At 52.6% G+C, this 114188-nt stretch overlaps 4 protein-coding genes across 5 annotated transcripts; 2 read left to right on the forward strand and 2 right to left on the reverse strand.

Annotated features, from left to right (window-relative positions):
- Nucleotides 1–8603: 8603 nt before the first annotated feature.
- CLEC11A (C-type lectin domain containing 11A) lies at nucleotides 8604–10980 on the reverse strand. Its single transcript, XM_044256787.1, has 4 exons — nucleotides 10625–10980; nucleotides 10210–10396; nucleotides 9721–9912; nucleotides 8604–9292 (listed from the first exon to the last, which is right to left on the reverse strand). The coding sequence occupies exons 1-4, from the start codon at nucleotides 10769–10771 to the stop codon at nucleotides 8847–8849; spliced, it is 972 nt and encodes a 323-aa protein (XP_044112722.1). The 5' UTR covers nucleotides 10772–10980; the 3' UTR covers nucleotides 8604–8846.
- Nucleotides 10981–17344: 6364 nt separating this feature from the next.
- On the forward strand, nucleotides 17345–60591 carry SHANK1 (SH3 and multiple ankyrin repeat domains 1). 2 transcript variants are annotated; one of them, XM_044256788.1, is made up of 23 exons: nucleotides 17345–17716; nucleotides 17928–18131; nucleotides 18627–18698; nucleotides 19779–19887; nucleotides 19982–20133; nucleotides 21955–22122; nucleotides 22550–22666; nucleotides 26800–26877; nucleotides 27103–27169; nucleotides 27437–27767; nucleotides 28680–28873; nucleotides 32273–32386; nucleotides 32548–32623; nucleotides 33076–33105; nucleotides 40641–40723; nucleotides 40934–41058; nucleotides 41621–41756; nucleotides 42035–42115; nucleotides 42886–42954; nucleotides 43392–43510; nucleotides 50932–51028; nucleotides 52696–55840; nucleotides 57721–60591. In XM_044256788.1, the coding sequence occupies exons 1-23, from the start codon at nucleotides 17462–17464 to the stop codon at nucleotides 58430–58432; spliced, it is 6534 nt and encodes a 2177-aa protein (XP_044112723.1). In that variant the 5' UTR covers nucleotides 17345–17461; the 3' UTR covers nucleotides 58433–60591. The 2 variants fall into 2 exon arrangements, with proteins under 2 accessions (XP_044112723.1, XP_044112724.1); XM_044256789.1 differs by lacking the exon at nucleotides 33076–33105.
- Nucleotides 60592–61260: 669 nt separating this feature from the next.
- C7H19orf81 (chromosome 7 C19orf81 homolog) lies at nucleotides 61261–70397 on the reverse strand. Its single transcript, XM_044260506.1, has 6 exons — nucleotides 70384–70397; nucleotides 69709–69776; nucleotides 63820–63886; nucleotides 63604–63724; nucleotides 62238–62377; nucleotides 61261–61456 (listed from the first exon to the last, which is right to left on the reverse strand). Exons 1-6 carry the CDS (start codon nucleotides 70395–70397, stop codon nucleotides 61261–61263), a joined length of 606 nt encoding a protein of 201 aa, XP_044116441.1.
- A 6882-nt stretch (nucleotides 70398–77279) lies between these two features.
- On the forward strand, nucleotides 77280–91315 carry SYT3 (synaptotagmin 3). Its single transcript, XM_044256791.1, has 10 exons — nucleotides 77280–77541; nucleotides 79060–79225; nucleotides 82177–82702; nucleotides 85181–85568; nucleotides 85734–85952; nucleotides 87795–87915; nucleotides 88060–88231; nucleotides 88347–88479; nucleotides 90527–90595; nucleotides 90797–91315. Exons 2-9 carry the CDS (start codon nucleotides 79075–79077, stop codon nucleotides 90590–90592), a joined length of 1776 nt encoding a protein of 591 aa, XP_044112726.1. The 5' UTR covers nucleotides 77280–77541; nucleotides 79060–79074; the 3' UTR covers nucleotides 90593–90595; nucleotides 90797–91315.
- The last annotated feature ends 22873 nt before the right edge of the window (nucleotides 91316–114188 follow it).

Raw genomic sequence — 114188 nt, forward strand, 5'->3', positions numbered from 1 at the left:
GGAATAATGTGTATAACATAAAAATTAAGCATTTCTTGAATATTTGATATCAGTCACCTAGAAGACCATCTGTGCCCCTGGAGATTTTTTGAGAGAGAGAGAGAGAGAGAGAATGGAAATCTTTGACTCTAACTTTGTATATTTTAGTAGTTACTGGTTTACTCAAGTTTTTGATTTTTGCATAATTTGGGGCATTTTATATTTTTCTAATGATTTAACCATTTTATCTACATTTTTAAATGCTGGCCCATAGTTGGTTATAGTACTATCTAATTACATTTTTATTTTTTATTTTTTTAAAGATTTTATTTATTTATTTGACAGACAGAGATCACAAATAGGCAGGGAGGCAGGCAGAGAGAGAGGGGGAAGCAGGTTCCCTACTGAGCAGAGAGCCCGATGCAGGGCTCGATCCCAGGACCCTGAGATCATGACCTGAGCCAAAGGCAGAGTTGAGACACCCAGGCGCCCCTCTAATTACAATTTTTAAAGTTTATTAATTGATTTTTAAGTAAACTCTACACCTACCAAGGGGCTCGAACTCATGACCCCAATACCAAGAGTTGCATGTTCCATGACTGAGCCAGCCAGGTGCCCCTAATTACTTTTTATATCTCAGTCCTAGCTATAATTATCCACTTTTATAGTTTTTATTTTATTTGGAGCCCCCCTCTCTTTTTCTTATTCAGTTTTGCCAAAAGTCAATCGATGTCAGTAACTTTTTCTAAAATCAACATCTTGTTTTGTTAGACTTTTCTCCCTTCTTTCATTCCATTGATTTCTGCGCCTCCTTTTTTTGGTCACTTGTTTTGCTCTTGTTCCTGTGGATTTGCTTTATTGCTGATTTTCCTACTGTTTGCTTTAGGTTGTTTGTTCATTATAGAAAAAACTATTTATTGGATCAAGTTTTTATCAAATGCTTTTTTCCATCTGTGGTGATAGTCATCTGGTTTTCCTCTGTTAGCCCATGAATGTGGAGAATCAATTGATTAAAGCAGATAGTAGTATTTTATTTAGGACTTTTTTGATTCACGAGAGAAATAGACTGGGTTTTCCTTGTTTATGCTGTGCTTGACCATTTTTTCAGATTCTATTTTTTTTAAGTAATCTCTACATTCAGCATGGGACTCGAACCCAAAACCCTGAGATCAAGAGTTGCCCACTCCGTGGACTGAGCCAGCTGGGTGCCCCGTCCTTGACTCTGTGTATGTGTGTGTGTGTATTAATACTGTAATAACCTCATAAAATGAGTTGGGGAGAGTTACTTCTTTTCCTAATTGCTGGGTGGGTTTATACAAAGTCGTAATGACTTGTTCCATGAAACATAAGATGAAGCAATGTTTACTGAGACAGGATGGTCTTGATGCCGGCTTAAACAGGTGAATCGATGTGTGGAACAGAGAGCCCCATAAAAGACCCACAAGTAGGGCGCCTGGGTGGCTCAGTGGGTTAAGCCGCTGCCTTCGGCTCAGGTCATGATCTCAGGGTCCTGGGATCGAGTCCCGCATCGGGCTCTCTGCTCAGCAGGGAGCCTGCTTCCCTCTCTCTCTCTCTGCCTGCCTCTCTGCCTACTTGTGATTTCTCTCTGTCAAATAAATAAATAAAATCTTAAAAAAAAAATTAAAAAAAAAAAAAAAAGACCCACAAGTAGGGGCGCCTGGGTGGCTCAGTGGTTAAATCCTCTGCCTTCGGCTCAGGTCATGATCTCAGGGTCCTGGGATCGAGCCCCACATGGGGCTCTCTGCTCAGCGGGGAACCTGCTTCCTCCTCTCTCTCTCTGCCTGCCTCTCTGCCTACTTGTGATCTCTGCCTGTCAAATAAATAAATAAAATATTTAAAAAAAAAAAAAAAGACCCACAAGTACTAAAATATAATGAGGCAGGAACCACAGAGAATCGGAAAAGGATAACTATTTAACAAAGGCTGTTGAAATCATTGTTTATCCTTAGGGGGAAAGTGAAATTGGATTCCTACATCACACCTCACAAAAATCAACTTCAGATGGACTGAAGACTTTCGTGTGGAAGGGAAAACTTTAAGAATGCAAGAGAAAGGGCGCCTGGGTGGCTCAGTGGGTTAAAGTCTCTGCCTTCAGCTCAAGTCATGATCCCAGGGTCCTGGGATGGAGCCCCGCATCAGGCTCTATGCTCAGCAGGGAGCCTGCTTCCCTTCCTCTCTCTCTGCCTGTCTCTCTGCTTACTTGTGATCTCTGTCTGTCAAATAAATAATAAATAAAATCTTTAAAAAAAAAAAAGAATGCAAGAGAATATGGTTCGCCCCTCGGAGCAGGGAAGGCTTTCTTAAGGGACTGCATGATACTATAATGATGGACACATGCCATTATACGTTTGTCCACACTCACTAGAGGCACACCACTGAGAGTGACTCCTTCAGGTAAACCTCGAGGGGTACTGATGTGTAGGTTCAACCATTGTGGCAAATGTACCCATTCTAGTGGGGGATGTTGATGGGAGGAGGTTATGCATGTGTGGGGGTGGGGTATGTGGGAAATCTCCCTACCTTCCTCTCAACCTTTTAAAAAAATATTTTATTTATTTATTTATTTGAGAGAGAGCAAGAGAGATCACAGAGGGAGGAGAGTAGACTTCCCACCCGGGCAGGGCTCGATCCCAGGACGCTGAGATCATGACCTGAGCCCAAGGCAGAAGCTTAACCGCTTGAGCCAGCCAGGTGCACACCCCCACCCTGCCCTCACCTTCCTCTCAATTTTGTTGTCAACCTAAAACTGCTCTGAAAGAAAGAAGGAAAGTAAGACTCTTAGTTAGGGGCGCCTGGGTGGCTCAGTGGGTTAAAGCCTCTGCTTTCGGCTCAGGTCATGATCTCAGGGTCCTGGGATCAAACCCCTGCAGTCCTGGGATGGAGCCCAGCATCGAGCCCGAGCCCTGCATCGCATCTGGGTTCTCTGCTCAGGAGGGAGCCTGCTTCCCTTCCTCTCTGTCTGCCTCTCTGCCTACTTGTGATCTCTGTCTGTCAAATAAATAAATAAAATCTTAAAAAAAAAAAAAAGACTCTTATTTAAAAACAAAAACAAAAACCTTAGGGCGCCTGGCTGGTTCAGTCATGGAACATTCAACTCCTGATCTAGGGGACTGTAAGTATGAACCCCATGCTGAGCCTAGAGATTACTTAAAGAATAAAATCTTAAAGAAAAAAAAAAAGCTAGCTGCATCTATAGCTGCATATAGTAAAATATGCTAATGGGCTAGATTTTTGCCCCTCACCACAGATTCCTATGTTGAAGCCCAGCACCTTAGAATGTGACTGTATTTTGAAATAAGGTCATTAGAAAGAGAGAGCACAAGCAAGGGGAGTGGGAGAGGGAGAAGCAGGCTTCCGGCTGAGTAGGAAGCCTGATGCCGGGCTCCATCCCAGGACCCTGGGATCATGACCTGAGCTGAAGGCAGACACTTAACCCACTGAGCCAGATCCCCCAAATTAAGGGCTTTAAAACGAAGCCCTTAGAGTCGGCCCTAATCCAAGCTGATTGGTATCCTTTATAAGAGGACATCTGGACACAGAGAGAGACACCAGAATGCCTAAGCACAGACAGAAGACCGAGTGAGGACACAAAGAAAAGGCAGCCACCTGCCTGCTGACACCTGCATCTTCAACTTCCAGCTTCCAGGATGGTGAGAAATACCATTTCTGTTGTTTGAGCTACCCTGTCTTTGGTACTTCGTTACAGCAGCTCTAGAACACTAATGCAGATATTGTTGCTACAAAGCTCAAAAACAGGCAAAAAGAAATCATATGCTGTTTGGGGACGCGTATATACGTGCCAAAGTAATCATGGAAATTGAGTGAAGTTTAGACGTGATTCAGTATCGTGGTTACAGGTGGGCATGAAGGAAAGAGGAGTAAATAATAATGTCCTAGTATTAAATAGAATGATAAATTAATGGGCGGTCTCCCTGTACCTCAGTCCTTACACACAGATTATTTTGCATGTACCCACCATTGCCCAAAAGATTGTTTTGAAGGCAGAGCTGGTGTTCTACTTCCCGCCACCTCTGTCCTCCAAATCCACCCCAGCTCTGGCTTCCTGCCCGGAAGGCTGCCAGGAGCTGTCACGGCTCAGGGTTAGAACCCGAAGTCCAGTTGCGTTTGGAGTAGGTGGAAATAGACTGAGAAGGGAAGGTTACTTGCCTCCTGCAAGAATTTCCAAAACCAGGCTCATGCTGCCATCTGGCCTGGCTCACACAACCACCTGTGCTTTGGAAAAAAAGCGACTTGCTGCTGGAATGACAGAGGCTGGCATTTTAAGAGGCGGTGGTAGCTTGGGGCTGGAGCAGAGAAGAGGTTGTTCAAATGAATGAATAAAGAAAACGGGGCTGGCACGGAAAAGCCTATAGAAGCCAGGAGGGGGCCATGTTCAAAGTGAACCACTGAGGACAGAAACAGGACCTAAAACAAAAGCAATCATTCCATGCTCTTCATGCTTCCCTCAACTGACCATAAGGAGGAGGGACATACTTCACCTCGTATATTGTGGCGGAGAATGAGTACCCTGAGTCGGATCACCATGAGGAAACGTTAGGCAAACTCAAGGGAGGAACTCCTATTTAAAAAAAAAAAAAAAAAAGGTTGGGTTGTTCTTCCAAAATGTCGATATCATAAATATGGAAATGTTCCAGATTCAAGGAGATGTGACAACAAAATGCAGTCCCTGAGCCCAGACTAGATCCTGAACTGGAAGGGGAAAGTGCTGTGAGAGAGCATTTGGGTCAACTGATGAAACTGATAGCTCAACACATTAGATAAAAAGAATCAGTAAATGTTACGTTTATTGAGGTTGAGGACCGTGGATAAATAAGAGAGTATCTCTGTTTTTAGGAAATACACACAGAAGTATTCAGGGGTAAAGGGCGACAGTGTATGTAACTAAAACGTGCTTCAGAAAATAGATGCACATACTGAGAAACTAAAACCAGCTCGGACTGTAAACCTCTGCCTACCATTTATCTACACACACAGATAAGGTTCGGGGCAGAGTTAATGGGCAACATTTTTCCCAGGGATACGCGGCACCTGTGAAGGGGCCTACCACCTGCTTTGTGAGCAAGGACTGCTCTCTTACTCACTGAGGAAGTTTGTTCTCTAAAATCACAGGCTTTTCAAAACTTTGTTGTTTGAAAGTCTATCTGTAGGAATGGAACTTAGCCCACTTTTCCCGGAAGATCTACGTCACTTTGACACAGACAAGAAGCCTCAATTTCCAGCCCCGATGAAGAGCTTTATATAGAGTTTCTGGGCATAGCATGCCACGTTTATCTTAACTTTGTAGTTTCCAAGGAAACAGGATCCTGAGTCCACTTTGCAGTCCATAACTGTTGACTCATTTATACACATCCCTGCTTTGCTCTGAAGCTACCAAACCACAGTTTCACTCAAATTTCACCAAATTCTTCTCTTCCCCCGAATGCCGTAAGTTGATCACAGCTTCTCTTTTGGGATGTGGTCTCCTTCCCTGCAACTGGTCAGTAAACCTGATTTTAATTTGTTCCTGCTAATTGGTTTAGGACGGATGGGTGGGTGTTGGATGGATGGATGGATGGATGGATGAATAAGTAATGATAAATCCAAAGCAATGGGGTAAGCTGTTAACAATAGATAAATCTGGGTAGAAACTATTTGTGTTTGGGCAGGTTATCTGTAAGCTTGAGATTATTTCCAAACAAAAAGTGTGTGTGCTTTTTTTTTTTTTTTTTTTTTTTTTTAGAGAAACTAAGTTTAGTTTGGACCAGTATTTAGCCATTTTTTTCGAGGCCAAGGAAGAATTTTTGTGTCGTATTTTATGTTGTAATTTAGTACATATTCAAGATACATTTTGAGAAATTTTCTTCCCATTTCCTACGCATTTTCATGTTTTCTATGCACTTCTGTTTTAAAAGACGCTTATTACCAATTTACAATTATCCGTGGAAATTCACCTGTATTTTTAAAAATTCTTGGAAAGGTCTGAGCACTGGTTACAATCTAAGCCTAAATGAATGTCAAGGCTTTGACTTTGGGTTTTTCTCCCCGTTGACGCGTAACGGGACTACATTTCCCAAAACACCTTTGGGGCGAGGCCCGGCGGGGTTGGCGGGGGAGGGGTGTGAGCTGTGATTGGAGACGGTCAAGTTCCTACCTGTCACTTGGGAGGAGGGGGCGGGATTTTTCGAGAGGACTTCCAGGAGGTTCCCGATGGCTGCTGGGAAACGTGGTTCTGGGAAGAATGGAAAGGCCTGCAGCTCGGACTCCTGGGACTTGTAGTCTTGGCAAACTGGTGACAACCGGGTTTTTCCTCCGCTGGGTCATCTCAGGGATTGGGCCCTTCCTCCACCACCGCCCTGGAATCTCTTCATGCATCGATCCCAGGCAGCTGCTGAGACCTTCTCTGGTCCGCGTCTCCGGCTCTCTAACGCAGGTGCTCCGCAGAGAGTCAGGGGGAGGGCATTGGCAAACGCTGGTCTTTAGCAGGCCTAGGAGGGCTTCTAGGAGGTGAGGGGGGCAGGGTCCCTATGAACAGAACTGAGTCAGGAATCAGTCCAAAATGCATCGTACAGGGGAGCTGATCTGATGCTTAAACAATCCTTGCAAAACGCCCTTCACCACCATCCCACGCTCCCACCTCTGTGTGGATGTAATTCTGTATCCAGGCTTAGTATGACAATGACCAAACAGTGACACCTAGAGTAAAGGACGGTGTGATAAGGAAAGCCCCCAAGTATGTGGGAGCCCAGGGAAGGCTCCGGACTCAGCCTGGGGAAGGGCAGGGAGATAGAAAAGCAGAGATCGAACTCATCTCAAGGTCCCAAACATGGCACCATATAGGCGTCTTCCTTTCCATAAGAAGCTCCCCTATGCCTGGGGATGGTGGGGGAACAGAGTTGGTCATACCCAGCCCTGTCCAGCGAGGCTCCCTGGTCTAGCTGATCGGGGCTTACTTAGCTCAGAAGAGAACTCAGCATTTATGAACATCACAGGGGCACCATACCCTATTGGGGGAAGGGGAAGCAGGTTGTTCAGGGTGACACATTGGACAGTTCTTGAAAGAAGCTGTACGTATGCAAAGGCAGCATCTGGATAGAGCATGCAGAGGGGGAGGTTAAAATTGCCACTTGAGAGTCAGATCTGGTGTTGTAAGGACCCCTCTGTGTCCAGCACTCTTATAAGAGGTAGACACTCTTACCCCCATTGTACAGATGGGGGCACTGAGGCACAGGGGTTATATCTAACTTTATGTGCCTCGTAGGTAAGTGGCCAAGATAGGATTAGAACCCGGGACGTCTGGCTCCAGAGTCCAGGGAGGTAACCACTGACCTACTTCGTATTCACCCACCCACTTTCCAGAATGTCAGGTGTGTAATGGTGGGCCCCTTCCAGGCGACCTAATGTGCCCTCTGGTCGCCTAGAAGACAACCTGCTGCCTTCCCCGACCCCAGGAAACAAGTTCAGAGGAAGAATAATTTTGAGCAAGGTCTTCAGTCCCCCAATTGAAGCTTTCCTGACTAGAGCCCCTGCCCCCTCACCCCCTCACCATTCCCCATTCTGTTACTTCTATAGGGGCTGTGGGGCTGAGAAATGACAGGGGTGGAGATGACAGGGATGGCTCATTCCTCCCACTGGTGGATCCAGTGGTGACATTTAGGCTGGTGGTACCATGTGAAGGTGAGGCAGGGATATGAGGACAGACAAGGTCACAATACATTTCCTGAGCTCCATGATGATGTCAGGGTCAGGCCCATGTTGCCACTATGGGGGGGGGGAGTGAGAGGGGGCTGGGTAATTCCAAAAGAAGAGCTCCTCCTCCAAAGAGTGCTGTCCTCAGTGCTGAGGCCCAGGCAGGCCCACTGCTGAGTATTCTGACTCAGGGAAGGAAGGTATGAAAAAGGTAAAGAAAGGTAGCATGTGACTCACGTTAAACCATTTTCAAAATGCTCACTTTCCTGGGCTCCCCAGAACTTTCCAAGAGCTAATACAAGGGGGGATGATTATTACCATGTTCAGGTGAGGAAACTGAGACTCACAGAGGAGGGACTGGCTTATGGCCTCACGGCAGGGAGTAGAGAAGGAAACACTGGGAGGGAGCCTAAGTTCCCTCTGTATAGGTTAAGCTTGCTTCTCAACACATGCCCTGGGGGTAGGGGACGGGAGTGAGGCAGGGCCTGACATTACATGATGCAGAGGAACCATCTGGTGGAAAGAGTTTGAGATACACCAACTAAAGAAAATTAAAGGGGCTATTTCCTGCAGGACTTGTCAGAACCTTTAGCTCCTTTGTATTTCCCAGATCTCTTTGACCAGGACCAAGACAAAGGCCTGGACAATGACTGACAGACCCTGTGTCCCAAAGGCCGTGAGTGGGACACAACAGGAGTAGACGCGTCAGCAGCACATGCACACGTGCACTCCGGGCATCTATGTGCAGGAGCAGATGATGTGTGTACATTTGTACATGTGTTATCCATCACTCTGATTCTGGGGTTCAAACGATACCTGTAAATGCGGAACAGGACAGGCATCCAAAGGCCAGGGTCTTGCCCTTCCAGGCTTGCCCGGCGACGGAATAAAAGACCAAAAGTGCCTCCACCGCCCGCTCAAGTCAGATTCCACAAGGCTTTATTGGCGTGTGACTTAGCCTGGTGCCCGCCGCTCCCAAGAAAGACACAGGCGAGGAAGGGCTCTCGGCTCCACAGAGATCCCCTGGGATCGCCCAGCCAGAGGGAACACGCTTCCATCCGTGGGTAGGGAGAAAAGGAAGGAAGGGCGTACTCGCAGGATGAAACGCCCAGCCAAAGGGCGAGTGGTGGGATGGGCTGGAGACGCGAGGACAGGCCCGGCTAGAAGGGGTACTCGCAGACGTAGTAGAGGCGGCGTTCGCAGTCGTGGTCCCACCAGGAGCCGTCATCCGAGGCTTGCGCCACGCAGTTCTCGAGCGTGCCGCCGTTGGGCTGGTTGGGGCTGAGCGGGTGCGGCGCGGGGCTAGGACCGGCTCCGGGCTCCGGACGGGGCGCGCGGTGCCAAGCGAAGAAGGACACGCGCTGGCCGTTCTCGAAGAGATATAGTCCCTCGGAGCGCCGGTCGTGCACGCCCAGCCACACGGGCCAGTTGTAGGGAGCGAGGGCCCCGCGCAAGTAGCGAGTCAGCGCCTCCATCTGCTGACGGTCGGCGGGCTGTGCCAGGCTCCCGCCCCGTGCCAAGCACCGCGCCTGCGCCGCCGCCTGCGCCTCGAAGTCGCGCGACAGCAGGAAGCACTTGTGGCCAAGGCGCAGCCCCTTCAAGCAACCTGGGGGCGAAGAGGGGCGGGGTCAGGGGGCCCGGGGGCGGGGGGGAAGGCGGGGTCGGAGCCTCCGGGGTGGGGCTGGGAGGAGGCGGGGTCAGAGCCACCGAGAGTAAGGAGGCGGAGAGTTGGGCCCAATGGGGGTGGAGCCAGACGGCTGGAACCTGACAGTAGGGGGCGTGGCGCGGGCCGAGTCGGGTAAGCTCCACAGCGCGGTCGGAGCCGGCCTCCCCCTCCGCGGCTCTCCGCATTCACCCTCCCGGCTACTCTAAACTCTCCATAAGCCAACACCCTGCACATCTCTAGGAAACCGCTCGCCCATAACACCCTGGGTCCTCACGTCTCTTCAGATGTTTCTGGGCCCCCTCCTCCCACCGGTCCTCCACTTGACCCGGATCGTCCCACTTTCCCTGCTCCGCGCGGCGCGGACTCACCCTCTAAGCGGCCGTGCTCGCGCTCGGCGCGCCTCTGCGTCTCCTGCAGGGCTTCCACGGCGTCGCGGGTGTCGCTTGCCGCCTCCCGCAGCTGCCGCAGCCCCCGAGTCAACTCGACCACGCGGGTGTCCAACGCGTGCAGACGGACGTGCAGCTGGTGCAGGCCTGCGTCCAGGCCGGCCAGGCGGCCCACTGCGGGTAGACAAGGAGCACGTTGGACGGGACCGGGGAAGCGGAGCTGGCGGACCAAAGGGCCTGGGGGGCAGTTAGGGCTTCCGGGGGTAGAGTTGCGGTGGGCGGCATTCGGGATTTCTGGAAGGTAGGGGCTCCTGGGAGTGCAAGACCAGGCACCCGTAGCTTCCAGGGACGTGAGGGGTGGGGCGCTGGGCGGTGGGCCCTTGAAAGGTCCTCTGCCGTGAAAGGACTGTTCGTCTTTTGAGAAAAGGACCACAGAGGCCTGGGGGCAGGGCGGAGCTAATGATTACTCACGGATATAAGTGACGGTGTCCTCAGGGGTGGGAGAGGGGCTAGGGCTAGAGGAGGGCGTTGGCGTTGTTTCCTCCTCTTCCTCCCCCTGACCGTCCTCCTCGATCCCCCAGGTCTCTTTGTCTTCAGGGGTTCCCTCCGGGTTTTCGTCCCCCCTCCCAGCGGGCAGTCCCAGGGCCTCCTGCAAATGCTGAGGCGGGGGGGGGGGGTGGTTAGGGCCAGCCCTGCTGCGTTCAGACGCCCCACACGCTCCAACTACCCCTTTCCAGCAGTGAGCCTTGCCCCTGAGTCCCTTGTCGGAATCCATCATCCCCATCCTTTGAGCCTCCCCCATCACTCTCCCTTGCCTATTTCCCTAACCCCGTAATACCCTCCCTCCAACACCCACAGTTCCCCATCAAAGTCCCAAGCAACTCACCTTCAGCATCAGGGCTTCCCTTTCCCGCTCCTCCTCTTGGGCGCCTCCCCAGACCCCCTCCCACTCCCTGTCTGCTCCTCGAGCCCCGTGGCTAAAGCCCAGGAGCTGAGGGACCACCAGGGCCCCAAGCAGCCAGGCTGCCTGCATCAGGCTGAGCTCTGCAGCTCCCAAGGCGGCAGATGGATGTCTCTGGGCGCTGGGAAGTGCGTGCAAATCACTAGCCCCTGGTTTCTGCCTTTCCCAGCTTCTCTCCGGTTCCCTTCCTCCCAGCTCCTGTCTCTGTCCACAGGTCTGTTCCTCCGTTGGTCTCTGCTCCTCTGTGTGTGTGTCTCTCCCCGCCTCTCTTGGCTCCCTTGAGGCCCTGCCTCTGTGGCCGGAAACCTCCAACGTTCCAAAGCCTGGATCCCGCCTTGGGTCTCCCCACATACCCCCCTCTTCCCGCTTCCCAGAGCTCACTTCCGCCCTGCCCTTTCCTTCCACCATGGCCAAAAGCTCAGATGGCCCGAAGAGGAAGGAGCTGGTTCTCCAAGGGATCTTGGGGACATGACCTATGCCCAGGAACACCGTCAGGGGGTTCTTGGGGCTTGGCCCTGCTCCCTACTCCTCCTCCTGGCCACTCTTCAGGAGCAGGGAGACTGCAGGGTCTCCATAAGGTTTTTATTACCCTGTGACCACCATTGCCCACACACCCTGCTGGAGGAGGCTTTCCCAGGGTTCACAGGCTCTAGGGTGCCTCCTGCCCCCAGATCTCCCATCCTGGCCTCAAGCCCTTGCCCCAAGATGAAAATGAGTGTATGTGCCTGTCTGTGGGGACACATATGGAGAGTATGCATGTCACCGTGCAGGCAACTCTAGAAGGCGGGGTTCTGGGATTCATGGCTGTACTCTCCTGGAAGCCTCTGGCAGGCGCAGGCCCTGGGTGGGGCAATGCTGGGGACTCCAGCCCCCACCTACCAGCAGACAGTAGGGCAAAAGGGAGCGGGGAAGTGGGGGCTGGTGATCAAGGACGCTTCCTCCAGGAGGTGGAGTAGACAGACGGTGTCAAGATGTCAAGACGCAGGGCTCACTGTGTGGAGTTCTGAGCATTCAGCCGTGCCTGCCTCGGTGCCTCACCTCCCGCCTGGACCACTGCAGTCACCACCTCCTGGCTCTCTCCCTCCTTTCTCCCGAGCCCCTCCAATCCACACTGCTTGCTGCAGCCAGAGCAATGCTTCCAAACCGTAAATCAGCTCACGTCACTCCCCATTCCCCTGCTCCCCCAGCTTCCCATCATATGCAGGAGGGAAGCCAAACCCTGTCCTCAGCAGGGACCTGGATTGCCCAGTGGGAAGCTGGGAAGGATGGGTCCTTGGCACCTCAGCAAGCTCATCACCCACCCTTCCCCTTGCCCCCCAGGCTCCAGCCACACCGCCTCTCCACTGTTTCCTGAATGCCAAGCTCCTTCCTACCTCAAGCTTTTGCACTAGCCTTTTGCTCCTTCTAGATCCTCTTCCCACAGCTCCTTCTCATTATGAAGGTCTCAGCTCAGTGAGGCCTTCTCGATCATATCCAAGGAAGCTGCACTTCTACAACTTAACAGCCCATTTTATCTTGTTGGTCTAATCAAGACTGGATTGTCTTGTTTGTTCATTTCCTCATTTGTTATCCATCTCCTGCCAACCAAGGCAGGCATTCCTGTTCATTGCTGCATCCCCAGAGCGAGGACAAGGCCAACCTAGCACACAGTAGGTGCTCAATCAGTCTGCTCCTTGAGGAAAGAAATAGCCATTCCTGGTAGGGTAACAGCTCAGCCAAAGGCTGAAGGCTGGACCACTGTGTTTAGGTGGCATCCCAAGTTCCATGGGGCAGGGGCACAAGGATGCTGGGGAGGGGCTGGTGGTCACCAGGGTGGAGGTGGTGAGGGCAATAAGAGAGAAGCTGCAGACATAAGGGAAGCAGGAGGCCAGGCCAAGCCCACTCTCTGCCAGACCCGTGAGTCATGCAGGGCTTTCCCGGCTGAGGCCTGGCTGGTTGTGCCAGCCACCATGGAGCTCAGCAGCCTGGGACTGCAGGGCCCACTTTTCAAGGGATGAAACTGAGGCTCAGAGAAGGGACGATGCAGCCTGCTGGAGGTCACCAGCATGGCAACAACTAGCCAAGGCTTTTGGCTCTAAGCAAGGGCAGGGCATGGGCCCTCAGCTGCTGGGAGCCCCTGGAGGGGGCTTGGAAATCCACTCCTCCAACGTTCCCTTTTCCAAGAAAGCAGAAGGCAGTGTGGCATGAGGGCAGACTACTCACCCCCTGAGCCTTTCGGGTGCCTCTTAGGGGCCTGGGGACCCCTTGCTAGCAGCTAGAGGCCTCGAGAGAACGCACAGGCTAGGAAAGGCCTCGTAAACTATAGAGGAGCACACAGCCTCTCTCACTGCTGGTGCCAGTGTAGGCAGCTGTTCTCTCCCTGGGCCCAGATGCTTGCCACCTGGGCTGGTGTATGCATGCCAAGCGGGGCCTCCTGGGACAGGGCTGGCTCATCCCTGGTACCCTGGAGCCCACAGCTGGAGACTTGGCCAGAGGTGTCTCTGAACTGCCCTCTGCAGGTGCCTGTGCTCCAGCTGGCTGCTCTGGAGGCGCTGGTGGAGCTGGAAGAAGGATAGGAGCTTGGGCCTGGGGACACTCTTACCATTGCCCTATGGGACCTGCCCTGTCTCTCTGAGATGTTCCCAACACCAGAGACCTGAGCTGTGAGGGGACCTTGGGAGGGTCTGTGTACAATGAAGGAGGACATGCCTTGATGTTGTGCCTAGCCGTGAACGGCAGCGTGAACGGCAGCAGTGTAAAGACTGAGCCAGCTGCCCATCCCTGCTCCTTGGTGCCACCTCTTCAGAGCTAGGTGACCTTGGGCACCAAGTTACTTAGCTTCTCTGTGCCCCAGTTTCCCCCTCTGAAAAATGGGGATGGTGAAAGTCCCCACAGTCCATAGGACTGGTGTGAGAAGTTGACAGTCAGTCAGGAGCAGAACCTGGCACATGCGAAGTGCTCAGGAAATGTCAGCTAGGGAGGGGAGCTAAGGAACAGGGCTGTGCATCTTAATGGGCACGTGCACACCTGTGTGATGGATGGTGGCGGGGTGAGATGGGACCGCATGCACACTACCCCTCACAATTGCGAGTGTCCATTTCTGGATTGCACGTGAGCAGGAGATCAGAGCATCCTGCACGCCCCTGTGGGGGTGGGGGGGAGAATGCTGTGTGGTGCGTGTGCTCTGGCACGCGGGTGTGATATGTGCATGTTGTAGCTGGGTGTGTTTGTGGTGATGTACACTCAGGTATGTTAGGTCATGCATGCCCATCAGAGTGTATGTGGGGGGAACGTGCGACCCTGCAGGGCCAGCTAGTGACTCTAAGCACCTGTGCCTTGGGGGAAGGGGCGTGTGTGTGTGTGTGTGTGTGTGTGTGTGTGTGTGTGTGTTTGGGGCGACGGGATTCTATAGCTCTCACAATCCAGTTTGGAGGTTTAGAGTCTAGCGACAAATATTTATTGCGCCCTACTGTGTGTAGCCGGGTTGGGAAGCGCTGTGGGAGGGGGCGGTCCTGGGGTGTGTGTGTGTGTGTCTGTCTGTCTGTCTGTGGATCGGTACCCTTAGAGGGGCGGGGCCCCATGGTCCAGGTAGAGGGGCAAGCAAGGGTAGAGCCGGGGTGGGTTATCTGGTGGCGTTGGGGCGTGGTGGGGGAGGGGGCGGAGCCGGCGCGGGGGGGGGGGGATGGGCGAGGTTTGGGGGCGCGGGGAGGGGCGATGTCTGCTCCGCCGGCTCGGGAGGGAGGGGAGAGGGCGGAGGGAGGGGAGGGAGGCAGAGAGGGAGGGGAGGGAGGGAGAGAGGGAGGGAGGGAGAGAGAGACAGGGCGAGGGAGAGACAGTGAGAGCTAGAGAGCGAGAAGGGAGGCAGAGGAGGCGCGGAGCGGGCGGCGGCGGCGGCGGCGGCGGCCTGAGGAAGAGGAGGAAGAGCAGGCGGAGACGCCGCGCCCGGAGCCGGCAGGACCGAGCCGGGGGCGGGCTAGCCCGGAGGGGCGCGGCGGCCGCGGCAGAAGGGGGGGCGCTCTGCGGATGGCCAGATCCGGCCCGCGGGGGGGGTGAGGTCCCCGGCCCCCCCGCCCTCCCCCCCGGCCCCCGCCCGCCCCCTCCCCGGCCCGCTCGCCCTCCGGGGCGGTGGGGCATGGCCTGAGGGTCCCCCGTTTCCGGGGGGGTGGGGGGTGGGGGGAGGGGGGAGGGGCCGCGGGCGCCGCCGACCGGGACTCAGCAGCCCCGCCAGGCAGGTAAGGGGGCCGAAAACCCGGGGGTTTGGGGGAGCTGCGGGGCCGGGGCCGCGGGAGGGGGCGGGGGCGCCCCGGACGTCCTTGGCCGCTCGCCGGGCTCCGGGCCCGGGTGTGCGATGGGGAGTGGGGGTGAGGAGGGGAGCGTTGCCCCGGGCGACGCCAAATTGGGTTACGCCCCAGTCCCCCGTGCCCGGTCCCATATAGCAGACTTGAGGCGAGGATGAGCCCCCCAACCCCCGCCAGTAAGGCCCCCAGCCCGAGTCCGCTTCCCCGCGCTCCCAGGCCAAGGGCTCGTTTGCTGTACCCACCTCCTGGCCCTGCCTGGCCACTCCCCCGCCTCACCCACCCCGCTTTCCAGTGCCCACAGACCCCTTCTGCAGCCCCACAGCGCGAGGCCCCTCCCCCAGGTCACCCTGGTTTTCTGCCCTTCCATCGGGGGTCTGGGCCTTGGCCTCCTCCGCCCCCTTTGACACCCCTCTAGCTCTGGCTTCTCCTCCTAGGCTCCTCCAATCCCCTCCCACCCTCTTCACAAGCTCCCCTCATCCCCACCGTCTCCTCTCCCATCACCACCGGCCGGCGCGCCCCCTCGGCTCCCGCCTCCGAGTCCCGCTCCCGGGTGCCCCCGCCCCCTCTCCCCTGCCCGTGGCTCTCCCCCACCGGTTTTTCGGCCCCAGCCCCGGCTCTTCTCCCCGCCTTTCCCCGCCTCTCTCCGCCTCCATTCATTCTCCCGGCCCCGCTCTCGGCCACACCAGCTGCCCCCTATCCCCCCGCAGCCTCCCAGGGCACCCCCTCTCTCCCCTTCTCCACCCCCCCCCCCGCCGATTCCTCAGCCCGTCTCAGTACCAGCTGCGTGCCAGCTATTCTTAGCCGCGGAGCGTTTGATTCATGCCGCCCCGGCGGAGTGTGCCCGCTCCCTCCCTCGGGCCTGAGGGGGAGGGGCCGGAGCTGGTCTGGGGGGTTGGGGGCAGCCGCACGCGCGGGGGAGCCCGGGCCAGCTTTGCTTTCATCCCCCAGGCCACCCCATTAGTGCCCGCTTGAGGCTGGGGTCAGCCAGGGTCAGCCGAGGGGGAGTGGCAGCGGGCTCCGGGTCCGGAGGTGGGATGTGGAATCCGGCGGGTTGGAGGCTGGGGGGCCTCCGCAAGGGCAAGGTGAGGCAGCTCTGCTGGGTGCCTGGGGAGCGGGTGGGGGCTTCACAGCCTGGCCACTCATGGGGGAGGGGTTGGCCAGCTCGCGATTAAGCTGCTCGCTCACCCACAGCTCTTGGAACTGTCCTCTTCGCACACTCATTTTGTCTTCCCTCCCCCAACCCCCCAGCCCATCCCCACTCCCCCAAAGTCAGCAGTACCCTCCACTGCTTCCCATCTCCATGGCAACGGTGCAGGAGCTGGGCCTGGTGTGGGGGGGAGGGACCAGACCAGACATTCTGGTTTCCGGTGCTGGGGTGGGAGACTGGGAGAAGAAGAAGGAGGCGGACCCCATTTGGGACCTAGGCTTACAAGGCCACCTCAGGAGAGAATAGTGGAGATCTGGAGATGACCTCCCACCTCAGTCCCCAAGACCATCACCCCACTTCTTAGTCACCCTCCCAGCCCCCCAGACCCCCTCCGAGTGGATCCACCAGTTCCAGGCAATGCCAATCGCCCTGTCCTGTAGTGTCAGTGCCCAGATGCGCCCGCAGGTTATCCACAGCCACCCCACGCTGACCCAGGCCACTGTACTACCAGCACCAGTTGGCCCTCCCAGGCCCGTCTCCCCACCCACCCGCACCCGTCTCAGGATGCCCCAGACAGCCTGCAGAGGCCACGTCTTGTGGTTCCCTGAGGGATGCCCCATGTGTGATCCTCTGCCCCATGACACCCGCAACTGAGTGTCCCTGCTCCCCTGGGACACTGATTCCCAGCAGTCCTCTGCACACGTTGTCAGCCACACTTCAGTGAAGTCACCAGTTCCACCCGCTCCCGGGCACCACTCCTGGGCACCACGCGGCCTCCCACTTCTGCCGCCCCAGGCTCACAGCGCCTCTGTCTCCCCAATACTACATCCCAGCCTCCCACTACCAGCTATCCAGGAGGCTGACGGGAGGGACCCGGGTGAGGGGCCAGGCTGGGTGGGGCCAGGAGGCCAGGATGCCGGTGGGTCGTCCACCTGTCTGTCCTCAGCTAATTTTAGCTGCATTTTCCGTGGCCTGCCAAAGTGGGCCAGTAGCTCCCGCGGTGATTCTGCGGTTTCTGGGACACTGCCATGCTGGGTCAGCGGCAAAGTGGGGCGCAGGAGGGGTGGGGGGCTGCGAGCAGGGCCAAGGGCAGGGAAGGAGACGCGTTGGAAGCATGGCAGGGATGGGCGTGTGTGAGCAGAGATGGCAGGAGTATCTGGGGGTGTGTCCAGCCTCCTTCCTGGCTGCATGGGGCACATTGGGTAGCGGCCCTAGACTGCTTGTCCACGACTTGCCTGCGGCCTCGGAAGAGTCCCAGGCTTTCCATCTGACAGCCGCCCTTGGCCCCCTGGCAGCCGCCTGTGATGCTGCTGTCCCCTGTCGCCCCGTGGCCCCACGATGACCCACAGCCCCGCGTCAAGCGAGGACGAGGAACGCCACAGTGCCAGCGAGTGTCCCGAGGGGGGCTCAGAGTCCGACAGCTCCCCAGACGGGCCCAGCAGAGGCCCCCGGGGGACCCGGGGCCAGGGCAGCGGAGCACCTGGTAGTCTGGCCTCCACCCGAGGCCTCCAGGGCCGCTCCATGTCTGTCCCAGACGACGCCCACTTCAGCATGATGGTCTTCAGGATTGGCATCCCGGACCTGCACCAGACAGTGAGTGACCTACCAACTGCCCGCTAGCCAGGAGGGCCCAGGGACCCCAACCCACAGGAGGAGGCTTCTGGTGCGGGGCGTCCTCCCACTTGGGCCCCCTCTCCAGACCCCCACAGCATCCCCTCAACCCAGGGTCCCTGTCCTGTCCCCAGAATCACCCCACCCCCTCTCCAAACCAGCTCAGGCTCCTCCCTGTCACCTCCCCAACCAGAAATGTCTGCGCTTCAACCCTGATGCCACCATCTGGACAGCCAAGCAGCAGGTGCTCTGCGCCCTGAGTGAGAGCCTGCAGGATGTGCTTAACTACGGTCTGTTCCAGCCGGCCACCTCAGGCCGCGATGCCAACTTCCTGGAGGAGGAGCGGCTGCTCCGGGAGTACCCTCAGTCTTTTGAGAAGGGGGTGCCCTACCTGGAGGTGAGGCCCACAGTCTGCCCAGCTTGGTCACAGAGGAGAGAAGGCAGGCCCTGTTGTTTTCCCCATCACGCCCTTGCAAGGGAAAAGCCGGTGGGCTCTTCCAGATCTCCTCCTCAGCGGTAGAGTCAGAGAGGCCTGAGTTCAAAGGACAACCTATTCTGCCTCTGACCAACAGAGTGGCCTTGGGCAAGTCACTTCCCTGCCCCAAGCTTCTCCTCGCCTTTCAAAGTGGGAAAGGATTCACAATTACATAGGTGTTCTAGAACATTCTGTGCGGGGTCCAGACTCCCACTCCTCCAAGTCAGGGGTTGCAGTCCACATACTTCACAGCAGCCTCGCACTCCTCAGCCTGCCCAGCCGAGGTTCCAGGGTTGTTTCCACCTTGACCCTGAGATGACCAGCCTCCTCCCCCTAGCTCAAAAGGAGTCCAGCCTCCTCCCCAAGTCCCTGATTCCAAGTCTCTGTGTCTCTCCCCTCATACCCCCCTGGCCACAGTTCCGATATAAGACCCGGGTTTACAAGCAGACCAACCTGGATGAGAAGCAGCTGGCCAAATTGCACACAAAGGTGAGAGAACCCTGCTGGAGCTTACCCACCAACATCCCCCACAGAGACCGGGACCCCCCCACTTTCCCACTTCCTCTCCCACTTCTTCCCCACAGCCTTCCACACTCCCCAGCCCCTTCTGTTCCTCTGCCAGGCTCCCCCACTAGCTCGAGATGCTGTCTTGCATTTGGGACAGCCCCAAATGCCACCCCTTTTTCTCCATCATAGCCCTTCTTCATTCCCCTCTCTGCCTCTCATTGCTCTTCCCAGGTCCCCCTATTTCCCCCTTCCTCTTACTTTCTTCTTCCTTGGACTCTGCTATCTCATATCTGGGTCCCCCATATCCACGCAGAGCCCCTGCTTCCCCCCACTTGGCCTGAACTCCGACACACAGTGTCCCTCTGCCTCAGGGCTGTTTCTGACACATTCCACAGTTCCCCCACTCCTATAGCCTAAACTCTTCTGGGATGTCTCCCACCCCCGGCCATGTTGCCCTCCAGGCCTCTGACCATATATATGTCTCTTGTGTCTCCCTGGTCCCCTAAGACCTGGGAGGAAACCAGGGGGCTGCTTTAGCCAGAGGTGAAGAGAAGGCTTCCTGACACTTGGGAAAAAAGCCTTTGTCCCCTCCTCATGCCCCATCCTGACCCCTTCATGCATTCTTCTCTGTCCTCCCCCAAATATTCATCTCTCCAGACCTGCACCAGCCACTCTGGTAGCCACTGGCCACATATGGCTCCCAAGTACTTACAGTGCGGCAGGTCCAAACTGAGCCTCGCTGCCCGTGTGAAATGCCCACGGATTTTGAAGACTCGGTGCCCCAAAAGAGTAAACTCTCTCCTTGATACATTTCCTATGGATTACCTGTTGATGCGGTAGTATGTTGGCTAGATTAGGTTAAAAAGATAGGTCATTAAGATGAATTTCGGTACAATCAACAGTGCGCCTTCCTCTTTTTTTTTTTTAAAGGTGGCTCCTAGAGACTTTCCAATGCCCCATGCGGCTCACTGTGTATTTCCACTGGCCAGCTCTGCTTGGGACCCTAGCTTTTTTCCCTTGCTCCCTGACCGGCCTGTCTTCTCTCTCTTGTCCATGGCTCAGACGGGGTTGAAGAAGTTCCTGGAGTACGTGCAGCTCGGGACGTCTGACAAGGTGGCGCGGCTGCTGGACAAGGGGCTGGACCCCAATTATCATGACTCGGATTCAGGAGGTAGGGAGGGAACCAAGTGCTTTGGAAGAGGTTTGGCGGGGAGCCCAGAATGAGGCATAAGGGCTGCATGTGACTGGCCTTTCCTGCCCCTTAGAGACCCCCCTGACTCTGGCTGCCCAGACGGAAGGCTCCGTGGAAGTGATTCGAACCCTGTGCCTGGGAGGGGCCCACATCGACTTCCGAGCCCGGGATGGCATGACAGCGCTGCACAAAGCTGCATGTGCCCGTCATTGCCTCGCTCTCACGGTGAGGTGCCAGACCCCCGGGACCCTCCCCCAGACTGCAGTGGTCCCCTAACAGGTTGAACTGCAGTGAGTTGCCCCAGACCCGCCCTCCTCCTCCCTTTCATCTCCCTTGACCCCACAAGACCATCTGGTCTCCCCTTTGCCTCTCATCTTGCCTCCTGGATGTCCCCTCCCACGTCCCCGTGGGGATGCCACTTCTGCTCTTCCCTCAGACTCCTCTCCATTTCCCATTTGTTCTCTCTCAAGCCTCAGTTCTTTAGATTAGTTAAAAATAGTCTCTCTTCGTGTCCCAAATACAAAGCCCCTTTCCAAAGCCTGACACACACACAACCCCGGTGCTCACTCCTCCAAGGGACTCTGAGACCCTCTGCTGCTCCCCGGGTGCACCCACCCTGCGGGGCACTGTCACACGGAGCTTTCCGCCGGAAGAGCCCAGGGAGATCCTAATACCTGTACTCTTTTGCTACCCAGACATTCTGGCTCCCTCTGACCCAGCTCACCCCCAGCCTTGCCTCTGTCTCCCTGAAGTGTCGACCCTCCCTCCTCTGTTCCTTAAAGTACACCATGAGCTACCTGCTGGGCCCCCAGATGCAGACACTGCTCCATGTGCTCACACACATTCCCTGCAAACACAGCCCGTCTACATACCTTCCCCAGGCACTGCCCCCCATACCTCCGGATGCAGCCTCTCAGCTACCCTTCCGGCCTGGGGCTCATTCCCCTTCTCTCAGAAGCAGACACAGCCCTTCCCCGTGCTTTGTGACTAAAACGCACTTTCCCAGGTAGATGAACCCGCATCTCCACTTTAAAATCCTCTTCCTCTCCCCTCACCCCCATGGCACTTGATCCCTCTTTGTACACAGGTCAGGATAGACCGCCTCCAGAGATATGTAGCTGTTGATAAAACCCCGCCCCCAGAGATATGTCGCTGTTGATAAAACCCCAGCTCGCAGATGCTCCAGCGGAATGGACCCTCCCTTCCCTTTTCCAGCTGCTCTGAAGGCCCTAAATGCAGTCAGACGCCAGCCACAGAGATCTGCTTAGGCCCTCTGGATGCACCCCCAGTCTGCTCCCTTCCCCCCCAGACCGATCCTACTCTTACCACCACCCGGCCTCCAGACCGACTCTGTCCAGTCCTGTAGCCACTGGCCACATGGGGCTGTTTAGATGTAAATTAATTAAAGTGAACTAAGATGAACACTTCTGTTTCTCGGGCTCACTGGCAGATTTGAGCACCCGGGAGCCCACGTGTGGCTGCCGTGTTGGATGGGCGGGGCGGTTGTAGGCTGTTTCCTGCAAACGTCTTGGTGGACAGCGCGGCTGCAGGCTGTCCTCGCGCAGCTGCTGCCAACATTTCTCTAATGATGCTCAGCTCCGCCAGCCTCTGTGCCTGGAGCTGTTCCTGGAGCGGGATGCCCCCTGTCCCCCAGCCCCCGGGCTTCAGCGAGGCTGGCTTGACTACCCTTGGTCCAAGCTTGCTCTTTTCCCAGATTTCCTTCTGCATCCCATCTTTGGGATGCTGGTACCAACTACGCCTCCTGCCTGGCCAGGGGTCCTCCTGCGTCCAGACTATTTTCTCCTATGGTCCCCCAACTGTCTTCCTTCTAGGATGAGGCGCTGAGGCACCAGGCTCCTTCCATGTCTCATTCAAAGTCAGCCACAGGGCGGGGGAAGAGCCAGCCTCAAGGTTGTACAAGGGCATCGTGGCAGAACCCAAAACAGCCTTGGCCAGTGTGGGTCACCCAAGACTCCCTGCCCCATTGGTCCCTTTAGGTTGAGCCAGGACTAGTGGGACAGTCTTCTGTCTTGTCTCCCTCCTCAGGCACTCCTGGACCTTGGGGGCTCCCCCAACTACAAGGATCGCCGAGGCCTGACCCCTCTGTTCCATACGGCTATGGTGGGGGGCGACCCCCGCTGCTGTGAGCTGCTCCTTTACAACAGGGCCCAGCTGGGCATAGCTGATGAGAACGGCTGGCAGGAGATTCACCAGGTGCTCCAGACTTGGCCAGGAGGGGTTGGGGGGTTGGTATGTGTGGAGGGGGTGTGCCTGGGCCCTGATCAGAGCAAGGATCGGAGACCCTGGTGCAAAGAGCTGGGGATCCAGATGCTGGGGTCCTCACAGAGCATGGGGGCGGGACGAGCATGGTCTCCAAGGAGAAAAAGATGGGGAAGGCAAGGACAGGGGACGTTGGACATCTTGATCCCTGAGATGGCTGACGATGGTCTCTTGAGCCTCTTGCAGGGCCAGACCAGTCACCTGAGTCTTGGAATGACCCGGGAAGCTGATAGTCTGGGCCCCTGGGCAGGAATGGAGGCTGAGAAGAGAGGGAGAAGGCGGGTTTGCTGGCCTCGGGCTACAGATAGATGCCATGGTTGGGAGACTCTGATGTGGCCTTCTGGATTCCCTGTCCTCCCAGGCCTGCCAGCGGGGTCATTCTCAGCACCTGGAACACCTGCTCTTCTACGGGGCTGAGCCTGGAGCCCAGAACGCCTCGGGGAACACGGCATTGCACATCTGCGCCCTCTACAATAAGGTCTGCTCTGGCAGCGCCTGCCTGGGGCCCTCCTCCTGCCCCTAGCTTCCCAGCCTCCCTGCACCCCCTGTTCCATCACTGTTTCATTTGTTCGTTCATCTGTGCCTTCATTCATTCAACAGATATTTACTGAGCACCTTCCCGGTGCTGAGGACTAGGTAGTGAGCCAGACAGATAGCACCTCCAGCCAGGCAGGACTTCCCATTAGGGTATAGGGCAGTGGGAGGAAGGTCCCAGGGGATCTGGGTTCCCACGGGAGGCCGAGCCTGGGCTCGGCCTTGGGGCTGAGGTAGAAGTGGCCCCCCAGAAAATGCAGTACCAGTGCTAGGACGAGCAGGAGTCAGCTGAATCGGAAGGGGAGAAAGGGTGTCCCAGGCTGTGGGCACAGCCTGGGTAGCAAACCAGAAGGGAGAGAGCACATCAGGACCATCCCCAGACGGGAGAGTTGCTCCCCAGGTCTTCTTTCCTGTGTGTCTCCATTCGGCTGCTCGTGGAGGACCTGCTGTGTGCAGTGCCTTTTGGAGGGCGCTGCAGGGGACAGAAGAAAGGCCAAACCACATCCTGGAAGGGAGCAAGAGTGTATTGCAAGTTGTAGCAATTCAGGGTTGGGTGGACGACCCCCACCTCAGGAGCCATGGGAGGAGGTGAGCCTGAAAGAGCTAGCAGGGGCCTCACCAACCAGAACCAGAACCAGCCAGTTGTAACTTTCAGCCTGCTGACCCCAGCCCTAGGAGATCCTGTGCGAATCAGCCCCTCAGTCTCCTTCCCTGTTATCCAGGGCTTCCTGCCCTTGAAGGGGTGCCTCAGGGACTCCGCAGAGCAGGGCTTGGCATGCTAGTGCTGGTCTGCCAACCACTTCTCCCCCTCCTCCAGGAAGTCTTCCAAGACAGCCCCATCCCCTTCTGCCTCATCAGAACTTGCAGTGCTGGGAATGTGGCAGGTAGCCACGTGCTGCCTTGTGGCAGCAAGCAGTCTGCTCTGCCAAGGGAGAATTCTGTGTTTGTCAAACCCAACCAACGCGGTGCTGTCATGTCCCCTCCCCAGTGTTTCTGTCTCTCTTGTCCCCTGATTCCCCCGCTCCACGGCCTCAACGCATGGCCTGTGGACACACCACCCCACCACCACCACCCAGACAAGCCCTCTCTCAGGCTCTGTCCTTTCCCTGCCGTGGGGATGACGTCAGCTGATTGAAGGGGAGGAAAGACCATGTGTGTTGCGCGCTCATCCCCAGAAGGAAGCATTGTTCATCAGGACACGGAAACTGTATCATTCATTTCAACAGGGAAAATTTAGTATAAAGAACTAGAGTGTGGGAGCAATTACCCTTGGTTGGAGGAGCCTCCTTGAGCTTCTCCTCTCTCGGTGCAACGGGTCAGTAACACCTACGGAGCAAAGGCTCAAGTGGATGGACGTCTTCGCATGGTGCTTAGCTAGTACATACTGAGACAGAGTTTGTTTTGTGCTTCTCCCTACCTCGTTTCCCCTCTCAGACCTTAAGCTTCCCAAGGCCGGAGCTAGGTCTGACCGATTTCCTCACTCTCCCCCACTGGCTTCCTGACATGGCCTTCTCTCCCCTGCTGGTGAAGGTCAGTTTCATGTTTACCTAAGGCGTGAGCTCCTCAAGGATGGGGGCTGTTTGATCCTTCACTCAGCCCCGAGGCTGCAAGTCGTACTCGGCCTCAGTGCCTCTATGTTGAATAAATGAGCGGACGGATGAATTATGAATCAGCTACCTTGAATTTGCCCCAGGACCACACAGAGCCTCCCTCAGAATATTCAACAGGTGTTTTCTTTGCAATAGACTGAATGACTCAGTGAATGAATGACTTGAACAAATGAATTCTGAGTGACTCGGTTCCATGTCCTTCCTCCTCCTCGTCCTCCTCCTACATCCCCGTGCATGCTTCGTGGGCACCTACCAATGGGAGAGGAATCGGACTCAGCATGGTGCCTGTCTGGGGAGCTGGGGGGCATTCACACCTGGCAAAGAGGCAGCTTTGTAGACAAGGAATTGCAGTGCCGTGAGATCAGTGCTAGGACACCAGTAAATTGAGGTTCTCGAGGCATAGGGTGCATTGCTGGTTGGGCTGGAGGAGATGCTCTGGGCCTGGGCTGGGCGAGGCGATGGTGGAGGTGGGCAGACACGCAAAAACACACAAACAGCAGTTAACAGTCTAATTGGGGGTCAGCATGTACACACTTACTTGGATGCATACACACACTCTCATACCCTCACAAACACACCCAGAAAACTGAGCTAACTTTGCTGTTCAGGGATTGACTTAGGCAACCGGCGTTGTACACCCATAAGACATAGATGAACCCTGGGCTTCAGAGGCCACATTTGAGTTCTAGCTGCTCCACTCCCCAGCTGTGTGACTTTGGGCACAGATTTGCCCTCTCTGAGCCTGTCCTGTAGAATGGGACCATACAAGCATCCTTGGTGTGCTTGTTACACGAAGAGAGTGAGACCGAGGGGTGCTTTGTGAATGCTGGTTGAATTGCATCAGGGGGAGCTGGAGAGGGGAGTTGATCTGGGGCCAGGTTGGCTTTGGTCAGGCAAGACAAATGGTGGAAGACTCCAGTAACAGTTTATTGGACAGCTATGGTCTATGGTCTAGGCACTATTCCAAGTGCTGGGTGCCCCTATGTAAAACTCACGAGGTAGTGGGGGAGAGATGCTAATGAGACAAGTGAAAGAGAAATGTCATTTGAGGGAGATAGCGTCATGAAGAAAATGAGCTAATACTGGCTTAGAAGAATGCCTGGCATGTAGTGGGCATCGTATAAATAAAAATAAAACAGGGAACAGGATAAGGAGCTATTTTGACAAGGTAGCCAGAGAAACCCTCTCCAAAAAGGTGGTATTTGAGCAGAAACCTGAATGAAGTGAGAAAATGAGCCATGTGGAAATCTAGGGGCAGACAATTAATTCCAAGCAGAGGGAGCAGCAGGTGCAAAAGCCCTGGGGCAGGAGCATGCCTGTCAGAGGAAGAAAGAGGCCAGTGTGGCTGGAGTAGAGGGAGTGAACAAAGATGGCAGAAGGTGAGGTTGATGAGGCTGGAGGTAGGAAAGCAGGCAAACCAGGTGGAGTTGGAGTCTCTAGGGCCATGGTGAGGCCACTGGGATTTATCTAGAGGGAGTGACGTGGCTGACATTAGGAAGGCACAGATCTGGACATGGATGGCATTCCTAACCCCCACTGTTCAACCCTGGCCCCCTCTGCCCACCCCCTTCCTTCTGGGTCTAGCAGAATGCATGATAAGAGGGAAGACTCTGGAGCCCGACAGATCTTCGTTCAAATCCAACCGCTGATAGTCACCCGCTGCATGACGGGGGGCTACTTGTGATGCCTTAGCTTCCTCCTCTGTCAAATGGAGGTAGCAATTTCCATCTCGTGGAACTGTTGGGCAATACAGTGAGCTTCGCCTCTAAAGTGCTATGCCCCTGACATGCGACATAGGAAGCTCTCCATGAAGCTTGAGTTGGTGGCTCTGGACTTCAGCACTCCTGGCCCCAGGGGACATTTAGCCCTGTGTGCAGACATTCTCGTTTTTTTTTCACAGCTAGAGAAGGGAGTGCTAGTGGCATCTAGTGGTAGAGCCCAGGGATGCCGCTAAGTGTCCTACCATGCACAGGACAGCTGCCACGACAAAGGTGTATCTGGCCCCTAATGTCTGTAGTGCTGAGGTCGAGAATCCCTGATTCTGATGAGCGCCATCCAATAGACAGTAACAGGAGTCACGCGTGTAATTTTAAGTGTCCCAGGAGCTACATTTTTTTTAAAGTTGACAGGTGACGTTATTTGTAGCATATTTCAGTAACCCATGGTTTCCAAAAATATTATCCTGTCAACAGGCAAGAGATATAACAATTATTAGAGATGTGTAATTTTTTTTCATGCTAAGTTCTTAAAGTCTGGTGTATAGTTTACACATATAGCTCAGCTCAGTTCGGACCGGACATATTTAAAGGGCTCTTGAGCCATGTGTCGTAAGTGGCCACTGTCCTGGGCCAGGCAGGTTTAGATCAGGTTGTTCTGAAGTTCTCAGCCCAGTGCCTCTGTCTGCTCATGATCTTCATGGTTTCCTTTTGTTTCACTCTCTGCCACCAACCATCGCTTTCGTCCTCAGGAGACCTGTGCTCGGATTCTCCTCTATCGAGGAGCCAACAAGGATGTGAAGAATAACAACGGACAGACCCCCTTCCAGGTGTGGGGCTGTGAGGGCTGGCGGGGGTAGGGGGTGATGCACAAAGAAGGCGGGGGTGAGGAAGGTGGGACAGGTAGGGCTGCTGGCGGAGAGGCTGGTGGTTTGGGAGAGAAGGGGGTGCAGTTGCTGGGGTGAAGGTTTGGGGGTCAGGGGTCCTCATCGTACTTCCCGCCCTCTCCCTCTGCTGCCTGGGCCACCCCACCTCCCTGTGCCCCCTCCCTCCAGGTGGCAGTGATCGCTGGGAATTTTGAACTGGGGGAGTTGATCCGAAACCATCGAGAACAGGATGTGGGTGAGTGAGCAGGGGTGGGTGGGGCTGAGGGGAGATCCGATGGGTACCTGGGGGTGTATGGGGGGACTGGGGAGTCACTGGGCTGTGAGTGAGACTACTATCTGAATAGTAATGAGGGGTAATTAGGGTAATAAGGGGTGCAATTCCCACCCCCCACTCTTTCACGGCTGTCTTTCTCCTCTCATGCCTCTCCTCCCTCGCCTGCACACCCCCTCCGCCTGCCGGTCTCGCTTGCTCCTTCTGCCCCCTGCTGCTATGCCCTCTCAGTGCCCTTCCAGGAGTCCCCCAAGTATGCAGCCCGGCGACGGGGACCCCCAGGCGCAGGGCTGACGGTGCCCCCAGCGCTGCTTCGGGCCAACAGTGATACCAGCATGGCCCTGCCCGACTGGATGGTGTTTGCCGCCCCGGGGACCTCATCCTCTGGGGCCCCTGGCCCTACTTCAGGGCCCCAGGGCCAGTCACAGCCCTCGGCCCCTAGCACCAAGCTCAGCAGTGGGACCCTCCGAAGTGCCAGCAGCCCCCGGGGTGCACGGGCTCGCTCCCCATCCCGCGGGAGGCACCCTGAAGAGGCCAAGAGGCAGCCCCGTGGACGGCCCAGGTAGGGGAAAGCTCAGCCCTGGTCCCAACCAGATCCTATCCTCGGAGTCGCAACTGCCCCCACCCAGGCTGGCGCCCCATCCACCCCAGGCCCTGGTCCACCCCCTCAGGCCTCCAGATCTTGCTCCTGCTCCTGCCCCCTGAGGAGGGAAGGGCCTTGTAAGCCGCAGTCTTGCACCTGTCCTGGAATGTGCCAGTTTAGCTGAGCACCTGCTCAGTGCCAGGGGTCAGGGGTGGGGAGCCCAATGGAAATGTTGGTTCTAGCCCCTGAGGACAGACAGACAGACAGGGCAAGGTGAGAAAAAGCCAGATGGGGTGGGGATAGACAAGGGACTTGGGGAAGGGTATCTGAGCTTAGAGACGAGGCCAGAGGAGGGGTGGCGGAGCAGAGGAACCACTCAGGGTAGAGGGGGTGATGAGCAGGGGGCATTCTGCGGGGGTAAAGAGGTCAGGCTGGCAAGAGGAGGAGAAGGGGGACTGTGGCTGGCCGGTATGTCCTGAGGACACGGAAGAGCGAAAAATCATGGCGGGCTGGGCATGGCAGGCAGAGGAGTTGGACCTGCACCAGGAGGAAGCTGGGAGTCGCTGAAGGCTCGTGAGGGAGCTGAGAGATGACACAGTCAGAGCTCCACTTCAGGAAGCTGAATCAGGCACAGCATGCAGGGCCGTGGGAGGGGCAGAGCCGGAAGCCAGGAGGCAGAGGAGGAGGTGGGGGGGCAAAGGGGGCAGCAGTGGGCTGGCAGAGGGAGCCCCCAAATGCCTTCTTCCCCTAAGGATGCCAGAGCTGGGAAGCCCACTCAGACCCCCTCCCCACTCTGATGCTCCATCTCCCCCCACCCCACGGACCCCTGTTCTCCCAGAGGTGCCCCCTCCCTCCACTCTCCCCTGCCTCTCACACCCTCTGTGTATGCAGCTCCAGCGGGACGCCCAGGGAAGGGCCGGCAGGGGGCACGGGGGGCTCGGGGGGCCCTGGGGGCTCCCTGGGCAGCCGCGGGAGGCGTAGGAAGCTCTACTCAGCCGTACCTGGACGCTCCTTCATGGCCGTGAAGTCCTACCAGGCCCAAGCGGAGGGGGAGATCTCCCTGAGCAAGGGGGAGAAGATCAAAGGTAACCGGGCAGGGCAGGGCCGGGCTAGACTGGGGGCGAGGGTCGGGCAGGTGAGCTAACCACTTGAGGAAGCAGTCAAGGACAAACAGTTCTCCAGGACCTAGACTGTCCAGGGCATACTCTGGGCACCCCAGAGAGCCCCCTGGACAACCCCTGCCCTGAGCATGAATTGTAGCTGCTGCAATGCCGCCCGTTGGCAGGACGTGTTGAGGCAAAAGAGGGAAAATGAGCATTTGGGGACCCCAACACCATGCCAGGCCCTGTGGGAGTGGTCCCCCCCGCAGGATCCACCTTTCAGGAGGGTGTCGGGACCCCCTCTGACAGTTGAAGGAATGGTCTCCCAGGTCCAGTGACCTGCCCCTGTCCCCAGTCTGAAACCATGGTCTTTCCTGCCACCTGGTGTGGAGCGTGGGGCAAAGCCACCTTGACTTCACCTCCTGCCCCTGCCAGGTGTTCTCCTCTGAGGAACAGCATGGGGCCCGTTTCCTGGGGCTCTGAGACAGGTGCTGGAAGCCAGGGCCAAGCCCAGGGCTCCCTGAGTGACCCTGAGTGGCCGGCGGCTGCTGTTCCTGGAGTTTGCCTCTCTTTGGTTCTTCTGTGTGCTTCTGGAAAACAGTGCCAGTAGCCCTCACGTGCAGACTTCGCAGGGCTGGTGACGTGTGTTCTTGGATAGAATGAGGCTTGGAAACGGGAAGCAAGCAGACGTAGCAGTGAATGCGAGACGGGGGAGCAGTTCTTTGCCGACTCTCAGCTGCAGAGGAGCTGAGTAGTGTAGCGCTGGAGGGCCAAGCTTCCTGGGTTCAAATCCCGGCTCTACCGCTTCCTGGCTGGGCACCCTCAGACAAGAGACTTTTCTCTGGGCCTCAGTTTCTTCATCTGTATGACGGGACCCTGATGAGGATTTAAAAAGTTCCCTTAAGGCACCCAGGACAATGCTGAGCACACAGCAAATGCCAATGATCATGGTCCTCAGCGAGCCCCCACGACAGGAGCTCAGAGAGGAGAGAGAGAGAGACCCCGGCTGTCTGGGAAAGCTGGGGGTTCCTCCCACAGGAGACAGAGGTTGTGTGGGTCATGGAAGGGTGTGCAGGGATCAGAGCATAAGCTGGGTCATGTATCGGATCTGTTCGCGTTCTTTCTTCCCGTAACCTGAGTTCCTGAAAGCAAGGTCACATGTCATTGATCTCTGGGTGGCCAGGGGCCCGTGTCAGGACCCAGGACCCAGGAAGCCTCAGTGCACATCCGCTGAATGAATGAATGAATGAATGGCCAGACAGAGGAGCAAACTGGAGGCCAGGGGCAGTGCCGCTAGAGGCAGGGTGCCTGGGAAGCGGGTATGCGTGCACAGATGCATGCCACTTGGAGGGTGTGGTCTGTGCTTTGAGACTGAGTTTTGAAAGAAGAAGGGGAAGCTAAGGTCCGAGGGTGGGACCTCCCATGTGCAGTATCTTCCAAGTTTCTTTCTGAAATTCAAGCCCAGTACTTCTGTACACTGCCCGGTTTGGATGTCCTTCCCTTACAGTAGGACATGTCATTGCTTCAAAGCGTGCCTCCATCCACCATGCCCTTGAGGTTTACCCCATCCCAATGAGGCTGCAGGCTCCCTGTGCTCTCAGGCCAAACCCCAGTGCCTGTGCCTGGCTGCCAGCCCCTCCCCTGCCCACCCACCAACCTCATCCCATGGCACTCTCTCCTTCCCTCACAAGGCACCAAGAACCTCTTTCTCCCCATTCCTCACATGCCCCAAGCCTTTTCCACACCAGGCGCTTTGCACATGCTGTTCCTTCTCCCAGAACAATGTTTCCTCCCTCTCTGCCTCTTCAGCTCCTAGGATCCTTCCAGTCTCAGTCTATATGTCATGTTGTCCGGGACACCATCCTGGCACCTCTTTGCCATCCGATTTATAGACCCCCATCTGGCCTTTCTTTGGACACCTGGGCCTTCTCCCCTGAAGGGCTGACCTTAACTTTCAATCGTGCGGTCACCTACAGAGTTACGCCTCCCACGGTGCCTGCGTGGAAGCTCCGTGAGGTTTAAGAACCACATTGGTTGTGTCCAACAGCACTCTACCCAGTGTCTAGCCTGGTGCTTGACTCATGACCGACACTAAATACTCATTTGGTGAACGGACGATTGATTCTATGACCACCCAGCCGGTCCCTGGAGGGCTAGCCAAGAGCCCAGAGCCCTTTTTACTCCCTCACTTGCTCCTTTCCCTGACCTTGAGCATCTCCTCAATCTGGTCTCCCCAGATCCTCCCAAGGGTGGCAGTTGAAGCAGAGAAAGCCACCAAGGGGCCCCAATTCAAATCCTACTGTGGCTTGAGTCGTCTTTGGGACCAGGGACTTTTCTGTTTAGCTGTAGCTTCTTCGTCTATAAAATGGGAAACCAGTTGTCGCCTACCCCTGTAGATGTGAGGGAAGTATGCAAAGGGCTGGGCGCAGACAGGGCCAGGAGAAATGAAGAAATGGAAGACCATGCCTTTGTTACTGTTGCTTTGATCGTCAGTATTAGAAGCAGCAGCAACACAGCGCTTGAACAGAGAGGTCACAAAACACTGTGACTCCAAGCATTCACCCTGGAGATGCAGAGAGGTGTTCAAATCCAGACTCTGCGGATGATAAGCTGTATATTCTGAGCAAATGACCTCGGCCCTCTGAGCCTCAGTTTCCCTGTGGATAAAAGGGGTTTAACGAAAGTGTCCCTTCTTAGGGTTCTGGTTACTGGTGAGAACTGGATAGACATTAGCAGTTCCCGATGTCCGTCTTTGTCCTTGAGCGGTCGGCACACACACAGCACAGCCAGTCAGCAAATGTGTGCTATGTGTGGCTAAGAGATGGGGCCAGCAGGAAATGGCCTCCAGGGACAAGGGGTGGAGAGGAAGAAAGAGGTGATTCTAATCTCTTCTCCCATCTAGAGCCAGGGGAAACAAAAGGAGGCAGAGGGCAGGGGCTGGAAGCAAAGGACAGAAATCTGAGTGACCAGGAGGGAGTGGGACGGAATGGGGGCTGTGGCGGAACTGCAGAAGGGCTTAGGGAGTCTAAGAGGGCATCGGGAAATTATAGAACAGTTGAGCTGTGCCTGGTCGCATAACAAGGGAGGTGAGGGCCAGTCCTGGGTGGACTTAACCTGCGAAGACCATGTCACCAGACACAGCCCTTTCTCCCAGTGCCTCTGGATGTCCTCATTGGATTCGGAAAGCAAGAATGCAGGAGTGATAGGATTTGGTTCTCCAGCCAACCCCTCATCCCTTCCTTGGGCATTTATTAAGGATGCCCTTGGGCCAGGCCCTATGCTAGGTGCTGGGCAATTGTAGCAAGGCTGTGCATCAAGTATGTTGGAGTTGGGGAAGTGACACAGAAACACAGAAGTGTTTCTGTGTCCCTGCTCCCCACCCAGTGCTTAGCATCGGGGAAGGAGGCTTCTGGGAAGGCCAGGTCAAAGGTCGTGTTGGCTGGTTTCCCTCTGACTGCCTAGAAGAGGTGGCGAACCGCTCCCAGGAAGGAAAACAAGGTAATGAGGACTCTCCAGTTGTCCCTGATCATCCTGGGGTTCTCCTGACAGGGGTGGGACGCTGGGGGGGGAGTAGAGGGGACGACATGGGCCAGGACCCCGGGGAGTGGGCCCATGGTTTCCAGAGTGAGGGTCTAAGGTCATCCTTTGTCCTCCTGCAGAAAGCCGCAGTGACAAGGCAAAGAGACTCTTCCGGCATTATACCGTGGGCTCCTACGACAGCTTTGATGCCCCAAGGTAAATGTCCATACACCCTTGGGTGCCCCTTACCCCGAACCTCCCTTCATACTCCACCTTTAAATATGTCTACCACCTCCAAGCCTCCTTTCTGCTCCCTCTAAAGTTTGATCCAGAGGTGGGGGAAGGCAGAGTTAGCTTCAGACCACAAGCCCAGTCCCAAACCATCCTTGGCAGCCACTGAGACTGCCCAGTTTTGGGGAGTCTAAGGGGTGGACAGATAAGTATGGAGCTGTCTGGGGCTGGGGAGCTGGTGTGTGTGGCTGGCTGGAGGCCTTTCTCCTTCGTGTGCCCCATCTCTGTGCGGTCATGTGCAGCAGAAGTGTATGCATCCCATGCCTCGCACGGGTTTGGGGAGAGGGGCAGGCAGAGCTGGGCCAGGAGGGGTGGGGGTGGAGAGATGGGCACACTGACACCTTTCCCCTCCCTGGCTGCTGGCTGACTTGCTTCAGAAGCTTGATGGATGGGATTGGCCCAGGGAGGTGAGAGGGGAGGGGAAGGGAGGGCATGGGGTCAGGAATGGGAAGAAAGGGGTGCCTGGGGATATGTGGACTTGTGTGTGCACGACCAGAGCTGGTTTCCCTGTGTGTGAACATCTTACACTGGCAAGCGTCCTTGTACGGATTCTCTGAGTATGTCCTTGCCCCTGTGTCTCTGTAGGTGAGCATGACACGTGTCTGTATGCATGGGTGACGAGAGGCCCCTAGACCTGTAGCCCTGTGCCTGGAGATGCCCATGACAGCGAGAGGGTCTGTCCTACTCTGTGTAGATGGGTGCATTTTTGGCTGTCATTTATGGGCGTGCGATTGAGGCTAATGTTGCGGTTGGCACTGCACATTTGTGTTTCCCTGAATCTGTGTGTCTGAGAATGAGGGCAAGTGTTTCCAGGGATGTCAGTGTGTCTGCTTACCTTGTACAGACAGGTGGGTTTCTGCACACGTCTGTCTCTTTCTGTGCATGCCACTGTCCCTGCGTGTCAGCCCAGAAAATCGTGTGCATGCATTTGCATCTGTCCAATTGATCTGGAATTCAGGACCTGGGGCACTGGGGGAGGGGAGGGCAGAAGAGGGGAGGATTCCAGGGCATGGGCCTCCAGAAGGGCAAGACTGTGGGGGAGGGATGGTCATAACTGGTATCTGAAAGATGACACCCTCCCCCACTGTTCCCCCCATCCAGGGAAGGGTCTCCTTGTTTGTAGCATCCTTCCATTAAATGTGTCCAAACCTACGTGTCTGTGTTCTGGCCAGTGGGGATGGGTGAGGGGGTTGGGGAGAGAGAAATAACAAGATGGGGAGAGAGGGTGGGGCTGGGGTGCCACCCTGCCCCCGGAGTGTCTGAGGCGCTTGACCATTGTGCGTGTTCACCTGGCACGTCTCTGGCTCTGGGCACCGGGTGAGTATCAAGGTCCCCCCACCCCAAATATCCCTATGAGCCTCTGCTTCTTGTCTCTGACAGTGTCTCTCTGGGTCTCTCCTTGGCCTTAGTCTGGGAATCACTTGCCTCACCAGCTGGATTGGGGTGGTCCCTCTTGCCCTCAGCTTCTTCCTTCTCCTCCCCTAGCTCCATCAACTTTATTCCCTCCCCTTCTCCTTCCCTCCTTGTGCCCGCTGGCATGTGCTGCTCTGTGTGGTGCGTCTGAGCCTCTTCCCCTCCAGCCTCCCGCCCTGCTCTCCTTGAGGGGGTCTGGTCTGTGTTGTGTGCCCTGCATCCCTGCTGGAGCTGTGAGGTTCTGGCCTGTTGCCACCCCCTCTCCTTCCCCTGGGGGGTCTATGCTCTCTCCTCTCTGGAGTGAGCTGCAGTGTGTGTCTGCCCCTCCTCCCGGCTTCTTTGGGCCTGGGGGGAGGGGTGTCTCTCACTGTTCTGGAACCCAGTCTCAATGTTTCTAGCCTTCCCTTCCTGGCCCTTCCAGACTGTGTCGGGGTGCATTATGTGTCGATCTGCGATGGGGGGGGCTGTGCGTCCCCTCCTGAGGCCTCTCTCACCGTGGTATCCCTGCCTGGGAAGTGGGGCTCGGTTCGCGCGTCCCCGCACACGGTCGCGAGGCATCTTGTATGGTGTTGTGCGTCTCTCTCTCCGCTCTCCCTCGCTCTGCACCTGCGCGGGAGGGCTCAGGAGGGGGGAGGGGGTTAAGGGGGGGGCCCAGACCGGAAGTGCCTCCCCCTTCTCCTCCCCCCCGCGCCTCGCCCCTCCCCCTTCTCCCGCCAAGGGGGCCCCCGCGTTCCCCTCCCGGCCCCTCCCCCCCTGCCCGGCCCCCTCCGCCACACGGCGCAGGACGCCAAGGGGTTAAAGCCTCGCGCCCGCCGCCCGCCTCCGGAGCTGTCCGCGGTGCTGAAGCCGGCGCCGTCCGCGGTCCTCGCGCTCCCGCCGCGGCCCGACCCCGCGCCCCGCGCCCCCGCGCCCCTCAGCATGTGAGCCCCCGGCCCTGCCCTCCCTCCCGCGGGAGGGTGCGCGCCCCCTCCCCCTCCCCCCTCCCGGCGCGGGTCAGCATGAGGCGGGGCCTGGGGGCCCGGACACGGGGGTTCGGCCGAGCGGGGACGGGGACGCGGCGGCGGCGGCGGCGGCGGGGGCGGCCGGCACCGGGACCTGGGCCGGGGCCGGGGCCGCGGCGGCGATGGCTTTGTCTGCGGTCGGCGGTGGCGGGGGTCTCGGAGGCGGCCCCGGTGGGGGCTCCCTGCCGCAGCCGCCCCCCGCGCTCTCCTCCAGCTGGCCGGCCCTGGGGCCCCGGCGGCGCAGCGTTTGGTACATCTACAGGTAACGGAGCGCGCCGCCCCTTTTCTCCGCGGCAGGCTGGGAGGCCCCGGCCCGCTGTGACGACCCTCCCCTCGCCGCTAATCCCCCAGCCTTGGGACTCCTCCCCCCTCAAGCCGCCCCCCCCACACTCGCTCTCCCCTCACCTTCCCTCTGTGATAAACCCTTTAGGACCCCTCTTCTCAACCCTTCTCTCATCCCCGTCCGTGGGCCTCTCTCCCCGAGCCCACCTCAGCACATACACTCCTCAGCCCCCTTCCTAGGCCCTTTCAGACCCCCTTCATGTCTTCCTCCGAAACCTTGTCCCCAGTCAGACCCTCCAAACGGATCCCACTCCGGGGTTTGGAACCCACTACCCCTTTCTGCCGCCTCCTCCGCCCCCACTCTGTGGAGCCCTCCCTGTGGGGAACCACCGTGGCTCCCCCTCAGGCACCCTGTTCCACTGATCCCCATCTCCCCACACCCTTTTACAGAGTTGGCAAGTCCCCTCATTCATACCCCTCTCTCCCATTCACAGTCATCCCCCCATCACACACATCCCACCCCCGGCCTCCCCTCCCCTCCTCTTTTTCCGCTGCGTGTCACTGTGCGACTGTGCATGTGTCAGTGTGGCTGTGTCGATGTGCGTGTGTGTGACTGCCTGCAGCCATGCGCGCACGCGTGTGTGTGTGTGTGTGTGTGTGAGAGAGAGAGAGAGAGAGAGAGAGAGACTGACTGACTGACAGAGATGGAGAGATGGTGGGCTCCCAGCCCCCCTCCCCCAGCTGTGTCCATCTGTGTGTCCCTGTTTGGCGGTGTCTCTCTTCTGTGTGTGACTTGGAGCCACAGAGAGGCTGTCTGAGGATTTTGTGTGTGTGTGTGTGTGTGTGTGTGTGTGTGTGTGATAGAGTGGGTCTGTCCCAGGGACTGCGGCTGTGTTTCCCATTACCTATCCTCTCATGCCAGGCCTGTCCCCTCCCCCCACCCCCCCCTGCGTGTCTCTGTCCCCATGTGCCCCTCTCCGTGCCTCCAGGGGGTCCGTGCCGGTGTGGGGCATGTGTGCTAAGCTCGGGCTGCGCTTCTGCACGGGGAACTGCTTCTGCCTGTGTGTGCCACTTCTCAGCATGGGAGGGGGCTGGCTTCCCAGTGAGGGGGCCTCTGTGCAGGTCGTGGAGAGACCCATGGAGATGGGTACATGAGGAGGGGCTGAGTACTGGAGGGGGTACCTTTTACAGCAGCCAGCTCTGGGCTGTGGGATCTCGGGTGTGTGAGAGGCACCTCTGGGGTGGGGGTGGGGGGGAGTGGACGCTGCTGCAGTCTCCGCGTGTGGGATCTGGGGAACAAGAGCTGGCCGCTGAGCTCCGGAGGCCGCTCTGGGGTCGCCAAGGGATGGCCCAGGGGAGAGCATTGTGTGTGCTCCTGCAGGGCAGGTCGTCAGCAATGCCAGCCTGAATGGGGTATGGAGTGGGTAGTGAATGCTGGGGCAGGGGTGGGGTTAGAGGGTCTCAGGAGGAGGGAGGCCGATGAGAATGGAACAGGGGAAAGCGGAGGACACCGACTTGGGGGAAACGGGGGGGGGGGGCTGCTGGAGCATAGAGGGTGCGTGGGGTGTTTGGAGAAATGGGGTGAGGAGGGAATGCAGGAACCGTGAGGAGGATTTGGGGGTGGGGATTCAGGCAGCACAGGGAGAACACAGAGAGGATGCAGGGAATGTAAATGAAATGCAGCTGCAAGTACCAGGAGGCGGAAGGGTGTGTGAGGAAGTGAGTTGAGGATGCAGAAGTAGAAAGCAGCTTCCACGGAGGAGAATGCGGGGGACTGGGGAGTATGAAAGGAACCTAGGGTGCTGTAGGGCACACAGTGGGGTTGCATGCAGAGGCGGGAGAGGATGTAGGAGGGGTGAGGCGAAGGGAAGGGTGAGGGGGGCATGAGAGGGGTGAGAGGTCACAGAGGTCCATGGAGGACACTTTGGGGAAGGGGATGGACCGTATGCAGAGGCGAAATAGGAGGTAGAGGGATGGCCCAGTGGGGGTGTGAGGAGGGTTAGGGGAAGTGAAAGCTAATGAGGGTGGGTTGGGCCAACATGGGGCTTTCAAATGGCATGGAGGAATAGGGAGCAAGGTGCAGAGAGGTAAAGGGGCACACACAAGAGCAGAGGATAGGGAGCACAGAGTTTAGGGAAACTGTTGGGGCAACAGGGCAGGTGGGAAGCTGGAGGAAAATGTGGTGGGATGAGGGGGATAAGGGAAGCATCCCATGGCCAGGGATTGAGCAAGGAAGTCATAGGAGTGCGGAGAGAAAGGAGCCTGTATGGGATGGGGATGCTTGAGAGGGAGGAACAGAGGTAGTGTTGTGATGATCAAGGGTGTTTGGACGTTATTGGAGCATTGGAGCATATGGGTTGCCTGTGAGGAATTCAGTCTTTGGCTTTGACCCTTTTTTAGCTGCTGTGATCTCGAGCATGTTACTTCTCCGTGCCTTGGTTACCCCTCGCAGGGGTGTTGTGAGAATGTGTGAATAGATAAATGTTAAATGCGTGTAGTGGCATCTGGCATTCAGCAATGGGTCAGTAAATTTCACTCATTGTGCTGAGGGCGTAACCTGGGATAATTTCAGACACCGAGGGGTGGGTGCTTCTGGCCAATTCGGGGCAGATATATATGCACTTGAAGTATTTGGGTGCAGCGGAGAGAACAGTGTTATAACTGCAGCCACCCAAGTATTTCTTCTGTGTTTCCAAGATTACGTGCTGTGTGACCTTAGGCAAGTTGCCTAACCTTTCTGTGCTTCTGTTTCCTCACCTATAAAGTGGAAATAGTACTACAGCTATGTCAGAGGCTGGCTAGGAAAGACAACCAAGTTACTTCCAAGTGGAGGGTTTCAAATACCGCCTTGCACAAAGCAAGGGCTTCTTCCTGGCGTGCAATGGACATGGGAGTTCTATTGAATTATATGGGGGGATGGTCTATTTGGGGAAGGCTTGTGTCTGGAGTGTGAAGATAATGTGGGGTAAAAGAGAGATTCCAGGGGTAGGGGAAAGGTGTGGGAAACAGAGGGGTTTGTGGCATGAACAGAAGAAAAAGAAACAGTTGCAAATGAGGGATGAACAAAGTCCCAAGGCCACTCTGCCTGTTGGGAACCTAGAGGTCTGGAGGGGGTATGAGGGTAGCAAGGGCATAAGGATTCAGTATATGTGATGCCAAAGCGAGCACAAGGGCATAAGAGTTCAGTGGAAGTGGTCAGGCTGGGACAAAGGTGGGTGTCACAGAGTGCATGGTCAGGAGCAGGCAGCTCTGAACCAATTTCTGTTGACCTTGTCCTTGCCCTCTTCCTCCTCCTTTCCCCTCCCTTCCTTCACCCCTTTGAACTCCTTCCCTCCTCTCTTCCTATACCCCTCCCACCCAGCTACAAAGGTGGCCTCTCTCTGGCTTGAATATAAGATCTAGAAGACATGGTGGGTGTAGTGTCGCATGTTGACTGGACCATGGTGAACCTGGAGAGAGAGCGGTTGCTAGGTCTGCCCGCGTATACACATGTGCTGTTGAGCACACTCAGTTACGATAAGAGGGGGGAGGAGGGACGGGGGCAGGGCTGCCATACACGCGCATGTGCAGAACGCTGTCGCTGTGGTGCAAACATATGGATGTGACAGTGACAGTGGAAGTCGTGGGGGGTCACGGGAGTACACAGGGGTGCTTGCATGTCAGGGGAATGGTACCGAAATACAGTAGGAGCACAGTGGGTATTATTGGCGTGTGCTGGGATGTGTTCAGGGGGCGTGTTATGGGAATACACTGAGATCCAAGTGAGGGGGAGTTATTATTGGAGCATACTGGGATGTGTGGGGGCGTTACTGAAATCTACTGGAGTAATCGTGAAGGGCTGTTTTGCCGAATCTGTGGGGGTAGGTAATTGAAGTGGGTGGGGAGCACGCTTGACTATTATTGGAGTGTGTTGGGGCTGGTGGGTATTATTGGGATCTGCTAACGGGTCTGCATGTGCGCTGGACGGGTCTCAGACGTGACCACAGGAAGCTTGGGGTGCAGTAGGGTGTGCATTCTAGTGGATGGAGGGTATCCTTGGGGCTCCCAAGGGTAGTGGGATTGGAGTCAAGGTGGATGGGTATTCCTGTTGTATACTGGGCTTCCTGGAATGGAATGGATATATAATCTTGGGGTACACTGTGGTGATGTAAAAGATTTGAAGCTGTTACCTGAGCAACCCCGGGCAGGTGCTGAGATTCGTGGAAAAAATTTGAGTTTAATTGAACTTTCTTGGGTATGTGAACATCACCTAAATGTGCGACAGGCTTTGGTGGCCTGATGGTGGCAACTGTCTGCATATTCGTGGGTAGTTTGCATTTTTACTAGAACCTATCCACTGCAGGCAGGAGATACACTGGAGGTATACCAGGGAATAGAAAGGTCCCTGGGGCTCACTAGAACTTTCTGCAGCGATGGAAATGTTCTGTAACTGCACTGTCCTTCCTGATAACCACTAGCCACACATGGCTACGGGGCACTTTGAAATGTGGCTAGTGAGACTGAGAAACTGAACTTCTCAATTTAATTTTAATTAATTTGCGTATAAATAGTCACATGAATTGAGTGGCCACCATCTTGCACAGTGCTGAGTAAGTGAGGCTACAATCGGCTTGGGTACCTGGGGGGCCGTTACTGTAGTAATACGTGGTCAAGGAGTTGGGAGGGCTATCATCGAAGTACCCATGTCCTGTTGACTTGGTAACTTGACCCAAGACATTAAAGGAATCCTACCGAGTACATGCTTGTGCCGCGCACGGTGCTCAATACCGTGCATACTGAACTCCCACAGCGACCCCGTCTGGTGGGGCTTGTTATTGTCTCACATTATAGATGAAATTGAGGCCCAAGAAGTTAAAGCCTCGGGCTCAAGGTCACAGATAAGGAAGTGGCTAGCGGGGGCTCCAGCCAGGCTGTCCGGTAATCTGGCAATTTATCTTCCATCCCTTGCGCTGCGCCCGCACACAGTGGGCTGGGAAACTGCTTGCTGAATGGATGGGTGGATGGATGCACAGATGAATGAATGAGGGAAGATTGAGTGGGAGAGCAAGCACTCTGGGCTCTGAGGGGGAGGCCTGTAAGGGCTGCTGTGAGCAAACACACATGGAATGGGTGAGGAAGATCATAGGAGGTGGGATGAATGGCTCTGGAGCAGGGGGCTCAGGTCACCGGGTTGCTGGTGGAGCTCAGACTCCCGTGTCTCATAATCCCTTCTCCACCCCCCCCACCCCACCCCACCCCTTTGCCAGCGATTACATCATTAAGGAGAAGACAGTCTTGCTGCAGAAGAAGGACAGTGAGGGGTTTGGGTTCGTGCTCCGGGGGGCCAAGGGTGAGTGCCGGCCGGGGAGGAGACGGGAGAAGGGCTCTCTGACCCAGGGGGATGGACAGGGGAAGGGACCCCAGCCCACCCACCACCCCACCCCCAGGGTGCTGGTCCCTCAGCTACGGTGAGGCCTCTGTGACTTGGGTCTGAGCCCCATCCCCTGCTCGGCCTCTCCACCCCCTCCCCTCCGACCCCGCCGGCTCCTCCCATCTGCAGCGCAGACCCCCATCGAGGAGTTCACCCCCACTCCGGCCTTCCCGGCGCTGCAGTATCTGGAGTCTGTGGATGAGGGGGGTGTGGCATGGCGAGCTGGACTGCGGATGGGAGACTTCCTCATCGAGGTGAGTCCTGACCCCCAGCCCCAGGGGCCTTCCCGAGGGCTGGCCTCCAGTGCCCCTTCCACAGATACTGCTCTCTTCCTGGGACCCTGGTGACAGAAACCCTAGGCTCCTCCTAATCCACAACAAATCTGCCCAAATCCAGACACTCTTTCAGCACTAGACCTCCCAGCCCCCCAGCCCACCCCCTAGCCAGCCTCTACTTTCTTTAGTGATTCCTTCCAAAAGGCTTCTCTGAACCATCAGAAGAAAACAGAGCTGTTCCCCAGCACAAACACACACACACACACACACACACAAACACACACACACAATGGAGGGGCACGGAGGAGGTGGCGGGGGGGGGGGGCAAGGGGAGAATAGGGTGAGCCCAGCCCCTTCCCCGGCCCTGGGGCCAGGAAAGTTACCAAAGGAGAAGTAGGGCCTTGCAAAGAGAAGGGGTGATGGGGAGGCCAAGAGTGATACACACAGGGCAAGGCTGGAGGCCACTCTGTTGGCGACTCTGAAGCTGAAAGCATCCCTCCCCTCACCTACTCTGTGTGGTGTGGGGGTATCTGTGCCACAGGTGAACGGGCAGAATGTGGTGAAGGTTGGCCACCGGCAGGTGGTGAACATGATCCGACAAGGGGGCAACACGCTGATGGTCAAGGTGGTGATGGTCACCAGGCACCCGGACATGGATGAGGCTGTCCATAAGAAAGGTGCTTCTCCACTCATTTGTGTGGCCAGACCTGGGCACCCCACTGCCACCAGGCTCAGATACTCAGAGGTCCTAATGGCCTAATGGTCCCCACCACTGGCCTTTCCTTCCCCAAGACTGCTTGTTCATGACCCTTCTGGGGGAGAAACTGAGGAGGGGAGGAGTCAGCGTGCTGGTGGCAGTTATTCTCTGGTATCTGGGAGCACTGCAGTGTTGGTGGGGGGTTCATGGGCCTTCTTTCGGGATACTGATGCCTGACCACCACCATCATCTTTTCAGCACCCCAGCAGGCGAAGCGGCTCCCGCCTCCAGCCATTTCTCTGCGTTCAAAGTCTATGACCTCAGAGCTGGAGGAGATGGGTGAGCCTGTGGGGCTGCTGGGGCACAGGCGCTGGGGAGGGCGGGTAGGGGGGCAGAGGAGGGCTGAACCAGACCTTGAGTTTGTTAGTGTTGTTAGTGACCAGGGGTCCTGTCCTCATCCTGTCCCTAGTCCATGGGTCAGACTCTCTCTGGCCTGCGTGTGTGTCGCTGGGAAGGGGCGTCTGAGAGTCAACTTTCCTTTGTCCTCTTATATCTGTTTCTCTGTCGAGTCTCTCTCTGGGTCTGCACGTCCCTCTTACGGGTCCCTGTTTCCTTTCCCGTTTTCTCCATCTGCCCCAACTCACACCCCCCCCCAATTCTCTATCTCTTCCTCCACCAGCTTCCCCACCCCCCACTAACAGAAAGGAAGGCCAGCCCCTCCCCCAGACAGGGCCGAGTGGACCTGGGGGGTCCCGCTTCCCCTGACTGGGGGCAGATCAGGCCGCTGACCGCCCCTGCCCTGAGGGAGGAGGGTGTTCCAAAGAGGGGACCCCTCACCTCCCCCTGAAGTCCTAACTCTTGGCTCCTCTACTGCCTCTCCCCCGGGCTAGTCTCCCCCTGGAAGAAGAAGAGTGGTGAGTGGGCACAGGACTGGCGGGGGGGCCCCCCCCGTCCCCATCCCGCCGGCGGACTTGCCCCTCTCCCTGACCCGGGCCCTTCACTGCCCCATTCGCGCTTGCGCACGCCCGCTGGCCACGCCTACTGGCCGAGCCCGCTCGGCCCCGCCGCCAGGGGCGCCCCTGGACTTCATCCGCATCCTTTGCCCACAGAGTACGAGCAGCAGCCGGCGCCGGTGCCCAGCATGGAGAAAAAGCGGACCGTGTATCAGATGGCACTCAGTAAGATGGCCCAGCCCTGTTCCCCGGGCTCCCCAGGACCCCTGGCCCCACGCCCCCTGCCCCTGCGCTCAGCCCTCCCAGCCCTCTTCCTGCCTGCACACCCTTTTGCCACCTCAGACCTGATCATCTCATACCCCAGCCTTGCCCCAGCCATCAAGTGCAAGCTCCCACCTCTGTACTCAGCCTCTCCCCCGACACTTCTGCCTCCCCTCCACCTTCCCTCATGTGCCAATTTGCAGCTCTGACCCCTTCCCACCGCTGGGCCCTTCCTTCTGAGCTGGAGATTCTGTCTCCACAAGAGCCCTCGGTCCACGGGAATGGAGGCGGGGGTGCTCTTTCCTGGTTCATACAACATACCGCATGGGCTCCTGGAAGCTCTGTTTCTGGCCGAGGCCAAATCAAGCTTCATTTCACTGCCTCTTTCCACCTCCCCTTAGACAAACTGGATGAAATTTTGGCGGCAGCTCAGCAGACCATCAGTGCAAGCGAGAGTCCTGGACCTGGTGGCCTTGCGTCGCTGGGCAAACACCGGCCCAAAGGCTTCTTTGCCACTGAGGTAGGCAGCCTGGACGGGGTGGGGGGGTGGGTAGGGAATGGGAGCAGAGTGGAGAGGAGGCTTGAGGGATGCATACACCATTTTCTCCTTGCATAACCTTCCTGAACCCGCTGTGTTGGATGTTGGCTCTGGAGGGGCACCACCTTTCCTGGGCTCCCTCTTCTCTCCTCACTCTGGGAGCCTTCTTTCCTCTCTGCCCATCCGCTTCCTTATTCTCCTCCTAAGTCTTGTCCCTCATTTCCTCACTCCCTGCTCTCACCTCTTGTCCATCTCTGTCCCACCTCAAGAGTCTCAGGGAAGGCAGAATGATGTCACAGCTGGTGATCCCTGGCATTGGCCCAGCACGTGATAATAGGTGCTCAACAAGTGGGAGTTTTAAAAATATTATTTATTATCGCTGTCTCCACTCTGCCTGCTTTTCCCTATGACAGAGGCTGACCTGTAATGGGTGGTGATCCTATTTTGGACACTACATTTTACGTGGATTATCTCATTCATTTCTAGGATCATCCACACAGCTAGCCCATTTACAGAGGGGAAACCAAGGCTTAGAGAGGGAGGCAATATTTCAGTCCAGGCAAGTCAGGCAACTGGATCCATGGCCCTGGTTTTTCTGGTGGGCCTGATGGTCCTTCCCTAGCTGGTTGTCATTCGGCTGTGCCCCTTTGTGGGATACAGCCACCAAGCAACCTCCTCTCACCTTCCAGAGTCCCCTGCAGAGATCACACACCGCCTTTCTTCTCTGCTCAAGCCATGCCCTCTGATCCTGCCCTCAACCCCTTCTTCCCACAGGCCACACCCACCACCCAGTGGCCAATAGGCTGTTTAGTCTAAAATCGAATTCTTTCGCTTTTGAGGGACCTTGGGCCCCTTTGGCAGGCTGGCATGGTCCTCCAAATAATGCTTAGAATTGTAAAGTAAATTACTTAAGAAAACAAAAGAAGCCAATTACACTGATAATACAGTTATCAAAATATTTTTAAAAATCAAAATTCGTGGGGCACCTGGCTGGCTCAGTCGGTAGGGCAGGTGACTTGATCTCAGGGTCATGCGTTCGAGCCCTGAGTTAGGCCTAGGGTTCAGTTAAAAACATACACAAAGTAAACACATAATTTATGATATCGTAATATCAGTGCTTTTTTGTTAACACATAAGCCAGCAAGACCTCGTGATGGATCTTAACTCTTAAGTAGTCATGAGGCACATAAACACAATTTCAAGAGATCGGCACCTCTGTGAAGGGATATGGGACGATCTGGGATTTCCTTTTTTTTTTTAAAGATTTCATTTATTTATTTGACAGAGAGAGAGAGATCACAAGTAGGCAGAGAGGCAGGCGTGGTGGTGGGGGGAAGCAGGCTCCCCGCTGAGTAGAGAGCCAGATGTGGGGCTCGATCCCAAGACCCTGACATCACGACCCCAGCCAAAGGCAGAGGCCTAACCCACTGAGCCACTCAGGCGCCCCCGATCTGGGATTTCTATTGGGGATACAGGAACAGGACTTGCTAAGGCCAGGTTGGTTTGCTGCCTACATCCTTAGTCGAGGAAATACTGTTTTCATTGGAAGATAATGACAATAAAGATGTAATTTTTTTTCTAGTCCAAGTGCATGGCCCCCTTGAAGTCTACCCATAGACCTACTAAGGGTTAGACTGCCTACTTTAGAATGCCTCAAATGAAGGTGGCAGATTTTGTACTCAGACTCATAGATGTGCTTTCAGATGTAAAAGCGGAGGGTCCTTGGCCACCTTCTTGGGGCTTGGCAGAGTGCCCTGCACGCAGCAGCCCCTTCCATCTCACCTGTCTTGAGTTTCTCAAGGAATCCGAAATCTCTGAGGCTGTGGGGACCGTGTTCTGTGCCCACTTTCCCCGAAGGTCAGTGTAGACTCAGAAGTGCATGGGCAGTCAAGCCAGGCAGACCTGCTTCAAATTCTGACTCCCTCTGACTCCCTGAGTCACTTGAACCATACTGCCTGATTTCTCTGCATCCTCAGTTCCCTGCTCTGTACAATGGGGCTAAAGCCAGTCTTGCTGGTCCTGATGAGGATTGAATGAGGTCAACTCCTAGTACAGCAGGCTCGCAACACATGGCGAGCCCTCTTAGGCCATAAAACAGACTGGAGACCCCACAATGACTTGCCAGTGAGACTTGCATGTGCCCCAGAGACCCTACAACAGCATATCACATGCAGAGTCTCTGAGAGTAGATAGGGCAAACTCTTGTTTTCATTTATTCAACAAATAGCAACCAACATGCCAACCCCTTCCTGGGTGAACCATGGTTATAGGACAGATAAGATCCCAGCCCTCATGGAATTCACCATCTGAGCTCCAAAGACACCCCTAGAGGAGCCCAGACATGGGCCAATGATAACATCTGGTGCCCACGTGCCCCTCCCTCCTGGAAATGAGACTCCTAGGCAGTCACCTGAGTTCTTGAATGGCATCTCCCTTCCCTCTGGGCCATAGAGGCCAGTGGTCATTTGCCCTTTTTCTTTTCCCTTCCAGGGTCTAGCCCTGGGCCTTCCCAAAGCCCCACCTCTTGTGTTAGGGGCTCTCTTCACCCCCCATCTCTGTCGCCACCTTTCCATCAGACATCTTGACTTCTCACACTCTGAGTCAACACAGGGGCCCCTTCCTGCTGCTTCTGTATCTCTGTGGCTCTCTCTCTCCCTATGGTCTTGTTCTCTGTTTCTCATTTTCCCATCTGCTTCAGCTCTCTCGATTTGAGCCCTGTGCACTAGACCAGAGGGGGTAAGTGGGCAGTGTGGGGGCTCAGTATTGCCACCGAGGCCTCTTTGTAGGTCAAAGTGCTTCTTGGGCTGTCTCCTCCTAACATTCTGCTCTCCATCCCTCTGTCCTCCCCTCTGTGTGGCTTTGTCTCCCTCAGCTACTGTCTCTGTTACCTGGTCTCTGACCCCAAGGGGTACCCTACCTTCCCCCCACTCTTGCACTGTCCTCCCTTCTCCCCATCTCTGTCTGGCTGCCAGTCTCAACCTTTCTCTGGACACAACTTTTCCCTCTGATTATTTGGCCATACCCTCTTGATCGCATTGTCTCTTTCCCTCCTGTTTGTATGCCTAACCCTCCTGAAGCAGCCCTGCCCACCCACCACCCCTTCAAGGCCTCTCAGGACTGCCTCTCTTCCTGCTTTGTTGGGGCCCTCTTTCTTCCCATCGCTGTCTCATTTCCCCTCCTGTCTCCCCTGCTCTGAACCCCCATCTCTGTCTTTGTCTATCTCTGTCTCTCTGCCTGTTTCCCCCTCCGCTGTCTCCCCCATCACCCCTTTCAGGGGCTGTCTCCCTGGAGGGCATTTCTCAGCCTATCTTCAGCCTCCAGGCTGTGCACAGCACCAGGGCACATACTATGCCCTTGAGGCATCAGACCCACAACGGGTGCACGAGGTGGCACCGGAGGAGGGCGGACCTCTGGCTGACTTGCTGGGGAGGAGTCTGCCCGCAGCCGGTGACGTCACGCGCACCCGGGCACTCTGATTCGCTGCCCCCCTGCGCGGGAGAGGACGCTCCCCTTTCCTGGATGGAGGTCAGCCTGTCCCACCTTGAGTCAGTGTGCCCCTCAGGCAGGCAGTCCAACGCCTCCTCAGACGCTTTTATGGCTTCTCCATCAGCCTGACATCTCCTCTGCCACTCTGACCCCTTTTATGTCAAGTTAACCCATCATTTAATCCCTCCTCTTCCACTTAGAATGTCTTCTGGCAATGCGCCAATCTGACGCCTCTCCCTTCACTGTGCACTCTCTTCATTCAGAGACACCCCTTTCCTGCCCCTCAACCCCTCCCCTGTCATTTGGAACCCTCCCCCATTACTCTGCTCCTCCACCCATCCCCAATCCCATTCCTCTACCAGATGCTTCCCTCACCTTCCTTCCCACGTCCCTATTATCCCCTTGCTTGCCCTCCTCAGTCAGGACTCCTTCTGCACATATTTACTGAGCACCTTGATGCGCTGGACCTGCTGGGTTGGAAGAGTGAACTGAGTAAAGCCACTCCTGTTAGGGAATTTAAATTCCTGGACAAGGGTTGGATTTTGCAGAATTGGGTTCTTCCATATGTGAAAAACCTCCAAATAACAGTGACTTGAACCAGAAGAGTCTTGTTGCTCTGTCATGTTAAAGAATTCTGGAGTAGGTGGGTATGGCAGTTGCCATGGTCATGAAGACCCAGGACCCCTCTCACTTTCTGCTCCACCATCCTAGCCTTCTTTCCAACCATACGGTCACCTCCTAGTCCAAGATGGCTGGAGCTCTAGCTGTGCCACCAGCATTCCAGGTAGCAGGAACAAGGAAGAGTGTCAAGGTGGAAATGCAAAGGAGGGTGCATTGTTGCTTCTTGGGTTACCTCTGAGGAGACTTACCCAAAGTAACACACACATTCTTGCACTTATGCATCCCAGCCTACCTACACACGCAGCTGCACGGGATCCTGGGAAATGAAATTCCAATAGGTGCCAAACGAGATTGTTTTTTTCTTACCAAGGAAGAGTAGAATGGGAACTGTGTGGGATCCATGCCCAGGGAGACAGACAATGAACAAGAAGCAAATAATTATAATAAGTCTGCACTAGGTTAATTTGGAGGGAGTTACAGTGCAGAGTATCAGGCGGAAGCCTCTCCAGGGAGGAGATAATCTGAAACTAAAAGATTCCACCCATTATCACCTTTCTACCAGATGTCTGACCTCATCTCTCACCCCTCAGTGCCCCCACTCACCTGCCCGAGAGAGATCGGCCTCCTGAGTGTTCCTTAAGCACACCACACTCACTCCCCCCTCGGGACACAGACAATTGCTGTTCCCTCTGCCTGGCAACTCCCCACTACCACCCGCCCCCAACCCCGGGAATATGCATGGCTCCCTTCTTCTGGAAATTGCTCAGATTCAGTCTTCACAGAAAGGCCTTCCATGATGGCCCTGTTGAAATCTTCCTCTCCTCCCTCTCTTCCCTCCACCCGACCCGTTATGTTACTAATTTATTTTGTCTGCCCCCCATGTAGGCAGGGGGACTTTGTCTGTTTTATTGATGGCTGCATTTGCAGCATCTGGAACAGTCCCTGGGATGGCCCGGGTGCTCAGTAAATATCTGTGGAATGAGTGAATGAGACAAACGCAGAGATGGGCAGTCTCAATCCAGGGGGGTGAGTGCAGGGAGAGGTTAGGACAGGTGCGTCCTATGTGGTCTAGAGCAGCTCTGTCTTGTCCAGTACAGTTCCTGTGTTGCAGGAATGTGTGGCGACTCAACCCTTGAAATGTGACCAGCAAAAAAAGAGGAAGGGAATTTTTCATTTTACTTTATCTTAATTTGTTAAAATTTACATCTAAAAGGGTGGTGGTTGTTGTATTGGGCAGCGTAGGTCTAGAGGAAGGGAGAGTCCAGACCGGAGTGGGGGTAGGAAGACAAATCTTCCCAAGCAGAGCCGGGGGAAAGGATGTTCCAGGCAGAGGGAACAGTGGATGTGGAGGCCCTGAGGTGAGAAACAGCACAGGAAGTTGAGAGAGTGTGATGGGAGGTGAGGGAAGTAAGGTGGGGACTTCGTCTGAATTAGGGTTTCCTTTCTCTGTACTTCGGGCCCCAAAGACCGAGAAGAGTGACACATGAGGTCACCTGGCAGAAGCACTGGAGTCAGTTGGCTGATGCTGGTTCCTTCTCCTTTAGTTACTCCTTTATTCATCTGACACAAGCTTATAGAATATTGGGTCCTGGTTGGAGACTGGGGACCCAGCAGTGAAAGAGAGCAACAGCGTCGCTACCATCCAGCTGCTGTTAGGATTCCATGGGCCTTTGGCACTTTTGCCTTCCTAAGCCCCTCCCTCAAAAACAAGTTTAAAAATCTGTATTTTATGGCTGTGTTGGTGCAAAGATGAGTATTATCATCCAGACTGGATTCTATTCATGTTCCCCCCTCTGATTTTAAAGGAAATGAGAATATTTTGCCTGCAGGTGTCATGGACCGGAGATACCATACCTCTGGTGCCGTCCGGGAGCCGGATTCTGGGCAGGTAGTCAGGAAGGAAGCACATAAACAAGGTGTCTCAGATGGAGAGGAGTGTCCTAAGGAAACAGTGCAGGGAAGTGCAGTAGACAGTGACTGGGAGGGACATTTGTGTAGAGGACAGAAAGATGGAAAGGAATGTGTGACGAGGAGGAGAAGACGTTGCAGAAAGCAAATGCAGGACTTATGGGTGCTCTAAAACAGGGATGGACCTTGGGGCACTGGGGCAGGACTGGTGGACACGATGGAGTCAGGGTGAGCAGGTAGGAGATGTAGGCGGGGCTGGACTGTACTGGGCACCTGCGTTTCCCATAGGCAGAGCCTGAGATGGGGATTCCTGCTCTGATGGTATTGTAAGGGGAGAATTATAAGGGAGTGAGGGGGGCAGAGTGGGCTGTGAGAGCTCAGCAAACGTGGCCCCCAATGGAGTCCCTTTCTGCCTGATCCCTGGTAGAGTTTGAATTACACCACGGACTTAATTCTGCCTTGGATCTCCCTGTTAGTTGGTCCTTGGCTGCAGGCTGCTCCCAGAAGTAGGGGGACATGGGGTGTCAGGGTGGCTCAGTCGGTTAAGCATCTGCTTTTGGCTTAGGTCAGGATCCCAGGGTCCTGAGTTGGAGTCCCACATTGGGCTCCCTGCTCAGCCAGGAGCCTGCTTCTCTCTCTACCCCTCTTCCCGACTCATGCACACACACTCACTCTCTTTCTGAAATAAATAAATAAGATCTTTAAAAAAAGAAGAAGAAGAAGTAGGGGACGTAACTGCTTGGGCCCATCGTCTCCTTTGGAGGAGGTGGACTCTTTAAACTGGGGGGCAGCCAAGAGCCCAGGTAGGTGACACTCTCAGCAGCTGGGGATGGTCACAGTGTCCCAGCCAAGGGGATGTTGTGTGTACCAGCAGTGTCTACCACAGACCACAACTCCAGACCGGAGTTGGGAATTCTAATCCCCTCCTGACTGGTGATGCAGAATGCTCCTGTGGGATTTTAAGCGGGGCAATTGCATGACCTGGACTTCTTTCTGAAAGATCCCTCTGACTCTTACGTGGCAGAGTAAGAAAGGGGTAGGGGAACAGGGGAAGAGGCTAGGGCAGCCAGCAAGCCAGGCAATGCTGGGGACTTGGACCTGGGGGTTGACAGCAAGAATGGAGAAAAGACCCAGATTAGTGTTCGGTATGGGAAACAGAGCAAACAGGGCTGCTGAGAATCTGCTTTCTTTTCCTTTCGTTCTCCCCACTGCCCAAACTCAGACACCTTTCCCTCTTCCAGAATTCCCTTTTGCCTCCTCCATGCCTTTCACCCTTTCTGCAGAGACTTGGAGTAGGCTTGGAGGCTGGCTGTGTGGTGAAGCTATGAATCTTCATGCCCAGACTGATCTTTCTCTGCTGTCTTTTTTCTTTGACTGCCACCCTAAAGTCAAGCTTTGATCCGCACCACCGCTCGCAGCCGAGTTATGAACGTCCTTCTTACCTGCCTCCAGGACCTGGGCTTATGCTCCGGCAAAAATCTATTGGTATGTCACCTGGAAGGGTGGGTATATTGGATGCTAGCAGGGGAGGGGGAGGCTGGGAGGATGACAGTTTACAGGAGGAACGAAGGGACTTTGAAATGTTCTTTTCTACTTCCGTATATGACAACAGTTCCATCCAGCTGGGCAGAGAGCTCAGGCTTTTTTGTTGGACAAACCTGGATCTGAATTCTGGCTTTTGTCCCTCCTAGCTATGTGGCCTGCGGCAAGTAGATGCACCTCTCTGGGCCTTGGGTTCTGCATCTAGAAAATGAGCATGTTATTATTCCTGCCTGGATGCAGGAGTCGGAGCCCCCACTACCTACTTTCTTCTTTCTTTCTTCTCTCTTATACTTGACTTCCTTCATGCATGGATGCATTCTAAAAATGTTTACTGGGTATCCACCCTACGTCCTAAACTGCTGGAGATATGTCAGTGAACAAAACAGAGGAAAGGGTCCTGCCCTCATGGAGCTTGCCTTCCAGCAGGGGAAGACAGACAATAGATTATAATGATAAGAAACAAGACAGTTATATAGTATGTTGGCAGTGATAAGTTCTAGTGGGGTAGGAAGCAGAGTAGAATAAGGGAGATGAGTTCTGGGAGGCAGATATGAGCCAAAACGTGGAAATGAAGGGGGAGAGTGATGTGGATATATGGCGGTAAGGTATTACAGGGAGTGAGAACAGCCAACACAAAGGTCCTGAGATAGGACTGATCCACCGTTTGTTCAGAAGGGGGAGACTGTGGGGTGGGAGGAGATCAGGAGCACAGCTGGGGGCCTGCTAAGTTTCAGATGCCAGTGAGACATCCAATTAAGTGGATATGGCATTTGGATATAGGAGCCTGGAGCTCAGTGGAGAGGACTGAGCCCCAGGACAGATGTGGGCGTCTTCAGCAGAGACCTAGTGAATGAAGCAGCATGTCGCTTGAGATTGCCAAAGGAGAGAGAGGAGAGAAGAGGGTCAAAGACTGAGCCCTGACAGTAATAAGTAGGCAAAAGACTTCGTTCTTCCCATCCACTCCAAGTCCTTTTGTGACTGGGGTCTAGCTTTTCTCCCACTTCCAGCGTCCAAAGTCTACCAGTGAGTCTTGCATCTGTGAGGTCTACCTGTATCTCCTTTATCTCATCTCAACTACCTATAAAGCCACCCAGCATTGCTTACCCATAAATTGGATCTCTCTCATAAACGTTAGTCTCATCCTAACCAGCTCCGTCTGTGAAAGCACAGGCTTTATGTGCTAATTACATTTTATTTCCGCATATGCATGAAGAGAAATCTGTGACTATGCACCTAAACATGGCAAATCTGTCCCGGGCTCCAGCCACTTTTGCTTCCCCCAAGCCACCACTAGCATAGGCTGTGTCTTTGCGGGAATTAAAAAACGGCGCCCCCTCCTGGCTTGATGAGGAAGTGCAGCTGAATATCGCCCCGCCTCCCCTTGCTCCCCCTGCCGGTTGCTTTGTGCAACGCACAGCCTGTGACATCAAGCCAATTTACCACAGCTGGGGAACTCTGGACTAGTTCATGTGAGGTTCTTAGCATATACTCAGTGGCGTCATATTATTGTTGTTGTTGTTGTTGTTGTTGCATTAATATTGTAGTACTATGGTATAGGGGAGGAGGGAGACCCCCTCCCCCCCACTCCTGGATCCACTGTATCTTCTCAGGGGCTGCAGAAGATGATAGACCGTACCTAGCACCCCCAGCCATGAAGTTCAGCCGCAGCCTGTCTGTGCCTGGCTCGGAGGACATCCCCCCACCGCCCACCACGTCCCCACCCGAGCCCCCCTACAGCACACCTCCAGCCCCCTCCTCCTCCGGCCGCCTCACTCCATCCCCCAGGGGAGGGCCCTTCAACCCCAGTTCGGGTGGCCCCCTCCCGTCCTCTTCCCCCGCATCCTTTGATGGACCCTCCCCTCCCGACACGCGTGTAGGGAGCCGTGAGAAAAGCCTGTACCACAGCGGACCCCTGCCCCCCGCCCACCACCACCCGCCCCACCACCACCACCATCACGCCCCGCCCCCCCAGCCTCACCACCACCACGCCCACCCCCCTCATCCCCCGGAGATGGAGACGGGCGGCTCCCCCGACGACCCCCCACCCCGACTGGCTCTGGGGCCCCAGCCCAGCCTGCGCGGCTGGAGGGGCGGCGGGCCCAGCCCCACCCCGGGGGCCCCGTCCCCGTCGCACCACGGCAGCGGGGGCGGAGGCATCAGCTCCTCCCAGGCCCCGGCCCTGCGCTACTTCCAGCTGCCCCCCAGGGCGGCCAGCGCGGCCATGTACGTGCCAGCCCGCTCGGGCCGCGGGCGCAAGGGGCCCCTGGTCAAGCAGACCAAAGTCGAAGGTGAGCCTCAGAAGGGAGGCGGCCTCCCTGCCGCCGCCTCGCCCACGTCTCCGGCGTCCCCGCAGCCGCCGCCCGCCGCGGCCGCCCCCTCGGAGAAGAACTCCATCCCCATCCCCACCATCATCATCAAGGCCCCGTCCACCAGTAGCAGCGGCCGCAGCAGCCAGGGCAGCAGCACCGAGGCCGAGCCCCCAACCCAGCCCGAGGCTGCGGGCGGCGGCGGCGGCGGCGGCGGCGGCGGCGGCGGCGGCGGCAGCGGCAGCGCTGGAGGCTCCTCGGCGCCGAGCCCCGCCCCGGCCATGTCGCCGGTGCCGCCGTCCCCCTCGCCCGTGCCCACCCCCACCTCGCCCAGCGGCCCGGCCACCCTGGATTTCACCAGCCAGTTCGGGGCGGCCCTGGTGGGGGCGGCCCGGAGGGAAGGGGGCTGGCAGAACGAAGCCCGCCGGCGGTCCACGCTCTTCCTTTCCACCGACGCGGGGGACGAGGATGGCGGCGACAGCGGGCTGGGCCCAGGGGCGCCCCCGGGTCCCCGGCTGCGCCACTCGAAGTCCATTGATGAAGGCATGTTCTCCGCCGAGCCCTATCTGCGGCTGGAGTCTGCTGGCGCGGGGAGTGGCGGTGGCTACGGGGCTTACGCGGCCGGCAGCCGCGCCTACGGGGGCAGCGGGGGCAGCAGCGCCTTCACCAGCTTCCTGCCGCCCCGGCCCCTGGTCCACCCGCTGACCGGCAAGGCCCTGGACCCCGCCTCCCCTCTCGGACTGGCCCTGGCCGCCCGAGAGCGGGCGCTGAAGGAGTCCTCGGAGGGTGGTGGGCCCCCCCAGCCCCCTCCAAGGCCCCCATCGCCCCGCTATGAGGCCCCACCGCCCACCCCACACCACCACTCGCCCCACGCCCACCATGAGCCGGTGCTGCGTCTCTGGGGGGCCTCACCGCCGGACCCCGCCCGTCGGGAGCTGGGGTACCGTGCAGGGCTGGGCAGCCAGGAGAAGTCCCTTCCGGCCAGCCCTCCAGCTGCCCGACGCTCCTTGCTGCACCGCTTGCCCCCCACAGCTCCTGGGGTCGGGCCCCTCCTCCTGCAGCTGGGGCCAGAGCCCCCGCCCCCGCACCCGGGGGTGAGCAAGGCGTGGAGGTCGGGAGCCCCTGAGGAGCCGGAGCGGCTGCCCCTGCACGTGCGGTTCCTTGAGAACTGCCAGCCCAGAGCCAGTGGGGCGGGGGGAAGGGGACCCCCCTCGGAAGACGGGCCAGGGGTTCCACCGCCCAGCCCGCGCCGCTCCGTACCGCCCTCACCGACCTCCCCGCGGGGTACTGAAGAGAACGGGCTTCCCCTGCTGGTCTTGCCGCCCCCTGCTCCCTCGGTGGATGTGGAAGATGGCGAATTCCTCTTTGTGGAACCGTTGCCTCCGCCTCTGGAGTTCTCCAACAGCTTCGAGAAGCCAGAGTCGCCCCTCACACCCGGGCCCCCCCATCCGCTGCCGGACCCACCCACCCCAACCACCCCATTGCCCCCAGTGCCACCACCTGCTGTCGCCGCTGCACCTCCCACCCTGGACTCCACGGCATCCAGCCTGACTTCCTATGACAGTGAGGTGGCCACACTGACCCAGGGGGCCCCCGTGGCTCCTGGGGACCCTCCTCCACCAGGCCCACCGGCCCCGGCTGCCCCTGCTCCCCCAGCGCCACAGCCTGGCCCAGACCCACCACCCGGCACAGATTCAGGAATCGAGGAGGTAGACAGTCGGAGCAGCAGCGACCACCCGCTGGAGACCATCAGTAGCGCGTCCACACTGAGCAGCCTTTCTGCGGAAGGCGGTGGCCCTGCAGGAGGTGGTGGTGGAGGCGGTGGGGCCAGTGTGGCCAGTGGGCCAGAGCTTCTGGACACATACGTGGCCTACCTGGACGGCCAGGCCTTCGGGGGGAGTGGGACTCCTGGCCCACCGTATCCCCCACAGCTCATGACTCCTTCTAAGCTCCGGGGCCGGGCTCTGGGGACCAGTGGAGGCCTGAGGCCTGGCCCCAGTGGGGGACTCCGGGACCCTGTCACTCCCACCAGCCCCACTGTCTCTGTGACGGGAGCTGGAACAGATGGGCTGCTGGCCCTGAGTGGTTGCACGGGACCCTCGACGGCGGGTATGGCTGGGGGTCCAGTGGCGATAGAGCCAGAAGGCCCACCAGTGCCCTTGCCATCAGCCTCCTCTTTGCCTCGGAAGCTGCTACCCTGGGAGGAGGGCCCGGGCCCACCGCCACCACCCCTGCCCGGGCCCCTGGCCCAGCCTCAGGCCTCAGCCTTGGCCACAGTAAAAGCCAGCATCATCAGTGAACTCAGCTCCAAGCTTCAACAATTTGGGGGCTCCTCGGCAGCTGGTGGCGCTCTGCCCTGGGCCCGGGGAGGCAGCGGGGGAAGCGGGGACAGTCACCACGGGGGATCCAGCTACGTCCCTGAGAGGACCTCTTCCCTGCAGCGGCAGAGGTGAGCCGGGGTGGGTGGTTGGTGACGGAGGCCACAGGGGCCAATGCTGTGGGTACCAGAGTCTACCTACCCCATAGCTGCATCCTTGGAGGGTCCCAGGTGGTAGAAAGAAAACAAACGGGGTTGGCTTGCAGGAGTCCATCCTCAGAAGCATGCTTTCCCAAATGCTGTAGCTCAGTAGTTTTTGTGGTCTCTTCCCATCACCATGACAACCCACATCCCATGATGAACAAAAAAGTTATCAACAAAGGAGATTGGAGCACAACTTGCTGATGTCTGTTTCCTTGGTGGGTTGTCATTTCTGACAGTCCCTGAAATCAAGTCCCTTGAACCCGGTGTGGCTCAAGATTAAGAAGAGGCTCTAGGCCGTAGTGGTTTGGTGTGTGGGTCTGGAGCCCAGCCTCTTGGGCTTTGGTCTCAGCCCAGGACTTCTAACTGGGAGACCTCAGGCAAAGGAACCCACCTCTCTGTAGAAGGTAGACAGCACTGGACCCACCTAAAGGGTTTTCGAGAGGATTATATGTGGGCCTCTGTTGTAACAGGAGTTGGGGGAGGGGAGGGGCCTCTTACCAAGGCCCAGCAAGTGTAGAAGGAAAAATACAGGATAGTGAAGAACTTTCCTAAAGCAGCTAGCTTAGCCAGGATTGCCACAAAGTTCGAGCTCATTCAAGACCTAGTCTAGGGCAAGTAGAGTCACATTCCTGATTCAGGCATACGGAGAGAGTGAGGAGAGGTCTCTTAATCCCCTTGCCCTTGGCCTTCTGCAGAGCTCACTCTAACTCTGAGGGTCTGATGTCCTTATGGTGATGTCTGAATGTGGTTTTCTCAAGCTTTTGAGATCTTAGGGCAACTGGCTGATCATTTCTAAGTATTCTGGGTGGAGGAGAGGATGCTTAATATAGGCGAGATGCACCGCTATTGCTTTAGCACCTACTGTGCACTGGGTGCCCTGCCGAATGACAGGGACACCATAGGGGACAGGACAGGCAAGGCCCTGCTTTCACAGAGCTCACAGTCTAACGAGGCAGGGATGGGGATGGTCAGAAAATGCCTCACAATAAACCAGCAAGATGAGCAGAAACTGAAGGAAGGGAGGGAGCAGATCTCATGGCTACATGGAGGAAGTGAGCTAGGCCAAGGTAACAGCCTGTTCAAAGGTCCTGAGGCAGGACTGCTCTGAAGGAGCTAAAGGGATGAGGGGAACCTTTTTCTCCCCTTGTTTCTTCTCTCTTTCATCTCCCTCTCCTCATCTCTCTCCCTCTCTCTCTCTCTCTCTCTCTGTCCCCTATCCCCTTCCATCTCTCTCCCTTGAACGCTCACCCTCTTTTTGTTCCTCTCTCACCGTCTCCCTGTCTTCCACTCTGCTGTGACTGGCCATAACCCAATAGGCAGTATAGAGTAGTGGTTAAGAGCTCAGACTTTGGTGCCATATAACTGGGCTCTGCCACTTCCTGGCTGTGTGTCTTTAGGCAAGTTACTTAACCTCTCTGTGCTGCTGATAATAATAGTAACCTGCATCAGGGCTGTCATGGGGAATACACTGAGATGCGATATGTAAAGCACTTAGAACAATGCCTGGCACACGTGAGCATCAGTAAGTGGTGGCAATTATTATTATTATCACTTAATGTCTCTTTTTCTTTCATCTCTCTTGACTGTCACCCTCTCCCTGTCCTCTCGTTCTTCTCTCCCTTCATTTCTGTCCTGACATTTGTCTCACCCCCTCGGTCCTTCTATCTCTTCCCATCTCTCTCCTCCACTTCTCTACCCCCCGCTCCTGTGTCTCTTTTCTCCCTACGTCTCGACCTCTGCCTCTTTCTCACCCCGCCATTGCCCTCCAAACCCCCTTCCTCCACCCTTGCCCCTTTGTCACCTTCCAGACTCTCTGAAGACTCCCAGTCCTCGCTCCTCTCCAAACCCGTCAGCAGCCTGTTTCAGAACTGGCCCAAACCACCTCTGCCGCCACTCCCCACAGGAAGCGGGGTCCCCCCTTCAGCTGCTGCAGCGTCGGGGGCCACCTCACCCTCAGCCTCCTCCACGTCCACCCGCCACCTCCAGGGCGTGGAGTTCGAGATGCGGCCTCCTCTGCTCCGCCGGGCCCCCAGCCCCTCACTGCTGCCCGCCTCGGAGCACAAGGTCAGCCCTGCGCCCAGGCCCTCGTCCCTGCCCATCCTGCCTTCCGGACCCCTGTATCCGGGCCTCTTTGACATCCGCAGCTCCCCAACCGGAGGGGCAGGAGGTTCAGCTGATCCTTTCGCCCCTGTCTTTGTGCCACCACACCCTGGGATGTCTGGGGGGCTTGGCGGGGCCTTGTCAGGGGCCTCCCGCTCCCTCTCACCAACCCGCCTGCTTTCGCTGCCCCCGGACAAGCCCTTCGGCGCTAAGCCTCTGGGGTTCTGGACCAAGTTCGATGTGGCTGATTGGCTCGAGTGGCTGGGGTTGGCTGAGCACCGGGCGCAGTTCCTGGACCACGAGATCGATGGCTCCCATCTGCCTGCCTTGACCAAGGAGGATTACGTCGATCTGGGTGTGACCAGGGTGGGCCACCGCATGAACATCGACCGGGCTCTCAAATTTTTCCTGGAGAGGTGATGGCTGGACTGGACGGACCAGCCCGTCCACAGAACCCCTGGGCCTACTGGCCTCTTGACCTCCGACCCCTGACCATCGTTCTCTCCCCCTGGGCCAGGGACTCTGCTAGAACTGCGCCCTGCCCTCCTCTCCCATGGCAGGAGGTCACCAGGTGGCCTGATCCCAGCCAGACATTTGCACCTCACAGGAGGGGGCAGCTGACACAAGACTGTGTGTGAAGCAGGGAGCAAAGGGGGGGGGGTGATGGAGAAAATCACAGAGGGGGATGGAGGAGGAGGGAAGGGTCGATTCTGGGGAGGGGGGAACAGACAGAGCCATAGAGGGTCAGCCCTGAGCCTGATTGGATGCGGGTTGTCCCGGCCGCAGGGGAAGGGGGTGCCCTCAGATTCCACCACCTGCCGCCCCTCTAACAACTCTTCCCCCCCCTCCAGGCCCCTGGGTTCTCTCCAGGCCCCTGGGTTCTCCCCACCTTCCCTTCTCCCCAGCACATACAGCAGCCGCCTCTTACCCCCCACACACATCGCCCCGGCCTCTTGCACGCTCCTTTGCACGCCTGCTTGTCTCTCCTCTCCCTGGGCTACAATTTGCACAAATTTGCCCTCTCGCTGTCTTGCACACTCCGCCTTTGCTTCTGGCTCGCGAGGCCCTCTCAGCGCTCAAACACCCTATTTCCCTAGCACACATTGCATTTCTTCTTCCACGTTCCATACCCTTCCTGTCTCAAACTCTTGCCTGCGTACTCTTCCCTTGGTACCTTCCTTTACACACCTCACTCCTGAAAATCTCTAAACCCTTGCTGCAGACACACTTGGGACACCCTTTTCCCTACCCACTCACAAACTCTGCACACGTATTTATTCTGTGGAACACACCTGCCTTGACTCGGTTCTTGTGCACTTACTATCTCATGCACGGCTCCTGACACGCTTGTGCCCATCGTCTTAAACATTTCCCCTTCTTGTTCTCAAAGCCCCACGTTCTGACTCCCCACGCCTCTCCCTCTAACAGTGACACTCCCATGCCCTCCCCTGCCCCTCCCCTCCTCACATCATCACTTCTCCCGCATCCTGCACACCTGCCTCCCAGGAACTGCTTCTCTCTCATTCCCTTCCTCTTTGCCAGGTTCCCAGTTCTGTGCACTCTTCTTTTCCAGATCTGTGTCCTGCTTCATTCTCAGTTCTTTTGTGAGCTTTCTCACTCACTCAACTCTGGCGCACATGTCCTCCCCAGCTCTTCCACCGCTCTCTTGAAGCCACGTTCCTTCTCTAACGTTTCTGCAGAGCGTGGCTTTGCTGCACACTCATTCTTGAATCTCTCCTTGTTCCTGTTGGCTCCCGGACTGTTTCAGTCTCCCTGGGGGGAACTCAACCGTCTCTCTCCTTTTGCACACTTGTCTCCTTCCACACACTCTTGGGCTGTACTGTCGTTTCTTTTCCTAGCATCCTTGTTTTGTGCCTGTGGAGGAACACCTCTTCCGGACATTCTTACCCTGCCTGTTTTCTCACCTCTTGGACACTCCTTTCTCCTGGCAAGAGAAGACCCTATGCACACTCCCCTCTTGCTCACCGTGCCTCCACGCTTCCTCTTCTCCCTGCTCCAGTATGTGACCTCTTGCATATCCTTCCTCCTCTCACTCTTCCTAGACCATCTCTCCATCCATTTTGCACGAAGATCCTTCCCCCTCCAAACCTTTCCTTTTCTCCAACGAACTCCTCCTCCCTCCAGCATGGCTGTTCCCTTCCTGCACGCTTCCCCACTTCCTTGATTCCTGGGGCTTGGAATTTTAAGCCACCCCTTCCCCTGGGAAGCCCCCTCTACTACTGTGGGTAAAGGGGGGAGGGCATCGCCCTCAGGTCCCCCCCATGTTCAGCTGCCAAAGAAGGGAGCTCCCCCTCCTTTCCCCAAGCCCATTCCCTCTCTGCTGCCCCCTACCCCCGAGGGGGGGGCGCTCCGTCCATGGGGGGGGGAGGGTGCTTGCAGCCCTCTCCCCTCACCACGTCAGGGATCTGCGGGGAACCTTGTGGGAGGGTCGTGGGAGGGGGGAGGGGTAGCAAGGAGGGGGGCAGAGGTCATGCTGGGCCCCTACCCGCCCCCTCCCCCTTGTCGGATGCCCCCCGCCCGCAGGGGGCCTGCGTGGCACCCGTCTATCAAGGGCTTGTTCATTTTGGATGGGTGCCGCGGGGTTGGGGAGGGTGTAGGGGGTTGGGGGGGGAGGAGGTCGGGGTGGGAGGGGGAAGGGACTGGATGGGGGCAGCGCGGGGCGGAGAGGATAAAGCAAAAAGAGGTACAATAACAAAAGAAAATATTAAAAAAAAAAAAAAACCTAGAACACACACACACAAAAAAATCCAGAAAAAAAAAAAAACCTGAAATAAAAGCCCGAGAATTGTCTTCCAAGGGGGGTGGGAGAAAAGAGGAGGGGGGCGGATGAGGACGTCTGGTTCTCGCTGAGACAGATCGGCATGGGTTGAAAGCCCCGGCGCCCGGTCTTTCCTCTCGCGAGCCTCAGTTCATCATTCAAGGGATGGGGACCCAGGCGTCCATTTGCAGGGACTGGGGGAAGATGAGGGAGGCGGGATTATATTATGGGGGTTCATCCCTACCCCCCCATCACCTCCCTCGCCCTGACTCCCCACCAAAATTTTGCAGAGAGAAATGGCTTTTGTACCAGGTCATTCTTTATAATTAAACTCACAGTATCCACCCCCTCGAGCCGGTCCCGCCTCCTTCCTGGGGAGGCAACGCCCCTTTCCCTCCGGGGGTTCCGGGTGGGTCGCCCGAGCCCGCGGGGCGGTGGGCTTGCGCAGCCGGGGCCCGCCCTCTAAATGTTAGTCTTCCTCGGTCGGCTCCGCCCCTAGAGCCTCGAGCATGCGCCGCCGGACATGGGAGCGGCGCAGGTGCAGGCGGTAATCCGCCAACAGCAGCTCGTCGTGGCGCACCAGCGGGTGTGCGTTCCCGCGGAGGCGGATACCGGAGCGCAGCAGACGCGAGCGAGTCTGGAAGTCAGTGACCGTGATGAGCCACCTGCGAGGGGGCGGGGCCAAGAGCACAGGGACGGGGCGGAGACCGAAAGGAATCGCTGGTGGTCCCAGCCCCGCCTTTGATTGTCGGAAAGTCCCTGCCTGGTCCCTCCTCCCCGTTCGTTTACCCACTGCGGTTGCTCAGCTCGTCCCGCTGTCCCTAAACCTCTCAGCAGCCCTGCCGTCTCGCTGAAATCAACCCGTACTTCGATCCTTACGCGGGTCATTCTAGGTCCCGTCTTCTCTCAGCCTGGTCCTGTCCCGCAATTGTGGTCTGTCGAGGCTCTATCTCTTCAAACCGCCGTTCCAGGGCCGGGCCCACTTCAGTGTGTCTCTCAGACCTGTCCCCAGATTTAGGTTTCTCCCGGCCTCGCCCCCAGCTAGACACTACAGGCCTCTGACTCTCTAGATCTCTCCTGGTCCCCACTCCCTCAATGTGATGGGTCCAGGCTTCGATCCCACACCTCGGTGTTACCTGTCCGGGTCACTCAACGTCCATTTCCTCAGTCCAGGTCCCGCCTTCTCTCTGATCTCACCTGGCCCTCCCCCTTCACTGCTCTCACTCTCGGCTCGAGCCCTTTCCCGCTTCACTTCACTCTCAGCCCCATCGTCCCGCCCTTGCACCCATCAAGCCCTTCTCCAGATCACACAGCCTTCCCTTCTCGGCCCCGCCCACTCAGCGCCTTGGCCCCTCCCCACTGCCCTCAGTAGGCCACACCCCTCACTCCCACTCCTGGCCACGCCTCTCTTGTTCCTTCAGGACGGCGACCCCGCCGCAGGCTTACCTGTCCCGGCGCCCCGCAGTCCCACAGATGACATTCATATTTTCAAAGCGGATGCTGCTCACGCGCCCGCTCTCCATGGCGCCGGGTAACTCGGCCTCCAGAGCCTCCAGCACCTCTAGGTGGGTAAGGTCCTCCTCTGGCTGGAGGAGTCAAGAGAACTTCAGCACGAGACAGTCAGGTTCAATCCAGGTTCCTAAGCCCCTACCTTAGACCCACTTGCAGGACCTGCCAGAATCTCAGGTGGCATTTGTGAGGCAAGACTCACTCGATCTCAGGAGCCCATCGCTGTAGTCAAAGCGGGGAGCACAGGTATCTTTGAGGTAGAAAAGCATCTACCTGTCCTCCTAGGTCATTCTCCAAAAAGCAATTCTCAAGGAGCCGATTTGCCAATGAACAGGTGGATTAAATGATTTACCAATTTGGCCAACTTTACCAAAAACTTCTCCAGCAACCTGCGCTGGATGGCAGGCTTTTAGCAACTCTTGAAGATCCTGCAAGGATTAAGGTTGTACACTTTTCCTTTTATGTTTCTATTAGCATTTTAAGGAATATTCCGTTGTAAAATAATAATAATAATAATAATAATAGTGATCATAGGGGTTGTGACTTCTTGCCATTCAAAAACATTGACCACTAACCACATTTTCAGCATGAGATTACCATGTTGAAGGTGATATACTATGGTCATAGCATATAAAATTGCTGATGAACTAGGATGAAATCATGAAACTGGTCATCTCCAGGAAGTGTATGTGTGGTGGAGGTGGGGTCTCCTGTTCAGAGCCACAAGGAAGACAAGGACAACAATCTCTGTTGGGCTAAACTCACACAGATGGGCTGAGGGAGTGCGTCTGGGTCCTGTGCCTGGTGCATGGAAGCATCCCATTAAGGTTTTAATTTACTAGTAAGAACCTAGTAGATACCTCCTCTGACTGATGGTAGGGATTACCAACAGATTTGGACACTGAATCTCCAAAAGCAGGGGCTTTATCTTGAGTCTTTGCTACATTTGCAAACTTTACAGAATTTCATGGTAGATGGATTGAAAGGACTCCCTGTGTCCTCAGTCTCCCTGCTCTCTGTCTTTTGATCTCTGCCCTTCTCTGCCCCTTTTTCTCCCCTTCTCTTTGCCTCTCTGGGATCAGCAGTGATAAACATGATGATTGATCCCTTGAAAAATTCATAATCAATTTTTAGCAGCCTAAAACCTGGTGCCAAGCCCACAGCTGGTAAGCCGCCGAGTCTAGATTTAAGCCTTGTCCACCTCATTTCTGAGCCAGTTCTCTTTCTATCCTCCCAGTGAAACTGTGCAGAAACTCGGGCCTGGTGTCCCAGGGGTAGGGGCAGGGGCGAGGAGGCCACTCACTGAGGTCTCCATGCACAGACAGAGAGGCTGGGCAGCGGGTGGTGTGGGGAACTTCCGGATGCACGGGAGCTCTCGGTCCAGCGCCTCGTATTCTGCAATGACCTGGCGCAGGTACTGCTTTCTGGGGAGAGAGCGAGCGGGCAGGACCTCCGAGGTCAGGGGTTGCTGACATTGCACTCGGAGGAGCTGAGATCAGAGGGGCCAGGGGCCACTCACGAGGATTTGACAGGCCTGCTCCGGGTTGGCGATTCCTCTGGGGTCTCTAGGTCCACAAGGAGGGTTCCTGGGGATGAAGAACTCAATGTCAGCAGTCCTGAGCACTCCTCTGACATTTTTTGGCCTAAATGGGCATCACGAAGGGTTGTCCATGCCACCCCGAATAGCTCTTATGCCACCTACTAAGCTATTGCCTCTCAGCTCCAAACAACTCCCTTCTGCACCCACTCTGATCCCAGGGCAGGGACTCCATCAATCCTCCCCCCCACCCCATGCCCCGTTTCTGCTGCGGCAACAGCTGGGTTCCTGCTAGGCTCTGCCTGTAGGGGGCGCGCGCGCGCGAAAGAGAGAGAGCGAGCGAGAGCGAGAGAGAGATAGATAGCAAGGCTGGAGGAAGAGAAAGAGGCTTGCCATGCATTTTGCTTCCTATTCCAGTCACCCCAGCCCGGCAGCAGCCTTTGAATCCAGTGTGTGGTTTTCCCAGCACTCTTAGAAAAGACCTCCTGATTGCAACTAGTCTGATAACAGCTGTCAAATCTGAGCCGCTCTAGGCAACTCCTCCATTGACTAAAGGGTCTCTCTTAATGGCCAACGGCTAGTTGTCTCACATAACCCGTTTTGCCCCTCCTCTACAGTCTTAGAGTCTGACCAGCCGTCGGGCTAGATATAACGGTTCCCAGCATCCCTTGCAGCTGTGTGTGGCCATGTGATGGAGTTCTCACCAACTGTGTTAGGGGAGTGAGGGGTGAAACTTTGGAGTCATTTGTTTAAAAGTCGGTTGCTTGTCTTTGACTTGTTTCCCCTTCCCTTGTACTGGAATGGATGTAGCAACAAGCCAGCTTCAGCCGTGCTAGAGCAACAATCTGGAAGGAATCTGGGTCCCTGAGTCATCTCATGGGGCTGAGATGTCCCACCAATCCAGACCACCTGCCTCCCGTCACATGAGAGAAATACACTCTCTTCTTCATGCCTTCATGTGTGGGGGTGTCTCTTTGTTACAGCAAATGAACAAAGAGGAAAGCAGCCCTCAACAGCCAGGGCTGTTTATGTCGGACATAAACAATCTCACAGAACACCCACGTCAGCCAAGGCCACTCTGTGACCATGATAGACCAAGATAAAAATAAGAGTAGAGTTATGTCTCAGCACCACACAACATGAACACCATCCAAACCACGAAATGACCAAACATCCTCCTCTTGGTTTAGAGCTGATGCTGCTTCTTCCCCACCCACAACGTTCGCTCCATTCATCCCTCCTGCGTCATAGCCTTGCCTCCACTTCCTGCCAGCATCCGATCCAGAGCAAATCCTGCTTCCCTGAATTCTCCCAAAGTCACCTAACCCAGCAGCTCCCATAATAATAAGTCCTCCCTAACACCCTCCTACTAAGACGTTCCATGTGTTACGGACTCCTTCAGTACAAGTCAGTAAACTTAGGGGTGTGCTGGTAAATGTCTAATTAATATCACTCTGTCTCTGTCTCTCTCTTACATGTGCCCACATGCGCACACACCACACCCACTGTACCCTTTGCCAGTTTTCATTCTGTCAGTACTCCCACCATGACCAATTCCATGCCCCCACAGTTATAACAACCAGCTTGCAAAATTTAACAATTGACTCACAAGAGCCTGTCTCCAGCACACAGCTATGTCACAGCTATGATCCTGGTGGTCTTTGACTGAGCTTGTACCATAGTAAGTCCCCTGCTCTGGTCCCCATCCTCCCACCTCCCGTCTGTTTCCACAGGGCAGCTGGGGTGATCACTCCATCTCAACACCCCATGCTTGCGAACCACCAGTGGCTTCCTCTTGCCTTCAGGGTACAGTCCTCCCTGAGGTGGGGACTCGCTCCTCAGTGTGTGATCTGGGGAGCAGTACCTTGTTTGAAACACAGCATTTGGATGTGAGGGAACTGGTATAATGGGGATAGTCTATGCTTCACAGTGCTTTGGGTGAGATGAACTTAGGCATGTGTCCAAACGGATTGAAATATATTTACGATCTCTTTGTTTTATGTATGCAACTTGGAAAACAAATTGAAGCAAAAAAGAAAGAAACACAGTATTTCTCAGACCTAGGGAATCAGAATCTGCATTTTAACAAGATCTCTGTGTGTGTCGCGACCCCTGTTGACCTCTCTAATCATTTTCTTCCAGCTATACTGGCTTCCCCTACATCTCTCCAACACAATAACCTCCCCACATCTGTCCACATAATGATAATAATAACTCTAGGTTTACAATCCCTTTTATTATATTTTTAAAGATTTACTTATTTATTTGACAGAGATCACAAGCAGGCAGAGGAGCAGGCAGAGAGAGAGGAAGGGAAGCAGGCTCCCTGCTGAGCAGAGAGCCCAATGCAGGCTTGAGAGCCCATGCGGGGCTCGATCCCAGGACCCTAAGACCATGACCTGAGCCGAAGGCAGAGGCTTTAACCCACTGAGCCACCCAGGCACCCCTACAATCCCTTTTAAAAAGCTAAACCCTTGGGGCACCTGGCTGGCTTAGTTGGTAGAGCATCCAATTCTTGATCTCGGGATTGTGAGTTCAAGCCTCACACTGGGCGTAGAGCTTACTTTGAAAATAAAACAAAATAGGGGCGCCTGGGTGGCTCAGTGGGTTAAGCCTCTGCCTTCGGCTCAGGTCATGGTCTTAGGGTCCTGGGATCGAGCCCAGCATCGGGCTCTCTGCTGAGCAGGGAGCCTGCTTCCCCCTCTCTCTCTGCCTGCCTCTCCGCCTACTTGTGATCTCTGTCTGTTAAATAAATAAATAAAAATTTAAAAAAATAAAATAAAAAGCCAATCACTTTCTAAAGTGTTTTCCATTGCATCCTCACGACAGCTTGCTGAAATAGAGCAATTTAACAAATGATGAAACAGAAGCATAGAGAGACCATGGGACTTGCCCAAGGTGACACAGGATAAAAATCTAAGCATCTGGATCTAGACTCTGTGTTCTCAATCTCCCCAGTCTGCTGCCTCTTACCCCACTCTGTCTAGACCAACTGCCCTGCTTGCCAGGAGCTCCCAGTTTGGTGAGGGAAGCAGTCACTGTAAAGGATGATAGAATACACAGCGGAGATGTCATGAGGTGAAGGCGAAGCCTAATCTAGGGGCAATCAGGGAAGGCTCCTTGAAGGAGGTAATGTCTACAGGGAGACCCAGGGAATAAGGAGGAGCTTGCCAAATAAAGAAATGGCAGGGCAGGGGCGCCTGGATGGCTCAGTGGGTTGGGCTGCTGCCTTCGGCTCGGGTCATGATCTCAGGATCCTGGGATCGAGTCCTGCATCGGGCTCTCTGCTCGGCGGGGAGCCTGCTTCCCTTCCTCTCTCTCTGCCTGCCTCTCTGCTTACTTGTGATCTCTCTCTGTCAAATGAATAAATAAAAAATCTTTAAAAAAAAAAAAGAAATGGCAGGGCAGCGCCTGGGTGGCTCAGTCAGTTGAGCGTCCAACTCTTGATCTCAGCTCAGGTCATGGAGCCTACTGAAAGGAAAAAGAGAGAGAGAGAGAGAGAGAGAGAAACAAAGAAAGAAGAAAGAAAGAAAGAAAGAGGGAAAAAGGAAGGAAGGAAGAGAAAGAGAGAAAGAAAAGAAGAATGGCAGGGAAAAGGTTGTTTATGCAGAGGGACCACCAGGGACTCAGGTTTTTAAGCAAAAGAATATGGTCATCTGCAATAACTTCTCAGAATTCCCTTCAGCCCCAAGACTAAGGCATGGTTATTGCATTTGTAGGTTATTAATTATTTGTGAGTTGGTGTCCACCCTCTCTGTCTGCCCTCCCTGTGTGGGAACAGGCTGGGTCATTTCACTAATCGGGCACCATAGGCAAAAACACTGGAGACCCATGGGCTTTCTGATATCTGACGCCAAAGTTTGCACCCTAGTAAGTTAAAAATGTTTCTGGTTCCGAAGTACCACAAAGCCAGCCACAAAACTGAAATACTGATCTACAAAACTGGCCAACTAGTCAACTCAGTTCCACTCAACTTTTCTGAAGCTCTACATAAACTATATTTATCAGATGGGTGCCTCAGTCTAGGTTAGAGATGATGTGGGACAGAGATCACCAAAAGAGGTCTTCAAAGACCCTAAAAGAGACCTGAGGACAGGGACGCCTGGGTGGCTCAGTTGGTTAAGCATCTGCCTTTGGCTCTGGTAGTGCTCCCAGGGTCCTGGGATGGAGCCTCCCTGCTCAGTGGGGAGTCTGCTTCTCTCTCTCTCAAGTAAATAAATAAAGATGAAATCTTTTTTAAAAATAAAAGAGATCTGAGGACAGAAATGGTGTCCGTTTTGCCACGAGGTCATTTGCTATGCCTGGCATAGCACCTGGCACAGAGGCTCTTGTAACAGACACCAAGAAAGGATCCCCACTCAGCCGGTCCCATCCTTCTTCCCCCACTTGAGAAGGGTCCATCCCTTGCTCATGCAACTCAAGGGACCCTCACCAATCTCATTTCCTCAAAGGTATCCCATCCAGTTTAAACCAGTGCCTTCCAACCCTTACTGTTCATCGCAATCACTTGGCAAGCATTCAGAAAATATAGATGCAAGGACCCAGAGCCTAGAGATTCTGGTTAAATTGGGTCTGAAGTGAGGGTGGGTATAGATTTTTTTTTTTTAATCCTTTCACCTGATGTGAGGACCAGAGTTGAGAACTGCTGACAAAAGTAATGATGATAATCTTTTGCCAGGGGTTGAGTCAAGAGTGAGTGGGTGACTGAGTGCTGGCCAATAAGATGTGAGGAGAGATAATTTGGGAGTTTTTAAGATGAAGACCTCAGCAAGTGATACCTGGGACTGTGGCAGCCGTTTTGTGGTGAGTAAGCTGGTATGCAAAGGACACACATTTCAGGCCTAAAGGCAGTGAAATAGAATCTGGTCCTCAATGATATCACTGAGCTTCTGACTCAACCAAACCCAAGCCATGCCCCACTTCTGGGCTTCTGGTTGCATGATAATGGTCCTCCTATTCTTTATACTACACCAAGTCCAATTATTATTGCATGCTAGCCGAGTGCATCCTCACCAAGATGCCACTCAGTGAATGTTGACTGAGTGCTAAATGAATGACCCTGCTAAAGCAGAGTGCAGGTAGGGCGTCCTGGAGCGTGAGGCTGAGGTTGACAGCTGGTGGCTGACCACACGGGGTCTGAGGCTGAGGAGTTGGGACTCTATCCTGGAGGTGATGAAGAAGGAAAGAGAGGTGTGAGCAGAGGAGAGACAGGGTCGGCGATGGTGGTCAGAAGACCCTGCAGGAGCCAAGTGAGGAATGGGCTTAGGGGAAAAAACTGAACTGGGAGTTAGGTAGAGAAAGCATCCATGTGGAAGAGGACAAGACCTGAGTTGGGGCTCTGGGGATGGAGAGACAGGCAGAGGACACAGGAGGTGGGCTGGAAGACAGGGCTGCAGACTGATGGCTGTGGGAGGAAATGGGAAGGGAGGGCCAGTACCAGTGGTCTAGCCCAGTGACCAGGTTGGTAGTGGGACCATTGAGGTTGGGAAAGAGGGAGGAGGAGTGACTTTGGGGAAAGCTGTTGAGCTCAGTGTGGGAGAAAAGGAGAGTGTGAGGGACCAGGACAGAGCACCTAGGGAGACAACAGCCTCAGAAGGGTCGTGACGTCCCCAGAGGCTCATGGGAAATGTAGTTCTGGGTCCAGACCACTGGCCAAGAAACCGCAAAGGCTCATGACAAATGTAGTTTGAAGTCCAAAGGCCCATGAATCTGGTCAACGACGGAGTCTGGGGTGGATTTCTGGTAGGCCAGTGACTAGCTTAAGGCCACACTGCAATCCAGGGTTACCACATGGGGCACGGGTGAAGGCCCCCCTTCTCCCCAATACACACACACACACACACACACACACACACACACAGTGCTCAGTACCTGCCTCCCTGTGCATGCTGGGGTTGCCCACGGTGGAGGAGCACAAGGTCTCCACCTCTTGCTGCATCCTGGGAAGGTGGGTGGGGGATGTCTCAGGAGGATGGGGAGAAGGGCCCTGACTGGACCACCCACCCCAGCTCCTGGACACCCCCAATGCTGTCTCCTCCTCATCTCTAAAGCCCCGGGGGAAAATAAGGAAGAACTGGAAGGCTGAAGCCGCATAGGAATCTGGGTTCCCCTAACCTCTGGAAACCCAGTGAGTTCCAATTCCTGTGTGCCCCGATTCCTTCTTTGCCTTTTTCCTGCTTCTTTCTCCGTTTTTCCCTGTCTCCTCAACTCTCTGCCTCTCCCTGGCTCTGTCCCTCTTTCATCCTCCTTCTCTCCCCATCTCTCTATCCCTCTCCACCTCTCTCCCCATTTTTTCCCCCTGATCTCTCTGCATCTCTCCTCTACTCTTTCCCTTGATTTCTCTGCCCTCTTCATCCCCACTGTTCTCCCCCTCCCTCCCTCCATCCCCCCAGTCTCCTTCTCCCCTAGTTTCCCCAACATTTCCCCAGCCCTCCTTCCCTCCTTCTCTTCATAGTGTTCTGCCTCTCTCCAAGCCTACCACCCTCTCTCTGTCTCCCTACTTCTCTCCCTGTCTCTTCCCAGTCTCCTTTTCCCATATTTCTTCACCTCTCTTCTCTCATAACTGGTTCCCCTGCCCTCTGTCATCCCCTTTCTGGTCCCACTTGCCCTCCGACCATCCCTGTCTCATGCAGGAACTGGTCAGACACAGGCCAGATTCAAACAGAAACTGGATTCTGTACGGGGGAGGGAAAGGTGGACAGGGGGCCTGGTTGCCATGGTACCTCCAGAAGGAGGGGGAGGGGCTGGGAACACCAACTCTGGGTCTGAGGAAGGAGGGAGCTGGGATCCTGGACCTCTGGGTCAATGGGAGGAGGGAGTGGGAGACCAGATTCCTGGATCCAGAGGTGGATGTGGACGGTCTGGGGGCTCCTGGGCCCAGGTGCAGGAGTGTGCCACACTGGTGTTCTTTTTTTTTTTTTTTAAGATTTTATTTATTTATCAGAGAGAGAGGGAAAGAGCGAGCACAGGCAGACAGTATGGCAGGCAGAGGCAGAGGCAGAGGGAGAAGCAGGCTCCCTGCCGAGCAAGGAGCCCGACGTGGGACTCGATCCCAGGATCGCTGGGATCATGACCTGAGCCGAAGGCAGCTGCTTAACCAACTGAGCCACCCAGGCGTCCCCACACTGGTGTTCTTTAAGCATGTCTTTCTTTGTGTCTGCAGAGCTCTCAGCAGGAAGTGTGGGAGAAGAGGCAGGACTTTCTTAGTTATTCTGTCTGTCCTCGCCTCTCTGTCCCTGTCACTTACATCTCTAGTGCTCTATTCTCCCCTTCAAGATGGTCTCTGCCTTGACTTGATAAGCACAGGCTCTCTGCTTTCTAGGGAATAGTGCCTTGATTTTCTGAGTGATTTCTTCAGGAGTGAGCTTAAAAATCAATATAGGATAGAGTCCAGCCTTGCACTTTTACTGGACCTGTTATAAAAGAGGATCTAAAGTGCTAAGCTTGCTGGGCTGGTCAAGTCTAGGTTGGAGCTGCTGGGGGCTCTCATAAATATGGGGAGAGAATGAGCCCAAAAGCAAAGACAACATGAGGAGAACAGAGACCAAAGATGCAGATTCCTGATGATGATTGGGATACCTAGATCCAGCCATGCCTGAAGCTTTCATTTACCCAATTAATTCCCTCCTTTGCTTCAGTCATTTGAGTCTCTTGTCATTGGCAATTAAAATAGTGCTCACTTAAATAGACCCAGTTTCATCCTCAGTTCCTCTGTGGCCCTGTCTCCCTTTCAGCACCCTCATGTCTTTCTTTCCTATCAGGCTGTCCTTCTCCATTTCCAGTGGCCAACTCCAACCCTATGGGACAGGGAACATCTTTCATTCCCATGACCACAGGCACACCTACCCCCCACAGCCCCTCAGTCTCCAAGCTCCATCCCTCTTGACTCTCTCTACTGCTTCCTTTCCTCTTCATTCCCACAGTCCTGACACTCAGGCTTCATCCTCTCCTGCCTGGACCCTTGCTACAACCTTCCTCTTGCCCTCCCCTCCTCATTCCTTTCCCTGCAGGGTTCCAGAGGCATCCTTCTGCACCCAGAGCTGACCCTGCCCCTCACCAGCTTGCAGCCCTCCCATGGCTCCTCGGTGCCCCTGGACAATGATGCAGTTTCTCAGCCAGGAATTTGAAATCTGCAGTCTGGTCCCACTCTCCTCTCCCACCTCACCTCTTCAAACATTCTCAAATCCCTCCCACCCCACTCCTGTTTTCACTCTTCACATTCTGTGCCTTCTGCCTAGAATGCTTTTCCTCAATTCCCTAAGCCCAAATGCTCTCACCCTTTAATAAGAAGCCCAAATGCCCCCTCCTCCAGAACCCTTCTTTGACTCCTCCTCCTCCTCCTAGCTGTGTTTTTTGTCTCCTTCCTTTGTTCATTCTTTGTCTCCTTCTTTCCCAGACTAAACATGGTCCACTCTGTCTTGCTCAGGGATTTGGTCCTGTGTCTATCTGCCCTGGCAGACCAGCAGCTAGATAGAGAGACTATTTCTCTCTATCGCTGTGGCTCATGCTCAGCAGCCCCAACCCCACTGGCCCTCAACAGACCAGCATCAAATGCTATGTCCAGACTGTGCAACCTTGGGCAAATGTCTTCCCCTCTCTGAGCCCAGTTTTAGCCATTTCTTCTGGAGCTCTTTTTTTCCCCCTTCTGGTGTTCTCCTCTCACTCTCTTTCCATCTGTGTCTCTCTCATCTTCCCTCTAGAGTCTGGATCTCTATGTTTCCATCTCCCTGTGTCTCCATTTCTCTCCGTGTCTTTATTTTTCTTCCTCTCTCAACTCTGGAATCCTGCCTCATCTCGTTCTGTGTCTGAATTTGAATTTCTATGTCATGTGTCTCTTTCTTTGGTCATTTCTTATTCTCTCTGTCTCTATAGCTTTCTGCATTTCTGTCTCCGTTGCTCTATTTCTCCATCTCTGTTTCTCTGTGTCTCTCTATCTCTCTGTCTTTTTCTTTGTCTTAGCCCCATATGCCTCCCTCTACAGTCACCTCATCTCTCTTGGGCCATTCCTGTCCCACTCCCTGGCCTGGCTCACAGCCTGGGACACAAATCCCTGAATCGGCATTTTCTTCCTTTTCCAGAAATTATGTCAGTGCCGCAGTGAGGGTGGGGATGGTTCTAGCCCTGGTCAAAGGGTTTGCCTCCCTGCATCCTCATCCACACAGGGTCTAGCCAGATTGGCCAACTTCTTGGTGTTTGCTTCTCCAGGAGCAGCACCAGAAGAGGTGAATCTTTGTTTACACACATGTGTGTATGTCTCTGGGTATGTAGTTGCATGTATTTCCAGGGATATTTGTGTGTGAGTCTGTAGGTATTTGTGTAAATTCATCCAATCGCTCATCCATCCACCTATCCATCCACCCACTGAACCATTCACCCATCCAACTATCACTTCATCCACCCACCTATCCACCCATACATGCATCCAGTCCTCCAGTCGTCCACTCATCCATCCATTCATTCATCCATCCATCCCCCCACCCACCCATCCATCCATCCACCCACCTACCCACCCACCCATCCATCCATCCATCCACTCATCCATCCATCCATCCATCCATCCATCCATTTCCATCCATCCATTTATCCATCTACTCATCCATCCATCCACTCATCCATCCATCCATCCATCCATCCATCCATCCATCCATCCATTTATCCTTCCGTCCACCCATCCATCTATCCATCCACCCATCTGTCCACCCATCCGCCCACCCATCCATCCATCTATCCATCCACCCATCCATCCATACACACATTCATACATTCCTCTATTTATTCATGCACTTGTTCACTCCTTCATTCAACCAATCCATACATATTGGGTCCCTACTGTGTGCCAGGCAATGCGTCAGGCAGCAGGGATAAAGCAATAAACAAAACAAAGTGCTTCCCCTATAAGGCTTATGTGTCTGGCAGTCCTCAGTGAACCAAACTCCCTGCTGCCCCGGGCCTCCAACAGTCTGTTCCTTCTTGCTGGAGCACTTCTCCTCCCCTTACCCCATCTTCACCTGGTTTCTGCCTACTCACCCTTCTGAGTTCAGTTCAGACATTACTCTGTCACTTCCTCAGGGAAGCCCTCTGTGACATCCTCAGACACACAAAGCATTGATTCTAATACATATAGTTTTTTTCTTAAGTTGTATTTATTCAAGTAATCGTTACTTAACCAATTACTCATGATCTCAAGATCAAGAGTTGCATGCTCTTCTATCTGAGCCAGCCAGGCACCCCTGTATAGATATTTATTTGATGACTCACTGTCTCCTCTATCAGACCATGGGCCCTCGCAAGACTTGGATTTCTGTCTGCTTTGTTCCTAGCTGGATCCCTGGTACCTAGAGAGAGCGAGCACACGAGAAGGAAGGCTGAGGGAGAGGAAGAGAGAATCTCAAGAAAACTCCATGCCAAGCATGGAGCTCAATGCTGGCTCAATCTCACCATCCTGAGATCACAGACTGAGGTCAAAACCAAGAGTCTGACACTTAACCGACTGCCACCCAGGCATCCCTATGCTTAATAAGTATTTAACAAATGACAGTATGGATGGAATGAAATGAATATGGAAGACTGTCTCCTGGTTCCCTCCCTGTCCAGTACTCTATGCTGTTCTACACTCCCAGAAGCTGTGACAGGCAAGGTCCTCAAACTTCCTGGAGGCAAACAATGTAGAGGCTGAATGCAAGGGTCTAGATTCAGATCCATATGGTTTTGAAATTCACCTCTGACAACTTCCTAGGTGTGTGACCTCAGGCAGGACATTTCCTTTTTCTGAGCCTCAGTTTCCTCATTGTCAAATGCAGTTAAAAAGTATGTGAGCAGGCATCTGGCTGTCTCAGTCAGTAGGACATACGGTTCTTAATCTCCAGGGATAAGTTCAAGCCCCAGAGTTGGCTGCAGAGTTTACTTTGAAAGAGAGAAAAAGTAGATGAGCAAATGCATATAATTACTAATTATGACAATACTAAATACTAACCATTTTTTCTAAGCACCTCATATGAATTTAATCCTCAAAATAACTTAATGAAGTGGAATCTGGGCTTTTAAAAAGCTATCCTCGGGGCACCTGGGTGGCTCAGTTGGTTAAGTGTCTGCCTTCAGCTCAGGGGCCCACGTTGGAATCCCACGTTGGGCTGTCTGCTCAGTGGGGAGCCTGCTTCTCCCTCTCACTCTGCCTGCTGCTCCCCCTGCTCATGCCCTCTCTCCCCCATCTCTCTTTTTAAAGATTTAAATGAAATCTTTTAAAAAATAAGTTAAATAAATAATACATAAACTATCCTCATTTACAGACAGGGAACTGAGGCATTGAGAATATAAACCATTCACACACAATACCGAAAAGAGACCTGGATTGGAGCCTGGCTCTGCCATTTCCCAAACCACAGGTGCAACCGGTACCTTACAGCTGCCAGCCAATGAGAAGCTATCTCTTTGGAGATGTGTCATGGAAGTCTGGCAAGCCCACACATGCACACACATCTCTGAATGTATGCATTGCTGCATACTTCCTTCTGTGTATCTCTCCTGGGGAACGGGGCAGGGGCTGCCTGTGGACTCTGGGCAGGCCAGCTGGGTGTGCGGGCCTCGTTGTGAGTGGGCTCTGAGCTGCATGGACCTGTGTGCCTCCATCTGGGCATGTGCCCCCCTCCCCCCGCGCAGGCTTCCTTGGGTATAAATGCAGGTCCATCAGAGAGAATGAAAAAGCACTGAGGATAGGATTCAAGGTGAACGTGGGAGACATTTCTGGGTGATTCTACAGTGTGACAAGGACTGCAAATGTATATATACATAGGTAGCAATATGTGGGGAGGGAGATGGAATTTAGTTAAAGGGAGGGAACTTGCCTTAAAGTTGCCTTGGCAGAAGAAAGTAATTTTTTACTTAGAGAGTATATTTATATGAGTGTCACTGGGGGTGGGGAGGGCAGCACTAAAGAAGACTGAGGGGCCTCCCAGCCACCCCTGCCCGTTGCTGCAGTGACTCTGAGGTTCTGGGTCCTCTCCGAGAGATTTAACCTCTATGGACCTCGGTTTCCTCCTCTGTGAAATGGGAATAGCATAACTGTACCCACCTAATAGGGCCAAAGTGGAGATTAAATGAGTGCTTTCCAAGCACTTAGCTCAGTGCCCAGATCACAGTCAGTGGCAATTATTATTAACTGCTATTAACAGGGCATTAACTCTTACTTGCTGCTTTTGAGAAAGTCATTAAGCACCTACTTGGTGCCAGTGCTTTACCTCTGTTGCCTGGTTTGTCAAACGTCTGGATCCCTTTGGAAACAGATTTATTGTCTGTATTTTTTGGAAGAGCACACTGGACCTCAAGAGCAAAGAGCGTGAGGTCACACATGCAGGAGCCGGCTGGCAGGATCCAAACTCAGGTTCCTGCTAATCCTCTCACCGGGCTGAGAGTCTTCAGACCCGTTAACTCTGAGGCCCCGCCTCCCATCCCACCTCCAGCCCTCAGAGCTCCCCCAGACGGGAGGACTCCTACTCCTGTGGAAGGTCCTGTGAAGGAAAGGCCCCGGGACGAGTGGGCCGCGAGGGGTGGATTCCTGGATGTGAGAATTGAGTGAGTGGGAGCTCAGTACCCTGGGCTCCGGGAGGAGAAGTGACTGGGGTCCCAGACTTTTCCATTTGGCAGAAGAGGGGCTCGGACCAGGACCCCTGAATCCTGGGGGAGCGGAAGGTCATGATCCTAGACAGCTGGATCTTTCTTCCACTGGGTCAGAGAGCTGGGTCTCGGACGCCTGGGTCCCGAGAAACCTCCCTCCTTCCTTGCTGCGGCCGCGCGATTTCGGCTTTCAAGCCGCAGGTTCAGAGGGGAGGAAAGGAGGGGGTGCAAAGGGAGGAGCCGCGGACCTGCGCCAGGGGCTGGGGGAGGAGCCGAGCGGGCACCGCGGCGGGCGCGCGGGGCTGCTGCGGCGGAGGCGGCGGCGGCGGCTCCGGGTGAGTCCGCTCCTCCCCCCTCCCCCTGCCCCAGCCCCCGCCCCAGGCCGATCCTGGGGGGCGGCCCCAGCGCGTGGGGGCGGGGGTAAGTGCAGAGGCACGCGGATCTCCTGCCAGAGAGTGCGGGTGCTGCAGCGCTCGCTGGCCGCCCCGGGGGAGGGGCACGTGGCCCGAGAAAGGGGGGTCCCGAAACACCTAGGTGTACCCCAGCCTCGCCCACCGATACCCCAGGCGTGGGGATCGTTTACCTACTCCATGGCTCTTGAGGACTTAAGACTCCGCGACCTCTCGAGGTCCAGGGCATCATTCCTCCCCCCTGCAGCGCCTTGGGACCCCGGTATCTCATAACCCCCCCACCTACAAAAAAATTCCCATCCTCTCTGCAGCCGGGAGAGGCATTAAGGACTTCAACTCCCAGAAGTCCATGCAGCGCCGGCTCTTGAAGTCTTAGCCGCGCTAGCGCAAGGCCTGCTGGGAATTGTAGTGTCTAAGCTCAGCGGGAGCTGGGGCCCGGGAGGTGGGAGGGGGTGGCTGGACTGCCAGGGGGTCGCCTGGGGTCGAGCAGCCCGTCCGAGTAGGACAAGACGTGAGGCTCGGACTAAGCTTTTTCTCCTGGCCGCGGCCTCCAGATTCAGCTCCTCCTCCCACCACCTGGCGCGTGGGGACGGGTCCGCAGCCCCTTGTCCGCCCTACAACCCCCATGGGCTGCCGCCAGCCGCCACCTCGGCTGCCACCCAAGACACGGCAGGGATAAGCGCAGGTGAGTCTGACCATGCCTGTCTCGGAGTCCTGGCCTTCTGCAGTACCCCCACGACACCTGTCCATCTGTGATCTCTGGTCTGTCCGCCCCTATATTCTCCCTGCACTCTCCTTCCAGTCCATCTCTGATGTCTCGCTCCAAACCATGTGTGGCTAATTCCCCATCTCCCCACATCCACCTCTTTCTCCCCATTCTCTCTCTTTTATGCCCCCACCCCCATCCAACCTTCCTTCTGCACCCATGTCTGTTTGCCCAGCCCTCCTTTGTATCCTTTTGCCCATCTGTGGTCTCTGGCCATTGTCGGTCCATCTGTCTTTTATTTCTGCTCCCCATCCATTCTTCCCACCACTGTTTCCCTTTCAAAGATATTTCTGTCCTGGCACTTACACAGTCCCTCTGTCCGCCTATTTCTCACACTCCCATAAATTACACACTAGTCCATTCTTTATGCTTAGTTCATCCCAAATCTCAATCCTTGACTTTCCTTCTGTCTGTCTGCTCATCTGTCCCTCTATTCTGGGCCCCAGTTTGCCCTTCCCAGTATCTCTGTCTCCCCTCCCCTTATCTCTCTCTCAACTTGGTCCCTATCTCTGCACCCTGCATCTTCCATCCCACCCCACCCACCACCACACTCTTATCTCTCTAACCTCATCCCTCCCTCTCTCCTTGTCCTCATTCTTCCTACCTGGATCTGGCCTCCTTCCCATTCCTTGAACCCGCCAAGCCCTTGTTCATGCTATTCCCGCTGCTTGGGTTGCTTTCCCCACTCTAGCCCCACCACCTACTGGCGGTGGCCAGCTGCATCTCGTCCTTCAGGTCTCAGAGAGACCTCCTCCCCCAACTGCCCACCTCCTGTCCCTTTGTGACATATCCAACTATTTCTTTCAGGGCACTTCTCACAGTGTGAGCCTGTCTTGTTTGTTTATGTGTGTTTGTTGACTTGTTTACTCCATGTCTCCTCTTACTGGATTGTAACACCAAGAAGTCGGAAAATGTGTGGGGTTCATTCTCTGCTGGATCTGCAGCTGCTGGCACTGAGCCTGGCATGAAGTTGGTGCTCAATGAATATTTGTTGAATGCATGAGCCATGAACAGCTGTCCCCTCTTCTGCCCGTGCCTAAATTCCATCCTTTGTCTGTGCACCCCTAATCTCTGTCTCCTTGTCTGTCTATCCATTTATCATGCATTCTTAATCTCCAAGGGACTGGCCTTGCTTGTCTCTTTCTCCTTGTCTGTTTGTCCCTATTCTCTGTCCTCTTGTCCATTCATGCTGATCTCCATCCCCTTGTTTGTCCAACCCGATACTGTCTTTTTGCCTGCGCCCCGAATCAGTCTCCTGTCCATCTGCCCCTAATTTCTTTCTCCTTGTCTATCCCTCCCTAATCTACATCCCCTTGTCCATCTACTCCCAATCTCTGTCTCCTCGCCTATCCTTCCTTTTCTCTTTTTCTCCCTTATCGACCCCTCCCTCAATCCCATTCCCCATTGGTACCCTTGTCTGGCCCCTTCCAAGCACAGAACCCACCGGCTACCATGTCAGGCGACTACGAGGATGACCTCTGCCGGCGGGCACTTATCCTGGTCTCAGACCTCTGTGCACGGGTCCGAGATGCCGACACCAGTGACAGGTGCCAGGAGTTCAACGACCTGCGAATTCGAGGCTATCCCCGGGGCCCAGATGCAGGTCAGCACCTCCCCCCAGGCTATCTCAGCCAGCCCCCTGTCCCCTACATTCAGTATTTTCAGAGATTCAGAGCAGACCTGCTCAGCTTTCGGTTCCCTAGGTGCCCCTGGCCAGTCCCTCTTAGAATCTCCCCTCCATCCTGCCTGCTGCTGGTCTCCCAAACCTCTGCTCTAAGGAGAAGGAGCTGGGTGGGCCATTTGACCCCTGATCTTTTGGGTTTGGTCCTGTGCGCCTCCTGCCTAGGCCCCTCCCCCCAGCCATATGCTTATCCCCTTCACACACCTTTTGTGCATCTTGCATAGGGCTTAAAAGCTCAGGCTCTTTTTGTTTTTAAGATTTTATTTATTTATTTGAGAGAAAGATAGAGAGAGAAAGTGAGCACAAGCAGGGGGAGGAACAGAGGGAGGAGAGAGAGGCTCCCAAGTAGACTCCATACTGAGCACAGAGTCTGACATGAGGCTCGATCCTACGACCCTGAGATCATGACCTGAGCTGAAAACCAAGAGTTGGATGCTTAACCGACTAAGCCACCAAGGTGCCCCAAAGCTTAGACTCTTAAGTCAGGCTGTCTGACCAGTCTGGGTTCAAATCCCACCACCCCTACTTACTACTGGATGACTTTAGGCAAATAATATTTCTTCTGTGCCTCAGTTTCTTCCCGAAAATGGGGATAATAAAAGTGACTACCTCCTGGGGCAACTGAGAGATTCAAATGATTTAACATATGTGAAGTGCTTAGAACAAGCTGGGCACACAGTGGTCATTCAATAAATGCTGGGATGTACTTATTGAGCACTGACTGTGTACCAGGCAGCATGCAAGGTCCTTGGCATATTTCATCAACCACTCACAACAACCCTCTGTGGTAGCTATAGTCCCTATTTTTGATGGGCGGGGGGACTCAGAAGGGTGAAGTGACTTGCCCAAGGTCACCCATCTAGGAAGCAGCAGGGTTCTGAGAGCAAGGAAATATTATGAGTGCCCTTGTCCAGATGAGGAACCCCGAGGAAGCACATGCTGTGAGGTTATAATGACAGTCCTACTTGCTGCGTGCAAGGCAGAGCTCGGCACCTTGTGTGGGGGGTATCCAGGGGCAGGGATGAGAAATGAGGTCCAGAAAACTGCGGTTGCTTGCTCAGAGACTCACAACCTGTAAGCAAAAGAGCCAGATTTGACCCCAGGAAGTCTAACATACTACCACAATTTGAGGGTCCCCAAGACCACCTGTGGTCTCTGTCTCTGATTCCCTAGGACTCACAGAAAAGTTGTTCTCCTCACAGTTGTTTTATTACAGCAAAAGGATGGAGGTTAAAAACAGCAAAGGGCAAGTCACATAGAATAGGGTACAGGAGAGACCAGGTATGAGCTTCTAGTCTTGGTCATGTACACATGGCTGACCGCCCATGGGGCTGAACTTCACCTCCACCTCCTCCAGAGGCCAAGCTGATACATCCCAGTCCCCCAACATCAATCACATTGTTACATAGACCATCTGACATGGTCCAAGTTTCCTCAGAAAAACAAAAATGCTTGTAGGCCAAATGTTCCAAGGGCTTAGAGGTTCTTTCCAGGAGCCGATCAAGGGCCAAACATTTCTTTGGGCAAGGTTCATCTTTTTCCTGCCCAACTACTCCACCTCGCTCCCCAGACCAGGCAGACAGGAACAAGAAATGCAACAGAGTTTGGAGGATTGATGTTTTGACTTGGAGAGGGTCTGGGTGAGGCTGAAGGTAGGGGAAAGCAGCTGATTTTTCTCTCCTCTTCTCTGCCTTGTCCTTCCAAATGGCCCCCTGACCCCTTTTTCTCAATTCTTCCCATGTTCAAGAGGCTGGAAAGCCCTTGCTCTGCTCTTCATCAGGTCCCAGGAACTCCGAGCAGATGTCGGTTACTTGGAAAGGAACACCCTAAGGGGTGGGGGTAGGTAGGAAGCTCAGAGTGCCACTGCCCATTCTGGGCCTCTGCAGGGTCATGGATACATATGGATACACATAGAGCAATAGGATTTGTTAGTCTAGTAAAAATCCATGTCTGAACTACCATTTATTGGGAAATACTGATGCGTGACAGCATAAGGAAGACTGTGGGCTCTGGAGCCAGGCACTCTAGACCCAAATTCTGAGACCCCCACCCCCACCCCAACACACACACACACCTCTGATCTGCTGTGGGACTCAATCACTAAGCCAGGCTGGAGGCCTTCAGTTCCTCTTCATGTGTACGTGACTTTGTGTCTATTGCCCTCAGTTTCCTTTTATGGAAGACAGGCATAATAATGTCGAACCTCCTAGGGTGCCTGTCAGGCATAAGTAAGCTAAAGTAAGCTATTGCCAAGAAAGCCCTTAGGGATCTGCAACATAGTAACCACTCAGGAATGTGTGCCTCTGCATTCCACTGGCTATCCTGGCTATGCAGCTATTTACATCCTACACTCCTCAATACCATAGTTGAGAGGCAGGACTGATTTTTCCTACTTGGCAAATGGGGAATGTAAGGCTCAGAGTGCTTAAGATATGTTCCCGAGCATAGCACAGCAGAGATGTGAACCCTGACCTGCCTAGCTGTGTCATGCAGCCTCCTCTCTCCTTGATCATCTCTGAGCATTTTGGGAGACATTGGTGGTACCTCAGATGGTGTGTCCTCTTACAGGGAGGCAGCATGGGCTAGTGATTAAGCATCACATCTGAAGACAGGCGGCTCTTTGAAATCCCAGATCGTCATTTACTACCTGTGCAGCATAACACAAGTCACTCAACCTGTCTGTGCCTCAGTTTCCTTATCTTTAAAATGGTTATATAGTGATACTGACCTTGTGGGTCATAGTTTAAGTAACATATGTAAAGTGCTTAGGACAATGCATGGCAAATGCTAGAGGCTAGCTCCTTGGGGAAGGCAGTGGGAGGATAAACTGTGACCCCACCCTGACCCCTGACCTTTGTCCTCACTCTCTCCAGACATCTCCGTGAGCCTGCTGTCGGTCATCGTGACATTCTGTGGCATTGTCCTTCTGGGCGTCTCCCTCTTCGTGTCCTGGAAATTGTGCTGGGTGCCCTGGCGGGACAAGGGAGGCTCAGCAGTGGGCGGGGGCCCCCTGCGCAAAGACCTAGGCCCTGGGGTCGGGCTGGCAGGCCTGGTAGGCGGCGGTGGGCACCACCTGGGGGCTGGCCTGGGTGGCCATCCTCTGCTGGGGGGTCCACACCACCATGCCCACACCGCCCACCATCCGCCCTTCGCTGAGCTGCTGGAGCCAGGCAGCCTAGGGGGCTCTGACCCCCCTGAGCCCTCCTACTTGGACATGGACTCATACCCAGAGGCTGCGGCAGCTGCAGTGGCTGCTGGGGTCAAACCGAGCCAGACATCTCCTGAACTCCCCTCTGAGGGAGGTGCAGGCTCTGGGCTGCTCCTGCTGCCCCCCAGTGGTGGGGGCTTGCCCAGTGCCCAGTCGCATCAGCAGGTCACAAGCCTGGCACCCACCACCAGGTGAGACAGGCTACTGGGCTGGGGTTCCACTCTGAACTTCTGTTCCTCCTTGTGTCTCTTTCCCAGATATGGTTCTCCTGAGCCCTGCAAGAGGAGAGGCCTAGAGGTCCAGAGTCCTGAGTCCTGGGGCAGGAAGGGGCTTGGGGTGTGAATTCCTGGGTCCTGGGGACAAAGGAGGCTAGGGCCCCAGACTTCAGGATCTAAGGGAGGAGGACCCTAGAGATCTGGACTCAGATTCGGAAGGTATGGGACTCCAGGGGTCAGGAAGGTGGAGGAGAATGAAGATTAGACTCCCGAGGCCCTGAGACACAAACCAATTCATCTGTTTCACCCTAAGCCAGGATTGGTGGCGGGGCCTGGAGTTCATTTGTTCTGTATTCCTCATTCTGCACTTGGATATGGAGCACCTAACATGAACCAGACCCGATATGGGTGTTGGCTGTCCCCTCCCACCCAGGCCAGTACTGCCGGAAAGTGGCTTAGGGGGCCACAGCTGTGGGTGTCTGAGAAGTCGCAGTTCCAGTCTGGGAAGAGGCTGGGGCCTTCCAGAGGTGGAGGTGTTGTGGCCAAGACCACAGAATGAGGAAGATTTGGCCAGGCACAGAGGTAGGGGTGTGAGCTGGGCATTCCAGGAGAAGAGAGCGGCCCATGCAAAAGGGAGAGGGGAAGGAGGTCACAGTGCACTGTGGGAACTGCCAGCAGTCACTATGGCCTGAGAGTAAGTGTGAAGAAAGAAAGGGAGATGTGGCTTAGGATGTAGGCAGGGCCAGACCACATGGCGCCTTGAATGTGGGGCTGAGGGATTGGGGCTTTGTCCTGGGGGCACTGGGGAGCCATGGAACACTGTGAGCGGGAGGGGCAGGGCCAGTTCTGGGTGCAGAAAGACCTCTCTGTGGCCACATAGGGGAAGGGCTAGAGGAACGGACTGGAAGCCTGTAGTCCAGGCAGGAGAGGATAAGGCTTAGCTGAGGTTATGGGAATGGGGATAAGAGAAGGAGGTAAAGAAAGTCAGGGAGCAGGAGAGGTGAGACTTGGGAGTGATGGCTGGGGGTGGGTAGGAGTGGTGGGAAGAGGAACTGAAGGCCTCCAGCCTGGCTTAGTGATTGGGTGGATGGTGGGGTTGTCAGAGGATCTAGTAAGAGGAGTGAGTTTGAGGGAGTCCCTGAGCGTATCTGGGTCTTGTTGAATGTGAGGAGCCTGGAGCAGCAATCAGGGGAAACTGCCCTTAGAGGGATTGTCTTGGGTCCCAGATGGTCATGGGAGAAGGTAGTCTTATCCCCAGGCCTGACCAGGAGCCCAGGGTCTCATGGGAGTTGTAGTTTGGGTTCTCTGGGGAGGCCTTCCAGAGGCAGATGGATACACGGGTCTCAGCTCTCCCCTCCCCCATTATACAGATGGAGAAACTGAGGCTCAGAGGGTGTTAATGACCTACTCAAAGTCACCCTGGGAGCAAGGAGTAGCTTGGGGATCTGTAGTTCAAGGAGCCTCCCTACCACATCCCTTTCCACAGCTTGAGCCCTCCTACCCCGCCCAGGCCCATGTGTGTCTCCAGCACACCTGAGGCTGCTGAGCACTGCCCATCGTTAGGGACCCCATCACATGGACTTCACCCTGGGTGTGATGGTCCTTGCAGGAGAAGGCAAAGGAACCAGAGCCATGGATGGGGAAATTTGGGAGAGGGAAAGGACAGGATTTGAGGGGACAGGAGGAGGGGATGGCTCTGCTGTCTGATCTGCAGATCTAGGGGGAGCACAGGGGAGAAGGAGCCGGTTGGGGAGAAGGCGTGGAGCCTGGCAGAGAATATGAGGGGTGTGTGGGGTATGTGGGGTCTGGTGGATGGCCAAGGCTGGGGGCCTACCGGGCTGGAGCTCAGGAAACAGATTGAGCAGACACCGTGCTGTTGATGGGTGTGGAGACCTGGGGTGCGGATGAGCTTGTCCAGGGAAAGCATGTGTATGAGAGGGAAGAAGCACCCAGGGTGGCTGATGGGGCTGCTCTGGGATTCCAGTGTCCCCCACACACTTGTGGACAGTGGAGAAAGGAGTTGAGAAAGGACAGGCCAGGTGGAGTGATGGTGAGGCAGGAGAGGTGAGACCAGGGTTAAGACAGGTTGGGGGAATTTGAAGAAGGTCAGGTGAAGCTTCAGGAGGCCTGGGTTGTGGGGGGCCCAGGGGTCTTCAGAGAAGTTATTCTGGGTTATGCACTTGAGGTCAGGAGGAGGCTTCTGGAAGTTGGTGCATAAGCAGATCCTAGCTGGAGCTAGCTTAGAGACTGGGATACCCCCCAATAAGGTGGAGAAACTGAGGCTCAGAGAGTGCAAGTGGCTTGCTCAAGGTCATAGTGAGCAGAGGTGGGGGGGGGTCTGTCGCCATTTGGCTGTGGCCCTTGGGAAGGAGGCAGGGAGGAGTCTCTCAGGTCTTCAGATACTGTCAAGGACCCCAGCCAGTGACCCCACCTTGGTCTTCCCCGCTCTCACAGGTACCCGGCCCTACCCCGGCCCCTCACCCAGCAGACCCTGACCCCCCAGCCGGACCCTGGCAGTGAGGAGCGGCCGCCTGCCCTACCCTTACCCTTGCCGGGTGGGGAGGAAAAAGCCAAACTCATCGGGCAGATCAAGCCAGAGCTGTATCAGGGGACTGGACCAGGCGGCCGGCGCGGCGGCGGGGCCCCGGGCTCGGGAGATGCCAGTGGGGGGGCTCCCTGTGGCCGCATCAGTTTCGCTCTGCGGTACCTCTATGGCTCAGACCAGCTGGTGGTGCGGATACTGCAGGCCTTGGACCTCCCAGCCAAGGACTCCAATGGCTTCTCAGACCCCTACGTCAAGATCTACCTGCTGCCAGACCGCAAGAAAAAGTTCCAGACCAAGGTCCAGAGGAAGGGTCCTGGACATCCGGGTCCCGCAGAGGAGGGGGCGGGGGTCTGGACTCCTGGATCTGAGGGAGGAGTGGGTTGTGGGTCTGGTCTCCTGGGTCCTTCGGAAGCGGGGTTGATGGGAATGGTGCCTGTATCCCTCCCTTGCCCACCCCTCTAGGTCCACAGGAAGACGCTGAACCCTGTGTTCAACGAGACATTCCAGTTCTCTGTGCCACTGGCTGAGCTGGCCCAGCGCAAACTGCACTTCAGCGTCTATGACTTTGACCGCTTCTCGCGGCATGACCTCATCGGCCAAGTGGTGCTGGACAACCTCCTGGAGCTGGCTGAGCAGCCCCCCGACCGCCCACTCTGGAGGGACATCGTGGAGGGCGGCTCGGTCAGTCTTTCTGGGGACCCAGGACCCCTCAGTGTTTGACCTCTTTGCCTTTGGACTTCATAACCTTCTAACTTCTTGACCCAGGCTTTTAAAATTTTGTTTTACTGCAAAATATTGCAAACACACAAGCAAAGTGTAGCGATTGCTATAATAGGAACCCCCGCCCCCCACACCCTGTCAAATACTGACATCATGCCTGGACCCCAGATCTCCCAATTTCTGACCTCCTTTCACATCTGATGGTAACAGCTGAGAAATATAACAGACACCCCTGTACCCACCAGCCACTTTATCATAATTTCTTGCTGTGACCCCAGATTCCTGACCCTCCACCTGTCCGACCCTGGAGTTCCCAGCATTTGTTTTTCTGACTCCCTTCACCTTCCGACCTCCTGGTTTTCTAATTCCCTCGCTTCCTGAACCCCAACCTTTCTGATCTCTGAACATTTTACGTTTCGAACCCATGACCTCCAGATCTAATCTCATCCTCTGGTCTCCACCTGGCTCCTGAGAGCTGGATCCCCCAGGCCTTAGACATACCTGGATCCTCTATGTCCTGACACCCCTCAGTTCCCCCCAGTACCAGATTGTGCTCAGGAGCGCCCCCCCACTGGCCTCCCTTCCTCTTCCATCTAGTCGTTCCCCAAGCCGGGCTCCTGCGTGCTTGTTAGAGGTCCTGACCCTCTCTCTGGCTCCCTCCCGTCTCCTGCTTGTGTGTATCATTTCTCATTCTCTCCCCTGCCCCTCATTATCACTGGAGGTCTTCATTCATTCATTCATTCATTCATTCCTTAAACGACTGGCTTTTTTGTTTCAGGATCAGGACCTGGGGACCCCAGACAGTCCTTGGGAGCTCTAGGTCTAGGTTGTCACAGTTTGCTATCAGGGACAGTGAGTGGAGGGGGTGCAGGGACCTGGGCCTCGGTCAGTGTAGTTGGGAGGCCAGGGGCCCAGATAAAGCTGAAGGGCCAGCAGGGGGTGGGTTGGAAGTCCTGGCTAGCTGACCCCCCTCCCTGGTGTCTGTGTGTGTGTGTTGGTGTGGAGGCTGTGTGTGTGTGTGTGTTGGTGGGAGGCCCTTGCAGCCTCGCTTAAGGTTGGTGTGTCTCCTGCCTTCCCTAAGACTGACTTCTCTTCTCAGTGCCTGTCACACTGTCTGGATCTCTGTCCCTCACCCGCTCTACATAGGTTTCTCTCTCTCTCCGTCTGGGTCTTTGCCCTTCCCCCCACCCCTTCCTAGGTCTCTATCACTCTCTCTGGATCTCCACACCCTCCACCAAGTCTCTGTCCCCAATTTCTCCAGATCTCCTGCGCCTGGGGGGGGCTCTAAAACACACACACACCTCTGCCAAACTCTGTCTCTCTCCTCTGGGATTCTGTCCCTCTCTCTTCCTGGCCTCTCTATTCCTCTCTCTGAAGTCTCTGTTCCTCTGATCTCTCTCTTGGACCAGCACTATCTCTGGGTCTCTAGAGTCCTCCTCTGGGTTTTTGTACTTTAGGACTCTGTGGGTCTGCCTTTTTAACTATATCTCTCAGTGTCTTGGTCCCTGTCGCAGTATATTTCTCACTGTGTTCTTCTCTCTCTCTGGTTCTTTCTTGCTCTCCCCCCTCCCTCATGCCTCTTTCAATCTTCCCTGCAGAACAAATAGGCTTTGCTGGTGGCGGGCAGCTGTGGCCAGGGAGTTACCAGGTTTGGCAAAGTCAGATTGTTGAGTGGATGGGAAACCCAGTCCTGGATATCAGGGAGGAGACCTGGAGGCTCCAGAAGGGAGAGCAAGTGAGGGAGAGGTTGAGGGGTGGGGAGACCAAGGCAGGGCATTGTTGAACCGTTTTCCCCAACTGCAGGAAAAGGCAGATCTTGGGGAGCTCAATTTCTCACTCTGCTACCTCCCCACGGCTGGGCGCCTCACCGTGACTATCATCAAAGCCTCTAACCTCAAAGCGATGGACCTCACCGGCTTCTCAGGTGGGTTCCAGGAGGCGCTGGGATCTGAGGGAGAAGCATCTGGGGCCCTGGACTCCTAGGTCTGATGGAGGAGGGGCTGAGAGCCCGGACTCCTGGGTCTGAGGGAGGAAGTCAAGGTTCAGTGCTCTTGATGCCCTCCCCCAGACCCCTATGTGAAGGCCTCTCTGATCAGTGAGGGGCGGCGTTTGAAGAAGCGGAAAACCTCCATCAAGAAGAACACTCTGAACCCCACGTACAACGAGGCGCTGGTGTTCGACGTGGCCCCGGAGAGCGTGGAGAGCGTGGGGCTCAGCATCGCGGTGGTAGACTACGATTGGTGAGGGGCGTGGCCCGGCGGGCGGGGGCGGGCAGGAGGCCAGGGGGTGAGGCGGGGCCAGGCCCTGCCCCCCCCCCCCGCCGCCCCCGCTGCTCACCGCCGCTCGCCCCCCCAGCATCGGGCACAACGAGGTGATCGGCGTGTGCCGCGTGGGCCCGGACGCCGCCGACCCCCACGGCCGTGAGCACTGGGCGGAGATGCTGGCCAACCCCCGCAAGCCCGTGGAGCACTGGCATCAGCTGGTGGAGGTGAGTGGGGAGGCCACCCGGGGCCACTCGCCCTGCCATTCCCGCGCTCATGCAGTAATTCACGCGGAGCTTCCGTCTTTATGGGCTGCGGAGTCAGACCGCCTGGGTAGGAATCCTGGCTCTCACTGTGTGACTAAGAGCACCTTGCTTAACCTTTCTGTGTCTCAGTTTATTCTCCTGGGAAATGGGTTGTTAATAGTAGCTAAAGTTAGGAAGGTTGTGAGGATTCGGTGAGTTAATGCAGGATCGGTGTCTGCTTGTCAGTAGGGGCTCAGCAAGGGGTCAGTTACTATTACTTCCCATGAGCTAAGCCCAAAACAAAAGGGAAAAACTGGGTGATAAGATGGAACAGGGTTGGGGTTTTGAGGGGGTTTGGTTTGGTTTGGTTTAAAGAAGGCTGCAATTGAAAAATCACCAGACTGTGGTTTACTGGGTGGGGATCAACAATTTTTTCTTCATAAGAAAATGAAATCAAGATAGAACAGAACAGAAAATTTCACAGGGCAGCACCCGTTGTAAGGATTGTACTGCCAATTTTTTTTTCTTGTGGATTGTAGTCCAAAAGCCTTGGAAGTCTGGGAGGTAGAGGACATCTGGACAAGGGATGGGGGTGCCCTTTGGCTTAGGGTCTCCTGAAGGGCCTCTCTGTGGACGTGGCATTTGAGCAGAAGCCTGAAGATTGAGAAGGAAGGGGCTTAGGTGAAGGTTTTGAGGTTAGGAGAAGCTCCTGCGGAAGAGCTTGGCTGGGGGCTGGGTGTTCCTCTTAAGCTGGAAGAGGCAGGGGCAGGCCCATGAGCCTGGAGCAGAGAGAGAAGGGGGAAAGGGGCAAATAACCAGAGCCGGGTAGGTCACATAAGAATGAGCTTGCTAATTTTTTAAAATCGAAAATCATTTATGATTATCACATGGTCAAGAGAAATTTTCAGATATGGCCATTATCTCATTTGAAACAAACAAACAAACAAAAAAGTGCAGAAGTAGATTTTGAAAATATTACCCACGTATTTGCTGTCATTAAAGCCAAGACAGTAAAATCATACTAAATTCTGTTTAGAGTGTAAATAAACATTTAAACTTAATGTACTGTGAATTGCACAACACATACTCTTCATTGTTTTCAATATTTTAAAAATTATTTTAAATTTCCAGGAAAAAATACCCATAAAAATACATAAAAATAAAGCTGCTGATTTTTCCTTTTGTCTCAGGCTCTGCTATGACATGGGACTGGCCTCCATTTAAAATTTGATATTTTTCTCATCATGGATTTTTTTGGATTAATTTTGATTTTTAAAAATATTGCATTGCAATAGTATTTATTTCGAGTGCTGATTTTGGGCACACCTGAAATTTTGCACCCAGGGTGAAATCCTCCTGGTCCTGACTGTAGCTCGGCCTTGCTTTGGACTTGGCTTCCACGGGTGGGGAGGGATTTTAAGCAGCAGAGCACAGAGCTCAAGTGTGATTTTTGAAAAGACTGTGGCTCTATTTAGAGAGACAGATGGCAGCTACTCCCTCCTTCCACCACTCATTCTTCTCCTAATTTACTCACTCATTCCACAAACTTCTCCAGAGCTCCTGTGTGCTATGCTCGTGCTGAGCAATGCTGGGAGCACAGAGAGGAGTGGAACCCTGCCTGAGTGGGGTCCTGACCTTGGCTTTCAGCCAGTAGTGCCGTAGTGCCTGGCCCCAGAGGGTCTTTCTACCCCCAGCACTGCCCCTGCCCCTTTGCTTACTGCCCTCCCTGGCTCCCTAGAGCCTCCAAAACAGAGCCTCAGCTTCTCTGAGCCCCCTCCCCCTGCGAGGGTCTCCCGCATCGCCCCTGTAGCCTCATCTCGCCTCACATTTCCAGTGACTTTTTCTTTGTACCTCAGTTTCCCCCTCTATAGAATAGGACTGTAATACCACTTGGCCCATCACTTCAGAGCTGAGTGAAAAAAGAAAATTGCAAATGATGAAAACAGGTCTGATGTCTTACTATGTTGATTATTAGCAGTTGTCTTGCCTCTGTTCCCTATATCTTAACCTTCTGGATTCCCTTATTCAGGAAAAGACTTTGTCCAGCTTCACGAAAGGCAGCAAAGGATTGTCAGAGAAAGAGAACTCAGAGTGAAGGGTAAGGAACCCAGACCAGGGGAGGAAGGAGGTTGGGGCCCTGGACTCCCAGGTCCAAGGGAGGAGGGGCTGGGGGCCTGGATTCCTGGGTCAGAGGGTGGAGTGACAAGGGACCAGGTCCCTGCTGTGTTGATGAAGCTACAGCAGGTCATGGGCCTGCTCTCTGCCATCACTGACATCTCCTCCCTGCCCCATCCTGTAGGTCTGGCCTAGGCCCAGGATCGGACCAGGCCCCCTCAGGACCCCATCCCTTCCTGCCCGGACTGGAAATTCATTTCCTTGAAGCCATAACGTCCGAGCTGCGTGGTGCAGGGCAGCCCTGGGCCTGCCCGTCCTTCTACCCCACTGGACGTGAGGGTGGGAGGCTGGTGGGCCCGGCTCCCTGTTTCAGGGTGGGGGGGCATTCAGTCTCCACTGTGTCTGTCTTCCCTTCCCCAGGGCTCCCCTTCCAGGCAAGGGGCCATGCATGTCTGGGGGACCCCAGCCCCCAAAACCCTTCGTCTTTCTGTCTGTCTCTTTGCTGTTTGTCCAAGAGAGTGTCCTGACCCTCGTTCTCGCCATGGTTGTCAACAGACTAATCCTCTGTATTCCTCCAGACACACACACACACACACTCCTACCTGTGTCTGCCCTTTCTGTTAACACACCCTGCGTCTGGCCGATTCCCCCACTGCTGCTGCTACCAACACCAGAATAAACACACACCATGGGTCTCACTCCACCCGGGCCTCCTGTTCTCTCTGGGACTGGGCAGCTGGGTTGGAGCATCCTGGCTCTGTGTTCAAATGTTTCATTTACTGGCTGGGTGACCTCTAGCAAGGAAATTGATCTTTCGGAGCCTGAGTTTATAAACGTCACATTTGCCGGGACTGCTATGATAATAGGATGCAAAGTGCACCCCAAACTAGTGTAACCCACAAACAGAACTGAAAGACCTTTGTACATGGTGAGTCTGAGCATAGAGAGGACTTCATCGAGCTGTTCAAGAGACTCTGCCTGGCCCCTTAGGACTTCAGTCTCAGGCGAGTCTTTGCAGTATTTACGAGTCCAAATACAGCGGCCATCTGGAGCTCCAAGCTGACCCTGCTGTATCTTTTATGATGGTTTCAGCTGCATAAAACAATTCCAGGAGAAAAGGCTGAGATGATAGCAATTTCTTTCGCTCACATAAGAAATCTTTCAAAGACACAGAGTCCCAATGTCAGTTCAGCTGTTTAACAGCGTCAGGCACTGGGTTGGCATCCCTGAGAATCGTCTTGCCTTCCCCTCATGAGTACAAACTGCAGCAACACCACGCATTTTGTTCTTACACGGTGGCATCTAAAGCAGGAAATGTAGACGGGGCGGCTCCTTATGTGTTTCTCCCCAGAAATGTTCTCCTTATTATCTCGTTCACCAGAACTGGGTTCAGTGGTCACCCTGAGTTGCAGAGCACTCTGGGAAAGGGACCATCTTTGTGGGTTTTGCCAGTGAGGCAGCACAGAGAGGGGAATGAGCTCTGGGTAGGAAATTTACAGGACCTACTGGAATCATCCTCAGGGCAGATAATTTCAGAGGAAACAAAATCCGGGGTTCCCTCTCTTTCTGCCCCCATATCATTCAGGAAAAGGATTCTGAATGGTGCTGTAAGGGCCTTGGATGACCACTGTAGATAGATCATGTATCCAGTTGGCAAGCTTACTCTTGGCACCGTGATGGAGTCCTCCTCCCCTGCCCATCTTGCTGGGGTAGCCTCCATCCTTGCCTGGTGTCCTGTGTGTCTCTGGGTCTCAAATCTCTCTTTGCCTTTCTCTCTCTTTTTTAAAGGCTTTATTTATTTATTTGAAAAACAGAGATCACAAGTAGGCAGAGAGGCAGGCAGAGAGAGAGGGAGGAAGCAGGCTTACTGCTGAGCAGAAAGCCCGGTGCTGAGCTCCATCCCAGGACCCTGAGATCATGACCTGAGCCAAAGGCAGAGGCTTTAACCCACTGAACCACCCATATTTTTAGAGCACATATAGCTTTGATTTTTTGTTTTTATTGAACTCCACCTAGGGGTACCTTTACTCTCTTTTCCCAAGGAGTAGAGGAACACTTTTCAAACCCCAATAAATTTCAAGGTTATAAAGATACAATCCCACTTGTAAAGTTCTTCTGAAGATAAATAGGGCAGCCAGTTAGCATCCACAAGAATTGCAAGTTAATTTTAACCTAATAAATATCCTGAAAATTCCCATAAGGAGACAGTCCATCATGCCAAAGAAACTTTTGCTTTAAATTAATGTCACACTCTACTGGTTTCTTGGGCATGCTGTTAGCTTACTTTTTTTGCAATCTGTGATGATGCCTCTACCTTCTGCCAGAGTTCGTCTGGTACCCAAGTGAGCTCCGAAGTCAGACAGCCGCGTTTCATATTCCTCCCCCACACGTATTAGTTCTGTGACTTTGTGCAAAGTGTATAGCCTCTCAATGCCTCAGTTTCTTCAACTGTAAGATGAGAATGATAATGCTTACTTCACAAGAATGTTACACAGGTTAAACGAAAGAATGCACACGAAACACTTGGCACACACTTGGTGCATAGTAACATGACTCAAATGGTAGTTATTAATATTGACAATAATAATGATTATAATTGCTAATAATTATATCAGAATATATTTGTGCATTAGGAATCTTCATGATCATTTGAATATTGATTGACTTAATATATGTGTCAGCTGCTCCGGAAGGCAGCAAGATGTTTCAATGCAGGAAAATGTGAACGAGACAAATTTTTTCACCAGTTCACTTTGAACAGGCATAACTTGGTTTTAATTGTTCCTGCTTTTTTTTTTCTACCTTTTTTATAAGGACACTGATCATTGGGGTTAGGGAATCACTCTTAATTCAGGGTGATCTCATCTGGAGATCCTTGACTTAATCTGATCTGCAAAGATCCTTTTTCCAAATAAGGTCATTTTCACAGGTTTAGGGGATTAGGACATGCACATTGTCTTTTGGGGGTCCCCTCATTCCGTCCACTACAACCACCTTGAAGAACAATTTATCAGTTTCTTACAAAGTCAACAACAAACTTACTATGTGACTCAGAAATCCCACTCCTGGGATTATTGAGAAATAAAAGCATATGTCCCTGCAAATATTCACAGCCCCCTTATTCATAATGGCCCCAATTTAGAAAACCGAATATAACTGAAATGTCCATTTATGGGAATGGATAAACAAATTGTGTGTCCACAAGATAGATGACCACTCAGCAACAGAAAGAACTACCTACTGATATGTGCAGTAGATAATCTTAAAAACAGTATGTCTTGTGAAAAAAGCCAGACACAAAAGAGTACAAACAATATGATTCCATATCTGTGAAATTGTAGACAATAGAATACTAATCTGTAGGGACAGAAATTGACTGGGGTTGCCCGGGGCTGAGGGAGTGGGGATCTGGGATTGATTACATGTAGACACAAGGGAACATTTTGGGATCATGGAACTTTTCTGTTTCTTGGCTGTGGATGCGGTCACATGGTACATGTTCGTCAAAACTCATTGAACGTTACGTTTAAAATTGATGCATTAAAAACAACTTAAGTGTGGCAAGATATGCATATCATAAACTCTTTATAAGTGGACAGTTCAGTAGCATTAAGTAAATTCACATTGTTGTGCAACCAATCTCCAGAACTCTTTCTATCTCGCAGAATGGAAGCTTTATACCCATTAAACAATAACTTCCTGTTCCCCTTCCTCCCAGCCCCTGGCAGCAACGATTCTACTTTCTCTATAAATCTGATTACTCTAGATACTTCACATCAGTGGAATCATACAGTACAGTCCTTCAGTTCTAACAAATGTACCACATTAATGCAAGATGTTAATAATGGGAATTAGGGGTAGGTCTATGAAGGTGTAGGGAATTAGGTTACAGGGTTCCCATATGGTTTATGGTTCCCCCCACAATGGTAAATGCAAATTCTGTACTTTTTGTTCAGTTTTTTCTATAAACCTAAAACTGCTTTTAAAAAGTGATTTTTTAAAAAGATTTTATTTATTTATTTATTTGACACACAGAGAGAGAGCGAGCATGAGCAGGGGGAGCAGAAGAGGGAGAGGAAGAAGCGGGCTTCCTGCCAGCAGGAAGCCCAACGTGGGGCTCTATCCCAGAGCGGAAGGCAGAATCTTAGCAGACTGAGCCACCCAGGCATCCCAAAAGTCTATTAATTTTTAAAATCATAGGTAACACATGCCAGTTGGGCAAAAACAACAGGTGTCCTTTATACGGGTCCTTAGCTGCAGTAGGTGTCCACTCTAATAATCGTCTGCATGTCTGGATTGCTTATGGAGACTAGAAGACATAGAAAAGATGAATTTCCTTTGCATATTTAAGTATCTGAGACCAAGGTCATTCATTATTCCTGGGCACACCGTTTCTTTTCTCCTCTGATAGCGTTATATAGGCCTGCCCTTCGACTTTGCCGGGGAAAAGAGATGCAGCCAATCAGGAAGGGCTCTTCGGTGACGTCACCAGTCACCAAGGCCTCCAAGTACCCTGCGCACCGTGGCGCCCTCTGGCGGGGAAGGGGAGACTGTGTCTGAGACAGCCAGTCTGGTTCGCCGACTCCAGCAGGGATGCCGGCTGGGTGCTACACACTTCCCACCCTCTGGTGACTCAAGTCACTTTCTGTCTCCACGTTGCTTAATGGGAGAAAGCCCGGCCAGGGAAGAGAAATGCTGAGGGGAAAGGAAGATAAAAATTCCCTGGCATCCAATGAAATACAGGCGTCCAATCAGATTAGCGGCTCCAGCGAAATGGTGCAGGTGTCCACTTAGAACCGGCAGAGTTGCCATGACGACACGCGTCTCCGTGGGTTTGCAGGGTCGGTGGGCTCAGGCGCTGAGCGCCACCTGGCGCCGGGTGACACTTAGCCGCTTACTCCAGAGAGCGCGTGCTGGTTGAAAACAGCCAACAAAGCGGGGCAGAGCCACCGTGACGTCACCCGTTGCTGAGCGGGTCCCCGCAGCGAGTGCTGCGCGAGTTCGCGTGAGCTCCCGCGAGCCTGCAGGCAGATCGCGCGCACTCTCGCCTGTGCGTCGGTTGGTGCGCATGCGCTCATTCCCCCCACACACCCCGAGCGCGCAGTGATAAAGGGCGGGAAGGGGCGGGAGGCGGGGCGCGAGGCGCGAGGCTGACCCGCAGGCTGACTGCCAGGCTGGGGTCCCGGGGGGCTCCTCTGCACCAGGAAAGGCCTGTGAGAGGATGTGAGCCCCCCAAAACTCCTGCTGAACGACAGAGCCCCGAAGAGCTAGACATGCAGAGACAGACCAAAAGAGCTGCAGCTCCACAGGGACAGAAACCTGCCACACCTGCAAACCCACAGGAGCAGAAAGCGATTCATAGACATTGGAAAGGGAAGGAGAAGACAGCTGTGGCAGGGCAGGTAGTGAGGCAGCGAGAGGAAGGGCCCAGAGGCCAGACAGACCTGACCGGGGCCGGGACCCTGGAGCGGGCCTGACAGATAATGGAAGTAGAGACCGCGGCCTCGCGTGGAGGCCCGAGGACAGCAGCACAAAAGGACAGACTTAGAGAAGACGACAGAGGGGACCACGTCATGAGTGCAGTCAGCCATGTCGAAGGGGACTGGGGGCCAAGGGGAAGGTCGCAGAGACAAAGAAGACAGTGAACCAGACAGGGGTGAAAGTTGTCGAGGACATGGAGAGGGAGACAGAGCTACCAGAGGCTGAGGGGACCTGAGACAAGGTCTCCCCGAGGGTCTGACCTGAGACCGGGAAGCCTGAGAAGAAGAGAGCGAGAGCAAGAGGACAGTGATAGAGACAGAGAACAGTGTCAGGGAGAGCAGGAGGACAGTGACGGAAGGGACAAAGACCAAGGGGCCAGTGACAGAGAGGAAAGAGATAAGGGGGACCGTGCCAGATAGAAGGTGACAATCATAGATACAGGGAAGACACACTCAGAGGCGACAAAGATAGAGAGGACAGTGGCAGAGAGAAAAGACAGAGATAACAGAAGTAATATAGGGAAAAGTGACAAAAATAGAGAAGGTGCCAGAGACAAAGTTCAAGGCAACATTGACAGAGCAAAGACAATAACTGCAGGCAGAGAGGGCAGAGATCAAGATAACAATGTTAGAGATACAGAAAGCAATATTAGATAAGGAGCATGCCGATACAAAGAGGGGACAAAGAAAATGGAAGTGGCAGGATGACAGAGGGAACAGAAACAAAGCTAGAAGTTTCAAAGGCAGAAAGGGACCCATAACAGAAATAGAGGAAATGGAAGCAGAGTTGGGGGGAGACAGGCTCAAGAGGTCAGAGAGAAAAGACAGATCCAGAGGGAATACCAACAATGCACAGACTCAGAGCAGAGAGCCATAGTGGTGACAGGACCAGAGTGCGAGTGACAAAGCACACTCAGTGACACTGTGACAGGTGAAGAAACACAGAGGCAGAAAGGATGGTGATGGAAGGGACAGTGACGAAGGTGATGGAGACAGAAACAGTGTAGAAACATAAAAGAGACAAGAAAGGGGAGTGGGACAGAGACAGGGATTCGTGGCCAAGACAGAGGGTGGCTTAGCAGATATCCTGGAGATACAGCTAAAGAGTAGGGGTGCAGGCAGAGTCAGAAAAAACTGAAATTGCATTTTCTAGAGGAAGGTAGAGACAGGCGAACATGATCAAGGCACAACAGAGAAAGACAGGGACAGAAAGAGACCAAGTCATAGAGATGAACAGAGACAAGAGCAAAGAGAAAGAACATGACGGGTCAGTCACCTGAGACTAGGTGAGTGGTCGGGATGACAGGTGAAAGCAAAGATCGGGGAGAAGTGAGCAAAATACCAGGGAGAGGAAAAAGGACACACCAACAGGTGGATACCAACTAAGACTCACTATGCAACCTCATACCTCATCCTGGGAAGTACTGAAAACCGTGGAGCCTTGAGCTTTATTCTTTATGCCACTTTGGTAAGTTGTGACCTTGATTTGGGATTGTGTTCTGAAAGGTTTCCACACAGATTCTAGATTTGTGATCAAGTTTCTGAACCCCCTGTTTATCTTGCTTTGGTCCACTGTAGCCACAGCACAAAGAAATCTCCCTTTTTTCATTCATTCATTCATTCAACAAACATTGAGTACTCACCATATGCCAGCACTATTCTGGATGCTGGGGACATAGCAGCGAACAAAACGAAGTACATGAACCCAATGGAGCTTTCAGCCTAGTTAGTAGACACACACACACATATGTATATTATTTATTTAATGTCAAGTAGTGTTAAGTGCTGAGAAGAAAAATTAAGCAAAGCTAAGAGGACAGAATAATTGAAGTTGTCGATAATAGCAAGCTAGGTTATTCAGATCAACCCTCCCACTGCAACAACTAAACACATCGGATTTTAAAAAAAAAATGTTGAGTCTCATAAGCACGGAAGGTGTCAAGATTTATCAGGTCATAACTGACGGGAAATCAAGAACCCAGAGAAGTAATCAGAGTACTTCTGCCCTGAAGGAATTTTACAGTCCTGGCAAATTTGTACTTTTATTTGGATGGCTTATAGATGAGGGGAATAAGAGAAGCTTAGGCCCACCCAAGGTGGGGAGTCGACATTAAAATGTGAAAGCAATGGCTATACCTTCAGGAAGGGTAGGGAAACTAGAAGTAAATTGGCCCCCATTTGTGAAGGTGCAGTCATGACCTTAGATTGTGAATTTAACTTGGCCTCAGACTAGTAGTGTTTCTAAACTCTTGACAATTGCACACAAAAACATTTTCTCCAATGAAAAGAACCTTCATGAAAGACGTCAGATCATTCTGACTAGCATAAGTCAGATATAACCAAGTAGAAAAAGTGCCAAGAGCAAAAACCAGCAGAAGTAAAGGGCACTAGAAACAAACTCATTAAATACTTGTGATATTGGAATTATCAGACAGTGTGATTTGTTCACAGAAAAATCTAAGATTGCCATTGTTGTTACAAGGACCAGAAAACTATAAAATATTACCTAGATGCTTTGAAAATGACAAAACTAGTAGCGACTTAAAACTTACTGAACAGGTTTAAAATTAAAAGCAACAACTGAATAGAGAAATCGTGAACTGGAACTTAAGTCAAACAAAATTATGCACAAGCACCCTGAAGAGACAGGGCAGAAAACATAGAAGTTGACACATGGAGAATGAGTGAGAAGGTCATATCTATGTATTTATTCTGAGTCTCCAAAAGAGTGAAAATGTGGCAAAAGGAATATTTGAAGACATAATGGTAGACTTTTCAAGTTTTCCAAAATTGATGAGAAACTCTAACTGAAAGATTCCAGAAGCCCCTTGAACAAGCAAGATAAATATCAAGATATCCACGCTTAGAAACATTATTACATATTTGAAGAATACCAAAGGCTAAGGGATCACAACAGCAGTTGGAGAAAACAGCTGCCCTTCAAAAGATCAATATGTAACAACTGACTTCTTAAAAATTACAATGGAAACCAGAATAGGCTCAGTGTGTGATAGGAAATAACTGCCAATTTTATACCCAGTGAAAAATAAATTCCAAGAATGAGATCAAAATACATTTTGGGATTTTAAAAAGTGAAGAGAGTTTACCACTAGCAGCAGATCCTTAGTAAAAAATATTCTAAGGATCTAATTTAGGCAGGAAAAAAAAAATGATCCCAGATGGAATATCTGAGATGCAAGGAGAAATAAAAAGCAAAGAAAGTGACAAATATGTGAATAAATCTGAATAATAATATCTTGTACATTAAAGAAAGAGAATAGAAACACATAATAAAAACATGTTAGGAGAGGTTATAAGGTGTTAAATTATTCTAAAAGTCCTTGTATTGTAAAGGTGTTGATTAATTTTTGTTATTGAAATCTAATTGACATGCAATATCAGTTTCAGGTGTATATTCTAGTGATTCAGTATTTAGTATATATTATGAGATGATCCTCATGATAAGTCTAGTTATTACCTGTCACTATACAGTTTTTATAATATTCTTGACTATTTCCTATCATATTGATTAATTTTAAGCCATTTAAGTTAGTTTGTGACTTTTGCTTTCTAGGATAATCACTAAAAGAAATAGATAAAAAGAGAAAAATTATAAATAGCCAATATCAGGAATTAAAAAGAGGACAATGCTACAAGTGCTATAGATATCAACAAGGTAAAAATTGGATATTATAGATGACTTAATATTAATACATCTCAAAATATAGATGAAATGGAAAAATCCCTAGAAAACTATCACCTACCAAAAATTACTCAGGAAGAAATATAGCATTTGATTAGTTCTAAAACCATTTAAGCAAATCAAATCAGTAATTAAAAAAAAATTAACCATAAAGAAAAGTCTGGGTCCAGACACTGTCACTAGCAAGTTCTGCTAAACATTTAAGGAAGAAATAATTCTAATATGCACATTCTTCCAGAAACTAGAAGAGTGATCGCTCCAGCTCATTTTGTGAGGCTGGCCTAACTTTGATACCAAAATCTGATAAGTATGGGAAAAGAAAATTATAGGCCAATATTCATTTTTAAAAATACTAAATAATAAAAATCAATGTAAGGGAATCCATGTTCTGATTTTTCCCATAATGATGACTTCATTGCAATATTTAATTCTCCCCCCTCCCCAAATTTGGAAAACCCATACTTAACTGGTACTCGAACTTGTATTTGATTTGCCTCTTGGGTAATCCAGTATTGGTTCCAGGCAGAAGGAAGAGGTAAGGACACATTTGGCATGTTTGAGAGACAGAAAGAAAGTCAGAATGACTGAAGGGAGTGTAATGAATGAAAGGAAGGGGGCTTCAAAATAAGGGCATGGAGGCAGGTGCCAAATTGTAGCCACAGGGAAATATTTTTTGTCGTTTTTGTTTTTGTTTTTTATTGTAAAGAGAAAGGGAAGCCTTGGCAGGGGTCTTTATATGTAAAAGATCTAACTAGGCCAGAATTCAAAAACTTCTTCACTTGTTTGCTGTGTATCTTGGACAATTCACTGCATCTCTCTGATCTTTAGTTGTCCCAAGTTTGGGAAGATAGAGACATAATCCAGGAAGGAGATCCAAGAGATGCTGAATTACCCCCCATTTTATACCCTCCCTCCAGTAGATCCCAAAAGAGAGGCAGAGATTTTTCTCAAGGAAACAGAGTGAAGTGATCCCAGAGAGCCTTTTGCACCTTCCACAGAGAGCTCCCATTTTATTTCTTGATCCAATCATTTGTCTTTGACCCATATCAAAGCTCCTCTACAGGAACAGAAGGAGGGATCCTGGACTCCCTGAAGACTTTCTCTCTTCTTTCCTTCTCTTTGATGCCTGCTGGCAGTGATATGTTTAGAACAGAGCAGGACTTCATAACCTGGGGCCTGACTTCAGGGGGTCAAAAGTTTCCCTGGAATTGTATACAAAGGTTTGTCTGCATGTATTTTTCTCTGGGGAATGAGTTTCTAGCTCATCAGATTCTCAAGATTATTTCATTTGCAAAGAACAAAACTCCAATTCAAATTGGCTGAAAAAAGAGGGGTGGTTATTGCCTCATATACAGTTGACTCTTGAACAATGGGTTTGAACTGTGGATCCATTTATACACAGTTTTTAAAAATAAATACAGTATAGTACTCTAAATATATTTTCTCTTCTGATTTTCTTTTCTTTTCTTTTTTTTTTTTATTTATTTGAGAGGGGGCACCTGGGTGGCCCAGTGGGTTAAGCCTCTGCCTTCGACTCAGGTCATGATCTCAGGGTCCTGTGATTGATCCCCGCATCAGGCTCTCTGCTCAGCAGAGAGCCTGCTTCCCCCTCTCTCTCTCTGCCTGCCTCTCTGCTTACTTTGATCTCTATCTGTCAAATAAATAAATAAAATCTTTAAAAAATTTATTTGAGAGGGAGAGAGCATATGAGCATGAGAGAGGATGGAGGGGCAGCAGGAGAAAGACCCGAGCCTTAGGCAGACACTCAACTGACTGAGCTACCCAGGCACCCCTCTTATGATTTTCTTAATAGCAGTTTCTTTCTCTAGCTTTATTATAAGAATACAGTGTTTAATACATATACAGTGTATAATACATAGAATACAAACAAAATATGAGTTAATTGACTTTATGCTATTGGTTAAGTTTTCTGGTCCACAGTAGGGCATTAGTGGTTAAGGTTTTGGGGAGTCAAAAGTTATACTGAGATTTTCAACTGTGAGGGGGAGGGGGTCAGCACCCCTAACTCCCTCTCTGTTCAAGGGTCAACTGTAAGTGAAAAGTTATGACTAGCCCAAAACTTCCTGCATGGATCCAGGCCCTCACAGGATGTCACCAGGAATGTGTCTCTTTGAATTTCTGAGCCCTCTGATTTCCTCTAACTGGCTTCATCTTCAGGCAGGCTAGCCCATCCTGGTGGAAATATGACCTTGTGCTTCTATTGGGCCTATGAAGATAATCTAGGCTACCCTCTTTATCTTAAAGTCAGTGATGAGCAACATTAATTCCCCTTTACCATCAAACCTGACATAGGTTCTGGGGATTAGGATAGTTTTGGGGAGCCATTATCCTAGCTAACATGAGATAAATTCTGATGAGGTACCCACAAAGCCATCACCAAAATCTGACTCCTGGGTTAGAAGCAAGGTCAGAATTAGGAGGGACTGGAAAATGGAAGGGAATGAACATCTAATTGAACATGTCCTGTCAGACACTATTCTTGGGACTTTACATACATTATTATTTACTTCTTGTGACAACCCTATTAAATACAAATTAGTATCCCAATGTTATGTATGGGAAAATAGAAGTTCAGAGTGATGGAGTTACTTATGTAATCTGGTGGCAGAGACAGGACTTGAATTCAAGTTTTTCTGCCTCTAAAGGACATTTGAAACAAAATGGTTTGTATTTGTAGTATGCATGTACATATACTCACATATACTTCTTTCCTTGTAAAAAATTATTTTTCAGTTGTACAAGTAATATGTGGATAGATTGGCTTTGCTTCTTAAAAGCAGTGTTACAGATAAATCTCAAGTCCCCTTTTGTCACCTCTCTCCAAACTAGGTGTCTTTTCTGGAAGTAACCACTATGATCATTGTTACGGTGGGACCTTCCAGATTTTTGTCTAAAAGTACATATATACATCTAGTAATATAGTGTATGCATAGTATTGTATAGTAAATGACTAGTATTGTTTTGAGCAAGCATGTGAGTGTGTTTTAACATAAATGGGATCATACTGTACATATTGTTCTGCAGCTTGCTTTTTTAACTCAACAATATGTCTTGGAAATCTATCCAGATTTACTTAAATAGCTCTGTACCATTTCTTTTAAGAACTGCAGTGGTATTCCAGAAAACTCATGTTTATTTATCTATTCTCCTATTGCTGGACATTTGGGCTATTTTTTGTTTCTCTGCTCTTAAAAACGATGTTGCTGTGAACATCTTTATACAGGTTCCCTTGGGTAAAGTTATGTTTCCTCAGGGTCAATAAGGATAGGTGGAATCATCAGGTCACATAGGTATGTTCATTTTAATTTTAATAAAGTTATACTTCCTGTAACTTTAAACTATTACTATATAATGGATACTCAGCAACTTCAAATAATAATCATGGTATTGCTTATGTGCTGGCTCATCTAGCTTGGTTTGTCTAGGACTGCTCCTGCCATAGGATGCAGGTCTGGCTGGCTCAACTCTGCTCCAGGTATTTCATACTGGGGCTCGGGCAGAGGGAGCTTCAGCTATTATGGAAAGCTTTTGGTGGCCAGAGTAGAGATTCAGTGGACTAATGAGCACGTGCTAGGCTAAAGTCCTAGACTCAGAATTGACACACTGTTGTTTTTACCCACATGCCATTGGCCAAAGCAAGTCATGTGACCATGCACAGAGTTAAAAGACAGGCAAGTACCCTCCTGCACACACAAGGCCATGGCAAAGTGGTGGATCTGGTGTAGGCATACCAATTTTTGTTTCTGCAAGCCATGTGACAGAAGGTCTGCTCTCCCACATCCTCAACACATAATACACCAGTCAATTTAGTTTTCCCAGTCCTATGGGGATATATATATTGATGTTTTTCCAAAATGCTTTTATGGCTACTATCGGCCAAGAGGTTGCACAACACAGAGGAAAAAGCACCAGGTGGAAATCAGAAGAGCCTGCCACTAATTGCCATTATTCCATTCCCTGTGAATTTAAAGTCGCTTTCTCTGTACAGATCACAGTCTCCCCACCTGTCAGTGGAGCACAGGACTTGGAGCTAGACAGCTCAAGGTCCAAATTCCAGCAGCTCTGTGTACTTGTTTTATGTAACTTTGAACAAATCACTTAATTGCTCCCAACTGCCATTATCCCAGCTGTAGAATGGGGCCAATAAACTCAACCTTCCCTACTTCATGTAACAAGATTCCTCTAAAGTCATATATATATATATATATATATATATATATATATATACACACACACACACACACATAAAATCAGCATTGAAATAAGAAGCACTGCTGATTCAACTCCTTTATTTTAGAGTTAAGTAAACTACAGCCCATAGAGGAGGAATGAGAGAGTGTTGTGCAGTAAGAGAAGATAGAATAGCAGGCAGTTCCTCACAGTATTGGTCAGTTCTGTTCAACTTACAGGTAATAGAACCCCAGCTTTTTAAACCCCTGCTGGTTTAAGCAAAAAGAAGGAAGAAAGGGAAGAAGGAAAAGGGAGAAAGAAAGAAAGGGAGGAAGGAAGGAAGGTAGGTAGGTAGGAGGGAGGGAGGAAGGAAGTGGGGGAGAGTGTACATTTCTTGGTTCATGTAACTACAAAGTTCAGGATTAGAGTTGGCATCAGGAATGGCTGGATCAGGCACCCAAACATTGCTAGCTGGAACATGTCTCTCTGTTTCTCCCCTTTGCTTTCCTCTGTGTTGCTTTATTCTCAGGCAGCCTCTTCTATATTATAGCAGGGTCACTATGTTCCTTAAGGGAAAATTACAAAAACAACAAAAAAGAAGGCCCCCGGGCTGGAAAAGTTACAAAAAGCCACTAACTTTGGGTGGATAAATTCTAAAAGGCATCCCTTCCATCTGTCTAGCACAGTCTTATATCCAGGACATACGGTTTGGCAAGAGAAGCACTGGCTGAATTTGTGCAGGGTACAAACTGCCCAAACACGTGCAGCAGCCCTGAGTCTAGCAAATGGTCACTGGCAGCTCCAGGTTTCATTTCTACCAGCTAACCAACCCAGGATCAAGCCAACACCTTTTCCCTGGTAACCCCAGAAGAGGTCCTGAGATGGGAGGACCTATTCTCCTTGGTTGGGAGATGCCAGGCCTGGCACCTTCTCCTGACACCTAGGGTGGGTTAGCTTCACTGAAGTCATATAGAGGCACAGTGGGACAGGAGAGCTCTTGGACAAAAGTGATAGTGCCATTACCTGAAAGAGGCCCCTCCTTGGCTGACAGGAGAGCAGATCCTCCACTATCCTCCCTTATGGAGATTTCAGTCTAACAAAGGGAGTAAGAAGTAGATTAACTGAAGACCTAGAAATTGGATTTGGAAGTGCCCAGACGTTATCTATTCCACTCCTTCCAACTCACCCCCCCCACTTTTTAATTTATTAAAAAAGAGAGAGAGAGCATAAGCAGGTGGAACTGCAGGCAGAGGGAGAAGCAGGCTCCCTGGTGAGCAAGGACCACGTCAAGGGACTCAATCCTAGGACCCTGGGATCACGACCTGAGCCGAAAGCGGACGCTTAATCAACTGAACCACCCAGGCATCCGCAACTTGCCTCCTTTTGAAAGATGGGAAAACAGGCAAAGAGACCCTCCAGTAAGGTAGATCAGTCTACTAGCCAACACTGTAAGGTTCCCAAGTGCAGCATTTTTGTTTCCCACTATTTTGTTCATCACTCTATCTTCAGCTCCCAACACAGAGTTCAGTACATATATGAGATGAATGAATGAACAATCAATAAATAGGGAAAGGTGATTAGAAATACAAACTATAGGACACAGGTACAGTGACTTCCCCAAGGTCACATATACTCCATTTTAAACATATAAGTTGTTTTCAAATTTGGCTATCACAAATAACACACATCTATGAGTGTATTTTTTGGTCTACCTCTCTGGTTATTTCTTTAATATAAGTTCCTATGAATTGAATTACTGGGTCATTAACAAAACTTTGCGGTAAACTGTTTCATTTTGTTCCTTTTGATAAAGCCCAAGGACATAGCACTAAAACAACTCAGTGATTCTTTCTTCTGCCCATCAAATGAGCAACAAATATTTTAAGGTTCCACCGAACACTGGTGAGAGTGCAGCAAAACAGACACCCATGCCCATATGCAGTGTTGGAATGGAAATTGCTGCTACCCTTCTAGAAAGCAATTTGGCAGTAGGTGTCAAGTGCAGGAAAAATGGTCATGCTCCTAAAGCCTGAGAATCCACCTGCAAGTCAAACAGACTTATAAACAAAGAGGTTCATCATGATGTTATTTATAATAGTTTCTTCTTAATGAAACTGCCAGGGTATCCAACTAGAAGGGGATGGTTAAGTTAGCTATGCTGTGTCCACTCAATAGAGTATTACACAGTCATTTTAAATGACGTTTTGAAAAATACATACTAGCTTGGAAATGTTGGTGAGGTAATGTTCAGTGAACAAAAGCAGAATGCACACATTTTATATGAAGTATGAATATAACTGTGCTTTTAGAGACTAAGTGGAAATGTACCAAACTGTTAGAAAGCAATTGTATTTGGAAGGCGAGTGCATAAAAATTTCTTTTCTACTTTTCTCTCTTTGACACCTGTTCTTTCATAATCATTATGGCAGACAGAATAAAATGCCCACAGCCTCATTCCTGGAACCTGTGAATATGTTGATTTACGTAGCAGAAAGGACTTTGCAGATGTGACCAGGTTAAGGATCTTGAAATAGGGAGGTTATCCCGGATTTTCCTTGTGGGCCCAGTGTCTTCACAAGAGGGAGACAGGAGGATCAGAGTTTGAGAAGGCGATGTGACAGTGGTAGCAGAGGTAGGAGTGATGTAGCTATGAGTCGAGGAGAGCAGGTTCCTCAGGCTAGGGAACAGATTCTCTCCTGGATCCTCCTGAAGAATACAGCTTTTTAGCCCAGTGAGACTGATTTGGGACTTCTGGCCTCCAACATTATAAGATAATAAATCTGTGTTGTTTTGAGCCACTGAATTTATGGTAATTTGTTATAGCTGCAATAGAAAAACTAATACAACCACGAATTACTTTACTCTACAAAAACAAAACTTTTTAAAAATATATAATATACACAGGGGAAAATACACAAATTGTAAGTATCCAGCTCCATGAATTTCTATAAAGGGAGAAGCCCATGTAATCAGCAACCAGATCAAGAAAGAAAGCATACCCAGCCTCCCAGAAGCCCTTTCATGTTCTCTTCCAAGCACCATGCTCCATCCAAGGGTACTCACTATCCTAACTTCACATCCTGTGGATTAGTTTTTACTCTTTGGGGATTAGCTTCTTTTTTCAGTCCATCTAATCATGAGACCCATCCATGTTGTTGCATTTGACTGTAGGTCATTCATGCACATTGCTGTGGGGACGGTTACCATTTTGTGACTATGTCACAGTTGACTCATCCATTCAGCCGTCAGCGCACATTTGGACTGCTCTCAGACTTCGGCTGTTATGAGCAGTCCTACTGCGAAAGTCACTGCATGTATCTTCATGTGAACACACGTATGCAGTTCTGGTGGACAAATGTCCTAGGGCATGTGGATGCTCAGCTCCCAAAGATCCTGCCCAACTGTTTTCCAGAGTGTTTACACCAATTTATGCTCCCACCAGCAGGGTAAGAGTTTGCCCGGTTTTTTCTGTTGGTTTGTCTGACTTTTCCTTATAAATTAGAAGGAATTCTTTACATATTCCAGATAAGAATTCACCCTTCTCTATCGCTTGCCTTTTCACTTTCTTTTGATGAACAGAAGATCTTTATATAGCCCACCTTACCACTTTTTCCCTCCATGGTTAACTTTGGTCTTGTTTAAGACATCTTTTCTGCACATGTACATGAAAATGTTCTCTTATGCTTTCTTTAAAAAGTTGTATTGTTGGGGCACCTGCGTGGCTCAGTGGGTTAAAGCCTCAGCCTTCAGCTCAGGTCATGATCCCAGGGTCCTGGGATCGAGCCCCGCATCAGGCTCTCTGCTCAGCAGGGAGCCTGCTTCCCTTCCTCTCTCTCTGCCTGCCTCTCTGCCTACTTGTGATCTCTGTCTGTCAAATAAATAAATAAAATCTTTAAAAAAAAGTTGTTTTTTTTACCCCTTAGATTTAGATATATAAACATCTAGAATTTACTTTTATAAGTTATATGAAATAGAGGCCAATTAATTATTTTTAGGAACAATTAATATACAGTCAAATGCAGAGATATTGAGGTTATAATTCGGTGAGTTTTGACAAATCTATAGACACATGTATAGTACTTCAAATCTATATACACATGTATAGTACCTCATTCAAGATAACAGAATATTTCAATCAACCCAGAAAGTTCTCTTGTGCCCCCTTCCAATTAATCGCCAACCCCTTAGTCAATCACTATTCTGATTTCTATTACTGAAGATTAATTCTGCCTTCTTGAACTTTATACAAATAGAATCATACTATATGTATTCTTCTGTGTCTTTTTTTCTTGCTCAACAAAATGTCTATGAGACTTACCCATGTTGTTGAATATACAAACAGTTTTTTTCTTTTTTGTTGATAAATAGTATTCCATTTTATGAATACACAACAATGGGTTTGGTGAAAGGTGGAGTTGTTTCCAGTTTTATGTTATTATTCATAAAGATGCTCCAGTCTTCCCTAAGTCTTTGTATAGACTGTGTGGAGACTTGTTTTCATTTCTCTTGAGTAAATACCAAGAGTGAAGTTACTGGGTGATAGCACAGGTTTTAGGATCATAGTCCTCTTCTTTCTTATTTATTCAGTGTCAGAAAACTGGCCTCATACATTTTGTCCGCTTGAATAGTTGTTTATCCCAGGAGGGCAAGTCTGGCACCAATTACTTCATCATGGCCCTAAGCAGGAATTCCCAATGTAGTATAATGAGTAGAAATCGTGATTCAACTATGTCTCAAAGAGTATGGCAGAGTAGAGCATGTGATTTGGAGTCAAGTAGAGCAGATTTGGAATCCAATCTAAACATCCTCCCTGTGTGGTCTTGTATAAGTACTTGCCTCTTCAAACTTGAGTTTTTTCTGTAAAATAGGGAGAATAAGAACATCATCCTCATGGGATTGTTGGGAGGGGTTAGAGATAACGCAGGTATCTCTCTGATGCACAGTAGGAGCAGCAAACACAGGTAGTGTTTTGTTATGCCGAGAGATGGTTTTGTTTCAAGAAGAACATTTAAAGTACGTGGAAGATTGGATGGATTATTGTATTCAACAAATTTAATGAAAATACTGAATTTTTCTGACACTTTCTATACACTGGAGATTTAGTAATCACTGAGGATAGACCTGGTGTCTGTTCTCAAGGAGTTTGCCATCTAGGGAAGAAAAACAGTCAGTGAAAAGTAGGTAAACAAATAAGAAAATTTCACTTATGAATGAATGCTATAAAGAAAACAGAACAGAGCCATGTTGTAAAGAGTGGCTAGGAGTAGGTAAGAGGGTTCCTTTGAATCAGTTGGACAAAGAAGTTCTCTCTGAGGAGGTGATATTTGAGCTGAGACCTGAAAATCAGAAGGAGCCAACCATGTGAAGATCTGGGAGAAGAGTACTGCAGGCACAGGGTAGCTGGTGCAAAGGCCCTGAGGTAGAAATGATCTCACTGTAGTAGAAGAAACTGGAGTGAAGTGCAGAGTGGTAGGAGATGAAGTGGAGTGCTATCAGGGCTCAGACCATACAAGGCCCTAGGGGCCATGTTCAGGAGGGCAGATTTAATTCGAAGTAGGGTGGGAAGTCCTCAGAATGTCTTAAGTTGAGGGATAATATGATCTGATTTACATTTTAACAAGATCACTCTGGCTACTATGTGGAGAATGGATTGTAGGGAGGCAGGAGTGGCTGTAAGCCCAGTGAGGAGGTCTTTAGCTGGCCATGGGAGAGAGGATGCTGACTGATGCTACTGTGGTGGCAGAAGAGATGGAAAGAAGGGACTTTTTGCAATATATTTTAGAAGTAGAGCCACAAGACTGGATGATTGGTGGGATGAAGGTGAGGAAAGAGCACCACTGAGAACAACTTCTACATTCTTTCCTCAACTAAATAGAAGGTGATACAATTTGCTGAGATAAAGAAGACTAGAAGCAAACGTGTGTATGAGGGGGGAGTGGAAGTCTAGAGCTCTGTTTTGGATATGTTGCATCTGAGAAGTGGAAATGTCAAGTAGCCCTTTGTGTGCATGCAGGGAGGGAGAGCTCAGTGCAAAGACCCTTATTCATCAACTGACTGGGGGATTTAAAGCTGTGGAACTGGGTGAGTTCTCTAGGGAGAGAGAGCAGAGCACAAGAGAGGGCTTGGCCCCTGCAGTCTCCTCTCACACTGGGAGGCCATTTGAAGGTAGAGAAGCCAGCAAAGGAGTCTGGTGAGGGAGGAGGAAATTGAGGAGGGTTTGGAGTCACTAAAGCCAAGAGAAGGCATGGTTTCAAGGAGGTACTGTGTCAAGTGCTGCTAAGTGGATGAGTAGGGTAGGAATGGAGAAGTGGCCCTGGCTTTGCAATATGGAGGTCTTGGTGACCTAGACAAGGGCGGGTTAGTGGAGTGGGGGGAGCAAATTCCCAGGTGACAATTGAAGAGAGAATAGGACATGAGGAAGTAGAGATAGTTTTCCCAACTCTTGTAGAGGTTTTGCAGAAAAGGATAAAGAATAGGGTGCCCTGCAGGGAAATGTGGTTTCAAAAGAGGGGATTTGAAGAATTATTACTTCTTAAGATGAGAGATGCTAGGCCCATCTTAAGTGCTATTGCAAAGAGGGAATAATTGTTTATGCAGGAAGGGGAGGGATTAATTTGCAAGAGGCAAACTGCCCTAAGTGTTACTTCTCTCAGACAAATCCCCACCAAATTTTTTATGAAAAATGACAAACATAGAAAAAAACTGAAAAAACATGGAGCATCTATCTACCTACCATTTAGACTCAATAATTATTCACATTCAAATGCTGAATTACCTGAAAGTAAGTTGCAGACATAAATACTTCAGCATGAACATCCTAAGAATATACTGTTACATAATCATAGTATCATATTATCACACATAAGAAAATTAACACTAATTCCTTAATGTTTCTGAGATCAAGACCAAATTCACATTTTCCCAGCTGCCCAGAGACTTTCTTTTAGGGCTTATAAAAAAAATGTTTCAAATCAGGACCCAAGCAAGTTTCATGCATTACATTTGGTTATTATATCTCTTTAATCTCTTTTAATCTAGAGCAACTAATCCAACCTTGTTTACCTTCTCTGTGATACTGACTTTTTAAGTGACTGGGCTGCTAATTGTATAAATACCCCATAATGTGGATTTGTCTCATTGTTTCTCCATGGTGTCCTTTAACTTGTTCCTCTATCCTATTTTCTTTCTTTTTTTATTAAAGATTTTATTTATTTAGTTGACAGACAGAGATCATAAGTAGGCAGAGAGGCAGGCAGAGAGAGAGTGGGATGGGGGAAGTAGGGTCCCTGATGAGCAGAGAGCCTGATGCTGGGCTCCATCCCAGGACCCCAAGATCATGAACGGAGCTGAAGGCAGAAGCTTAACCTACTGAACCACCCAGGCGCCCCTATCCTATTTTCTAATTAGTTGGAAATCAGGTCTGGAACAGAAGTTCCCAAACATCCTCACTTCATGGGGCTTGTAGTATCTTGGTAATTCTTTCACAATGCACATAAGCTCAAAAGAAATACCTAACTAAAATTCCCATTTATTAAGTAGTTATACACATACAACCTAAGAAATTTTTCTGTCCTAACAACTTAGCACCAGTTGAAAAAGCAATGCACATATATTGAAAGGGAAAATACCTTATTTCATTCTTAAGCAACACTAATTATTTCCTAACAGGATGGCAGTATACACTGTCTCAAACTTCAGCATCACTCTGGTCACCGCCACCTTCATATCCTGTTCCACAACAATTTTCAGGGCAGTATTTGCTTTTAATGACGGAACTACCAAAAACCCAGCTTCGCCCAGACCTGCTGTCCAAAAAAATGTAGTACAAACCTAATGCTGAAACTGTGAACCACTTCAGGGTTAGTAGGTCAGGTGGCATCTGATAGATCCCAAGTACCACTGTTTCACTTGAAAACTTTAAATACCCTATAACCAGAAGGCAGCCAGTACCGGCTTTCCAAGAAAGAAGGCAGCACAGGGCATCTCCTTCCAACTGAAGGCTGATGTCCAAGTGTTCAGTGACCACTTTTTTCCCAGAAAACTTTTTTTTAAAGATTTTATTTATTTATTAGAGAGAGAGAGAGAGTGTGTGTGTGTGCATGAGTGTTGAGGTCCCGGGGAGAGGGAGAAGCAAACTCCCAGCTAAGCAGGGAGCCCAATATGGGGCTTGATCCCAGCACCCTGAGACCATGACCTGAGTGGAAGGCAGAGGCTTAACCCACTGAGCAAAGGAAATTTTCCCTCAATGTAGTTTGGTTTGCTTAGAAAACACTTTCAAAGTGTTCTCTCCAAGAGAACTTTTTCAATAGTGTACCAGCACAGCGTTCCTGTGCATTTGCTTCAGCCCCCCTCTGGGTGCCTCAGCATACAGTTTGGGAACCAGGCATCTTGAGGCTTAATTAGAGTCAGTTTAAACATTTTTTGTAAAGAAGCTTCATAAATGATGCTGTTCTTCTTTGTGCATTACTTCAGGAGGCACATATGCCAGGTTGTCCCATGATTAATGCTGCTTTTGTAGCTTTGTGAAGGTGGCAACCATTATTTCTCTCCATTAGAAAGGTATGAGTAATCTGTAGGGTGAGACTTTAGCAACATGTGAGTATTCTGATGATCCTTGCAGAAATGAATTTGGGGCTTCAAGCTAGTGATTATCATTCTGTCACGCGTATGTATCATCATATCTGCCATATCTATACATGATAGATATGTGTGTACATTTACACACACATTTCTGTGTCTGTGTGACATACACACACAAAGCATGTTACTGTCCTAGTCATTCCTTGTGGTGCTCGATTCATCCCAATTTTTGCCAGTAGAACCCTTTCAAGCTGGCCCCGGTGTCCTTTTAATGTGAAGCCATTAGACTTGGAGCACTTTCTTGTCTTTTTGGTGCAAAAGATGTCCCAGGCTTACTTTGTACTTGCCCTACCCTAAACCTGAAAGCAGTTGCTTTTCCAAGGAGTCTGGGTCTTCTGGAGGGGAATAATATCGAGAAACTAAGACCAGGGTGGGATACATGCTTATTTCTACCAAACTTTCGACCACTGGTGGAAGCAGATGGTTTGAGACTTCCCCGTCTGACAAAAAACTATGGTGCTTGTGGTCTGTGTTGCTGACTGTCGTAGTTATCTATTGCTGTGTAACAAATGACTCTCTCTTTTTTTAATTAAGAGGTTTTATTTATTTATTTAATATATAAAGAGAGAAGCAGGCTCCCTGCTGAACAAGGAACCTGATGTGGGGCTCGATCCCAGGATTGTGGGATCATAACCCAAGCCAAAGGCAGTTGCTTAACTAACTGAGCCACCCAGGTGACTCACAAATCACTCTCAATACTTAGTGGGGACACATCAGACTGTTGGCTCAGTGGGGAGTCTGTTTCTCCCTCTCCCTCTGTGCTCATGTGCTGTCTCTCTCTCTCTCTCTCTCTCAAATAAATAAATAAATCTTAAAAAAAAAAAAACTCAGTGGCTTAAAACAACAAAATCATTCTATTATGTCTTAAGGTTTCTGTGAGTCAAGAATTTGGGAAGGACTCCTCTGGGCATTTCTAGCTCTGGATCTCTAAAGTGGACATAGGGAGATGGTGGTGAGCCCTGTGACAAGAGAGCTAAAGCAGCTGTGTGTTGGCCAGGACTCAGTCCCACCTCTCGTAGTGTCAGACCTCTCTCTGTTTTCCTTTCTCTGGCTTCCTATGAACTGCCTCCCTCAGGGTGGGCCATCAGCTGATATAGCCACCAAAGGCTGAAGAGTGAATATTCCAGCATAAAGCAGAAGCTTCATCTCTTTTATGACCTAGCCTTGAAAGTCACATGGCATTACTGCTGCCACATCCCATTGGCCTAAAAAGTCACCAGGGCCCTCTGGGTCCAACAGGCAACACAAGTACAGCACACAGAGGAGTGTCAGAGCATGTGGGGAGGAGTTCATTGTTGTCTTTGGAAAATGCGATCTGAGGAGTAGGCAACAGGAGGTTCCACTGTGTAAAAGTCGAGCATCTAACCCTGTGTTCATTTTCCGGTGGTCACCATCTCTCCTCAGAATTAAGGTTAAGGTTTGAGTTAGAGATACAGAGAAGCACAGAATTGGGGGTAAGGCCTAGGGTCTCGGTTAGCACCCACCATGACGTTTCCCCCTTCCTAGAACTCTCCACCACTGGTGACGATCATGATTATGTACCAGTGGAGGTGAAGGCCCAT

The sequence above is a fragment of the Neovison vison genome, chromosome 7, assembly GCF_020171115.1.
Source record: "Neovison vison isolate M4711 chromosome 7, ASM_NN_V1, whole genome shotgun sequence".
In the NCBI taxonomy this organism is placed as follows: Eukaryota; Metazoa; Chordata; class Mammalia; order Carnivora; family Mustelidae; genus Neogale; species Neogale vison.

Coding starts and splice junctions, on each gene's coding strand:
- CLEC11A (XM_044256787.1), bottom strand. CDS start 10,771: ATGCAGGCAGCCTGGCTGCTTGGGGCCCTGGTGGTCCCTCAGCTCCTG. Junction 10,397..10,624: donor GGGAAGCCCTGATGCTGAAG/GTGAGTTGCTTG, acceptor CCCCCGCCTCAG/CATTTGCAGGAGGCCCTGGG. Junction 9,913..10,209: donor GGACACCGTCACTTATATCC/GTGAGTAATCAT, acceptor GTCTACCCGCAG/TGGGCCGCCTGGCCGGCCTG.
- SHANK1 (XM_044256788.1), top strand. CDS start 17,462: ATGACCCACAGCCCCGCGTCAAGCGAGGACGAGGAACGCCACAGTGCC. Junction 18,699..19,778: donor TGGCCAAATTGCACACAAAG/GTGAGAGAACCC, acceptor TCCATGGCTCAG/ACGGGGTTGAAGAAGTTCCT. Junction 42,116..42,885: donor CTCAGAGCTGGAGGAGATGG/GTGAGCCTGTGG, acceptor CTTTGCCCACAG/AGTACGAGCAGCAGCCGGCG.
- C7H19orf81 (XM_044260506.1), bottom strand. Junction 63,725..63,819: donor AGCAGGCCTGTCAAATCCTC/GTGAGTGGCCCC, acceptor CTCTCTCCCCAG/AAAGCAGTACCTGCGCCAGG. Junction 62,378..63,603: donor GTCTGTGCATGGAGACCTCA/GTGAGTGGCCTC, acceptor TGACTCCTCCAG/CCAGAGGAGGACCTTACCCA.
- SYT3 (XM_044256791.1), top strand. CDS start 79,075: ATGTCAGGCGACTACGAGGATGACCTCTGCCGGCGGGCACTTATCCTG. Junction 82,703..85,180: donor AGCCTGGCACCCACCACCAG/GTGAGACAGGCT, acceptor CCGCTCTCACAG/GTACCCGGCCCTACCCCGGC. Junction 85,953..87,794: donor ACATCGTGGAGGGCGGCTCG/GTCAGTCTTTCT, acceptor CCCCAACTGCAG/GAAAAGGCAGATCTTGGGGA.